The 144,179-nt window shown below is 40.9% G+C and overlaps 2 protein-coding genes across 2 annotated transcripts; both read left to right on the forward strand.

Annotated features, from left to right (window-relative positions):
* The first annotated feature begins 18,885 nt into the window (after positions 1 to 18,885).
* LOC126192273 (dihydrolipoyllysine-residue succinyltransferase component of 2-oxoglutarate dehydrogenase complex, mitochondrial) lies at positions 18,886 to 96,474 on the forward strand. Its single transcript, XM_049932591.1, has 10 exons — positions 18,886 to 19,041; positions 25,513 to 25,604; positions 32,615 to 32,685; positions 46,479 to 46,553; positions 46,672 to 46,727; positions 68,519 to 68,627; positions 77,719 to 78,109; positions 78,234 to 78,432; positions 83,582 to 83,833; positions 95,555 to 96,474. Exons 1-10 carry the CDS (start codon positions 18,952 to 18,954, stop codon positions 95,687 to 95,689), a joined length of 1,470 nt encoding a protein of 489 aa, XP_049788548.1. The 5' UTR covers positions 18,886 to 18,951; the 3' UTR covers positions 95,690 to 96,474.
* On the forward strand, positions 57,611 to 58,390 carry LOC126192289 (uncharacterized). Its single transcript, XM_049932592.1, has 2 exons — positions 57,611 to 58,192; positions 58,274 to 58,390. Exons 1-2 carry the CDS (start codon positions 57,763 to 57,765, stop codon positions 58,375 to 58,377), a joined length of 534 nt encoding a protein of 177 aa, XP_049788549.1. The 5' UTR covers positions 57,611 to 57,762; the 3' UTR covers positions 58,378 to 58,390.
* Positions 96,475 to 144,179: the final 47,705 nt, after the last annotated feature.

Below are 144,179 nucleotides of genomic sequence, written 5' to 3' on the forward strand. Positions count from 1 at the left end.
CTAGGGGCAAGGCACCAACACTTCCCTCTTTTGGATGGTGGCTTTGGATCTGCTAACACAGTCCTCTCCTGCACTCCCATGCTATCCTTGGAACTTTGGCCATATTGGCCACATTCTAAGCATCTGGTTGTTTCCTAAGGTGCCCAGTTGTAACCTGTTATCATAAATAAAAGTCCTCCAGGGTTTTCTCTTAATTTTCCTGGTTATTATTTCTAAACAGCCTACTGTTGCAGATGCTCACACCTCAACCCACTCCCACTGTTCTGGAGACACAGTCACACTGTGATTTTTCACCTGGCCTCCAACAGTTGAGTGGAATGTTTTATCCACATCTTTAAAACCCATCTTCACAAGGAAATGGTGGCTAACACCACACCTAATGCCCTCTGTAGTTTTCTAGCGTGGTGGTGGTGGTGGTGGTGGTTAGTGTTTAACGTCCCGTCGACAACGAGGTCATGAGAGACGGAGTTTTCTAGCAACTTACAGGGCCACCATGGTGGGCCACAGTCCGGCGAAGCAACTGTTTGGCCATCCTACTGTACCTTCTTAGGTATGCAGTGCCCATCACTGCTGTATGTCATTGATGAGGTCTCTCCTTTCTGGTTTGTATTCCAGTATGGCCCCAGCAGTTTGGGATTCACCCAACCTGGATCTGCAGGATGAACTCTGTCCAACATGGGTCCATGATGTATACCATGGCTTCCCCCATGGACTTCTGTGACACCACTGAAATCAACTTTGCTTCCATCATCCTGGTCGGCAGTCACCTACTTCTCCTCCCTCAGAAGACCCTCCGGTCCTATGATGACTCATTCATCTACCATGAAGCCTCTTGCCTTGGCCTTCTGCAGTGATCTCTGTGTATGTCAACCTGCCGCCCTTCCCAGCAGCAGCTCTTTTACAGACCATGCATCTTCTTCCTCAGTGGTTACTGTAGAGAAGGTGGGTGGGAAGGATTTAACCTAGTGTCACCATGGAAGTCAAATAAGTGGCACAACATTACTGTCAGCAACTGTGGTGCCACTACCCAGATGCCCTCTGATGGGGCCACACCAGAATCCAGTATATAAGTGAGCCCATGGGTGGTCAGAGTCAGTTGTGATGAAATTTGCAGAGTGAATGGTGAGTGTACTACCAGTTTGGCTCAGATGCTAACAATATGAAATCTGTTTGTCATAGGCAGAATTTTGGTACAGCATGGACTGGGCTTTGCTTTGCGATATGGACTTCACTAGCTTGGACTGTTTTACAAGGAGCATTCTGTCTATAACTCTTGTTGTAAATTAATCTTCTTGTGTGTAACTCACCTTTACAAAATACATAATTTCTGGAAATGGCATCGAGCTCCATAGAACAGGAAGATACAGAACTTGGAAGAAATCATGCTAAACAATACACAAGCAGAGACTCCAGTTTATGATTCAATACTCTGAATACTTTCTCCTATCACAAAACCTCTAGATTCCCACAAAGGAGTGCGTGATTCATTCTATCCTGCTTCTGTCATTTTGTATGGCATTCTGCATGACTTTCAGGCACTAACCTTGTAAACTCTCATTCTCACCATATTTTGCCTGACAATAGAAGAACAAAGTCCATAACCTAAAGTGAATCTGTCAATGTTTGGTGTTCTGTTAATCTACACTTATCTCATAAGTATATCTTTTCTTGTACTCCAACAAGTTATTTTATGTGTGTGGACAATGTCAAAGCATATGTAGTGTTAATTGCACCCAAAATATATTTCACAGTGTTGCACAATATTTCAGTGCATAGTGCAGCATATCAGATCAACATACAAGCTGTGTTATGTTAGATGACATTTATCACCACATTGATGGTTAAAAATATGGAAAATGAGTGTTTAATGTTTTGCCAACAATCAGATCATAGAGATATACAAGTTGCAATGGACAAGAAAAAAGTGTAATGTTTGCTGCAGACACAACTGTACTAATAAAAGGTCCAAACTCAAACTCACCTGACAGTGCTCAACTTATCAGGCCTACAAATGCAGCAAACAATTTATGTCCCACTCACACAAAGACTCATATTATGTGATTGTAAACAAGGAGAAAATGACCTGCTAGCATCAGAAGTAGACATTAATGATTGCGCATAGTAATAACAATGTGTGTAAAATTTTTTGGGGATCCAGCTGGATAACAAGTTGATATTGAGTCAACACACAGATAAACTATCAAAAGCTCATTTCATCATGTTTTGCCCTTAGAAGCATCTTTCATTCATTCCCTGCATCTTACAGAACTATCTTCTTGGGTGATGCACATAAAGTAAATAAAATACTCGTTAACAGAACTGAGCATTAAGAATATTGTGTAAAGCAGATAACAGCACATCTTCAAGAGGCCTTTTTAAAGATCTTGAAAGTTTCACATACTTCTGTGTTCATTTAATCCTTAATGGCTTTTGTTGCTGACAATAAATATCAGTTTCAACTGAACTTGATCCACACAATCACAATACAAGACACAAAAATAATTTTCATGTGGACTTTACCTCCTTGTCTAGAGTTCAATATTTAGTTGTGTGCTATGGTTTAATGGTAGTGAACAAGCTCCCATCCAACATAAAGCAAGGAAGTGGGAATCCAAAGCAGATCAAAAGACAGTTAAAAACATACATCATCTGCCACTCTTTCTACAAATTATCTATCTAGATTTAAAAATTGAAAAGTTCTGTTAGCTATATGGCAAGCAGCAGTGTTCATTGTTAACTTCATGTATTGTAAATAGAGCTCTCTATTTGCTAATGTGGTAATTATTTTCTTTGAAAAATGCTAATGCAATCAAATACTTACTAAGCAAACATAGATCCTCTCACAGATGAAAATGATAAGTACATGAAAATGCGCATTGGATGAAATAAGGAGGGTGAAATAAAAGCACTGTTGGACTTGTTGGAACTGATGACCAAAGCCTTGTGGTGGCAGTCAGAGAAAAATTCTTGAAGGCAATGCAAGAGCAAGATCTAAAGCCGTATTTAGGGTTCTTGTAGGTTACTGTCAGGCTGCTAAAGAACATCAGAGGCAACATTGGTGGCAAGTTGGCTGTTGGAAGTGTTGCAGATAAACCTGTAGCACATCACCTTCTGGACATGACCCTGATTAAAGGAGCACATCAGGCCTCAGAGAAACTGAACATAAGTTGATTTATGCCAGGAATCTAAAAACCACAGAAAATGCATTTATATTAAGAATGGATTTTCATTCATGCTGATGATGAACTTCTGTTCCAGGTATTTAGTTTAGAAAGGGAGCATGAGGGAATTTCTATTGGCCTCAGCACATGTTCCTTACAAGGATGGTGTTCTTTCATCCCAGGAAGTGAGGAAACTGGAAAACAGCTGCCTGCAGCTGAATGAACTACTGATGGTTGGCTATGATGCCATTTCCCATAACCTGGTGAGGTGAAGCAGCTACACCAACAGCAGAGATGTGTTTCTGATTCAGTACCTATTGGAGAGCAACCTAGAGATCTTGAAAAATGGTAAGGAACCTGCCTTCATGAATAGAAGAAGGGAAGAATAATTGGTATAATCTTTGGGTCCATCTTCATGGATAGTTTTGTCAAACAGTGGCACGTGCAATGGAACCAGCCTTACCTAACCACATGTATATTAATATTGGGGTAGAAATGGATGTTAAACAGATCATAGCCTATAGGACTCCTAAAAGAGCAGACTGAAAGACATGCAGCAGAGACCTAAAGTCATACTTATCTTATGTTAAAACTCTGACTAGAAATCCAGTAGACTTAGAGGAAATGGCAGATGAAATAACATCCACCATCATGACCTCACACTTAGAAAACTGTACAGTCACCAAGAAGTGCACAAACAGGAATGTACCTTGGCAAAATAACAATCATGAATTGCAAAGAAAGCAAGTGAGAAGACTTTAACATTGCAAGAAGTAAAGGAGAATGGGAAACATTTTGTGAGGCCCTTGCTAAATACAGTCTTGTTGTACGGCAAAAGAAACAATCATCCTGGAAGGTATTCTGTGAGGAGGTAGAAGGTACAGACACCACAGATAGACTTCACAAAATCTTCAAAAGAACACCAACAAATGCAGAAGGGACATTAAGGAAGAAGGATGATGAGTATACTAAGTCAGAGTATGAAACACTGAATGTGCTCCTCATTACTCATTTCCCCCAAATGCACCCTGGCAGGTGGTTCAGATCAAGATTCAGCCCCTGTGAGATATTGGTTTATAGGTAACCACAGGGAGAACTGTGAATCTGACAAAGGATGTGTTGATTTCAAGAAATTCTTGTAGCAGTTTCACCTGTTCAAGTCACGAGCTCCAAATGGAATATTTCTAGCTTTGCTGCAATTAGCAGGAGAGGTATTAATCAGATGCCCATCAGACTGCTTAGAGACATGCAGGAGTCATTACTAATGCTTGGAAGACTGTGAAGTTTGTTTTCATTTTGAAGCCATGGCAAATTGATGATGACCAGCTAGTTTGCCCATCTGTCTTCTAAAGAAATTACAAAAATCTAGTTAATGTGCATGGTAGGGAAATGAGGTTAACTGAGGTCCCTCTACATGAAAACCATCAAGCATATCAACCACAAAAACACTACTTCAGCAACTTCTGGGGAATGTAGTAAAAGCACTATGCTTTCAGAAAACTGCTTTCTGCAACTTCCAGGACACTGCAGAAGAGCGTGGCATTAAGGCCATTATATGTAGGTAGATTAAGTCCAAGCTGAGCAGATGAAAGACGTGAAAATAGCGATCAGCACCACTGCAGTGTCTGCAAGGGGATTAAGACCATTATATGTAGGTAGATGATGTCTACACTGAACAGATGAAAGATGTGAAAATAGCAATCAGCACCACTGCAGGGTGTCTGTAAGGGTGGGGGTGGGGAGGTTGATCCTGCTAAGGCAGAGAATTGATGAATCAGCTAAATTAGGAGATATATGCTAAAGGTTACTTTTACCAAGGACATACAGGTAATTTAGTCATAATAATACTTGGCAAATTAATTGTGAGAACTGTGGTGATGCACTACAGCACATGCATACCCCCACCCATCTGCTTCAGAAAACGACAACAACAGATGACATGCACATTGGCCACAAGCAAAGTGGGCCTTAGAGGTGGAATCTCTCTCCAGCATGCACTGATTTGCTGCAGCTTTGGGGTTTCCCTGGAGAGAAACATGCAATGGAAAGGGCTCCCTGACCAGCATTTCCTGCACTGATGTTGAACGACTGACATGCTCACCCAAGCAAGGTAGTGTTTTATAGTGAGTGTATTGTACTGTGTGAACTTGAAGAAGGGACTTGCCATGTGGTGCAGTAATGATATTCTGCACATGGGCAGGTGCACCGCGTGTTGCCTGATGACCATAGAATACCACATGCTTGCTTGCAAGTTGTGTTTTCCTTGTATTTGCTTGGGTATAAATCACTGTGTATAATTTTTGATGTTTATGATTTGTTACTGTCTGCTCACTGAAACCTTCAGTTCAGTAAGGCTACTGCATTCTGTAGGAATTATTTTCTGTGTGTCTATTCTTATTGCTACAAAATTTTAAAGCGATAATGTTCCCCTGGTTAATTTTTATGTAATTGTGTTCTGTTCCAATACAGTAGCCAAAAAATCAAAAGCACATTCCATACGCTGTTTATTTCTTTCCCACTAATGCCCATATGTACTAGTGTACCATAGGCACCTTATGTGTGCAAGGTTAGTGAGGAAAGCATTTCCCACAGTTGTGACCTTTGACTGAATTGCTCCCACTTGAGCGTGTAAGTCGGCCATAGAGATCAAGGTGGACTAAGCAAAGATGACAGTGCCTCATCCAACACTGCTGATCCGAGTGGCAACACTTGGGACTCAACGGCAGAGGCTGCCTTAACATTTGCCCTGCTGACCAACCTGACAGAGCCACTGATCAGTCTCCCCGCCCCCACCTCTGGACCTGGCACCCCCAGCACAGAGGGCCCATCACCACCATCACAAGATCAGTGTATGACCCTGCGACTATGCATGGTATGGCCTATAAGCACAGGGCGCCCACAGTGGATGCCCACAGCACCAACAAAGGGCAGGATGCGGTATACCGGCTGTGCAGGGCACACTGTGCATGATGTGTCATGTGTCACCTGCCCATGTGCCAGCACACTACTGCTTCTCTTGCCACACTCTGCCCCAACCAGTTCTAGGCGCTTCAGTCCGTAACCACACTGCTGCTATGGTCGCAGGTTCGAATCCTGCCTTGGGCATGGATGTGTGTGATGTCCCTAGGTTAGTTAGGTTTAAGTAGTTCTGAGTCTAGGGGACTGATGACCTCAGATGTTAAGTGCTATAGTGCTCAGAGCCATTTGAATCTGCCCCAACACCATGCCATACCCCACCATGCCAGCAAACTGAAGTTTGATCAATGTGCATGCTGTTGACTTGACTACTGCCATGACATTCGTGAGCCCCACTGATGCTACACTGCAGCCTGCCATGGGGACCACAATGCGTGTAATCGCTGCTTCTGCCTTTGCCACCGAAGTCAACACTGCCACCCCCACCAGCACCACACCACTGCCCAGCATAGGGGCCGCAGCCAGCAATGCCGCCACTTCTGCTGTTGTCGGCATCTACCCACCCCATTGTCCCCTTCTCATAAGGGGGAAGCTATGTGGTGATGCACTATGGTGCATGCATGCCACCGCCACCCATCTGCTTCAGTAGATGACTACAGAAAACGACATGAGGACCAGCTGCGAGCAAAGTGGGCTTAAATAGTGGAATCTCATCCCCCATGTGCTGTGCATGGCTTGCTGCAGCTCTGAGTTTTTCCAGAGAGAAACATGCATCAGCAAAAGTTTCCTGACCAGCGCTTGCTGCACTGATGTCGAATGATTGGCTTGCTCACCCAAGCAAGGAAGTGTTTTATAGTGAGTGTATTGTGCTATATGAACTTGAAGAATGGAATTGCCACAAGATGCAGTAATGGTATTCTGGACATGCACAGGTGCAGAGAAGATGATACCAGTGAGTCTGCACCTCATGTCTCATCTGAACAATGATTGCTGGCTTCTGCAAACCTTACTGAGTGCTAGTGGCAGAGTGGTAAAATTTTGTTTATAAGGACCAATTTGATATTTATGTTTTCATGCCGCCCCTGGCAGTTTCGTGGGGTCAGTAGGCTACCTCTGTGTCATGGAATTCTTAGTAACAGTTCTTTGCTCTGTAGGAATTATTTCCCGTGTATTCATTCTCATTGTTATGTAATTGTATTGAGCTAGTGTTTCCCTCATTAATTTTTATGTAATTGTGTTCTGTTCCAATAAAGAAACTGAAAAATAGAAAGCATTCTCTGTGTCCTGTTCATTTTTCCTACAGAGGCCCAACTAGTGCACCACAGCAGCTTATGTGTACAAGATTAGTGTGGAACACATTTCCCACAGTACCATTAGAACATTGGAACAGTGTGCTCCAAACATGTGAAAAACAGGATCTAAGAATTAGTACCAGGAAAACTGTTGTAGTGCCATTCACAAAGAAACAGATCCAGGACATGTACTGGGCCCTTAAGCGTTCTGACGAAACACTACAAGTAGATAGGGTAGTGAAGTACCTAGGGTTACCCATGGATGTGAAACTAACATGGACCCCTCACATAAAGCAAAAGGTGGATTTAAGTGCATTAGGAGGACCTGTTGAAAAACCTAGGGCCTTAGTTCCAAGGGCATGCACTTGATGTAGATCTATGTAATAAGACCTATATCAATATATGGGGCTATGGTATGCTGGAATAAAGTACAACAGAAGATGGTTGCTAAGGAGCCCTGGAAGGTGCAGAGATGGTCTGCTTATCCATAGCAGGGGGAATTAGTAGCACACCCACTGCTGGGATGGAGACCATGCTGGTCATGCCCCCATTACATCTTTGGGTTACAGTGGAGGCACCGGCAGGGCACAGAATCCATTACTAATATAATGAATGTTGTAAAAACAGTAATGGCCAGGAAAAAGCTGGCTGACCAAACAGTAACTTCCAGCTACTGCAATAAACCTTTCAAAGTGACAGTAGGAAGTTGGGTGCAGCGTAAGAAAGAACCACAATATTATTCAGGGGATATAGTGTGGTTTACTATGGAACTATTGTGAGGCTAGGAAAAGCAACAGCGGAAACCTGCTATAGATTGCTAGTCACTTAGGTATTAGTGGTAACAAACAAACTGATAAGCTAGCCAGGGCAGGGATAATGAATCCATTTCTTGAATCAGAACCTGTCCTATCACTACGGCAACAGTGAAATCTAAACTACAAGAGATATTTCATAAACTATGCACAGGTTGGTATTACTGTGGATTGTTTGATGCAACAACAATGAAAATTATGCCAGATGTTGTTGGGAGCTCAAGGAAGAAGCATGTGTTTTTGTTTTTTCACTGTGTACTCTAACATAAAATTGGTGAGTTTTAGAAAAGGTCGTGCAGCGGTCTCGGGTACTGTGACTGTTGAAGGCCACAAGTTGTACTTCAAGATCGAAATCTTATGTAGCGAAAACTTGACAGAAATCCCCAATGCATTAAGTGAATTCTGTGGTGAGTTTATAGTGGACTGTAGAACAGTTTCACATTGTATTAATCATTTTCATACTGGTTGTATGAGCATAGACAATAATTGAACACCTGGAAGGCCAAAAATGTCAACGGATGAATGAAGTGTGAAACTTGTGGCAGAGGCTCTCCAAGATCACAGTACAACTTGTGAGGAACTCTCTGAAGCCAGGGAATTCTCCCACGATCATTGTTCCATATTCTGACAGATGATTTGAAGAAGAGAAAAATTTCTGTAAGTGGGTCTCATACTGTTTGACTGCTGAAGAGAAGCAGAAATTATTGGACACTGCAGCCTTGCTCAAACAATGAGTTGACAGTGAAGGTCAAAGATTCTTATGTTGAACTGTCGCTATTGATGAAACATGACTCAGAGACATTGACCGGAGTTGAAATCACAGTCCAGTGAATGGGAAGCTTCATATTCTCCACATCCAAAAAAATTTTGGCATGCTCAATCAAAGCACATGCAAATTATGATTTTTGCTTGTGATCACCAGAGAATCATCATGACAGATAGACTTCCATTTCAAAAAAAGTGTCACAACAGCGTATTATGGTAACTTTATGCGAAACCTGTACAGAAAAATGCATGAAGCCTCACCTCATGTGCTTGAGGCTGGGCCACTCATTCTCCACAACAATGTCCGCCCAGATATTGGCAATGGACTGATGACCTAAGCAGTTAAGTCCCATAGTGCTCAGAGCCACTGGCAATGCTGTAGCCCAAAAGCTGTGCAAATATGGATTGGAAGTGTTGCTGTATCCTCTCTACAACCCACACATGAGTCCACCAGACTTTGAGTTATTCCCAAAGATGAAAAAACATATGTGTGGACACCATTATCCTCCTCTGAAAGAGCTTTCCACCATCGTTACCTGAGTCATTTGACAGAAGTGGTCTCCTGGTTAGAATAATAGAGCTTCAGAGATATTGGAATTCAACCATAGAGAAGCAGGGAGATGATACTGAAAGACTCTCAAGAGATATTGAAAAAATAAAATAAACATGTAAATAAAAAATTAGTATGCATTATTTGTGAAATGTTCCTCATATATAGTGTATCAGGAGGCAGCACATACAACATTAGACTAAAACCAAAAGCAAGAACATGGTAAGCGAATGATGTCAGAACCATGTTTAAACAAAAGTTCTGTAAACCTGGGCTTGAACAAAAGGCAGAGTAAACTAATGGAAAGTTTAATAACTGACCATGGGAACTTCAAGAAACATCTGTGCACAATGATAATAGAGAAAGATGTTCCTATGTACTGACTGTGCAGTACGGGGGATGAAACTGTACCACATGTAATCTTTTAAATCAAAGCTCTGGAGGCTAAAAGACATGAAATATTTGGGTCACTAATTCCTGAAGAAACTGTGATTAACAGGGACCTATTATTCCTTAAGGGTGCTGGTTGTCTTTGGTAGATGATGCGAAGAGATGCTGCACAATAAACTTAGTTTTGGTGTGGGCAACGAGGGGCTACAACCACTGCTGTTTTGTCTCCCTGGTTAAATCAAATCAAGCTACCAAAAGGAGATGAAAAGCAGCTGTTTAATGTAACTTTTGTCAGAATATCACCTTTTTTTTTAATTTACTTGTTGTAATTTTGCTGGTGTAAGTGTGAATAGCATTAAGCAGTACAGTAATAGTCTGCTGTTAATATAGTGTATAGATTAAGTTTCTATGATTTGCTTGTCATTTGTTCGTATATTCTATCTTGCCTCATGCCACATCCCTGGAAGTTCTCCATCATGGGAGCTACGCAATATGAATGAGTGAATGGATGAATGAAGGATGGAGAAGGAAATTAGCCATATCCTCTTCCAAGGAATCATCCCAGGAGTTGTCTCAAATGATTTAAGGAAACGATGGAAAAACATCAAGTCTGAATGACTGGAAGGGGATTTGACTCAAGCTTCTTCCAAATGCGAGTCATTGTGTCACATCAATTGGCACGTACGGCCAAAACAAATTACTGCTTTAATTTATGTTCATGCCAGTTCCAAGATATTGTGCTATTTCTGAAAAAACTATTAATTACCTTCATATGATTACCAGCTCTGACAACGTAGCATGTTATCTTTGTGGTAACTAGCAATCTATCTTTTTCCACATCACTGAAATTCCTGTCTGGAGTTTCCACTGTTTGATTCTGTCGAATGACTTTTCTTCCATCCTACAATACTATCATGTTTTCCTTTGTTACTATTCTCTATAGCATTACTCTTCTCAGTGCTGCCAGAGTTGGTGGTCATGCATCCGTGAGATGAGCTTGCTTGTGTGGATGAATGGTGTATGTTTCTCTTTGAAGGCTGAGGCTAAAAGCATGTTATTTTTGTGTTAAGAAGCATTTTACTTTTCCCTACATTGCTGATATTCTTATCTGGAGTTTCCACTGTTTAATTAGTTATATTGTTCTTTAAATGTTTTTCCAGTCAGTATTTTCTGTTTCGTTTGTAGGGAGTTGTGAAACTTCACATATTTAACATAAAGATCATTTCATTTCAGTTCAGTTAGTAGGGAAGTATGAAACTTCATATCTTTAAGATAAAGATCATTTCATTTCCATGTCCATCTTCTGCTAATCATATGAAAATCTCTTTTGTGTCTAGTATTATGCCTGTGTATTTGAATGTTGTTACTAATAATTTCTGGGTCTTTGTCCACTGGTTTTGTCTTTCATCTCTTTATTTTAATTAAGGATAATCTTACCATAGCTGAAACTTCCTGACTGATTAAAATTGTGCGCTGGACGAGGACTGAAATGTGGAATATTGTCTTTTGTAGGCAATATTCTTAGCTATAACTTTCAGTCATTTACTTCTCGTGCATTTTTCACAAAAGAGTGTCAATACATTAAGAGAAGTAAGAGACATAAAGCTGTAAGTAAAATTATCTGTAGCTACAATACAGAGAGGCAGGATGTGTCAGGAGCCATATCTATGCTGGAGACAAGTTCCCACTTCTAGAATTCTAAAGCTATGATTGCCAGAGAAATTTTACAAATATATGAAGAGGTGAAACAAGACAGCTTGCCTTCTCACAGCAGAATACTGAGTTATAGTATTAACTGTCTGTGTAAATTCATTGTTACTCAAAGAGCTGAAGTCAGAAAACTAGTAGCTTCATGATGACAGGTGCTAAAATGCAAAATCAAACCTGAGTTAAATGTCTGATCTTGTTAAGATGAAATGAGTACTGTAGTGATAGGGCTAGGGTGGTATATAGGTGTATAGTGCTTGTTACATGAGTATATACGTAAAAGGATAAGAATCGCACCATAAAGAAAGATGATCAGTCATGGGAACATCACAGGACCTTACAAATTGCAGCTACGCCACAGATCATCTGAACAAAGTGAGGAGTTAATTGTGAAGGATATATAGACCTAACTCATTACTATTCTCACAACCCTTGGCCTGACAAACAAAATGAGCATACCTGTGCCCAAAGCAGCATATAACATTTGTTTGAGGAGAAGACCAATTAAGGTGAACTTCTCTGTCATTTAATTGCATCTAATTTAGACAGTAAAACAAAAAGAAATTAGTTTTTACAAAGGAAGTAGCTACTTACAGACAAGACTTAGAGATACTGCTCAATAACATGGCTATTTTATCTGCACAAGCCACCCTTCCAGTAGTATTCTCATTGCACAGATATTATCACAATCTGCCAATAACTGTGCAAGTTTTCTAACATAGAAAGTGAAACATACTGTGTCCATGACTGGAATGACTTGAGTATATAAAGAAGTTGGATATACATGTTAGACATACAGGGTGTTTCAAAAATGACCGGTATATTTGAAACGGCAATAAAAACTAAACGAGCTGCGATAGAAATACACCGTTTGTTGCAATATGCTTGGGACAACAGTACATTTTCAGGCGGACAAACTTTCGAAATTACAGTAGTTACAATTTTCAACAACAGATGGTGCTGCAAGTGATGTGAAAGATATAGAAGACAACGCAGTCTGTGGGTGCGTCATTCTGTACGTCGTCTTTCTGCTGTAAGCATGTGCTGTTCACAACGTGCAAGTGTGCTGTGGACAACATGGTTTATTCCTTAGAACAGAGGATTTTTCTGGTATTGGAATTCCACCGCCTAGAACACAGTGTTGTTGTAACAAGACAAAGTTTTCAACGGAGGTTTAATGTAACCAAAGGACCGAAAAGCGATACAATAAGAGATCTGTTTGAAAAATTTCAACGGACTGGGAACGTGACGGATGAACATGCTGGAAAGGTAGGGCGACCGCGTACGGCAACCACAGAGGGCAACGCGCAGCTAGTGCAGCAGGTGATCCAACAGCGGCCTCGGGTTTCCGTTCGCCGTGTTGCAGCTGCGGTCCAAATGACGCCAACGTCCACGTATCGTCTCATGCGCCAGAGTTTACACCTCTATCCATACAAAATTCAAACGCGGCAACCCCTCAGCGCCGCTACCATTGCTGCACGAGAGACATTCGCTAACGATATAGTGCACAGGATTGATGACGGCGATATGCATGTGGGCAGCATTTGGTTTACTGATGAAGCTTATTTTTACCTGGACGGCTTCGTCAATAAACAGAACTGGCGCATATGGGGAACCGAAAAGCCCCATGTTGCAGTCCCATCGTCCCTGCATCCTCAAAAAGTACTGGTCTGGGCCGCCATTTCTTCCAAAGGAATCATTGGCCCATTTTTCAGATCCGAAACGATTACTGCATCACACTATCTGGACATTCTTCGTGAATTTGTGGCGGTACAAACTGCCTTAGACGACACTGCAAACACCTCGTGGTTTATGCAAGATGGTGCCCGGCCACATCGCACGGCTGACGTCTTTAATTTCCTGAATGAATATTTCGATGATCGTGTGATTGCTTTGGGCTATCCGAAACATACAGGAGGCGGTGTGGATTGGCCTCCCTATTCGCCAGACATGAACCCCTGTGACTTCTTTCTGTGGGGACACTTGAAAGACCAGGTGTACCGCCAGAATCCAGAAACAATTGAACAGCTGAAGCAGTACATCTCATCTGCATGTGAATCCATTCCGCCAGACACGTTGTCAAAGGTTTCGGGTAATTTCATTCAGAGACTACGCCATATTATTGCTACGCATGGTGGATATGTGGAAAATATCGTACTATAGAGTTTCCCAGACCGCAGCGCCATCTGTTGTTGACAATTGTAACTACTGTAATTTCGAAAGTTTGTCCGCCTGAAAATGTACTGTTGTCCCAAGCATATTGCAACAAACGGTGTATTTCTATCGCTGCTCGTTTAGTTTGTATTGCCGTTTCAAATATACCGGTCATTTTTGAAACACCCTGTAGAACGCATGATACTTACCTGAAATAGATGCATTTTATAGATAAGTTATGATCATCATCCTCATCATCATCATCATCATCAAACCGGTGATCAAGGACCCTGTAGATCATGTGCCGACCTCACAATGCTCCTCCATAGATGGCGATCTTGTGCGCTTGGGATCCAGTTGTCATGACTCCTAGCTGGCAAAGGTCTTTCTGTAGCTCATCCTCCTATCTTTTCCTGGGTCTTCCAATTGGACGGGTATCATCAGGTCTTCCCATACGTACGACTATTGCCCAAGAGGTGTCTGGTATCTTAGCAATGTGGCCTGCCAAGGTTATTCTCCACACTTTCAGTTTTTGAACGATGTTTGGTTGCCTCATCAGCTCATACAATTCTTGGCTTTTTCTACATCTCAACAAGCTCCCTTCCTAGACAGGTCCAAAGAACCTTCTTATAATTTTTCTTTCAAAGACCAACAAGTCTTCTTCATCCTTCTTTGTTGTGGTTAGGGTGTCTGTCCCATACAACAATACTGGCACTATCACAGCATTGTATGCTTTAAGTTTGGTCTTAATTGACAGATTCTTGGATGACATTATCTGCTTTAGACTAAAGTAAGTTTTAGACCTGTTCACAATATGTTGGTTTATTTCCCATTTTAAATTATTTTGCCTGTTGAACCATGTACCGAGGTAGTTACAATTTTCCACTTTAGCAAATTTCCATATCCCTACCTGTAATGGGATGTCATTAGGGGCTTCTCTTGATACCTCCATTACTTCAGTCTTTCCCGCATTAATCCGTAACCCAATTTTACTTGGATTTTGGGCTAGATCCTCTTCAGTTTCTGCCATCTTTTCCTCTGATTCTGCTAGAACTGTGATGTCGTCTGCATAACCCAATAAATCTGTCGTACCATTTAGCATCACCCCTTTGTTTTCTCTTTTCATTTCTCAGATTGCTTTCTCTAGGACCAGATTAAATAACAGTGGTGAAATAACATTACCTTGTTTCACACCCATTCTGGTATGGAATTCCTCGGACAGCTCCCCTTGGTATTTGACTTTGGCTATTGTCTCCACTGTGTACATCTTGACCAAATTTATTAACTTCATTGGTATACCAAGCTCTCTCGGGATGTTGTATATACTTAATCTGTGGATACTGTCATAAGCATTTGAGGAGTCCACGAATGTCACCAGAAACCAATGGTTGAATTCACAGCACTTTTCCCATATTTGCCACATCGTGAAAATTTGATCAATGGTCAATAGTTCTTCCTGGAAGCCTGCCTGGTATTCTCCTACAATATCTTTTGCAAATGGCTTAAGTTTTTCAGGTATTATTGAAGATAGAACTTTATAAGGTACATTTAAGAGAGAAATGCCTCTGTAGTTGTTACAATTCCTATTAATTCCAGAATGAGTTTGGAAGGTAGGAGATGGGGTACAGGCAGAATTGAAGCTGTGAGGATGGGTCGTGAGTCGTGCTTGGGTAACTCAGTAGGTAGCGCACTTACCCGCGAAAGGCAGATGCCCCGAGTTCGATTCTCAGTCCGATGTACAGTTTTAATCTGCCAGGACATTTCAATTCTGATTACTGTTCCTTTTTTGCAGTGGGGTAATGACAGCCGATTTCCACTCTTCTGGGATTTCCTCTTTTCCCCATATTCTCTTCTTACACTCTTGAGTGCTACCTGTTGTACCACACACTGTCTGTCCCTTGCTCTCTTCCTGGCCTTCACAGCTTGTTCACATGTCTCATTGACCCATTTCTTCTTCATTGTTAGCTTTTTCTCTCCTAGAATTTCTTGAGCTGCTTCAGTTACAGAGGTCCTTAGTTCTTCCCATTGCCTTTTAACATTTATTTCATCAGTGTGGTCTGATGCCAATACTTCAGACTTGTTATGAATGTTATACTGCTGGCATATCTCTGGATCCTTAAGCTTCTCAATATCAAACTGTCTCTTGGCCACGTTGTTCTTTTTCATTTTGTAGCACAGCTGTAACTATAATTTGGCTATGACTAGGAAGTGGTCTGTGACCACATCTGCTTGTCCCACTTTGACATTGATAGTAGCAACAGCATTTTCAGTGTTCTGTTGTAGTTTGTGAGAATTATTTGAGTACACCTGATACTTCAGTTTACCCCACAGGTAAATATCACAGAGAGATCATGTGATCAAAGAGTGCAGGAGATTGTACTGCCCCTGCTGACTTTTCTCTCCTCAAAGAACTTCTCACACTCTCATGGCAAGGTTGCCAAGATGGTACGTGCTGTTGCTCCATCTTGCCGAAAATATCCATGCAGTCATTCATCTCCCATGAGTTTATCTGCATATGGATTAAATAGTTTCTGGGCATTCCACTCAGCATTAACAGTTCGGTAAAAGAATCATATTACAATGTGTACAACAGGCATTGTGCTCCAAAAACTTGTCTTGAGATTACGCTATGCTTCTTCAGAGTACTGATGGGGATTTCCTGATGCATAATGGTGCATGTTCTGAGTTCACATACCCTGATATGCTGAACTAGGCCTGAAGTAACAAAAACCTGAGGGTTCAAAAGTCCTGATTTTACTTCACTCGCAAATCATTGGCAGATTGCAACACACTGAAATCACAGTTTCCAAAATTTTCTGTGATGGGTAGTTCTCCTTCATTAACAAAGGTCAATTTTGCATGTTTTAGAAATCTTTTTGAGGCTGGTTTTATTTTTCCCACTCTGTATGTGGTATGTCAGAGACAGAGAGAATGAAATATAAATGAAACTAAAAAAAAGGTAATTCTCACACACTTCAATCAAGACTGCATTTATTTAAATGTACTTAAAGAGGGAGACGAGCAATCGTATAGACAGGACAGAGAACTGATAATAAGGTCAATACCAGACAAATTGGAGACAGACAAGGGTCTAACAATTTTCTGGGGGAGATGCTGCAAAAATTAGGGCTTTGAAACAGTGGTATTAAAGCTAAATATGTAATTAGGACATAGGTACTGATGGCCTTTCTGTGAAATCATTTCACAACTGCTGCTATATTGCATACACTTTACCATTCTGCTGATTTTACTTCACATTTCTTCTGAGTACTGAATAATGTTTGACTATGGGGGCTCATCTGTATTTTTTTAATCATACCAGGTTATGGCTGATGAAATTTTTACTGACTTTTTACGCTATTTGTATAGCAAACTGTGAAGATTTAACCAAGTTCAGCATTTAAACATATAACACACCAATTCTTGTTTACGAATTGAATATTTCATTAGTAGGCCCTACTGATGCATATTATATATTATAGCTTTGTTTATTTATTGTGTAAATGGGTTTCACTGGATTAACAGATACTGTCCAGCTCTTTTACTATTATTGCTTTGTTTGGGCTTCTTGTGAAAATATTTTTCTTTTTAAACATGCTTAACTACCCGTAACCCATTGACATTTTGACAGCCCGGTACAAAGAAAATAATCTTTCATACGGTAGGCTTCTTTTCATTTCCATGTTCTCGTTTGAAGAGAAGACTATTCTGGTTTTAAAGCTTTTCTTTCCTTTGATTTTTTCTGATATTTAAGACGAAATACGAAAGGACCTCAGATATGAGTACAATGTGCTAGTCCATATACAGCACGTAACTGGATTAACAGATACTGTCCAGCTCTTTTACTATTATTGCTTTGTTTGGGCTTCTTGTGAAAATATTTTTCTTTTTAAACATGCTTAACTACCCGTAACCCATTGACATTTTGACAGCCCTGTACAAAGAAAATAATATTTCATACGGTAGGCTTCTTTTCATTTCCATGTTCTCGTTTGAAGAGAAGACTATTCTGGGTTTTAAAGCTTTTCTTTCCTTTGATTTTTTCTGATATTTAAGACGAAATATGAAAGGACCTCAGATATGAGTACAATGTGCTAGTCCATATACAGCACGTAGCTCATGTACGGGCAGGAGCCGGATGTATCGCGGTGGGTGCCCTACCTCTGAAGAATGCGTCATCGCTAAATTACGTCATTGTAGAACCTTGAACTACTACATTGCAGTGTTCACGATCGCGGTGGGAGTTTAAACCGCGAAATCGAATCGCAGGAAGCACTATTCCTTACGAATTACAAACATGACAAACTTCTCGTGTAGCTATTCAGCATACATGTCTTTCCGTACTTTGAACGCCAGTGAGGAATAGCGATTTAATCCACATTCTAATATTTGCAGTGATTTCGCAGCCACACTGCGATAAACATGTTATATAAGTTGTACGATAGTTGCTACGCTTTTAACTTTAGCGAATAAGGGACGCTTATTAAAATTACCCGTACCACACTAGTACTATTCTGAAATGCTATTGATTTTGTCCAATTCTCTGTTTGGTTCTTATACTGGTTTGGCGAAAGTGTAATAGGCAATACTGTATTCTTGTAATGGGCAATACTGTATCCCATATACCTTAGTACAGATTAACATTCCAATTGTCACTGTTTTCGTTTACTAAAGTTCGTGTAGCACGCGAAACACAATTTTCACCCAAATACAGCTCCACCCATGATACAATTTGAAGATTAATTTCAGATTTCCTACAACCAACATTCTTAATATTTCATTCGGTAGCAGTTGACACTGGGCACACCCTTACCATCAACGTCAACAAATATGCCTCACTGCCATGTTAATACATTATTGGATCATCATGTCAATTCGCATTGCAGATTGTCAAAAATAATTCGTTTATTAACTAATTCTTCAGGTTTCTATAAGGTGCATATTCTTGTATCTTGTTCATTCTGAACTGTACTGTTCATTCTGGGAGAGGTCGTGAAATCAATTAATACCGATTCTGTTGAAGGAAGTGGCATGTGATTTGAACAGTTTCTCCCCCCTTGTTCTCCACCCCGATATAAATTGCAAAATACTCTCGTACATTTGTACCAGCGAATATTGCTTTTGAGGTGTGGCATTACCGCTAGACAAAGATAAAACAGCAACTGCACTCAGTGGCCGACTACCGAGGGAGAAGTGTGTTGGTGATGGCAGGGATGTTATTTTTCACATCGCGGAATTTACCGCGAAGCGTTAGCAGATTGACACAAAAAGTTTTAGAGAATGAATGGTCTCAGGTGATTATTTCAATTTATTTATAGATTGTTGGTGCCGTAACCTGTGTAAGTTTTCTGGTGCTACTTAAAATTAGATTCACATTGCAGACCATTACGGTTACAACTCTCCCATTTTTCTCTTTTATTTTCGTTAAGTAATCACATGTGAGTAGGAAACCTCCGGTCTCAGAATTTTTGAAAATCCGTGAGAAAGATAACATAATAAATGGCTTTAGAGTATGCATCTCGCTTATGGATGAAAGTTCGCATGTTCTCATCCAGCTCAATTGAAGGACGCCGACGAATGCCCTACTTGCAAAAGCTACATAAATAAATGAATGTCACGATTCAACAGCAATTTAATTCATAATCAACAAAATATGAATACATTTATATTTTTAATTTTTTTGAAAGTGATACCCTTAAAAGCGGAATTTGTAAGTCGAGATACCCACCTGGTACATTAATTGCAATTTGTAAACAGTAAAGCATGGATGCATGGCAAAATAATTTTATTAGAATATCGAGAGCAAAATTATTTGAAATTGATCATATATGTTAGCTGTTCAATGGACATTTTAACAAGCAGTGTTCTGTTACACAGGCTGAATATTTTTGTTGTAGCTACCATATCAATGAGAATTGAATAGATTGTACTCTTTCTTCTTATTTGGGAGAAATCATTTTGTACTGAGGTAGTAGGATTAACTTTTTTGTTAATTTCAATAGTTTTGGTAACCATCAAAACGTTTCATAAGCTACACGAATAATCAAAGATTCAAACGGAAAACAGTTTTTAAGTCAAATACTTCATTCATAGCTCTTATAAAACATGCATTTAGTACATTTGACAGTTGGGAGGGGGCTCAAGATCAATTGGGTTTAAACATTTGTTATTAATACGGTACTAATTATTTTTGTGGTCTTATGCATCTCAGATCTATGTTAACAGTACTGTCTCCATGATACTCTGACGATCATATATCATACAGCTCCCGTTTTTAGTTGTGCTAATCTATGTATTTGCATATTTGTGCCACAGTACTGAGTTTGAGGGTAATGTAGATAAGCCCTCGGTACATTCTCATTAATGTCCGTTTGTACTGTTCTCTGATTAGAAGTGTGATGGAGCCTATGAGAACAACTTAAAATTTTTTACTCATTTGTGCCCTTAAAAAGTGGACTACACATCATTCATCTAATTTTATATGTGGGATTATTCACTAACACATGAATGATAAGAGAGACCTATGCAGACTTAAATATGAATGAGTGTATACATTTGAGTAGATGCCTACCCTGTTTGTTATTACCACTTTTGTATTTGCAGTACTTTTCCATAAACCGAAAAATTTTCACTTCTATTTTTCATCTTCTGTTTTCTGTCCTGCTTAATGTCTTTTGTATGAAAATTGTTATTTGATCTGCAAACATAATTTTTTGATTACAGTTACATGGTGGATGTCTGTCCCTCCTCCCTACTTTGTGATGTACATACATAATATGTATCAAATCACACATCCATTATCTGATATAAGGTTTCTGTATTCACCTTGCAGTTTTAGATTTTATGGTGAAAAGTGTGTTAAATATGGAGAGCAAGTGTTAAGTATGGTGTGAACACAAACCTTAGGCTGTGTTACAGATCAGTCTGCTACCCCAGCTTTTATTTGGCATTTGCAGTCACTGACTTTGCAACTCGCAACCAAATTATTGCCTTCGAACCCTACCCAGACCTTGGACTATCCTACAGCTTAATGTGTCTCCACAATGAAGATTTTTTTTTTTTTTTTGGGGGGGGGGGGTGTCCAATATCGCACTCTAGCCAACTTCTTGGTCCTTGGTCCTGTAACAGCAGTTGTGAATAACTTGAGAGTACTGACCCTGTCATTTATCCATCCCTCCGTTAAAGCAAATTTTATGTGTTGAAAATCAGTGGATACCATAACTATATGCACCATCAACTCTGAATTTTTATACAGACAAAGCCTCTTTTCAACAATGTTTTTGCCGGCCGAAGTGGCCATGCGGTTAAAGGCGCTGCAGTCTGGAACCGCAAGACCGCTACGGTCGCAGGTTCGAATCCTGCCTCGGGCATGGATGTTTGTGATGTTTAGGTTTAACTAGTTCTAAGTTATAGGGGACTAATAACCTCAGCAGTTGAGTCCCATAGTGCTCAGAGCCATTTGAACAATGTTTTTGTTTTTATTTTTGTTCCAAATGATTTGATCTTTGTTGAACTTGTTTTTGTGATAATTCTTCGGACCCATATTACGGAGGTGGCAGTACAAGCCATCCAGATTTCGTGGGACTGTTTTTTGAAAGGTATGGCTGATTTTCTTCCTCTGTCCAAACTAAGTTGTTGAATCCTAATCTTCATTCCTTCTTTGTTAAACCATACTGGATCTTGTGTTGTACTTTACTTCTGTCTGTGGACCTTTATTATTTTAAAAAGATGGATGTTAGAGTATCTAGTCTGTAATTTACTGGATTCTTTTATAGATTTCTCTGTAATAACTATTTCTTTTTCGAGGACTGCTGAATAATTCATTTCGTCCGTTGCTAAATGTATTAATGCTGTTCTATTACAGTGTCATTGTCCTAGTTCGAACATAATGTCAAAACTGTTTGTCATTAATATTTGCTGTAGAGAAGATATGTTTTTCCACTGTAGGAACAACTTCAGCAGAGCTGACGCACCCAAGTCAAAAGCCCATTTGAATCTGTGCTAGACATTTTTTCACATTTCCTTCATCAGGAGAATGGAAAGATAGAAATTTGCAGAAGCCAGATGTAAAAGAAATTTTTAGCCATTCTCATGATCAGAACAGACTGAAGTTACAGGAAAATATCTGAAAATAAAGGAACAGTTTGCTGAAAAACCAAAAATGACATTTACATTCAGCTGTTATTTCAAAATCCTTTACTATACTGTTTCTGACTGCTGAATTTTAAGTGACTTTTTCAGTACTGTTTCCTTCCAAAATATGTGCTCCCTCTTCGTAACTTTTCTTATCCTCCTCTACAGCAATTCTTTTCCTTTGAAAATACCAGCAACTAGAGTTTAAATAATATTTAGAATGAGTGTATCAATCATCCCTTCCATTGTTTTTCCTGTTTTGGTTTCATTTTATAAATCTACTGCATCTGTGTGAGTTTATATTCATATTCATTTGTACCTAACAAGCAATCATATGGTGTCTGATTGGGGGGGGGGGGCATATAATAAAGAAATGGGTTAGGTCTTAATCTTGGTTTGATTGATTAATGGTTATTTATTCTTTTCATTCTGTTTGGTGACTGAACCTCGGGATTTTGATTACTTAACTCTTTTGGAATGAGGTTGAGCATGTCTAATTACCTTCATACTCTTATATCTAAAAACAAAGATGATGTGACTTACCGAATGAAAGTGCTGCGAGTGTATACCTGTCCTTTTTTCCCCCTAAGGGAAGTCTTTCCGCTCCCGGGATTGGAATGACTCCTTACCCTCTCCCTTAAAACCCACATCCTTTCGTCTTTCCCTCTCCTTCCCTCTTTCCTGATGAAGCAACCGTTTGTTGTGAAAGCTTGAATTTTGTGTGTATGTTTGTGTTTATTTGTGTGTGTATCAGCCTGCCAGCACTTTCGTTCGGTAAGTCACATCATCTTTGTTTTTAGATATATTTTTCCCATGTGGAATGTTTCCCTCTATTATATTCATACCTTCATACTCTTTAATTTTTGTTACTGACATAATCAAAGATAGTCACATACTAAAATTTGTCAATGACACTACATTTGTTGCCAAAGGAAACAAGTCTATCCAGGCAGTCCTCAGATTACATATGCTTTTTGAAACAATGAAGGAACATTGATCACAAATAAGACAAAAAATAAGTGCTGAAAAACTCAGCATATAGTATGCAGCCTCAGTACAAAACATTCTTGAAGCATTTAGAAATAGTAAAGTGCTGGGTGTTGTAACAGATCAAAAACTATTATGGAACAGACACACTGGGTATATACACAAGAAATTGTCATTTGTAATATACCTCCTCAGGATATTGAAAAGGGTAATTACTGACCAATATACAGTAACAATATATCAAACTCTGTTCCACAGCTGTATTGCCATGGACTACCATACACCTATAGAGTCATTTTCAGTCTACAACAAACTTGATGTTACTACAAAAGAAGGCAGTAAAGCCGCACGGGATTAGCCAAGCGGTCTAAGGCGCTGCAGTCATGGACTATGTGGCTGGTCCCGGCGGAGGTTTGAGTCCTCCCTCGGGCATGGGTGTGTGTGTTTATCCTTAGGATAATTTAGGTTAAGTAGTGTGTCAGCTTAGGGACTGATGCCCCTAGTAGTTAAGTCCCATAAGATTTCACACATTTTGAAGGCAGTAAAAAGTGTCACATAGAGTAGTAAAAGGGAGCAGTGCAAGCCGTTATTCCTAAATTGGTAATAATAACTGTAGATTGCCTTTATTATCATTGTGTGTCATCCATGTGAAGGAAAACCATAGACTATTCAGCAAAACAAAAAAATATAAACTAACCAAGCTATGAAAATGAGATACCTTTCCGACTTGCTCTGAGAATGTTCAGTTCACGGCTCTTGGAAGTGCAGATCTTATTGCTGGAGAAGTATAAGGACAAATTTATTAGAGACCTAAAACTATGCGCACTAAACTCGATACATGAATTTTTAGACACTAATGTCAGTGAATGGCTCTACTGAACTTTCTCCAGACCTTGTAAACTGACTGATAAAATATGTGTTGATTACAAATGTATTCTACAGTAAAAAGTTAAATTTGTTTAAGTTAGTTGTTATGTCATATATTATTTTACAGTGCTTTAATAAAACTATAAATTTGATGCATAGCTGCTGAACGCTGCACATGTAGTAATAAATGTTAATAGTGCTTTTTGAAGGCAATGACTCAACAAACAAAAAATAAACAAACAATAGAATAAAATTTGTCTGGGGTAATTTTAATAAACTAAACGGAGTTTTCAACACTCAGTTTCCGTTGTGGCTAAAATGGAAATTTCCAGTCAGTGTCTATTACCAATTATGACTTTGGCAACGAGTCTTCGCTTTTCATTCACAAACCATTTGAAAGCTTAGTATTCATCACTGAGCAATATAGAGGTGCATTTTGAGAAATGCTAAGAAAGACAAGAAACACATGTATGTATCACGGCAAAGGCTAGAGTGAAAGAGTTAATTATGACTAAGGAAAATTAAATGAAGGTAGTGAAGCATGTACCCAGGCAAATTGATAGTAGATGTACACAAAAAGTTAGTTACTATTTACCGAGTAATATGTAAAGAGGCAGAAAACTATCTAATGTGGTGTGGATACATAAAGGAAAAAGAGAAAAAGTGTGCAAGAGCAGAAAGAATTGTGTATTGAAGACTGGTATGTTTGTAAAAGACCAGAGGAAGCCTGTATGTTTGTAGTAGTGAATTTCAATTGGCTTATTATGACCTATGTAGGGGGTGACTGTAGTACGTTCCTCGTCCTTCCGGCAAGACTCGTCATAATTTTAAGAGTAATTCTCTTTGCAGTTCTGTATCACTACTTCTTTTTCATCTTACTTTGGAATTTGTTGAGTTGGTTTTTTTGTGTGATTTTTGTTTGAGTAAATGAACTCTTCATGAACTGTGTAGTTCTTCTTTGTATCTTTTCTCTTCCTAGTTTACCCCTTAAACTTTTACTGTCTCTTAGCTGCAACAGAAATATTTTTTTCCCAATGGAAACCTGAAGTACACATATGTTTAATCTTTTTGTCATGTACAAGTGATGCCAAATTTTTATTTTTTAAAATGATTAACAAATGATCAATTTATGTTTTGCAACAGTGAATATTTCAGAATTAGTTATTTTGGTCCATAAAAAGAAGCCAAGTGTAAAAAGTATGATCTTGAAAACAGCTACATATTTTTGTATAAATCTTTCATCTAAAATCATTTTTAAAAAATCGCCTAAGAGCATTACAGCATAAAGAAAAATTTTCGTTTTTTACAGAAAAAAAAAATCAGATCTGAAAGGGTTAATAGTCATGTGGTAAGGATCTTTGACAGGAGGACAGTACTTAGGAAAGTATTGAAGAATTATTTACATAACCATTGCCTTAAAAAAGTTACTCTGTGACTATTGTCTCAGATTGGTATCTTCTTTTGTGACAGTTGGATTTAACTTGGGTTGTCGTTAAACCCTTCAACTTAAAATTTTGTATTACTTCTTAGTACGAACATCTCGGGGATTGTCAGATTATCATTTCACAATGTTGACTTGCATTTTATTTCTCTGATTATCATGGATCCCCCTCCCTCTGTTCCTATCCCACCTGTGTCCCCCTATTTTTTTCTATTTTTTGTGTGATTCAGCTTTGCCCTGTTACTCATCGTTCTCGTTAAATTTTAGTGTAATTTAACATCCATTATGTATGAAGTAGCACGTTTGAGACTTGATCCTATTGTTCTTTTTTTTTCAGGTCACATTCAAAACAAGATCATATCACGGATGCAGATCATGCTCAAGCCACACCTTAGTAAGACGACTTACATCTGCACAAGCAGTAAAACGGTAGTTTTATTTTCTTTCTCTTTATTAATGTATTATAAGCTAATGACATTTCCCCAAAGAAAAACAAGAAAACTTATTGGATGAGGTTTCAGTACTGATTGTAATTCAAAACAAAAATTGTGTTCTGCGAATCTCTTCAGTGAGCACCTTGTAATATATGAAATCAATTAAGAAGACAAATACTGGACCATAATCTGCTACACACAGCATTTGTAAGTGCAGGTTATCATAATTTGCATTACTTGGCACTTTAGAACCCTGAGAATGTTCTGCTTTAGGTATTTAGTAGGATGGTAATTTACTTGTACAGGTTATTTTTACGGTGATACAGGATTTGTCACCTTTAGTATGAGGAAAAAATGTCTCATCTAAAGATATACAGATGTGTTTAATTAGTATGCGATAGTTGTTGGTCATGTGTTCTTCAAGGAACCATCGGGGATTTTTCCTGGAATTATTTAGGAAGACCTTAATCAGGATGATCCAGCAGAGCATCCATTCTTCCAAGTCTGAGCCTTGTGTCTTAACAACCTCATTCAGTTTATGCCTAGTGTGCAACATTTTCACATACTTAGAACATATTAGCATGATAACAAGGAAAGTAACAGTACACTGTTCATTGTGTATACACTAATTATTTGCAGCTATTTACAGATGTATTTTATGCTATACTATGTTCTTTCTGTACTCGCATCAGTTATAATATTATGCCATAGATCTGTACAGCCGAAAATGCTTCTGATAGGGATATGTCACTTTTAATATTTGTTACTGGTTTTGCAAGCTGTTGCTTATATGGATCCTTTAATTCATGCATTCTATATGCTTTGGTCTTAAATTATTTATTTTTTACTTGGTTGTAGTGCTGAAAGTGTCTGTCTTTAAGTAAAATGGTGTTTGTAATATTTCACATCTCCTCCCAGATGTGACATAATTCAGCGCATTTAATTTTGTAGTTGTAAAACAGAGTTTTTCATAGAACCACAGGAGATCGCATGTGCGTTATTTCAAGTGTGACAATTCTAACTATTCCCCCCCCCCCCCCTCCAATCTCTCGTAATATCTATAATTTTTATTGTTTTAATTTTTCAGTTGTCATAGGTGCAATCATAGTGTATTGTTTTGTGGTATAGTTATACCTATTTCTGTAAGAGTTTTCTTTGGTTCGTGGAGAAATAAAAAATAAAATTGTGACATGTAACATAAGTAAAAAGGCAACAAGTTACGTAAGGTAGCACAATTGCCAGTGTACCATTAGCATTAAAAACTGCACTGACATGATTTTTTTTTTTTGGATTGTGCTTGAAACTGATTCTGAGGGTGAAGGCATTTCAATTACATAAGACAATATGGGATGGTTTCCATATAATATTGATGGAATTGATGTATGGGGTTCCAAGATTGCACCTCTGAAATTGTTTGAATTTCGTGTATGTACAAGCATTTTTCTCATTGGCAGAAATAGCAATGCATTAGAGCCACCTGTTGCTCATAACTGAATGTTATATGCCTCAGCTGGTATATGTCGACTTCGTAAATTCTTACAAAAATGATATTTATGAACTTTTACTGATGCTAGTAATTTGTAAATTGTAAGTTGTCAAAATAAGAAAAAAAAAAACAGCACCAACCACCGTTCTTACAATGTATTAATTTTGGCCACTCAAAAGATCTGTTATATGTTGTTTTGTAAAGAAATACCATTTTGTAAAATGCTGTTAAGTCATTTCCATATTTACTGATAAAATTGTTTTACACGACGTAATGATGAAAATAGTAGTTGTAAGCAAAACAAAAAACAGTGTGTACCATTTATGCACTGCTGCCTAGTGGTTTAGTGCACTTGGTTTCCAAAATTTTCTCTTAGTAGCAGTTTGCACTAGTCTTGTGGTTGAGAATGTTGTCTTTGTACATGTATCTAATGGAAAAAAATTACATGATTGACATAACACTTCTAAGTTATAAAGCCATATTCTTGTCGTTGTACTATGTCTCTTACCAGTGGTATATTTTCATATCTTCTGATACCAGTTTTGTGTTTTATTTTAAAGCCTTTGAAAATGATAGAATGTCAAAATGTGTAAGGTATTTTCGGAAATAATAAAGTGTGGTCAAGACATAAGAAAAGTTATTAAAGTGCATCCAAATGGCCACTTCGTCTCAACATTTTCATGCAAATTGCAGTTCCATTCATACAATACACTATTGATCAAATTAGTGTAAACACTCAATAAGAAAAATATTCAGCTGTTGGTATTTTGAACTTACTAAAACATGATGCCATTTAGCATCTCAAACATGTTCTTTGAAAAATGACTAAAAGAATCAGTTTATTAATATCTTGACAGAGGCATTCTTAACTGAAGAAAATGCCTTCTGTGTCCAAAAAGATGTTTGCTGTAGTCTTGCTATACAGAGTATACCCATCCACTAAAGTAATGCTATCGATCTTCTGCTTCTGCTTGAAGGCAGCTCAGCAGGTGTATAGACTGTTGTCTTTCATTCTACTTTTCCCATTTCTTGCTCTGTGAAAAGGTTAGAAAAATGTTCCCTAGAGCACATCAAATAAGAAAAGAATTGAAAATCATAGTGCCCGAAACAGGGTGCTCCTCACTTGTGTTGGAAAAGGTGTTCTCTGTTGAATGCAACTTTCCAAATCATCATTCAGCCAGTGTGTATCTGATGACTTTGGGTTTGGACTTCTGAGGGGGTACAGGATATAATATATAGAGGGAAAGAGGGGGGGGGGAGGAGGAGAGAGGGTGGTGGAGACGTGAGGGGGGAGTGAAATGAGTGAGTACATGATTTTGATAGGGAAGGAGTGGTGTGGACAATGACCAAAGACAAAACCGGAAATGTAAGGTGAGGTATTGATAAACGATTTAACGGAGGGTTAGGTCAGGGGGATTGTTAGAATGCAGGATATGTTGCAGAGATAATCCCCATCTGCATAGTTCAGAGAAACTTGTGTTGGAAAGGAGTATCCAGATGACATGCATACTGAAGCAGCTGTTAGGCAGTTGTGTTCTGGTGTGTAGCATGGTCAGCAACTGGATGGTAAAATTTGTGGTTTGCCACAGTTTGGTGGTGGCCTGTGACTACTCTGTAGCGGCAATCAGTGGGTGAGTGTGTAGGACAGGTTGTTCACAAAGGAATGGCCCACGGGGTGCAGGATTGCTACCACCTAACTGTAGAAAATTGCAGACTTGACAGTTGCCAAATATGCTGCACACACCACCACCTATGACTTCACTAAGCATGTAATATGGATACTCCCATATTGTGTGTTTCTCTTATAGGTGGGAATTCTCTCTCCAGCACAAGCTGCAGTTCCCTTGGCCTAATCCTCTACTAACTTGTTTACCACTGCCTCACTTGACCTTTTCCCATTTGTCTTCTGTCATTGTTCCCTGTACAGATTGTGTGCTGCCTTTTGCCTTCTCACGCTCAACTCCTCTCACAATCTCCCCTCTCGCCCTCCCCCTCACTGCCCACTCCCCTTCCCCCCTCTCTCCCTCTCTACCTCCTCTCACCCCTCCCTTCCTTTCTTTCCTGCTACATGCCCCTCTTCCTTCTCACCCTCTCTCTTCCACCTCTCCCCCTCTCCCTTCCCTCCCCCCCCTCAATGTTCCGAGTGGCATTCCACAAGATGGCGGTTCAAATCCAAGCCTGATATCCTGATTTAGATTTCCCGTGATTTCCCTAAACTGATGGGCCTGGTGATGACCTTGTTGTTGGTTCCCTCCTCCAAATCAACCATCCAAACTCTCCCCATCTCTCGCCCCTCCCCCCCTGCCCCATCTCTCGCCCCTCCCCCCCTGCCCCATCTCTCGCCCCTCCCCCCCTGCCCCATCTCTCGCCCCTCCCCCCCTGCCCCATCTCTTGCCCCTCCCCCCCTGCCCCATCTCTCGCCCCTCCCCCCCTGCCCCATCTCTCGCCCCTCCCCCCCTGCCCCATCTCTCGCCCCCCCACCCTGCCCCATCTCTCGCCCCCCCCACCCTGCCCCATCTCTCGCCCCCCCCACCCTGCCCCATCTCTCGCCCCCCCCCCCACCCTGCCCCATCTCTCGCCCCCCCCCACCCTGCCCATCTCTCGCCCCCCCCACCCTGCCCATCTCTCTCCCTCCCCCCTGCCCCGTCTCTCGCCCCCCCTGCCCCGTCTCTCGCCCCCCCCTGCCCCGTCTCTCGCCCCCCCTGCCCCGTCTCTCGCCCCCCCCCCACCTGCCCCGTCTCTCGCCCCCCCCACCTGCCCCGTCTCTCGCCCCCCCCCCACCTGCCCCGTCTCTCGCCCCCCCCCCACCTGCCCCGTCTCTCGCCCCCCCCACCTGCCCCGTCTCTCGCCCCCCCCACCTGCCCCGTCTCTCGCCCCCCCCCACCTGCCCCGTCTCTCGCCCCCCCCCACCTGCCCCGTCTCTCGCCCCCCCCCCCACCTGCCCCGTCTCTCGCCCCCCCCACCTGCCCCATTTTTCGCCCCCCCCACCTGCCCCATTTCTCGCCCCCCCCCACCTGCCCCATTTCTCGCCCCCCCCCACCTGCCCCATTTCTCGCCCCCCCCCACCTGCCCCATTTCTCGCCCCCCCACCTGCCCCATTTCTCGCCCCCCCCGCCCCATTTCTCGCCCCCCGCCCCATTTCTCGCCCCCCCCGCCCCATTTCTCGCACCCCCGCCCCATTTCTCGCCCCCCCCGCCCCATTTCTCGCCCCCCCCCGCCCCATTTCTCGCCCCCCCCCGCCCCATTTCTCGCCCCCCCCGCCCCATTTCTCGCCCCCCGCCCCATTTCTCGCCCCCCCGCCCCATTTCTCGCCCCCCCGCCCCATTTCTCGCCCCCCCCGCCCCATTTCTCGCCCCCCCCGCCCCATTTCTCGCCCCCCCCGCCCCATTTCTCGCCCCCCCCGCCCCATTTCTCGCCCCATTTCTCGCCCCCCCCCGCCCCTGCCCCGTCTCTCCCTCCCCCCTGCCCCGTCTCTCCCTCCCCCCTGCCCCGTCTCTCCCTCCCCCCTGCCCCGTCTCTCCCTCCCCCCTGCCCCGTCTCTCCCTCCCCCCTGCCCCATCTCTCGCCCCCCCCCCCACCCCGTCTCTCGCCCCCCCACCACCTGCCCCGTCTCTCGCCCCCCCTCCACCTGCCCCGTCTCTCGCCCCCCCCACCTGCCCCGTCTCTCGCCCCCCTCCGCCCCGTCTCTCGCCCCCCCCCCCCGCCCCGTCTCTCGCCCCCCCCCGCCCCGTCTCTCGCCCCCCCCACCTGCCCCGTCTCGCGCCCCCCACCTGCCCCGTCTCTCGCCCCTCCCCCCACCTGCCCCGTCTCTCGCCCCTCCCCCCACCTGCCCCGTCTCTCGCCCCTCCCCCCACCTGCCCCGTCTCTCGCCCCCCCCCCACCTGCCCCGTCTCTCGCGCCATCCCACCTGCCCCGTCTCTCGCCCCCCCCACCTGCCCCGTCTCTCGCCCCCCCCACCTGCCCCGTCTCTCGCCCCCCCCCTCCCCTTGCCCCGCCTCTCTCTCCCCCCTCTCGCCCCCCACACCCCCTGCCCCACCTCTCGCCCCCCACACCCCCTGCCCCATCTCTCGCCCCCCCCTGTCCTGCCCCATCTCCGCCTCTCCCCCCCCTCCCCCCTCTCCTGTCCCACTCTTGGTTACACCCTTAAACTGAAGGTAGTCTTGTTTAAAAATTGTGTATTCTTATTGTGAGTCACAATTATGTATATGATTAATTATTCGTCTTGCAGCCTTGATTTAGTAAATTGTCTGAGTTGTGATTAACATCTTCTTTGAGAATAGCAAACTAATTTATGATAAGATTGTAGGAGTGATCAGTAAGTGATATTTGGTTGTTTGTCATTTAGAAACTGAATAGAATTGGAAATATTAGGCCTACAGACACAGTCAAGAGACCTATTGGTATCATTTCTCAATGGAGAGAGAATTGTGTTTGTGTGAAAATGTGTGTGTATTTTGTCTAAGTCTGATGAAGGACAGTTCAGAATCAGTGTAAAATTGAGGATTGAATAACAATATGAAAAATAGGTAACTACTCACCAGATAGAGGAGGCATTTTTATTTAAATTCTACTTTCATAAAGAAGTTTGTTACTGGTTTCCTTAAAATTCTGCTTACTGCAAATTATGAAACTACTTATGTGGCGGTGCGGAATTCCCCATGGACATACAGAACTTGTAAAGATTGTTGTAAATAAAGTATTAATTTTTCTCTGAAGAACTTTGCACCATTATGTTGAACTTTAATATTGTTCAGCAGTACTCTGCTAAATGTTCACAGCAGAATCCAAGTTAACACTAAATATCTGTGGCAATGTAAATCAAGTACTTTGTTGTAAGAAGCATTAAAGAACAGAATTTTGATACCAAGTGTATTTCCTTGTAGTTGTAGCCTGCTTGTACGTAACTATATTGCTTGCTGCTTCTTTTAGTCGTTACCTCTCCTTGCCTATTATACCTCTGCCACATTGCCTAAAATACTGGGCTCTATTTTTTAGATGGTGAAGGATTTAAATTACCATCTAATATCCAGATCTAAGTTTCTAGTAGTTTTCTGAAATTGCTTAAGGGAATAGACCTTTGAGAAAGGTATTTCACCTTTCTTTCTGTAGCTTTTCCAATCCAAGTTTGTACACCATATCTAATGACCTTGCTGTCAACAGGAAGTTAATGATGAATCTTCCTTCCTTTCTCTTATGCATAGCAAGATCTATTCCTCTTTCTTAAGATGTGGGTAGTCATCATCTTTCCCCTTCTTTGGTTGGAAACATGCAATAGAGCTCTTTGTGGCGAGTAGTCTTTTTCAGTTCTCACCCCTGTAAGTTGGCTGTGTTCTGATTTTTCAGTTTATAGTTTCTTATATGTTTATGTTGGAAACTTTCTATTAGAGTACAGAAAGAAAGTGAAAGAGGTTGACTTTCATTTCCCATTCTTAATCTGTATCTTGTACTTGTTAAAACCTTAGTTTTTCTCATAAAAACACTCGAATCAATTTGAATAATTTCCTTTTTGTATTTTATAGGTTTATGAAGATGGAGAACTTACGGTCGTGCAACGTGTTTGTGAGAGACTTTAAATCGTCTTCATTTCTGTGTAAGTTGGAGATGATTTGTAGTAGCATTAGAAAATTTCTGTTCTGCATTTAACTTTGTAAAAAGTAGAGACTGGCATGTAAAGTTACAAAGATAGGATTTTCCAGACAGAATGAAACTGTCTGGCAGTTCAGGATTAGACCTTGGGCCTTTTAATGAGGCATCCTTAGTTGCTTCGTAAAACTGCTTCATGTTTCAAATACGAACACTGACAGATTTAAACTTTTTTTCTGAAATGTGCTGAGCTAACTTATGATCTCTGCTACCATGAACTGTGTTAGTCACACTAAAGAGTACATGTATCAGTTAAACATGCTCTTGAAATAGATATGCTAGCTTAGTCAGGTACTTGGTACTCGCTTGTCTTTAGAGGTCCCTGTGTGTTGTTACTTAAAATTTTATCAAATACTGACCTAACCAACCCTGTTGTTTTTGCTGATTCCGCTGCAGTAGCCATCATTGTTGTTGCTGTTTGGGACATGGCTCCGTGACAGTGGAGTCATTACTCCACATTCTCAAATACTTAGTGTTCTTAACAAGTAAACCTCACAGTAAAAACAGTGGGAACTCCAAGTTGGAATCTCAACAGTATAAGGAAAAAGATAGATTGCTACTCACTGTGAAGATGACAACTCACCATAAAGATGATGTGTTGAGTTGCAGACAGGTACAATGAAAAGGCTTATGATTTAGCTCTTGGCCTTTTCCTTCTTCAGAAAAGTACACACTCATTCATTCACACATGCAAGCACACCTCTCACCTTTATGACTGCCATCTCTGACAGCTCGGACTGGAGTGTCATCTTTACGATTGAGGATTGAATAACAATATGAAAAATAGGTAACTACTTACCAGATAGAGGACGCATTTTTATTTAAATTCTACTTTCATAAAGAAGTTTGTTACTGATTTCCTTAAAATTCTGCTTACTGCAAATTATGAAACTACTTATGTGGCGGTGCGGAATTCCCCATGGACATACAGAACTTGTAAAGATTGTTGTAAATAAAGTATTAATTTTTCTCTGAAGAACTTTGCACCATTATGTTGAACTTTAATACTGTTCAGCAGTACTCTGCTAAATGTTCACAGCAGAATCCAAGTTAACACTAAATATCTGTGGCAATGTAAATCGAGTACTTTGTTTTAAGAAGCATTAACGAACAGAATTTTGATACCAAGTGTATTTCCTTGTAGTTGTAGCCTGCTTGTACGTAAATATATTGCTTGCTGCTTCTTTTAGTCGTTACCTCTCCTTGCCTATTACACCTCTGCCACATTGCCTAAAATACTGGGCTCTATTTTTTAGGTGGTGAAGGATTTAAATTACCATCTAATATCCAGATCTAAGTTTCTTGTAGTTTTCTGAAAATGCTTAAGGGAATAGACCTTTGAGAAAGGTACTTCACCTTTCTTTCTGTAGATTTTCCAATCCAAGCTTGTACACCATATCTAATGACCTTGCTGTCAACAGGAAGTTAATAATGAATCTTCCTTTCTTTCTCTTATGCATAGCAAGATCTATTCCTCTTTCTTAAGATGTGGGTAGTCATCATCTTTCCCCTTCTTTGGTTGGAAACATGCAATAGAGCTCTTTGTGGCGAGTAGTCTTTTTCAGTTCTCACCCCTGTAAGTTGGCTGTGTTCTGATTTTTCATCTTTACGATGAGTAGCAATCTATCTTTTTCCTTGTCTTTTTGATAAGACATACCACAAAGTCAACTTGATATTAAAATTATAAAAATGTAAAGAGCACATAAAACTGAACAGCTAGGAAATAGAAGACAACTAAATCTCAACTGCTGTAGCACAGCTTGAGTTGCAAACTATTATTTTGTAGCAGCTTTGGGAGGAGCTTTAACAGAGGCAAAAATTTTACATATGCGTGACTGTTAGGCAATCCCTGCCAGAAATAGAGGGAAGTCCCCATCTAATCTTTGGGCCACATTATGATTATCGAGGCTCTGCACATTGGCAATTCCTCTTACTCTGGAGAAGGAAACTTTGTATCAACGGGCGATGTCCAATGTGGAGGAAAGTTAGCAGGCCCTCAGTGACTGGAAGGAGTGACATCATGACTGGATTGTCAATCTCATACAACAACTTGTTTTGCCCTCACTTCCAGCACCTTCTCCCATTGACACATGAATTGTTATTCAACGGTGATGGTGATGTATGCATGGATACTTAATAATTTGCTACTGTAGGTATCGAAAAGACCTCCTTGACTGTTTTATGTCTTGAATTTTCGCACGCTTTATTACCCACTAGGATATCGGCCCCCTCCTTAGATTGTGCAATTGAAAGAGATTGGTCTGAATCGACGGGACTTGTTTTGCTGCCATTTGTGCACATTGGATGACTTGCAGTATACTGAAGAAATCTGAGCATGCGAGGAATTTCTTAGCTCAAATACATATTGCCTGCTACAAAATTTTCGCGATGGCATGTATACATCCACATTATTAACATAAAATTCATTCAGGGTGTAGATCTTGAGGATTTCATTGGGGCAAAGCACAGAGCAGCCAAGATTATCTCTCATCTTAGACCCATAAATGTATGTGGGTATACTATAATGATATTGGCATAAGATATTATCAAGTTATAATTTAAATGTGTAATGTAGAGTACTGTATTCTATATTACATATAGAATCACAATGCGGTTTTTTAGCATTAGTGGTGGTAGATGACTCAGTCTTGTATAAGGAATGATACTTGTTCCACAAAATCATGTCTCGTGTTTTCCATTTTTGTTGTTGCTTGTGGGTGCTTATAGAAATTAGAGTTACTTTGTTACAGTGTAGTGGTATTTCAAAACAATGCTTTTTTGCATGAATAAAAGTGTAAAAAAGTAAATAATGAAGTAGTTATCACTAACACACGAAATGTGATGTAAATTTATGTGTATGCCACTCTCACTCTGCTGAAGTTCAAAATGTTTTAGATCTGTAAAGTTAGGTTAAGAAATTATTGGCTATGTAAGTAATCAGGGCAGATAATAACTGATCTCAGAAAATTGTTGTAGATGACTTATAATTAATGTTTTTATTTTGAAGGTATTTTGTAGACCCGTAGCAGCAGTTTAATAAATGGAAATTTAAAGTATTTGCAATGAAACGTAAATACAAGTAGTTTGACAGTCACCAGTAATGACTGAATATCTCTTACAAAAATGTTCTGTAGGTTTGAATATCAGTAACTAGACATCACCTTAAGTTTTTAACTGCAAAGTAAGTCCTTAAACTGCTCTGTTAACTACACACTTGTTGATGAATGAGACTGTCATGCGGTGGCTCAGTGGTTGTGTCCTGGAAAGCAGTCCAGAGGATTATAGATTCGATCCCGCAATCGTGTTCGAAACTTTCTGGCAATGTTTGTTAACATCCAAAATGCTAAGTTGTTTATTTGAGGACTCAGAGTAAAACAAAATTGTGCGGCAGTTGTTATAGCTGCAGCATTTGACTTGCACAGTGTAGTTGTCAGTGCATCGGACAAGGAATTTTAAGCATGTGACACTATTTGTTAGGAGAAGAGTCTATGAAGAAATTCCAGTACCAATAGAAAATTAAGGGAACAGGAGCTACAATGTAATCAGGGTGGTATTTTACAACAACTACAACATTGGAATTTATTTACGAAGCATCACTTTGAAAGAATGATTTTCTTTTTCATTTCTTTTAGTTACATTTCTTTAATTTCACTATCTACTTTCATTGTTATCATTCTTAATTCATGTTCCCCAAGGCATCAATGTACGTTTATGTTCACACTTTAAGAACATTTTCTTTTCTTTTGTTTTTGGAGTGCTGTTCTGACACTGAAGTTTCTATAACAGAATCATGATTTGCCTGTTGCACTCCTGCCTGTAATTAGAGGTTCTTTTATAGTTCAAAATACAAGATATATTACTATCAGTTAACTTGCACCATCATTCTTAGCAACTCAGTGTACACTCTGCCCTTCATCTTCATTTCCTTTGTCATCTATGAGCCAAACAATATTTTCATTTGAAGGTAGAGTCATCTACACATTTACTGATAATGTGTGTGAACTGCAACCTTCAGTGTTATTTAAATCTGTATTAGAATAAGAAATGAACAAGAATGTAATGAAAAATGTTATAAACTACCTTTTACATAGAAAATTCATTTCAAAAAAACTTACCTAAGCTCTTTAAAATTATACAAATCACCAGGAATAAATTATTACTTCAGGCCTGCAATTAACTTCTGCCAATTTTCCATAACAGTAGTCCTGACAAAATTTACTCTTCCAGCTTTGAGTTTTTCAACCTTAAAAGGTTTTGACACTGTTTTTACTCCATTTTTACACAGCACATATAATTACAAGGAGACAAAATGTAATCAGAATGAAATTTTCACTCTGTAGCGGAGTGTGCACTGATTTGAAACTTCACAGAAGTTTGGAAGGTAGGAGACGAGGTACTGGTGGAAGTAAAATTGTGAGGATGAGTCGTGAGTCGTGCTTGGGTAGCTTAGTTGGTAGAGCACTTGCCCGCAAAAGACAAAGATCCCGAGTTCGAGTCTTGGTACGGCACACAGTTTTAATCTGCCAGGAAGTTTCAAATTGGCGTACACTCTGCTGCAGAGTGAAAATTTCATTCTGGAGACATCCCCCCGGCTGTGGCTAAACCATGTCCCCACAATATCCTTTCTTCCAATAGTACTAGTCCTGCAAGTTTCGCAGAACTTTCTTCCAAGCCTTTCTTTTCCTCTGTTTTGATGATGGTCGATTAATATTGGTAATCGAAGTGTGATGATAATTATTTCAATAGCTGATTTTAGCTGTGCTGCCACTGCATTTTTTGCTAATTTTTATCCATACTGAACCTCTTTTGATGGATCCAAGTTAAGTGTTGTACAATAGAGTAGAGTCCAGAACACAGTTCAGTTTCTGAGCTAAGGTCAAAAATGACTTCCAGCCTGCAATGCTATACAGTTGACTCTAAGAAGACATTTAACAAGGGGGCTGTGAGAGTAGCTAAATTGCATTCATAACAAAATCCCCGGACTTATTCATAACTAAGTCCCTGAATTTACTACCCTCCAGGAAAGCTGTCACAGTCAAATTATACATACAACCAGGAACTGAATGAAACCTGATGTAGAAAGTGCTGAAATATTTAAGGAAGTGTTTAATGTATATTTGAAGGTCATGTTGGGATGTTGGGTCCCATAGAAGGGGGAGTGTCCTTTGGAGTTGACAAAATATTGGGGGGGGGGGGTGGTATTGTTGTCGTCATCGTGTTCTGTCCAAGGACTGGTGTGAGTTAAACACAAATATTCAAAATACAACTATATTATCCTACTTGACTACTGGTATAAGTTCTGTACAGATCAAGTTTACTGTGAATTTATGATTGATAAACCAGGAGGATATTTAGTCTCTGTCTGTTCACACACACACACACACACACACACACACACACACACACACACACATACACACACAGATGCGCTCGGGAAAGCTGATATGTTCCTTAGAAGGAATCACAAAGAACTAGTTAGCTTGTGACGATAATTCCTAAGTCCAGTTATCACTTGCTCTTACTGGTTCAGGGTCGAAGTCCAGTTGGTCATATAATGAGAGGGATCACAGAGCACAGTTAACCTTCCAGCTCCACAAAGGAATACCAATCTCGGAGAACTAATCCCACATGAACACTAATCCCCCTGAAGGTGGCAGGGGTAAAATACAGGGAGCGAAAGGCTATTTACAATTTGTACAGAAACCAGATGGCAGTTATAAGAGTCGAGGGACACGAAAGGGAAGCAGTGGTTGGGAAGGGAGTGAGACAGGGTTGTAGCCTCTCCCTGATGTTATTCAATCTGTATATTGAGCAAGCAGTAAAGGAAACAAAAGAAAAATTCGGAGTAGGTATTAAAATCCATGGAGAAGAAATAAAAACTTTGAGGTTCGCCGATGACATTGTAATTCTGTCAGAGACAGCAAAGGACTTGGAAGAGCAGTTGAATGGAATGGATAGCGTCTTGAAAGGAGGATATAAGATGAACATCAACAAAAGCAAAACGAGGATAATGGAATGTAGTCAAATTAAATCGGGTGATGCTGAGGGGATTAGATTAGGAAATGAGACACTTAAAGTAGTAAAGGAGTTTTGCTATTTAGGGAGCAAAATAACTGATGATGGTCGAAGTAGAGAGGATATAAAATGTAGACTGGCAATGGCAAGGAAATCGTTTCTGAAGAAGAGAAATTTGTTAACATCAAGTATAGATTTAAGTGTCAGGAAGTCATTTCTGAAAGTATTTGTATGGAGTGTAGCCATGTATGGAAGTGAAACATGGACGATAACCAGTTTGGACAAGAAGAGAACAGAAGCTTTCGAAATGTGGTGCTACAGAAGAATGCTGAAGATAAGGTGGGTAGATCACATAACTAATGAGGAGGTATTGAATAGGATTGGGGAGAAGAGAAGTTTGTGGCACAACTTGACAAGAAGAAGGGATCGGTTGGTAGGACATGTTTTGAGGCATCAAGGGATCACAAATTTAGCATTGGAGGGCAGCGTGGAGGGTAAAAATCGTAGAGGGAGACCAAGAGATCAATACACTAAGCAGATTCAGAAGGATGTAGGTTGCAGTAGGTACTGGGAGATGAAGAAGCTTGCACAGGATAGAGTAGCATGGAGAGCTGCATCAAACCAGTCTCAGGACTGAAGACCACAACAACAACATGAACACAAGTTGGAACAGACTAAGTCCCTTCGCTGATGTTCGTCTGCTTGTAGTGGCTGCGGTGCCACATCCTTGAGGTTGGGCTGTTGCTGGAACTACATTGTGTAGATCTTGGAGGTTGCTCCGCATCGGAACTGCTTGCAGTGGCTCATTGATCTGAACTGATGGAGAGTAGCCAGGCACCCCCCTAAATATACTCCTGGCAGAGTAATATCTGTGTGCTCCTGATTGTGGTGCTGTTGTCTGAGATGTGCGCACCACTGATCTTGAGGCTGATGGCTCTCATGGTGAAGCTAGTGCTGCATTTTCTGTGGTGCTGGCGTAAGTTCTACTTCAAAATAGACTGACATGTTTTGAATACAGTCTAGCAGCACAGGCAACTGCTCATTCATGTCAGTGATGCGGGTAGCTGTGGTCGTAAGTGAAGGATGCATAAAATATGATCTAATACTTAAATTTACATTAGATGTTAAGAAATTCCTCTTTTCAGAAATACTTTCCTTGCTATTGTCAATCTGCATTTTATATCTTCCCTACTTTGGTCATTACCAGATATTTTTCTGCCCAAATAACAAAATTGATCTACTACTTCTAGTCTCTCATTTCTTAATCTACTTCCCTCAGCAACACCTGATTTATTTAGACTACATTCTGTTACCCATGTTTTATTGTTGTTCATATTCATATTATAATCTGTTTTCAAGACAGTATCCATTCTCTTCAACAGCCCTGCCAATTACTTAGTGACCTCTGAGCAATTACAATATCATTAGCAAGCCTAAAAGTTTTTATTTCTTCTTTCTGAACTTTAGTGCTGTATCCAAATTTATCCTTTAGTTTCTTCACAGCTCGCTCAATATACAGATTGAATAACATCAGAAGTAAATTACAACCCTATCTCACGCCCGTCCTGCATTTCTCCAGAACCAAAACTGGTTTTCCCCAGTTTTTCTACCACTTTTTCCATTCTTCTGTAAACAATTTGAGTCACAGTTTTGCAAACATGACTTATTAAAATGATGGTTCAATAGTATTCACATCTATCAGAACCTTTGGAATTGGAATCCTTACATTTTTTCTGAAATCTGAAGGTATTTCATCTGTGTCATATATCTTGCACATGAAGTGAAATAATTTTGCCATGGCTGGCTCTCTCGAGGATCCCAATAATTCTGAGGGTATGTTGTGTGCTCCAGGGGCGTTGCTTCCATTTAGGTCTTTCAGTACTCTGTCAAAGTCTTCATGCTGTATGGTATCTTCCGTTCATATTCACTTAATTCTTCTTCTGTTTGTATAATATTGTCTTCAAGTTTGATCCCATTATATGGACTATTCCTCCCATCTTTCATATTTCCCTTCTTTGTTTAGTACTGGTTTACCATCAGAGCTCTAGATATTCATACAGTTGCTTTTCTTTTCTCATAGGTCTCTTTAATTTTCCTATAGGTAGCACCTAGCTTTTCCTTAGGTATGCGTGCTTCTACAGCCTAACATTTTTCCTCTATTCATTTCTGCACAGCCATTTTGCACTTTCTATCTTTCTCAATTTTTAAACATCAGGCCTTGTCTTTTTACCTGTGTGATTATCTGCTGCCCTCACTATTTAATATGTTAAAAAAAAAACATTCTTTTTCTATTGTATTCCTTTCTTCTGTTTTAGTCCAGTGTTACCTAATACTCCTTGTGCAACTCTTTACAACCTCTGGCTCCTTCAGTTTATTCAGCTTGCATCTACTTAACTTCCTACTGTTTTACAGTTCCTTCATTGGCAGTCTTCAATTAATAGCCAATAACCGATAGTCAGTTGACATCAGGCCCTGGAAATGTCAGTTTAAAATCTGGTTTCGAAATTGTTTTACAATTGTATAATCAATCCAAAACATTCCAGTGTCACCGGGTCTTCTTCACATGTACAACTTTGTTTCATGATTGGGTATCAGCAAAAATTAAATTATGCTCTGTGCTGCATTTTACCGGGTGGCTTCCTCTTCATTCCCCCCCCCCCCCCCCAATGTTCTGCTATTTTTCTGTTTCTTCCTTTTCCTGCTTTGAATTCCAGTAATCCATCATAATTAAATGTTCATCCCCTTTAACAGCCTGAATAATTTCATTTATCTCATGATAGATTCCTGTCTTCATCACCTGCAGAGCTAATTAACATCATATGTCAACACCTGTTTGCAGCTAGGGTGTCCATTTAATTATCATTTCGTTCTAGCAAATCTGCATGGTCAGCAACGGTAACTGTTCTGTCAGGAACAGATACTACCGTCATATATAGTTAAAATATGGTTTCCCGGCCATTGACCTTCTTGTGCGAACGCACACGCTATGCCTGAACTTGTATGGGACTTGGTAGATTAATCTGCCATGAGTAATGAGTATGATGGCCAAACATCTATTAGGCGCACTACGAATGTAGTGGTGTGGACATATTGGGAATGTGGGTCTCACGGGGAGCGTGCAAGGGGTAAGTCCCTGAAGGTGCACTATCCTCTGTGCCCTCGGTGGTTCAGATGGATAGAGCGTCTGCCATGTAAGCAGGAGATCCCGGGTTCGAGTCGCAGTCGGGGCACACATTTTCAAATGTCCCCAATAAAGTATATCAACACCTGTTTGCAGCTAGGGTGTCCATTTATCATTTCATTCTAGCAAAGCTACATGGTCATCAACAGTAACTGTTCTTTCGGGAACAGATACTACCGTCATATATAATTAACATATTAAGTTGCCCTACTGTGACGGGTGTTGTATTTGTATCTGTCGTGGCTATCCCACGATCCCAGTTGGAATAAAAGAAGGCATTTTCAGACACATGCTTTAATGCAAAACCTGTATTTAGAATATTTCCTTTTATTTGCGTTTACAAATAGCCATATAAACTCTGTTGTGTACAATATGTAACTTCACATTGCATCATATCATCCTTTTTGGTTCTGTAACTGATGCCTGAACACACGTGTAAAAGTAGCCTGCAAAATTTTAATTTCTGCTTTACAAAGATTTTTGAGGATGGGCCAGTCCTTTACCGTAGAAACAGTAGCTGACGTGTATGGCTTACAATATGTGCTAAACTTCCATGTATTTATACGAGTGTGTGTATTATTATCTTCTCAATAAGTCCTTGTTCCTCAAAGAACTTCTTTTTCACAGCATTTTCTCTGCACAAACATGTACATGTAAACATATGTTACAGTTTTGTTAATAAGAACATGCTTGTTAGCAATAAACTTAAATGTGTGCTCTGTGTTATAGTGGGAGAGTAAAGGAAAGTTCTTCATGTACATATCAAATAAACCTTCATTGTCTAAATTCTGTCCTCCATTAACACAGAAGGCCAAATATATGTTTTGAAGCAATAGCATGACACCTACAATAAATTCATCTCCTCGGGCACCAGTGCACTGTTGTCGTCGTCATCATCATCCATCAATCATCATCATCATCATCATCATCATCATCTGAAATAAGGCATAGATTTGGTATCTTGGTTTCGCTATGCATGTCTGAAGTATCCACCTCCGGCTGTATATGAGAACAATGAACAATGTGGCAATTAGCATGTACAACATTAAGTGTAGAAAGCAGTCTCTCATAACCAATTTTCTTTTCATTGGGAACAAATGTAATCAAACCCCTATTCATAAATGTTAGGCCAGATGTATTTTTAACATTCACTGTAACAGACCTACCTACAACGATTCACTTCAGTGTAGACGTGTCTCAGACACTTATGTTAAATCCAAACTCCAAACAAAATGGCATATACATGTCTTGTTGATGGAACACTACTTTCTCAAAGAAAGTACTCCTACCAATATTGTTTCTTCATAACCTGACAGGATTGAAAGGCCACATAGTACCAATCAACTACCTACCCCAACCAATTGCTGTACAATAGATCACACGGAAAAAGATTGTTCACCTTTTGATATGTAGATTTAAATGTCTTAAAGTATCCGCTCAAATTATAATTTTGTGTGTGTGTGTGTGGGGGGGGGGGGTGTTTATGTAGGTGCGAGCACATAACACCTCCACGTATCTTCTGGACTCATTTCAGCAACTTGATACACGCTGGAAAGAATCACTGTGGGGTAAGAACCAACCACCTGTTAAAAGGTTGGGGGTAGAGGTGGAGAAACAGTGTAGCCATCCAATATTTGAGAATGAGAGCACTTAAAGATTTGCGAAGTTTACACTACTTTCAAACCTTTATGAAACTTTTTCTTGCTGACAATCCCCACAGAATGGCAAAGGGAAAAAGTTTATCATGTACTACATTTGTGCTGTTAATGCACTCAGCCAAGTGAAGCATAATGTTTTATTTTATGATGCATTTACTACTAACTCTGTTTGTCACACATTTTGCAGACAATATTCACATATACCACTGAATGTACCAGAAAAATTACGTCGTTGTACGACAATTAGTTCAGGAGATTTGATGTTATAAACACTGAATGTTGAAAAATTACTGCATCATGCAATACTTTTAAATTTATCACTAATTATAATCACAACACTTTTTGCAGACGGTATTCACATATGCTGCTGAATCTACCTACAAAAATATTTCATTGTACAACACATAGTTTAGGAGATATGACATCAAATACTGAGATGCGAGAAAAACTGCCACATTATGCATGACGTTTTAATTTATTACTTCTTTACTCTCAATTCAATTCACAACACATTTCACTGACAATACACACATATAACACTGGATATACATGTTCAATTACATAAGTGTACAGCACATAGTTCAGAAGATACAGTGTCATAAACATTGAACTGCATAAAAATGAAAATGCAGTGCAAAATTTGCTAGACGTAGAGGTGAAATATGTGTACAAATACATGTGAAGTATATTAAATATGTGTGAAATATATTTGACATGTGAGTATGCATGCAAAGCCACAAGTAAAAAGCTCATCTTGAAACTTTTGGAATGATTTCTGTCAAATTTTGTACACATACTAATTACAATCTGGAAAGAAGTACCATAGGGGTAGGAACTCCCAGCCTCCTATTGGGGTGAGTGTGATAACATGGAGAGAGAAGAGAGGATGAGGAGATGGACAATCAATAAGGGAGGAGGAGGAGATAGGCAAAGAGTGGAGGAGATGGACAAGAGGGGGGAGGGGGAAATGGATAGAGAGAGAGAAGAGGAGGCGATGGACAGAGAAAGGAAAGACTAAGTAATCAACAGAGATGGGGGGAGGAAGGGAGAGGCACAGACATGGGAAGGAGGAGATGCTGGACAGACAGACAGACGAGGAGGAGGAAATGGACAGAGAAGGGGAAGAGGAGGAGATGGATAGAGAGAGGGGAGAGGAAGAGATGGACAAAAAAAGGGAAATGGGAGGGGAAAAGAAGAGAGAAAAGGGGAGAAGGAGATGGACGGAGAGAGGGAGGAGGAACACACAGACAGAGGGGAGAGGAGCACATGAACAGAGAGGAGAGGAGAGCAGCACATCACATGGACAGTGGGGAGAGGAGCACATGGACAGAGTGGGGGAGAAGGAGCAGATTGACAGAGAGAGGGGGGGAGGGGGCCATGGACAGAGAGAGTGGGGAGGAGGTGATAGAGAGAGGAGGAGTAGGTGATGGACACAGAGAGAGGGGGTAGGTGAGAGAGTGGGGGAGGTGGAGATGGATGAGGGAGGGGGAGGAGGAGATGGACAGAGAGAGGAGGAAGGAGAGAAGATAGACTAAGCACATATCTGGACAATTCCATGTACTCAGTTAGTGTATAAATTGGTCCTGTTTGAATTCGCCACTGAAATGTAATGTGTGGCTAGGGCCTCCCGTCAGGTAGACCGATTGCGTGGTGCAAGTCTTTTTAGTTGACGCCACTTTGGTGACTTGTGTGTCGATGGGGATGAGATGATGATGTTGATGATGGATGATGACGATGATGAAGACAACACAATACCCAGCCCATGAGCGGAGAAAATCTGTGACCTAGCTGGGAAAAGAACGTGGGCTCCCTTACATGGCATTCCGTCGTGCTGACCACTCAGCTATTGAGGCGAACAATTTGACACTAAAAATGGATTGATATAATCCATTGTCTTCAAGCAACTGTTCCACTAATGCTGGCGCACATTTTACAACTATGGTGAAATGACATAATGAGCCGAAGGTGATTCGGGCAAGGAGGCTCTGTACTGCAACCTCCAAGATTACCTGCTCTGAACTCCATGTATTTCTGTATTTGGGCCACCTTAAATGTATAGTGTGTGCCACGATGGTTAACACATTTGAAGAATTGGAGCAGAGACTTTTCATTGCTTGTCAAGTATTTGTGTTCATTCAGAACACCAGCAATTCTACCAAAGTATCGCTTATAACTTTTCTTAATGTTGTATGGTACTGTTACCTTTTCACAACTGGGATGAAGTTTACACATAATCAAGTCTGTGGTGGCTGGTAGAAACCAAATCACAATTATCTTTCAAACGATTCATTTGCAGACCAATTTTTACTGACACTCTTTTGCTTCTGTTATCATGTACTTTCAGCTATATGTGTTTATGCCATTAGTTGTGATACACCCTCTGTTCATTGTTTTGGATTACCCACTGCAGAAAGATATCATTTTGTTACTTCTTCATGTGCTTAAAATCTTTCTTCTCCTTCTCATTGGAGAGCTGTGTGAGGTTTGCTCACAATGGCTTCTTGACATGTGTTATGTCAAATGAAAGTATTTTGAACTGCCTTTATTTTATATACTGTGGTAGTGTAGAGTTCCTGTTTGTCTTAATTCTGTGGGCGTGCACTGAAGTCATTGTGATCTACAAACACCTTTTTGCTTAAAGTGAATGCCGACTGATTTGGCTCAAATTTTATATTCTGTACTTTAAATCAAGAAGGATGTCAATTTTCCAGTACAATTTGAACTGATTTTGAAACCCCACTGTGTAATTTTTGTGTGTTATGACAAGTGTTTCATCGGAAGACTTAAAGGGTTAAAATATACAACTGTTGTTTGATTTTTCAGAAAGAAATTTAGTTTTTCTGTGCTGTGCTAAATCTTTCAGCATCTGTATTTTTATTTTTGTAGGTGAGGAAGTGAAGATCGTCAATGTACCACCATTTGCAGAATCTGTTTCGGAAGGAGATGTGAGGTGGGAGAAAGGTAATTTGTTTGCTGTTCTTGTATGTGAATTTATCTTTTAACAAGAAATACCATGCATGTAAATTTCAGTAAAATTGTCAGAATATAAAATCTTCTAAATTTATATTGTTAATTCTAGCTGTTGGAGATGCTGTTTCAGAAGATGAAGTAGTTTTGGAAATAGAAACTGATAAGGTATGTGATATGTTTTTGTGGTTGGACACAAATGGCTACCTTTACATTCATAAGGTTAATTTCTACCTTGTTTAAAGCTATGCAAACATAGAAACAACATCCAAGAGTGTACTGCAGAAGTAACTTTCAGATAACAACTCAATTCTTATTGCCATGGCTGAAAAATTTTTGCTTGTTCCTGAGTCTTAGAGGTGGGAAACTATGTTAGTCTGTTAGCAGTGTGCTGGCTAATGAAAAGTTTGATGATCTCAGTTTGCTTACTCTGTTTTGTAAGTGCTGGCTGTAACAGCAGCAGTAGCAGCAGTAGCAGTAGTAGTTTGTGACGTTCGCCTGCTTTATTTCTTTGTTGATAGTCCTCGGTGCCGACATACGGCATTGTTAACGGGCTTAAAAATGAGGGATGGAAGTTCAACATTGACTTCTGTAAATGATGTAGCTGACAGTTGCACAGTTGTGTTTCACAGTTCTTTACTTTCTTTCACTGTTCACAACCCCTCAATATTACAATGTTAATATGGCCATTTCATTATTAGTTAACTTTTGATAAGGCTCATTAATAGTTTGCAGGCAAATGTTAAAAAACCTAACCTCACAGTTCTTGCAGAATAATACGGTACATGTGGCACTATTGAACAGACTCTGTCATTGTTTTATCATAAGGCGTATTGATCTTACACTAATTCAACTGCATTATTGTTGCTCTAACTGATACAGATTTCCCCTCTGAAAATCAACCATGGACTGACTGTCTCGGGACCAAAAATCGAGACTTTATATATTTCACAATAATAGATTCTGAAACTATACACTGTTCAATGTTTAATTTACAGAAATTACAATTCAAACAATACTTATTCAATTAACTGAATATATAGAAAAATTCCTCCTGTGAAACAGTTACTTCTACCACAAAGGTTAGGCCAAATTATTTGTTTAAATAATAAAATTAACAGATATATTTACGCAAACCATACTTTTGACAAACCTCATAATTACTTTGGTATTAAATAAGGGCTGGCTTTGCTAACATGTTTTTGAATAGAGCCAAATAAATACTTGACGAATGCTAGTTGTTATTCTTCCAAATGTTTATAATTAGTACAGAATCCATATTTGTTTATAAGTCAACAATAGAATAGAAGTCACAAAACAATTACTGATTTCACCTTATAAAAAAAATATTAACTAGGAATAGTCGAAATAAATTAGGAAATTGATTAAATACACAAAACCGGGCACAAAATTAGATCTGGTGCTATATTCTTTAAGACTGAAGGCCAAACTTTCTCTTTTATGAACATGCAGATTATACTCATGTATGTTAATGGTAATTAGGTGAAAATGAAAATAAAATGAATTTAAGGAGGCAGATGGCAAAATGAGAGGAAGTAAAGAGATCCCAGCTTGCTTCGTCAGAAGTTGACGCAAAACTCTATTTATGACTATCCTCTATTTCATTTAGGAGTAGTGGACAGTCTGCAGTCCTAAACACTGCGCCATTGGTGTAATATCCCTGGTTTGAGCATTAGACTTTTGATGAATATCATTGACATTTGAAGCTTCAGTTCCATTGACTGATTTTTGTTGTTCATGAAATGTGGTTGAGGTTTCTTCTAGTTAACTCAGACTATCGTACGTGGAAGGTGCCAAGACTTCGACTCATATGCAATAGCAAATCCTGTGCTCTGCCAGGCATCAAAACCTGGAATTCAGTGCATTAACAACAGACGAATGAGATTAACCATGCACACAGTGGGTCCACTGCCAACACATTACATTACATTTTAAAGAAACTCGAGAAATGGAAATCCTATTTCCTTAAACGGGTTTTTTTCCTATATAAGAGTTTTTTAGCCATATCACAAATGCACATTACTTGGCACTAGCAAATAATAAAATATATATTAGTGCCGCACACTTGTCCTTAACTCAGTAGGCATTCATTTTAAAGTCACATGTAAAGTCACCATTGGGGCTTTCAATTTAAGGACAGCATCCAGAATGAAGAAGTAATTGTTTATCCTTCAATATTATCCTTTATATCCCAATAACAGAGATCAAGAGGTAATTTGGTTTTTCCAGCCAGCATAATCTACTGACAAGAGTTTCATCTCGGTAGTATTCAAACCTCAAAATGAAAAAAAAGAAAAGTGTTGGAACAAATTCTGGAAATTTCCAGAATAAAAGAATCGACTTTGGAAGGAGCAAGAAAGGAAAGGGAGAGGGAGAGAGAGAGAGAGAGATGAATGTTTCAAAACATTTTATTTTATTTTACTTCTCCTTCTTCTCTGCGGATGGATCACTTAGGACCACTCGTAATCAACATTTGTTGGCATTCCTTTTCACCCAGTATTCCTTCATACTCAATTAATGGACTAGTTTTCATTGCACAGACCATGTATGTCGGTTAGTTTTTCTCTCTTCTTCCTCAAAACCCTGTGTGTTTCTGATTTTTCTGATTTCATTTCTGTCATGTAGATTTGGAGACCCTAATTCTCTCAGGTCTTCTTCTGTCTGTTTGTACCAGTTCGGTCTTGTAGTTTTGTTCTTTAAAAATGTACAGATTTTTTACGGTAACCTGTTTGAGTCCATTCTTTCTAAATGCCCCATGAATTGGATTCTTCTCATGCGCATTGTGTCTGTTATTTTGGAGATATTTTTATATATTTCTGCATTGGGTTTTGGATAATGCACACCATCTTTAGTTCTTGGTCCTAGGATTTTCCTCGTTATTTTACGTTCTTTCACTTCTAATTCCCCTTTGTGTTCTGTGTTGAAGACTTAGTGTCTCAGATGTGTAGAGAGCTTCGGGTTTAATTACTGTTGTGAAGTGTTGTATTTTGCATTTCCATGAGAGACTCTTTTTGTTGTAAACGTTTTTTGTTAACTGAAATGACCTTGCAATTCTAACAGAAACCTTCCTGATAGACAGCTGGCAACATAAAGATTTCTATAATTATCACCTAATGGCAAAGAAGGGAGAAAGAGGACGACCCATGGGAGGAATATCTATCCTACTGAAACCCTGGATGACGCCCACCAAAAAAATCATAAAACAAGAAAATAGTATGCTAATAGAAGCGGCAAACATAAATATAAATAAAACATAAATATAATTGCAGCCTATTTTAAACCGCTCACAAATGCTGTAGAAATAATTGACGAAATAGTCACACTCATCAAACAATGCAACAGCAAACCCGTCATTATTGCAGGCGATCTCAACTGCAGAATAGACACAGAAAACTATAAAACAAAACTAGTCGTTGAAACCCTAGAAGAAGATGGTTTCACCCTACTTAACGATAGACAGATACCTACATACATATGCCACAATGGGAAGAGCACCATTGATATCGCATTAACAAGAGGAGACATAGAAGGAAGTATTCAACCAATATGGCATGACTCCATTACTCCTATACGAAAGCACATTCCAATGAAGATAAAAATAAATATCGTCACGTCACCGCCAGCAAGAAAGACCCACCAAATCACACAAAGAAAAATTGATATAGAAAAATTAACAAACCAGCAAGAACAATTAACGCAAATAGAAACTTTCATAGAGGAAGGAGACCTTGAAAAAGCAACAGACCAAATAGAGGACATCCTAAAAAATTCAGTGATACAAACAATCCCCAAAACAAGGACGGCCAAAAGATGGTTCGATGCTGAATGCTACAGCAAAAGGAACACTGTTCTAAGAACCCTCCACAGACTAAGAAACCAGCATGACGAGGAAGCACACAAACTGTACGCAGAAGACAGAAGAATCTACAAAAAATTAATAGAAGAGAAGAAAAAAGAATACATAGAAAGAGAGGCAAAAAGAGAAGCGGATGAAGCAGAGAAAGACCCATACATAGCAGTAAGACCAAGAAAAATGGCTCATACACCAAATATAGACCTGAAGGAATGGGAAGACCACTTCAGTAAGATACTGAACAAACGAGGACTCAAAACACCCCCAAAGAAAGAGAAACAACATCAAACTAAGGAAAAAGACAATACATGGGAACCCCTAAATGAAGATGACGTGAAAGAAGTAATAAAAGCACTGAAGAACAAGAAAGCAGCAGGACCTGATAATATATATAATGAACATATAAAAGATGCAAAAGAGGCCCTCCAACACATATGGACCAAACTGTTTAACAAATGCCTGGAACTTGGAAGAATTCCGACACAATGGAGACACTCGACATTAAAAGTTCTCTACAAAGGTAGAGGAGACCCAATGGACCCAAACAAGTACAGAGGTATAGCACTGGAAAATACTCAATTCAAGACGTTTTCAAAGATAATAACACAAAAAATCCAAGCCTCTGTGGACAGTCATCTCCCAGAACGACAAATGGGTTTCAGATCTGGAAGATCAACACTTACGGCAGTCGGGCTTCTTCTAAACAACATCCATGATGCGCTACAAAAGAAACAAATGTTCTACACAGTGTTCATAGACTTTACCAAAGCCTTTGACCTATTGGAAAGAGAGCTCATAGTCCGTAAACTGGAAAACACAATGGGAGAAGATAGCGTATGGGCAAGAATAGTCAAGTCAATCCTCGAATACAACTTAGTTACAATATCAGACAACCTCTCTTTTTCGAACCCCATTCTGCAATCAAATGGAGTCTTACAGGGTGACCCAATGAGCCCTTTGCTGTACATTCTTGCCACTGAAGAAGTACTCCGAATTGGAGAAAATGAAGAAGATGTGTATGTATATGCATACGCTGACGACATAGCCGTAGGATCAACAGATATACAGAAGCTGCAGAGAATCATTGAGAAAATAGACAGATGGTGCAGTGAACACAAACTACACATAAACATAACAAAGACAGAAATGGTAATTTTCAGAAAAGGAGGCAAAACACCCAAGAATGCGGAAATCAGTATCAGAGGACAAAAAATAAAAATCTCATCAGACTTTAAATACCTAGGAGTGACATTGCAACCAACAGCCAAATGCTTCACAAAACATACAACAGAACGCGCAGCCCAAGCAATAATAGCAATACAGGACATCAAAAACATCCGCCTACTCAGTCTAGAAACAGCCATGAAATTATTCAACACAAAAATCTTACCAATCCTGGCCTATGGGATGGAGGTTATATGGGACCACCTGACAGAAAAAAATCTGGAAACACTAGAAAAGGTAAAATCGACCTATCTAAAAAGAGCACTAGGTCTCTCAAAGACAACAAGATCTAGACTAGTGTACCTGCTAGCGAGAGAGACATTCCTAATTGAAGACATCAGACTTCAATATATGATGCCACACACCAGGACTTCCAGAAAGCAACTGAAGATCATGGAGGACAAACGAGAAAAAATATGGCCGGAGTTTTATGGCACCGAAGCAATGACGAACCGCTCATGGACAGCACCAAACTTCGAACAGCGACATGTCGTAACTAGACTTTCTATTCACGGCTTTCATCATCTAATCTGCAAAAACAAAACTTATCACGACCCAACCGCAACATGTGTATGTGAACTGTGTAACGAAGCCTGTGAACGATATCACATAGAACTGTGCAGTAAAAGAGTGAAATCGATAAATGAATATGCAAAAATGTAAAATGTAAATGTAAAATGTTAAGCAAAGTAACTGTATATGGCTATTTGGCTGCAATTTTATTAAATAAAAAATTTCTGGACTCTTGATCTGACAGATTTATTTTCATTACAATTTTCTTCAATCCATTCACCGAAATATTTAAATTCTTTTTCTCGAGAGATGTAGTTATTACCAATTTTGAGATCAGAAGGTGCATCTTTGATGTCAGTCGTAATTTTTTTTTTTTTTTTTTTTCAAATGAAATTTCTAATCCTATTTTTGCTGCCTAGTCTTTTAATAATTCTAGCTGTTTCTGTGCATCAGTAATGTCTTGTGCGTTCAGTGCCATGTCGTCAGCAAATGCTAAACAGTCTAATTCTAGGCCCTTACATTTTGGTCCCAGTCTGTGTGCTGGTGCACCTGCTTTTCTCCATTCTTGAACAACTTTTTCAGGAGCACAATTGAAGAGCACTGGGGACAGTCCATCCCCTTGTCATACTCCTGTGTCTATTTCAAATACTGTGCTCAAATCTCCCATAAATTTTACTTTGGATTTGGTCTCCATGATTGTTTCTTTTATGATGTTTATTGTCTTTTGATTTAGTCGAAATTCTGCTAACGCTTCAAAAAGGGATTCTTGGTCTATACGCTTTTTTTAAAGTCAACAAACGTGATGGCATAACTTTTGTTTGAAGTACTATGCAAATATTTCATCGAGTTTTTCAAGTTAAGGATTTGTTCTACGCACGAACATAAGTATTTTGCAATTTAAGGGATCATATTTAACAAAACACTCGGCAGATCTTTCTCTCACTGCAAGCACAGTTCATCCCCCGCTACCTTATTACCTAATGCATTCATTATTCATTATGGAAGAGGAGGAAGACTTTTAGGGGTTCTTTGGTTGTGAACTGCATTGCAAGAGGTACGTCCATAAGGAAGAATGGATTTGTGTGTGTCAGTGTGGTGTTGTTCCTCCAGGCTATTGCCAGCATGAGCCCATAATGAACCCAGAACAACTACATTTTCTCCATTCTCTTTATTTCAGTGCTGCACAGAAAGCTTAGTTACTAGCTCTTCTACATTCATTTTGATGCTGAGCACAGGCTCAAGAAGTTTCTCTGTTGTCTCTGTTGGTGTCCTGTACTGATAGACTGCAGCACTGCCAGTAGATCTGCTATGGTGTCCCAGTGCGAGAGAGTCCTTTGGTGTGCAGGGCATCTGCCAGTAATAAGAATGATCTTTTTTTCTGTGGCACCCTCTCAGTGTTTAAGCTCCCAAGAAATTTTGTATAAATTTTAGCATTCAACCAGTGGTTGCTAATAAAATCGTAGGTGCACACTATGGTTTCTAAATCACCTGGGAGTTTAAAATTTTCCCCATTATCAATGACAGCAACTTTCCTTAGCTGTCACTATTAACACACAAGGCTGTCATTCTTTCTTTCTTTTTTTTCCCTCCATTATATTTTCCACTGGTTTTAGAGGGGGTAAATTGTAAAAGACCACCATTCCACCAACATTGAAAGTGTTGCTGGACTCGTATCCGATATCAGATATGGCAAAATATTCTAAATTGGTGGTAAGACAGGTTACGAGATACTTCTTTTTTACCAAATAGTTCTGCCAGGCATTTGATGTACTGAATCCTTCAGTCCCAAGCTTCAGGGGAAGGCAGCGATGTATGATGTTTTAATGTAGAAACTGAAACTGCCGTGGCCTGTCATGAATTATGATGGTGTATTGTTGTGAAGAAAATAGACAACCCTTGATCTACTTTTCAGAAAGGATTAAAGAAGCAGCACAGCTGCAACCTCAAAACACACTGCAGCTCCCATTTTTCTGACTCCCATTGTCATGAGCATTGTATGGAATGCCAGAATTGAAAAAACTGAGGGGAACACTGAGTTTAGTGTACACACCCTCAGTTCATGTAATTGTAGAGACTTCTAATGGATAACTCTGCAGTTAAACTAATAATGTACCGTATTTACTCGAATCTAAGGTGCACTTTTTTTCCGTTTTTTTTTTTGTAATCCAAAAAACTGCCTGCGGCTTAGAATCGAGTGCAAAGCAAGCGGAAGTTCTGGAAAATATCGGTGGGTGCCGCCACAACTTACTTCTGCCGTCGAATACATGTAGCGCTACATGGGCATGCTTTGTAGGCACAAAGATAAATACTGGCGCCAAAACCTCTGCGTCAGGAAACAAATTAAAAAAAAAAAGGTGGAAGACGAGCTTTTTTCTTCGCCCCGAGTTTCGACCACTGCATTTTCATACATTAACCAACGAAGTAAATACAAATTCCGTATTGTTCATCTTCAAATGTAGCAGCATTTCAATGTACTATGAAAATCTGACTGGAAAGACTGTTTGGGATGTTTGTCAATATGGCCAACTCTACGTTTTGAATTTTTTTCCTATCTGTGAGAAGAGATGGTTGCTAATAGGAACTTTTATAAATTGTGAATCACATGTAGTATTCTCGTCACCATAAGAATAATACGAATATAAACATTTTGCCATGTATTGTTTCATGTTTGCTGCTATCTCATTTAAATCCTGTCTGCCTAATAAACTGCAAAACTAGAGTGAGACAACAGCAAACGCGGAAGAATATACACATCATATCATGTCATGTTTATATTCGTATTACTCTTATGCTTAATAGTGATACAGTCAGAAATGAAGCACGGCAATTGACTAGATTTTTAAATCTAATATGACTCTAATTTCTGTGTAGAATGTAATGTACTAAAGAGGCACCTGCAAAGATTTTCAAACGGAGAAACATTTTCGCTAAACTCTCGTTCAGAACATCTTCTATCATACGCAGTCTATTATTTGGTTCTTGTTGATCAGTATCAAAGAAAGCAGCAGTGTAAGTAACAACAAATAGCAGTTTCTTGCCATTGTTTCGCTAATGAGACGATTCCTCTTTTTTTTTTTTAAAATTGTAAGCGGCGGTAGCGCACAAAAGCAAGCCACGCCGCGAGCCGCGACAGGCCATAATTACACACTATCAGAATGCGACAAACAATGCATGACACAGTACAGTAATGCATTTTCAGCTTAGAGTGATGTAAACACCTATAACAAAGAAAACTGCACTTATCAGATCAAAGAAAAATAAGCAATCAATCCAAACAAGACAAGGCACGTGGAAAAGGAAGGGTACCCGCATAAATATGGACGGAGTGCCTGACGCATAGCAATGGCTACCTGGTAAAGCTTAACCGCTAAGCTTACGACTCGAACCAAACTACTGTAGCTGTATCGTCATTCATTCGACCTAAATTGTGTCTCATGTTACAATGGACCAACTATGTTTCGATTTTGAGATGCGGCCTATAACTTTTCTCTCCCCTTGAATTTCCAGTCTCAAATTTCAGGTGCGGCTTAGATTCGGGAAAATTTTTTTTTCTTGATTTTGAGTCTCATTTTTCAGGTGCGGCTTAGATTCGAGTGCGGCTTAGATTCGAGTAAATACGGTATAGGCCGCTTTAAGTGATGAAGCTTGAATGTTCATCCTTTTTAATGCAGGTGGTTTGTGAGTTCCTGCATTCAGGACCGCTTACTTGTTTTTCAGTAGACACTGCACAAAAAAGGCAGTAGCAAATCATATTTCTTCTCCATATTGATGATTTGAAAATTCCAACTGTCTTTGACATCATTTGAAGGGCTGGCGGGATAAAATCGACAAGTCTATCAATTCTTTAAATGAATGTTTTTATGCCCTACTATACATTGAACCAATGGCTTTTGAATGGTGGTGTTGGTTGCGGGATAAATGGCACCGGTCCTTCTAAAATTAAAAAAACAAGAATACTCTATACGGGGATAAAGGAGATCAGCCCATTCCGTTTGATCAATAAAAGGGTTCAGTCCAAAGATTCATGGGAATTGCGTGAAGACTGGGATCAGTCTCAGCACTTGTTGCGCTGTGAACCATGACTCATAGGCACATGTAGACTTGTTTCTAGATTAGCCCACAATATTGTCCTCAGTCTCGCAACAAGACGTGAGTGAATAAGAAGCTCCGATAGTTAGTGTACAATAGTGTGTGTTCATTGCAGTTTGTGCTGCTAAACTCAGGCAAGTGGAGTTTAATGCACAAAGTTTGTGGCTCTTAGTTTGCTTTTAGTGCATCACAGTTCAGTGCTAAAACAGTTGACAAGTCTGCAGGATTCACAAACAGTGGATTCACAAACAGTGGAGAATGATGCTGATGAGTTTCTAAGAAGTTCAGGGATGAAAAAAAGAAAAGTGAGTGGTAGAATGTCAGATGTAAGGAAAAAAATCAATCTAATGACTCATGTCCTTGGCCAAAATTGTGAATGTCGACTTTGATGTTTTGAAGTGGTACCAAATTCAGTAAAACATTTGATACTTCGACAGTTTAATCTCATGGAAAGTAAAGACAAGCAAGACACTTACATTAGCGGCTTGATATCTGTTCTTCCTGTACAGCGTCGACGTAATCGGAAACCAGCAGCAGAGGCTAGAACTAATTCGGCCACTTTTAAATACAGAGTCCGTGGTGAAAATGATGAGGGCCAGGCAGTAGAGTATGACGTTTGCAAAAAGGCTTTTTGTTCTTTTCATGGAATAGGGGAAAAAACGAGTAGAACGTTTTTGCACTGGTCTGGCAGCTACTGGATTTTGTGCAAAAAGCAAACAAGGAAAACATGATGTTAGGCCTCACAAGATTAAGGATGATGATGTAAATTTAATCAGAAACCACATTAAATCATTTCCTTCCAGGAACAATCATTATGGTTTGAAAAATTCCAAACAAACTTACCTGCATCAAGATTTGAATGTAAAAAGAATGTTTGAATTGTTTAAGGAACAAAATCAAGGAGTGAAGGTGCTCTACCACTACTACAGAAAAATCTTTTTAACAGAATTCAATATCAGCTTCGGTTATCCACGAATAGACACTTGTTCTACTTGTGATGAATTTAATTCGAAAGTTAAAGGTTTGGAGACTGAAAGAAAGAACTGCACAGATATGGACAAAAGAAAAGAAATAGAAAACTAATTACATCGATTAACGACATCAAACACACTTCACAAAAGAAAGGCTCAAACTTTTTACAATAGAAAAAGTGCAGCAGGTCGTGATAGTCGGACTTCTGTAGCAAAAGAAGCCATTTGCTTTGATTATGGCAGAAATTTACTAATCCCAAATGTGTTGACTAATGATGTCTATTATAAACAACAGCTGTCTTTGCATGTTTTCAATATCACAGTTTTATCATCAGGTCAAAGTTATTTCTACTTATACACCGGGGCTGTGGGAAAACGAGGAAGCAATGACGTGTGCCCTCTTCTACGCGACTTCTTTTATAATCACATTCCACTAGAAGTCAAGGAAATACACTTCTTTTGTGACACATGTGGCGGCCAAAATAAGAATTTCACCATATTACATTTTACACATTATTTGGTCCACCATGAGATGCACTTTACCAAAATCACTCTCACTTATTCAGTACGTGGCCACAGCTACTTAGACTGTGATAGACAAATGGCTTCATTAAACCCAAAAGCTTGGCTTGAGACACCTGAAGCTGGGAAGGAACACTTTGAAGCAGCTTGGCGAAAACCTTCACCCTTTGTAGTTCAACTTATAACAGAAAATGAACAAAACAGTGATCAGATTGTGGGGCAAAACATGTTTCGGAAATGGACAGAACACCTAACTCCACTCTATGCAAAGAGGAATTTTCCAATTCGGCCAATACGAGAGGTAAGGACTGACAACACCACTGAAGACATTCTTTACCAGACCACGTACAACAGAGTGTGGGAAAGAGTAGTCATTGTGAAAAGGAACAATCGGCCACCACAAAATGAAGAATTCATTCTACGAGGCCTCTCCTATGACGGTAAGTTATTTTCATTGGACCCTTTTATAAATTTCATTAAAGAAAAAATTAGATTCCTAATCAGTTGCCCTTTTATTTTAGGGCCCATTCCGATAAGTGCAGCAAAATATAAAGACCTACAGAGTTTGGACAAATTCTGTGAACCTAAAGCTAGGATCTTCTTTGAAAACCTTCAACACAATTAAGCAGGAAGACAACACTCTCTGATCATAGTTTGTATAACTACTTAACTTGTAACAGTTGAAAGTTGATTTAACTGTAATACTATGTGAAAAAAATAAATGTCGTTTGAAGTATTATTATTTTATAAATAGTTTCTCTTATTGAAACAAATGGGATAAGTCCTATGGACTAATCACCTTTTTCCCACAAAAGCTTGTACTTCAGACTATTTTTGGAGGAAAAAATACCTAATAGCCTTTTTTTTTACCGTACTTTTTACTACAAATTGTAAATCTATATACTTAAAACTACTAAATAACTAAGAAAAATTAAAAATAAACAAATTTGGTTTCAAATCATTGTTTTTGCTCTCCTGAAAATTTTTTGAAAATGGACATATCCCATTTATCACACCTGCCCTTCATTTGTAATGGTCAGTTTCTGCTAAGTATTAAGCTTTCTCCTCTTAAAGCAGTCTTCCTTAAAACCAGGTTTCAGTGACATGTTCTTATGACAGTTTCACTGGAACCAATGGAAATATTCGTTAAAAGTGGAATTCATTAAAAGCTGTTCTTTATTGTGCTTTCTACTGCATGAGGTTGGATGATACCCAGATATCCCTGTATAACCATTTTTGTACAAGACAGCTGAGTGACTTCAGCTGTTCAGTATGAAATGTAAAATTAAAAACACTTTTAGCCATTGTATATTTTGATTTAATTTATTTATGTGATCAGTTTTGGCATTTCACTATGCCTCCTTCAGGCTCCTTGACCAATGTGTAGGAGGAATCCAACGTCATGTGCAGTCAGAATAGGGACCGGCCTTAAGCATCTGGTATCTGTAGATTTCTGGTTTCAACAGTGCAATTGTATCACTCAAAAAATAAAAGTCTTTGTGGACACCTAGTGTATGGGGATGGAACCCATCCTGATCCAGAGAAAATAAGAGCAGTCACAGATTTTCATTCCATGACACACTCATAATGTGATATTTTTTCTTGGAATGTGGGTATATTAGTGGTGCCCTTGCTCAAATCTACCGCATTGAGAGACCAAATTTACCTGGAATGAAGTAAAGAATGATCTTTCCATGTCCTTAAGGAGGCATTGACATCTTTGGTCCTAGCAGTGGGTGATGAGACAGGACTTCACACTGACACTAAGAGGTTGTGGTATAGATGCAGTTCTTGAGCAAATTCAGGTGCTGAAAAAGAGATAGCGTATGCTTCTAGAGGACTCTCAAAGTCTGTGACGAACGACTCTTCAACCAAGAAAGAGTGCCAGGCAGTTACTTGGGCCATCAATGTGTTCTGGCCATATTTATTTGGAAAACTATTCAGCATTGTGGGGGGGATCATTAATCTCTATGCTGGCTGAATAGCCTGAAGGACCCATTTGATCGACTGGCAAGATGGGCTATGAGGCTTCATTAGTATGACATGGCAGTAGTATACTAGAGCTGATGCAAACAAAGGGACGTCAACTAGCTTTCCAGGAATTATTTGGCAAGACACAGGGGCATGGATGAAATGTCGGTTGTCATTACACTAAATGACATTGCTGCTGAACAGAGGGAAGATCTAGCACTGTCAAAAACCATAGAAGCTATGGAGGAGGAGGGGGAACTGACCAAAGGAGAATTTATGTTAATAAATTAACATTGTACAAGAGGAATTATGTTCTAATGGGGCAGAAATGGTTGCTTATCAGCCCACCTTAACTGTGGCCAGCTTTCCTGGAAGTATTTTTGTGATGCTTCAACATCTGGTTGTCTGGAATTTGCGAAGATTCTATACAGAATCCGATACATGTACGTTGGATAGGTAGTCCCACTCAAGTCACTACGTGAGCCACTGTAGGGAAGGATGTGCCACAATTGCCTCTGGCACATCTGGTACCAATTGGTACCAATTCTGCCTGCAGCAAACCATTCCACTGAATTGGAACCAATCTCTTGGAGAGATTCCCAAAGTTGGCAACTGAGAGTCAATGAATAATAGTCTGTTCTGGCTACCTCATGTACTGCTACTACTACTACTACTACTACTACTACTACTCCTTGGCTCTGCAGCCCTTGAAGGGTGTTGGCCTGCATCACAATATCCTGCCATTCTATCCAGTCCATGGCTTTTCATCTCCATCTTCTGACACCCAGCTTTTTCATGTCTTCTTCCATCCCGTCCACCCATCTCTTTCTGGGGCATCCCTTCCATTGTCTGCCTCCTGCCTTGTCATCAAAAATCTTCTTACATGTTCTGTCTTCCTACATTCTGACCATGTGTCCTGCCCATTGCAGTCTTCTTATTTTAATGGAAGTGATAATGTCAGGTTCTTCAAAAAGTTGTTCTCATTCAGCATTAGTAGGGATGCGCCAACCTTCTTGATCGTATATTGGGTCGTATATTTTACACAAAACCTTTCTCTCCCAAATTTTAAGGATCTTTTCCTCATTTGCAGTCATGGTTCATGTCTCGGCACCATACATAACAACTGGTCGTATAATTGTTTTGTAAATGAGGACTTTGGATTTTTGTGATAGAAATGAGCTCCTAACCATCGGTAATGTGGCAAAGTAGCATCTGTTTCCTGCTACTATTCTAGCTTTCACCTTGCTGCTGATGTCATTTGTCTCCGTGATAGTCAATCTGAGGTACCTGAAGTCTCACACTCTTTCAAACTCCTTGTCAGCTATTCTGAGATTTGGTAGGTTTTGCTGGTTGGTCATTGCCATATATTTGGTCTTTTCAACATTGACTATCGGACCATGATCCCTTTCACCTCTCTCCAGTTGTTGATAGGCATCAGCCAGCACAGCAGTGTTTCGTGTGAGTAACGCCACATCATGTGTGTAGGCTAGGTACTGCAGTGAACAATCAAAAATGGTTCTCCCTCTATTTATCTCTATCTGACTTTTTCTAGGTAGAGGTTGAATAGCAGTGAGGAGATATCATCACTCTGTCTCAGTACCTTCTTCACTTCCACTTCTCTGAGATTTTGCCCTATATTTTTACTTTACAATTGATTTCACTGAGGGTCGTCATAGTAAGTTTAATGAGCTTCTTAGGTATTCGTGCCTCTTCCATCACATTCCAGAATGTCACTTTTGATATGCTATCATAGGTTTGTTTAAGATGGATATAAAGCTGATATATGTTTATTTGATGTTCGTAACATTTTTCAAGCACTATGCGTAATGTGAATTTGATCAGTTGTTGACTTATCTTCTAAAGCCACTCTGATAGTCTCCAATTCTCTCTTCTACAGAGGGAGTAAGCCTCCTAGTTAGGAGGCACTATTTTGTCACCAAAACTGTGCAGTCTGCTGAAGCTCTGGAAATTGCAAGGTTATTTGAAGAAGACACCATTCAGGAGCACAGGGCACCCAATATGACAATATCTGATCATAGAAAAGTTTTCATTTGAGACTAGAGACAGTGGTAGTTTCACATTGCAACATCACCCACAGGATGACCACCAGAGACCTCACAGAACACTTTAATGAGACATTGCTGGATATGCTCTCAACATATGCCGATATCGAACAGAGAGGTTGGAATAGAGTACTGTCCTTTGTGACATTCACGTACAACACAGCAAAGCAAGACACATCATGCTTCGTGCTGTTTTTTCTGCTCTATGGTTGCAAGGCCAAGATGACAATGTATGCACTGTTCCCGTTTCATCTAGACAATACTCAGGATGCCTACTTGAAACCCATCATTACCAGTACCAAAGAGGCAAGACAGCTGGACCTTGGGCACCCAGGAGAATGACTCAAGAGATGGAAGTTTTACGTCTTTGGAGAAGTGGTGCTATTGGAAAAGTTACTAAAGCACTACTTTTTCAACGTCACATACAATGTTGAGGATTTTGACCCTTCATCAAGAAGACAAAATAGCAGAGAGGCCGTCCGTGTTCTCTGTATGAAGTTCTACAAGTCATGAGGCAGATATCAGGTATGGGGTCAACTAGTTAAGGAAACTGAAGACCTGCTCTATGATTGCAAAGCTTCGATGAGAGGAGCTAACTTTATGCTCATCATAGAGAAGAGGATGTGACAACATAACCAGAATGCAAAGATCTCCAAGTACTACCATACAGAGGACAATTGACAAGATCTAGATCCAAGATAATGAATTGGCTCAAGTGAGAACTTATGAAACAGTGGGTTGCAGTTTTTCAGGAGAGGGAGAAATGCCATAAGCAATGATGCAGGCATTGTGGTAGAGCAGTTAGTGTCACTGGCTGGTATGCTGCAGATTGACAATTCATACCCGGCCACCAGCAATTGTTTGCTGTTTAGTATCTACTATTTTTGGAAAGTTCTTGAAATTTCTTGTGTTTGTAATTTTGGTATATTCCAGAATATTTGATATTTGTATAAAGAGCAACTCTCTCCATCCAGGAGTTCAGGTCTGTTCTGACTATGTGTTGTTGTAATTGTTGCTGTTCATAATAAACATGCTTTCCGTGTCAGGGTTTGTACTTTGACGAGGACCCCTCTTTCAGATTTGAACTTTGAAGTGTTGTAACATTGTGAGTGCATTGCCCTTTGAAGAAATATTTTGACTATCAGTATTTACGTTGTATGTAGTTAGCATAAGTGAATTCTGGGACCAGAAACCTGAAACTTACTGCAGCCATTAAAATTCATCACATGACATTGATCAAAACCCACAGTTGGATTTGTAGCATGATTGAATGGGAGCATTGAATTATTTTTATCATCCTCAAGTGCAGAAAATATAACATGCTTGACTTCAGTTGCACTTCTCAGGCATTTTTAGAAATTTAGGTTCAAAGTTTTGCAAGCATGTTGAATAGAATATGAGAGCACCAACCATCAAGCTGCAGTGTTGGTGCAAATGGTTAAGGCAGCAGACAAGGAGTCTATTTGTATTGTGTTCAAGTCTTGTCATTTTTCTTTTTTTTTTCCCCTCTAATCTGCCACCAATCACTTGTCCCAGTACAATGAATCTTGTTTCTCCAGAAAGCAACAGTAATATAATGATAATCATAGTGGTGCAGTCAAGCTAGGTGTAATAAGAATTCATGGTGAAATGAACATTTATTTATCAATAAATTCATGTTTATCACAGTGAAGTCATTTCAGGTTCAAACAAGGTGCACTGTATTTGAATTGCTTTTGGAGCATCAATAAAGAGAATCTATGCTTCCTATTCATGGAATGGCCTGGGGTCTCCAGCTTTCCTGTCTGCTGTGTTGCAGATCGCTTTCTCTTTGATACTAAAAGTAACCAAATTAGAGCCTGTCACTCACACCACAGATTCTCTTTCATCTTGGAGCCTGAGAAACCTACCCATCTGTTTTAACCTCCTCCAACTTGTCCCTCTTTCCTCCCTGTTGAAGCAACTAATAGTTCCAAAAGCTAGGCTAGTCTCGTGTACTTTTGTGTGTGTTTATTGGCAGTACTAAATATTTCACCTCCATGTAACTTCTGATTAGCAGTTGTATCTCATAATTTAATAGTGTCATCTAGTGAATTTTTATTTCAGGACAATAAAACAGATACTTTCTAAATTCTAAAACTTAAACTATGTATTGAATTTTGGTAAGTAGCATATGGTTGAATTCAATAAAAGTGTAATTTGTATAGCTACAACAAGGGCAGGTATGTCATTGGTGTTGACTTTCTTACATTTAATTAGTTTAAAGACCAAATTAAGATATCTTAAAACATTAGCTTCTAAGCTATAACAAGTAAAACTGTACCAAAAAGCCTGGCTGTTTTTACCATATTTCAAACTACTTCAAAAGTTCCTAATATAATATTAACAATCATCTTCAGGAAAATCTACATCTTCTAGTTTAAAGTGCTGTGTGATACTGTGCTCTTTCATTAACATGCACAAAGAGATTTACTGATATCCTTGTTTTTGAAAAGAACACACCCTAAATTTCCCAAAAACCAACTTGACCCTTTTATGTACATAATTTAATAACAAAGCAAACAGTTCATCTTACATAAAATAACATTATTTTGGAGATTTCAGGACACAGTTTTCTATTATGTATGGTGTATTTTAAACATAACAATTTACAGTGTTGCTTTTTAGCCTGTTTTTGTGCACCACACCTTTCCACTTCGTTTCTTGCATCTCTGAGAGCACACTATAACTAGTTGTTGTTTCCAACTCTTCCCTATTTCTATCTCAATCTGCTTTAAGTAATAGTTTCCTGTTGATAGTCGGGAGAGTCCTGATATATTGGGTTGTAGTTCAAGATCTCCACTTGTATGCAGGATTGATATATACTGCATTACTGTTAGGTGCTTTCCTTTTGTAAAATGAACATCACTTTCTTTAAATCACAAGGGAGCGCATGAGTAATTTTGTCATCGAGCAAACCATCCTAACCATTTGGATGCAATTGAGCTGGCACAGCAAAAACTTGCTGCCACTAAGAACCATGCCTGCACCATTGAAAGAGCAATACTTGAACTACACTCTCTGCTGAGAAAGTCAGGAATGTTGTTGTTGTTGTTGTCTTCAGTCCCGAGACTGGTTTGATGCAGCTCTCCATGCTACTCTATCCTGTGCAAGCTTCTTGATCTCCCAGTACTTACTGCAACCTACATCCTTCTGAATCTGCTTAGTGTATTCATCTCTTGGTCTCCCTCTATGATTTTTACCCTCCACGCTGCCCTCCAGTGCTAAATTTGTGTTCCCTTGATGCCTCGGAATATGTCCTAGCAACCGATCCCTTCTTCTAGTCAAGTTGTACCACAAACTCCTCTTCTCCCCAATTCTATTTAATACCTCCTCATTAGTTATGTGATCTACCCATCTAATCTTCAGCATTCTTCTGTAGCACCATATTTCGAAAGCTTCTAGTCTCTTCTTGTCCAAACTATTTATCGTCCATGTTTCACTTCCATACATGGCTACACTCCATACAAATACTTTCAGAAATGACTTCCTGACACTTAAATCTATACTCGATGTTAACAAATTTCTCTTCTTCAGAAACGCTTTCCTTGCCATTGCCAGTCTACATTTTATATCCTCTCTACTTCGACCATCATCAGTTATTTTGCTCCCCAAATAGCAAAACTCCTTTACTACTTTAAGTGTCTCATTTCCTAATCTAATACCCTCAACATCACCCGACTTAATTCGACTACATTCCATTATCCTTGTTTTGCTTTTGTTGATGTTCATCTTATATCCTCCCTTCAAGACACCATCCATTCCGTTCAACTGCTCTTCCAAGTCCTTTGCTGTCTCTGACAGAATTACAATGTCATCGGCGAACCTCAAAGTTTTTATTTCTTCTCCATGGATTTTAATACCTACTCCGAATTTTTCTTTTGTTTCCTTTACTGCTTGCTCAATATACAGATTGAATAACATCGGGGAGATTCTACAATCCTGTCTCACTCCCTTACCAACCACTGCTTCCCTTTCATACCCCTCGACTCTTATAACTGCCATCTGCTTTCTGTACAAATTGTAAATAGCCTTTCGCTCCCTGTATTTTACCCCTGCCACCTTTAGAATTTGAAAGAGAGTATTCCAGTCAACATTGTCAAAAGCTTTCTTTAAGTCTACAAATGCTAGAAACGTAGGTTTGCCTTTTCTTAATCTTTCTTCTAAGATAAGTCGTAAGGTCAGTATTGCCTCACGTGTTCCAGTATTTCTACGGAATCCAAACTGATCTTCCCCGAGGTCGGCTTCTACTAGTTTTTCCATTCGTCTGTGAAGAATTCGTGGTAGTATTTTGCAGCTGTGGCTTATTAAACTGATAGTTCGGTAATTCTCACATCTGTCAACACCTGCTTTCTTTGGGATTGGAATTATTATATTCTTCTTGAAGTCTGAGGGTATTTCGCCTGTTTCATATATCTTGCTCACCAGATGCTAGAGTTTTGTCAGGACTGGCTCTCCCAAGGCCGCCAGTAGTTCCAAAGGAATGTTGTCTACTCCGGGGCCTTGTTTCGACTAAGGTCTTTCAGTGCTGTGTCAAACTCTTCACGCAGTATCGTATCTCCCATTTCATCTTCATCTACATCCTCTTCCATTTCCATAATATTGTCCTCAAGTACATCGCCCTTGTATAGACCCTCTATATACTCCTTCCACCTTTCTGCTTTCCCTTCTTTGCTTAGAACTGGGTTTCCATCTGAGCTCTTGATGTTCATACAAGTGGTTCTCTTATCTCCAAAGGTCTCTTTAATTTTCCTGTAGGCAGTATCTATCTTACCCCTAGTAAGATAAGCCTCTACAGCCTTACATTTGTCCTCTAGCCATCCCTGCTTAGCCATTTTGCACTTCCTGTCGATCTCATTTTTGAGACGTTTGTATTCCTTTTTGCCTGCTTCATTTACTGCATTTTTATATTTTCTTCTTTCATCAATTAAATTCAATATTTCTTCTGTTACCCAAGGATTTCTACTAGCCCTAGTCTTTTTACGTACTTGATCCTCTGCTGCCTTCACTACTTCATCCCTCAAAGCTACCCATTCTTCTTCTACTGTATTCCTGTCAATTGTTCCCTTATGCTCTCCCTTAAACTCTGTACAACCTCTGGTTCTTTCAGTTTATCCAGGTCCCATCTCCTTAAATTCCCACCTTTTTGCAGTTTCTTCAGTTTTAATCTACAGGTCATAACCAATAGATTGTGGTCAGAGTCCACATCTGCCCCTGGGAATGTGTTACAATTTAAAACCTGGTTCCTAAATCTCTGTCTTACCATTATATAATCTATCTGATACCTTTTAGTATCTCCAGGGTTCTTCCATGTATACAACCTTATATCATGATTCTCAAACCAAGTGTTAGTTATGATTAATTTATGCTCCGTGCAGAATTCTACCAGACAGCTTCCTCTTTCATTTCTTACCCCAATCCATATTCACCTACTGTGTTTCCTTCTCTCCCTTTTCCTACACTCGAATTCCAGTCACCCATGACTATTAAATTTTCGTCTCCCTTCACTATCTGAATAATTTCTTTTATTTCATCATACATTTCTTCAGTTTCTTCGTCATCTGCAGAGCTAGTTGGCATATAAACTTGTACTACTGTAGTAGGTGTGGGCTTCGTATCTATCTTGGCCACAATAATGTGTTCACCAAGCTGTTTGTAGTAGCTTACCCGCGTTCCTATTTTCCTATTCATTATTAAACCTACTCCTGCATTACCCCTATTTGACTTTGTGTTTATAACCCTGTAGTCACCTGACCAGAAGTCTTGTTCCTCCTGCCACCGAACTTCACTAATTCCCACTATATCTAACTTAAACCTATCCATTTCCCTTTTCAAATTTTCTAACCTACCTGCCCGATTAAGGGATCTGACATTCCACGCTCCGATCCGTAGAACGCCAGTTTTCTTTCTCCTGATAACGACATCCTCTTGAGTAGTCCCCGCCCGGAGATCCGAATGGGGGACTATTTTACCTCCGGAATATTTTACCCAAGAGGACGCCATCATCATTTAATCATACAGTAAAGCTGCATGCCCTCAGGAAAAATTACGGCCGTAGTTTCCCCTTGCTTTCAGCCGTTCGCAGTACCAGCACAGCAAGGCCGTTTTGGTTATTGTTACAAGGCCAGATCAGTCAATCATCCAGACTGTTGCCCTTGCAACTACTGAAAAGGCTGCTGTCCCTCAGCATCACCCGACTTAATTCGACTACATTCCATTATCCTCGTTTATTTTTTCCATTATCCTCGTTTTGCTTTAACTCAGGCATGTGGGAACCAAAAGAACATGGAATGGAATGATGAGAACATTGAGAAAGTGCACCCGTAAAATCACAGGCGTCACATCCTTGAAACATGTGAAGGGAACAGGTTAGATGAATTATCCTTTATGCTATTGTTGGACTATAAATGTATTTCAAAATGGTTAAGGCTTTCATGGCCACTTGTTGACATACTACCTGGTGGCTTCTGTCTAGTGCTCTTTTGCCAACATTTCTTTAATAAAAGTCAGCTGAAGATCCCAAGACAGAATCCAACATGCAATACAATAAAAAGCACTTGTTACTATATAAATTCATCACAAGTTATGTAAAAATGAACATGTTAAACAGTATCTACCATGTCTTGGTTGACATTGTTATGCTGTTGAACAGCAGAGAGTGTAACTGATTAGCTACACATCATCTCTAGTTCTGTATTATGTTCTATATTTCAGACATCAGTGCCTGTTCCTTCACCAGCGGCTGGTGTGATAGAAGAGCGGTTTGTGGAAGATGGAGCAACAGTTAAAGCAGGACAGAAGTTGTTTAAACTCAAAGTAACTGGTATGTAGATGCAACTTACAGAAGTTGACAAAAGATTATAGAAGCTAAATATTATGCTCCTTGTAGTTGTTCACGTTTTTATTGAAAGACAGAAAGTTTACATGGTGATCATAGTGAACAATAGTGGCTGAGCAACTTTGTATGCATCTCTAGTGATAACTATTTATGAAAAAATTGAGAAACTTCACATTAGTGTCGGAAAATTGAGAGAATGAACTAATACTGAAGTGATGGTTTTTCTATTTTATAACTATGAAGGAGTATTTGAAAACCTAACTATGGTGCTTTTAGCCTTATAACTCTTTTTTGGGGAAAGAGTGGTAGGAGTTACTGAAATCTGCACCAACATGACAAGTTCTGTTGGGTCATTTCATGTCAAAACATCCAGAAATTTTGGGAAATGACACCCATCATCACGCAAATCCTTGAAATTTTGGCTAGTGGAAGTTTACCTAGATATATTCACATTTCCAAAATGTAAATGTTGCAGGTCAATTACTTTTTCACTTACGATAAAAAGAAGTTTTATAGATTCAGGAATTCAGGCTTTCATAGATGAGCTCCTTTAAAATTTAAAAATGCTATAGTTCCTACAGCTATTCCAGTGGAAGCTTGAATTTTTTTTTAATTGAAGAGGAAGGTTTATATTTTTATAGTCATGCTTCTTGTAGTGAATATCCATCATCTACATCTCAGAAAAAATTGTAAATAATTTGTTTTGAACAAAATCCATGCATGGACATTACAATTTTTTAAGGTATTCCCCCCTCATAGATACCTTTGAAAAATTTACAAAATTATTATAAATATTCCATTATGTCACACAAAAAGAATCAGTTCGTAGAAACAGTGGGAAGTGTGAATAACAATGTTACTGTAAAAGAAATATTGAAGTTGCTAATTCATGACTACCATGTCACCACTAAATTGCTGAAGTTGGCTACACTGGATTTCTGTCAGAACAAATCATATCTGAGAACATTGTTTTATTGTCACTACATGGATTGCATCATCCAGTTCCTTTGTTTTGAGTCATGTGTTCACTGAGCATACAGTTCCGAGTTCTTGTATTGAGTTGTACCCAGAGTCAATTATTGGTTAAAAATTCAATTGTTGCAGTTTTTAACTATTCATTCCAAAACAGAAATAAGTCCCCTAATGTTACAATGATAATGTGAAATACTATGTAAAGAAACAATGGGATAGAACAATTTTTCATTATTTAAAGGTTACACCAATCATCTTTTGAATTATTTACAACAAACATTGCCTTTATGACTGAAGCAGTATGGAAAATACAAGAAGGCAGTGTTTTCTTGGACACTATCTGCAAGATATATGTGATAATACCCTGACTTGTGCAGATGAACTGACCAGTGAAGAACAAGAACTTTTATTATGGCGAAGCAACATTCATACTGTGATTTAAGTGTTTCATGTGTGTGTTTTAAACACAAAGACAGGAACCTGTGCAGATTCCCTCTACATAAGAAACTTTGCTGTGATCCCTTCAAGTGCCATAAATGATCTGTTTCATCTGGATTGCATGAAATTAGTTTAGAAAAGGCAAAGACCTTCAAAATGAAGGGCTTTAGCGTTATTCCTGGGGAGAAAATGTACCCAGCCTATATCAAACATATTAATGAAAAACAAGCAAGTGGCGACTCATAACCAGACTATATAAATGACAGTAATGTGAAGGTGCAGACTCCTGAAAAATCTGTGCTCGGTACTAGCTAACTAGCTTAGGAGTATCTCCTGCAAAGATGCATTCAGTTGCTTGGCATAGTCGGTATGTAGCAGCCAAGCGAATATTGGAATCTGCAGCTGGGGCTCTGAAAACTAAAGTTTCACATACATATCAAGTTGAGCTGGCTGCTGATGCAAGCACTATCCCTGACAGTGATTTAACAGAACTGGAAGAAAAGGCAAAACATTGTGATGAACTCATGGGCAAAATCAAACAGAAAATTGAATATGCAAATAATTGTGAAAAAATTCAGTTACTTTTGTGCCACCAACTTGGTCTTGATAGAAAGTCAGTTGCAATTTTCAGGTTTCTGAATATTTGGTACAACAAGCAAGAGCTCTTTTAATGGAGAAGGATATTTTATCGATGGCTGGGCAGAAAAGAGGAAAGACATTACCACGTGATACAGTGCAAAAAGTAAAGAGTTTTTATTTGGATGACGAAAACACAAGAATAATGCCTAGGGAAAAGGACAAAGTGAGCACCAGCAAAAGTACCTATGAACAAAAACTTCTTGTTTTAAGTAATTTAACTGAACTGTATTCCCTTTACAAAAAAAAGTATCCTAGAGACAAAGCAGGAGTCTCAAAATTTGCTTCTCTTTGACCAAAACAGTGTATACTTGCAGGGTCATCAGGAACACATACCGTATGTGTGTGCATTTACCACCAAAACGATAAATTGCTTCTAAATTCTATTTCTATTAAAGAAACATACCTAGATGTAATTAAAATAATAACATGTAATATAAATAACCGAGCCTGTATGCTTCGTCTGTGTGAAAAATGCCCCACCAGTTATTAGCTTCAAACCCACTTAGAAAATGAAATAGAAGACGATCCTGATGTGCTGGTTAAGTACAGGCAATGGGTATCAAGTGAGATGATGACTTTTAAGTGTTCGAATCACTCCCCTATTTGAATTCTGTGACACACTAATTAAGAAAATTGTCCACACTCTTTTATTTCTCAGTCACAATCTGATTATCTGAAAATGAAGAAGGAAACACTGATGAAGGATTACTGTTAATTTTAATGGATTTCAGTGAAAATCTCAATTTTGTTGTTCAAGATAAAGTAGAGGGGTACCATTGGAACAATGACAGCTGCACTCTTCACACTGCCATATATACATTACAAAAATGACATAAAGTTGCATGCAAAAAGTATTTGTATTGTTTCTGATGATCTAGAACATAATGTTGCCTTGGTGTACCAGACTCAGAAGACTGTATTGAATTGTTTTAAGTGTGAATTTCCTGTAATCCATCTTGCATATGTTTAATATTTCACTGATGGTTGTGCTGCACAATATAAAAATTGTAAGAATTTCAGAAATTTCTACTAGCATGAACACGACTTCAACATAAAATGCAGCTGGTCATTTTTTGCTATCAGCGATGGCAAATCTCCCTGTGATGGTATTGGTGGCACTGTTAAACGATTTGTCACAAAAACAAGTTTGCAAAGAGTGTATAAAGATCAAATACTTACAGCTTCACAGGTATTCGAATTTTGTCACAAGAACCTGCACGGTATTTCAGTTCTCTTTGTTTAAAAGATAAAATGGCACAAGTCAGACAATATCTTTCTCAGCACTTCACAAGTGCAAAAACAATTCCTGGAACACGATCTATGCATCACATTGTACCAATATAACCAACCAAGATTGGAGCAAAAAGGCTGAGCTGTGATACAGACTTCAGTATCTTGCATGATTTCTCAGATGCACTTCTGCCATTAATGCCAAAATGCACTGTGCAGCCCACCTGCTATGTTGCATGTGCATATGACTCTTCTTGGTATTTGGGAATTCTTGAGAAGGTGAATTGTGAAGAAGAAGAAGAAGAAGAAGAAGTTACAGAAGGTTCGTGCATCCACATGGACCATCCCCATCCTTCTGTTGGCCTGATAATGATGGTTGGAATGCAGATTGCAGCACGAGCATTTTGTGCAGTGTTGACTATATTGGCTTTTGACAAAATGCTTAAATATTATAAACAAAATGCTATGTATTTTTACATTGAGTTAATTTGGTTATGGTAGAGGTAAGAAAGTATCCTTGTGTCATTCAATGTACAAGTTGCCCCATATTTTATAATTTGTTTCATATATTGCAATTTTTGATCAAGTTGGATATTACGCGTACTTATGTTGTTAATGTCTCTTGGTATTTCTCTCCACTCACTCACTCACTCACTCACTCTCTCACACACACACACACACACACACAGAGAGAGAGAGAGAGAGAGAGAGAGAGAGAGAGAGAGGGGGGGGGGGGATACCCAGTGCCATTCATTTCTCAAAACTGATTTTTTGTTGAAACTTCCTGGCAGATTAAAACTGTGTGCCAGACCAAGACTTGAACTCGGGACCTTTGCCGTTCAGGGGCAACTGCTCTACCATCTTTTCAGCAAGGTTCGCAGGAGAGCTTCTGTAAAGTTTGGGAGATAGGAGACGAGGTACTGGCAGAAGTGGAGCTCTGGGGATGGGGCGTGAGTCATGCTTGGGTAGCTGAGATGGTAGAGCACTTGCCTGCGAAAGGCAAAGGTCCCGAGTTTGAGTCTTGGTCCAGCACACAGTTTTAATCTGCCAGGAAGTTTCATATCAGCACACACTCCACTGCGGAGTGAAAATCTCATTATGATTTTTTGTTGATGAAACTTTATTATTTATAGATCACTTTCTAATTTTTTTCAGTGTTTTCCATAGGGGCGGGGCAATTGCCCAAAATATTTTTTTCTAATTTAACAGTAAAATTAAATCAAATTAATTTACAAAAATGTAATTGAACAATTCGAGCATGTTTTCAGACACTACATGTCCGAAAGTATATTCAGGGAATAAACTGTCAGCATACCATTTTTTGTTTAAAAACTACAGCCAGTTTTCAGATTTTTACAGTTCGCTTTGAAGTTACGCGTTGCGTCAAACTTTCAGCAATTGCTACCAACAGATGTATAAACAGCAATAAAAATTGGCAGAAGTTCATGATATTAGACACAAAAACAGTACACAAAATCTCAGTTCACAACTAGATAATATGTGTCATGGCCTGGATGACTTGACATGGAATGATCCTGTTGTTGTATTAGAAAAGTGTATTTTTGTTGATTGTCAGTTTTATATATGCTGATGAGCCAAAGGATTATGACCACATGCTTAATAATGCATTGCTCCCCCATACAGGCCCATATCATTGACATCAATATGAAGCAGGATTTTTGAACAGATATTGTGTTCCAACATTACAATTACCTCGAAGAGGATGGTCTGTCAATGCACATCAACATGGATTTATAAAAAGTCATTCTTGTGAAACACAACTAGCTGTTTACTGACACGGGATGTTGAGTGCTGTTGACAAGGGATTTCAATTTGATTCCATGTTTCTGGATTTCCAGAAGGCTTTTGACACTGTACCACACAAGCGGATATTAGTGAAATTGCGTGCTTATGGTATATCGTCTCACTTATGTTATTGGCTTTGTGATATCCTGTCAAAGAGTTCATAGTAACTGGCAGAAAGTCATCGAGTAAAACAGCAGTGATTCTGGCATTCCCAAGGTAATGTTATAGGTCCTCTGCCATTCCTTATTTATATAAACAATTTAGGTGACAATCTGAGCAGCCATCTATGTTGGTTTGCAGTTTATGCTGTGCTTATCATGTGGTAAAGTCATCAGAAGATCAGAACAAATTGCGAAACAATTTAGAAAAGATATCTGTATGGTGCGAAAAGTGGCAATTGACTCTAAAATGAAAAGTGTGAGGTCATCCATATGAGCACTAAAAGGAATCTGTTAAACTACGGTTTCATGATAAATCAGTCAAATCTGAAGGCTGTAAATTCAGCTAAATAATACAAAGGAATTACAATTACAAACAACTTAAATTGGAAAAAATATAGAAAATTTTGAGGGGAAGGCAAACTAAAGACTGCACTTTATTGACAGAACACTTAGAACATGTAACAGGTCTATTTAAGAGACTGGCTACACTACACTTGTCCATCCTCTTTTGGAGTACTGATGCACCGTCTGGGCTCCTTAACAGATAGAATGAATAAGAGTGCATTGAGAAAGTTCAAAGAATAGCTGCACGTTTTGTATTATCCCAAAGCAGGGGAGAGAGAGTCATGGACTTGATACAGGATTTGGGCTGGACATCATTAAAACAAAGGCGTTTTTTGTTGCAGTGGGCTCTTCTCACAAAATTTCAATCACCATCTTTCTCTGAATGTGAAAATATTTTGTCGACATCAACTTACATAGGGAGAAACCATCATCATAATAAAATAAGGGAAATCAGAGCTCGCATGGAAGAGATATAGGTGTTCGTTTTTTCTGCGTGCTGTTCAAGACTGAAATAATAGAGAATTATTATGGAGGTGGTTATAGGAACCCTCTGCCAGATACTTAAGTGTGATTTGCAAAGTATTCACTTAGGTGTTAGCATGTAGATGTAGCTTACCCTCTATACAGCATTGATCAAGCAACCATTATCACTTGTTCTTGCATTTTATAAAAATTAGTGTTAGGTAGTCAGCACCATGACAACAAGGCTGATGCGAAAATGGCTGTCCATCCGCCCCAAATCAGTTGGCAGATGTTTGTGGGAATGGAAGCCTGATGTTGGTTATTCATAATGATAAGTGTCTTAAATATTAGTGTGAATTATATTGAAAAGTTATATAGAATTTCATTTAAAAAAGTTAGAGTTCTTACCAGTGTTAAATCTTGGTTAAATGTTCACATAGATACAAATATTGTGCCCTTATCAATGTGATGCATTTCTTCTTGTGGATATCTTTAATTAAAGCATTTTTTTTTCGGCTGTTAAGTCTTGTACTGTAAATGACTCTTAATTCAGTTTCTTGTATGCTTGCATGATTCCGCCAACATTTCAAACTTTTGTATTTGTTCTATTTTATCTATTAATCATGGTTCTTGCTATATATTTTGGAGGAATTTTCATATTTATCCAGTGCTTGCAACCTTTCACCGAGGTATACTAAGATTCTAGTATTGTTTTTCTACTGCTAATGTAGTATTCACCTAAATCCTACGTTTGACCTAGTGCATTGCATTGTGTACTGGTGGATCCCTCTTCTGGGGAACCACATATTTCACTACTCTTATAACACAAAGATTCCATATTCCAGTTTCACTAATTCGAAACCATTCCTTAAATATTATTTCTTCTTTATTAGAATGTGATGCTAGAGTTCCCTCACTGCTTGGCAAAAGAAAGTCTTCAAGGCCTGAAATTTCTAATTGTTTTTTATATATGGTTATACTAATGTATTTCAAACAATGGAAACTCCAGGTAGGAATATCAACAATGTAGGAAAAGAAAGACTGCTGCTTATTGTAAAGAAGAGATGTCAAGTTGCAGAGAGGCACAATTAAAAGACACTTGTACAAGAAAAATACATGTATGTGAGTGTCATTTAATTGTGCCTGTCTGCAACTTGACATGTCTTCTTTATGGTAAGTGGCAATCTGTCTTTACCTACATTACAGCCACCATCTATCACAAAACGAAAAAAGTGGTCCAACTAAAACATTCATATTTCTTTACATACTACACGAATATGTAATAAAAATGGGGGTTCCTATTTTAAAAAAACGCAATTGATATCTGTTTGACCTATGGCAGCACCATCTAACGGGCCAACCATAGTGCCATCTCAATGGACCATCCTGTATAAGGTGTTGCATCACTCTGTGTAATTTACGTAGTATTGTAAGGGGCCTGTAACATGATATGTGAAATGGAAAAGAAAAAGATATTGCTTGTCAAAAATTTTGAATTTTGAGCTATTATAATTTTCACACTCTACATTAAATTCTGAATAATTTGAAGGAAAAAAGCGCTCTCTCTAAATTTGAGTGAGTCATGACAAGTTTAATATTGGTGATGGACAATGGGTGTTTTGAGATAATGCTGAAGTTTCACTTTATTGGCATAGTTTAATTTGACATATTTAAGAAACAAATTCTGCATTTGTATTACCCTTAAAATGTCCGTTGTCAAATGATACAGACTTTTTAAAGTTAACATTACTTAGTAAGAGGTTAACCCCTTCAGATCTACAGCACGTTATAGTGTACAAACATTTGATACCAAATAAATTGGCCAGAAAAAATTAGTTTATCCTGCACAGCCTTTTTTTTTTTATTAAAAAAAGCCGTTAAGGGACCGAAAAGAGTCTAAAATTTTGAATTCACTAAACCCCCAAAAATATATTACTGAAATCTCATATTTTGTAATGGCCAAATGATTTGATTTTTTACTTCTAAAACACTTGTGTCTGAAGGGGTTCAAGTTCCATCACAAACAGCATTTTGCCTCCTATTTGGCTCTGGAATATCTGGCTGATATGGTTCATTCCACCGGATCCTTATTGTCACTGACTTGAGGTTCTGGTTCGAATTCTGATTCTACTTCAGGACACAGAATGTCTTTTTATTTATCTTCAAAACCAGTCCTGGTGCTTCTAAAAAGACAATCTTTTCAATGTTTTGTCATCCCTGCTGGAATTACTGCACCAGGAAACCCAGCAGGTTCATTTTTTTTGGGAAAGATGCGGTGCACAAATCCATTTCCATCAGTGTCCATTTTGCAATGTACAGTATCTTTGAAGCTAACAAGCTCAAAGTGGATATGTTTAGTTATGTGAGATACTTCGTTAGCATTGCTATTCTTCAAGACAGCCATATTTATTCACAGCAACTGCAACTTTTTTTCATTTCTAGCAGCAACAACAGAGGTAACATGTGTTGTAGTTGTAGATTTTTGCTGCTACAGTAATGCCAGCTGTTAGCTGGCATTTTAAGGCTGCCAACTGCAAATTGGTAACATCTGTAGGCATTTATAACTGTCTTGTAAAAATTAATCACTTGTGTTGACTGGCATTTTTCTTTTATCCAAAGCTATGCTGATCTCCTTAAAATGCCTATAAAATTCAGGAAATACTATTTTGTGAAGGATAGCACACGCAGATGCGAGATTTAGTACGGGAACCTCTTGTCAGGCTAGTCCTTTTTGAGAAGACTGAAATCAATTGCTTTTAAGGATATAATTGATTCCTGTTGGGTTAAAAGATCTTTTAAATTGATATGAGCTTGTACAAAAGAAGTAAATTACAGCAATATGCAAAAAATGAAAATAGTTATTTTAGACATTATCGAACATTTTTCTTGTACTGAAAATTTTATTTCTCCAACGGGAAGTCCCTTTTCAACTTCTGTCTCACATATTATGATATCACATACTTACATCTTAAGATTCTCCTTTTGTTTTTTGTTGACTGTAAGTAACTGAAGATGTCTCACAGGTGCTGCTCCTGCAAAGCCGAAGGCAGAGGCGGCAGCCAAGGCTCCATCAGCAGCTCCACAGCCAGCTGCAGCTGCTGCGGCTCCTCCTCCCCCACCACCGCCTCCCTCTGCTGCTCCCAGTGCTCCAGCACCTAGTGCTCCTCCCAAACCTCCACCACCAAAACCACAGGCACCAATGAGTTCCATTCCTGTGGCAGCCATCAGACATGCACAGGCCATTGAGGCAGCCACTGTCAAAGTTCCTCCTTCTGATCCTACGTCAGAGATCTCGGGAACACGAACAGAACAACGAGTCAAGATGAACAGAATGCGGCAACGCATAGCACAACGTCTGAAGGAGGCACAGAATGTTAATGCTATGCTAACAACATTTAATGAAATTGATATGGGGTTGGTAAACAAAAAGTTGTTGATTACGTTTTTCTGTAAAATACACTTTTTTACAAAATTAACCTAATGTGTACAATCATGGGGAATACATTTATTAATTATTTAAAGCACATTTTTTTTACAGAAATATAATGGAGTTCCGGAAACAACATATGGAGACTTTCCAGAAGAAGTATGGCATTAAGTTTGGTTTCATGTCTGCTTTTGTAAAAGCGTCGGCATATGCTTTGCAAGATCAGCCAGTGGTAAATGCTGTGATTGATGGCAATGAGATTGTGTATAGGGATTATGTTGACATCTCTGTTGCTGTTGCTACACCAAAAGTAAGTTTTTTCTATTTTTTTTTTTTTCACCTTCAGCTGTTAACTTCTTGCTTTATTCTTAGTAAAGCTGCACGATTTCGGTTTTAAGCCATTTTCAGCTACACTTGATGTAAATTATGGTAGGGAATCATCAAATCTGTGATGGCAAATATAGCCATATGGTCCTCTTGCTCTATCTTGAATGTAAATATATGTACTTAGCCTAGAACTGTCAACATCGATATAGGAAAAACTGTAAAGTTGTGTCGCTACTTATGAAAACACATTCCAGGTTAAATTCACATTCACTTCTAAGTAACATGTATTCCCACTTGCTGCACATGCTATGACTAAACAACAGCTTATTGAACTGTAATTAGACAGAATTACCTGCAGTTTTTGCTAATGGAGTTTATCCTTACCACTGGCAGATGTTTCTCATCACATATACTGAAGGATGTTGTACTAAAAGTTAGTGTTCCACCACATTGCATTGTGCCAGTATTAATGATATTTAATTAAAGTGGTAAGGAAGGGGGAGGGGTATGTGAATTTGCCAAGGTTGTTCGTAAGTGTAACCTGTCAGTTCACTGAATTTAATATTAATGGGCTTCCCTAGGTAGTAGTCAGCAATGATGCAAAGATGAGTGTTGAATTTTTCAGGCCATTCCATCCTAGGAATTTTCAAGTTAGTGTTCCATTATTGTCACTTAAAATGTCAACTTTGCATTGACAGTAAGGATGTGTTTTCTTCAATTTTTGAGTGTTCTCCACAAAGTCAGTGATGGAGTACATGTTTTGTCAATACTGGAAAGTTCACATCAAATACATAGATTCTTGTTGTTAGAAAAATAACATTTTATGTAATGGGGTGATTACTTGCTGTACCCAGGAAGTTTGCACAGTGTACGTATGTTTAATAGGTTTTTTGTGTGTGTTTGCAAGTTCAATTTAGACTAAAGAAAACAAATGAGAGGTGTGAGTATTATCTAATGATTGGTTTAATAAGTCTTTGTTGCAAAATACTGGCATGAATTATTTACAGAAAAAAGAAAAACTGGGAATAGCCGACCTAGGAAAAAATCAGATGAGGTTCAGGAGAACTATTGGAATGTGTGAAGCAATATTGACCACTTACCGTAGAATATTACCATAGAAGATATGTCGATGAAAGGCAAACCTATCTTTATAGCATTTGTAGATTTAGTAAAGCATTTGACAATGTTGACTGGTCTAGAATCCTTGAAATACTGAAGATGATGGTGATTTCAATCCAAAGACTGATTTCATACAGCTCTCTCCACTAATCAATCATCTGTGAGTCCTCTTCATCACTGTGTTGTAACTGCAACCTATGTACATTTGAATCTGCTCGCTGTAGTCATACCTTGCTTTCCCACAACCATTTTTACTTCTCATGCTTCCTTCCATTAAGAAATTTACAATTGCTTGATGCCCCAGGATGTGTCCTGTCAGCCAATCTCTTCATGTAGTCAACTTGTCCCATACATTTCTTTTCTCCTCTATTCAATTCAGTACATCTTCATTAGTTTTTTGATACGCCGATCTAATATTAAACAGCCTTCTATAGCAACTCATTTCAAAAGCTTCTTTCTCTTGTCTGAACATTTCACTTCTTTACCATGCCACAGACTTCTTATCACTTAAATTTAAATTTGAAGTCAGCAATTTTCTCTTTTTAGGAACACTTTCTCGCTGTTGCCAGTCTGCATTTTATATTCTCTCTCTACTTTGGCCATTGTGTGTTATTTTGCCTCCCAAATAGTAAAACTCATCTGTTACTTTTAGAGTCTCATTCCCTCAGCATTACCTAATTTTTAGAGTCTCATTCCCTCAGCATCACCTAATTTGTGTACATTCCATTACCTAGTTTTACTTCTGTTAATGTTCATCTCATAACTTATTTTCAAGACTTTATCCATTCTGTTCAACTTCTCTTGCAAGCCTTTTGCCATCTCTGGGTTGAATTTGCAGACCTGAAAGCTTATTATGGAACTTCCTGGCAGATTAAAACTGTGTGCTGGATCAAGACTCGAACCTGGGACCTTTTCCTTTTGGGGCAAGTGCTGTAGCAACTGAGCCACCCAAACATGACTCACAAACTGTCCTCCCAGCTTTACTTCCACTGTACCTCATCTCCTTCCTTCCAAGCTTCACAGTTCTTCTGTGGAACTTGGGACTAGTACTGCTGGAAAAAAGGATGTTGCGGAGAGACAGCCTGGCAGATGTAAAGCTTTCAGGACAGATCATGCGTCGCACCTGTGTGGCTCAGTTAGTAGACCATTTGCTGACAAAAGGCAAAGATGCTGACTTTAAGTCCCAGTTTTAATCTGCCAGGAAGTTTCATATCAGTGCACCCTCTACTACAGAGTGAAAATTCATTCTTAATGCTTGTGTTTTCCTACCTGAATTTCAATTACCTTTCCAAATTTTCCTTGGTTTCCTTTGCTTCATGTTTAATTTAAGTCCTGCGGTTTCTTCCTGAACAGCTGCAAACCATCCTTGCAACACTCCACACGATTCCATTTTTGGTCAAGCGTGAGGAATCGTGGAGCCCATCTTGCGGATAGTTTTCTCATGTCCGAATGTTTATGCAAAATATTATGTACTCATTCATTCGAGATGCCCATAGCACTAGCAATCTCACACACCTTAACTCTTCTGTCATCCATTACCATATCATGGATTTTATCAATGATTTCTGCGGTCATAACCTCCACAGGGCGTCCAGAAAGTTCAGCATCACTCATGCCCATATGGCCACTCCGAAAATTTTGAAACCTCTTATAAACTGTTCTAATTGAAGATGCAGAATCACCACAGTGTTTAACAAGCTTCTCATTAGTCTCCTGAGCCTTTTTGCCTTTCATAAAGTAATGTTTGATCACCACACGAAATTCTTCTTCGTCCATTTTTTGACAATCACTGGACTTCTTTGATTCATGCAAATTCCAAACACAAAGAAATAGACCAATATGGCTGAAACTTGATGTGCATTCTGTCCAAAGATGCTACTAACTAAACATGACCTCGATACGCACCGGTGGTGTCGTCTCTCGGACTTTGCACGGGCTTTTCAAAGACCCCTCGTAGTAGCTTCATCTTGCGTGTGCATGTCAGTTTCCATTTAATGAAGCACTGTTGCCAGCCTTCTCTGCAGAAATTACACCATATTGATAACTTCCTGCCTAGAGTTAAACATTCTCAGTTTGCTAAGCTGTAGAGCATTATTTGATTTAAATTGCAAGAATGCTATAGTAATATGTGGACATGTGTATATGAGTGTGCATTTTCTTTTCCATCAGTGCTGTAAAATGTAACTATTTGTTATCTGTATAAAATTAAAACAGATGGCCATCAGATATTTTTGACAACAATATTGTGATATTCAGCTCCTGATGTTGACTATCCATTGCAGTGTTATTCACATAGTGTGGCATAAACCTTAAATAAGTAATTATGTTGTTATACTATTAATAGAGCTGACTAAATAATCAAACTTTGATCTTGAAACTTCACAGAAAAGATATAATCAATCTTGGAAAAGAATTCGAATTTTGCCTAGCTCTGACTTTCCAGCATAAGTAATCAACTTGACCTTATTTAACTATTATCTTTGCTCTTTTAAATAACAAATTTTAGACTGGGCATGTTAAAACACACACACACACACACACACACACACACACACACACACACACACACACGCTTCTATATGCTCGGCACTGATTGACTATCATTTTATAACTGTTGCTCCACAACAGTGTATTTTTGTTCCAGGATGACTAAAAACAAATGGTTTAGTAGAGACTCATGAGTTTAATATAAAGTTTGTGCTCTCTCTCTCTCTTTTGCTAACGAGTCAGCCAGTTACCTTTAAGAGAACAGTACATGAAACAACTGAAGTTATGAAACAGTTTGCCAATGTGAATTGTGATAATGGGTATAGCCCTCTGTTTTATGTGCTGCCGGCAGGAGATAGCTACATGCAACAACATTTGTGAGGCTGCCCCTTTAAGCATGGCAGTATACACAGCAGTCAAAGGCACAAAATACAACGATTTGCCTTGGTTGCCAGCAGATATTGTGGAGCAACTGGCTTGCCCCTCATTCACTGATAGTAGCCAGCAGGAATTAAAATAAAAGCTACTATCAAGTAAGGTTGTCAGTCCCACCTTTTTTCTCCTGCCATCCAATCAAAATAGAGTCCAACGAATTTCCTGACAAACAAACTATGAACAGGATGCAATTATAGTATGTCAAACCTGAATGTAGCACTGGCCCAGAGTAAATAAGTCTCCCTGATGAAGGCCATTTGCAACAGTGGTCGAAATGTTTTTTTAACCATGATGACCATGCAGTTCCATACCTGGATTCATTTCACTGGAGATGACAACAACTGCCGAAACTTCCAACTTCAGAAATGACTTTCTTGAAAGGACTATGAAAGGTACTGTTTATTGCAACATGGAAATGTGAATTTTCATTCTACCAAAAAAATGTAGGAACAAATTCTAAATCCTCCTTCCGAGCAAAGTAATTTCTGTCTCTTGGGTAGCCTGAAAAATCCATTCGAAATATTTGATTTGGGGATAGTCGTACCCTTATATCAATGCATAATTGTGATTAAGATGCCCTGGTCTGTAGATTTACTTTCCTACCAAGTAGATTCTACAGGCTCTAGTTAATGAAGGCAGTCAGAAGGACTAAGAGTTCTGTGAAAAATGATCTCTTGATTTCCTTTCAGCAGGTGATGGAATCTTGATTATTCTGCATTTATTCTAATGAAGTATATAATTTTTTACGTATTACTTTGCTGTGTCATGTGCATAAAACACTCCTGCCTGCTGGCAATACTACAAAGATTTTCTGTTAGTAACTGTGTACATTAGGGGTAACAATTTGTGTATGCCATATTATACTTCTGTATGACCTTTTTTCTATTATGGGATCAAATGTTCAGTTTCAGGCTCAGTATATTGCTTTGTTACTTGTATCCTGAATAAACTTTCCTTTTTTTCAGTTTTGGTAAAAGAAAACAAACAAATGTGTAATGAGTGATAATGTCTGTCTCATGGATTTAGTTTACTGTGTATGATGTGTTTTCATCAAATTGTCTCTCAGGAATTAACATTTACTTTTTTCTCAGGGGCTGGTAGTACCAGTTCTGCGAAATGTTGAATCAATGAGCTATGCTGACATTGAGCTGGGGATAGCTGCACTTGGCGAGAAAGCTCGAAAAGGAGCGCTTGCAGTGGAGGATATGGATGGGGGGACCTTCACTATTAGTAATGGAGGTATCTTCGGTTCTCTGATGGGCACACCTATTATAAATCCACCCCAGTCTGCTATTTTGGGTATGCATGCTATTGTGGAACGACCTGTTGCCATCAAAGGACAGGTAAGTGTTGTTACGGGTGTTTGGTTCTGAAACATTTCCACTCTTGTAAATGAAATTCGTGTCTAAGCTTTGTGAGTATATTCCTCTTATAATACAAGTAACTCTACTGTTAATTGTTGCAATAACTGAAGATTCATGAAGCTGAATACATTCGTTAAGTAAATTAATATGTACACTGTCAAACACGAACATCATTAACTCTTGAAAGGATTACTGTTAATTTTACACAGCAGTCGCATATGTATTTTAGATTCATCATCAGTTGACATACAAGTCAAGATAAAAACTTTGTTTGGACTATTGTCTGTGACCTGTTTTTATATTGCGCACATTCAGAACATTGCTCTAATTTATAGGTAGGACTTGAAACCTTCAGTGATCACTGTATTTTCATCTCATGCCAATGGAGCTGACATTTCATGTGGAAATCCATTAAAGATACAAACTGTTACCTGCATCTATACCCCAGGTCACTAATGCACCCTAGTGCAGCTGCACTTAATCCATAGATAAACGGTTCAAATTGTGGTGGTGGATGAAGTTTTTATCACCAGTGTTTGTCTAGTAAGAGTAGATGAACTGGTGTTGTGAAATTGGTGATCAGTAGCCTTTCCACTAATTTCCTGGACTTATTGGACTATACCCGCGCCGGCGAAACATTTCACTTGACAGTTCGCTTTTTGTTTAGTTAGGTTGGCTATACTGTAATAGCGATGTTGCAACAGCAGCCTCTATACACACAGCAGACGATACAGTTTTCCGTCCCGTCTCGTAAATGTAAGCGATTGAACAATTGCAGTGTGTATAAAAACTCGTTTTTAGTTGTACTACAATGACAGGAAGTAAACAACCGTATAATAATGCATGTAAAAGTATAACAATGCACACCCTTTCGATAACGGAACAAAGAAATACAAAAAACAAGCATCTGACAACTGGTACTTTAAAATCAATAATGTACACAGTTTACAAAATAAATAATAACCGAGATTGCAATAAATAACCAGTATTAGTAATTTTTCACTCACCAATTTACAGCGATAATGGCGCAATTCCATCCAGCTCGCCATCGTCACTGTTGTCCGATTCATCGCCAAAACCGTCTTCATCGTCATCATCAGCAAGACAAATCATTAATTGTTCATGGCCACTGATAATGCCTTCTATTGTCTGTGCTGCTCGTATAAGCTTCTCGACATGCTCTACTTTTTTTCTCCATGAGGTTGCATCCACAGTCACAAGAGCTTCACGCAACGGCCAAATTATGGAATGAATGTCTCTGCCCACAATTTTGTGCAAGAAAATGCTACGAGCGGTAACAATGTGTGCCCTCTCTAACAGTACTTTGCTTCCGTCTAGCATTTTGTAACGGAAACCCATATTTTTAGCACAATTTTTAGTGATGTTTTACCATCCCTGAAGAGTTCACTTTCTTTTAAAGAGACTAATAACTTAGCTACAGTCGGATACTCTTTTCTGCTGTAGTAAGCATAAACATGCCTACGAATTGCATCAGTCTGGAAAGAATCTAAATCTGTGATAGGACTAGGCTGCTTTTTCTTCTTTCCCGGGGTTGTTAAAAATGTATTATTTGATCCAGACAGCTCGGAATCATTACGGCTCACTTCAGTATCTTCCAAGTTTTGTAGTAATACTCCCTTACTTACTACGGTTCTTGCACTAATTCCAAGAGTTTTCGACGTACGTTCCACCACTTTATCGGCAGGAATTGATGGCTGTCCATGAATGCTTACGTAGTTTTTCTCCTGCTCGTAAAAACTCACGAGTTCTGCGTAGCAACTCCAGTGCCTGGCTGTTTAGCGGCACCCCTCACTAGGTGAACGAAGTCTTTTCGGTGACGTTTTCCAAGTATGTAAACTAACAACGTAACAAAAGTCACAACGATATAGCACACAGTACAACGAAAACACGCGGTAAACAACATGCAATTCACGTTGTATACACATTCACTAAACAAAGCCGGCAACGTGGGAACTTTGACGTCACAGCACGTGAGTAACAGCAGTGCTCACTGTGCTGTGATTGGCTGGAGCTCCACGCTGAACGCCTAGCGCCTATCATTCTTCACTTGTTACTCTGTTACGCTGCCAACTTCATACGCAAACGTCAAGTGCAATGTTTCAGCGGCCCGCGTATAGTCCAGTTTCCAGTTTGTGTGCGGAGTCTGGTTAGTCTCCACTATCTATTGTCTTATCTCCTCATGGGATGCCAACCATAGAGGGTTCTGTCTGTTCCCACATTACAAGCATCCATCTCTGTTGCCCAGCTGCCACTGGAATGTCCGTTATGTAACCATCCATGGGCAACGAGGCCATTTGAGTCCATGTGAGTGAGTGTCTTGAGTATTGTAGGTCGAGGGCATTAACATCCAATGCCAGGGGTGGATGGCCATGGCTACTAAAGATGTCAACTGACTGGGTACAGGGAGAATTTTACCTCAAATTACATTTTTAAAACTAAATTTTATGAGATTTTAAATCACCACCTGCATTATCCCAGGACTGCTGTGCAGAATTGTTTTCTATGCTGAGGGCACTCAAGCAGATGACATGACATTGTGGCAAGAAGTTCCTCATCTGCTCAGATTTCCAAAGTGCAAAGGAAATAATTTTCTGTTGGGTTCCAGGAGACACAGAGTTACAGGGAGATGAACTCGCTAATGTTACTACCAAAGAGCCTTGCTCTCTTCCATCTCCTGCTCGGTGTTCAACCCCACTGCAAGCTCTTACCATATGTGAACTGAAAGACCTTGTATTGGTGAGAGGCTAATTAAGTGAAAGTGCACGGTAATTAGCTGTGTTCAGTGAAACATTTAGCGCAACCAAAGCTTACCTCCTGCCACAACGAGCTGAAGAAGTAGCAGCCCTTACACGGCTTAGAGTGGGATATTGCCCATTGACACACAGCAGACGATATAACAAATTTTAATTGAGTGTGTCATAAGAAGGTTTTGTATTTTGTTAGGACTCCTTCACAAAATTTTGCGTGTGAGATTTTAACTGTTGCAGACTGGCGTGGTCAGCCATTATTCCCAAGTATTCACCCGCCCACAGTAAATATGTTCATCAGTTCTTGAATTATCACTTATTTCAGACTAATTTTGGTACACAGTAAAAATTTTCAACAAATATAGTCAGACAGGTTTAATCATACAGTCAATACTAAACATCTGGTTATGGTGTGAATCTCGCATGAATGTCTCCCCAGGGGGTCCACAACTCTTTTGTGGATACGTGCGTGGTGAGCACGGGACCCCGAGCTAGCGCAGTTCTCCTTCCTTTCCGGGCTGCCCTACCCCCCTTCCCCATCCCTCCTCGTCCCCAATCCTCCCCCCCCCCCCCCACCTCCCCTTCACACTCCCTCTTCTTGGGAGTAATGTATCAAACCTTCGTCCGGAGACGGACATTTGAACACTCCAGGATCCTGTTTCCTTTGTTTTTTTTTTCCGTTCTCACACTTTCTTCCTCTGTTGGTCTGTCCCTACGTTCACTCTTCTCCTTGCTTTCATGCCCTTACTTCTATCTCTGCCTAATTCTCCTTGCCCTATTCTCCTTGTCTTCTTTTCTGTGTTTTATTCTCCGCTTCGGCGTTTGAGATTCTTTCTTCTATCCCTCTCTCTCTTTCCTCTCTTCTTTCCTCCCTGTGCGTGTCTGAAGGCCGACCCATGCGTTCGCACGCGTAGCCGGTGACGGGGTAACGCGTAATTCCCCGCCCTGGGTAGACAAGTAAGGCACGCACGTACCCCCTGGTAAAGGCTGGGCCCAGGTAGGCGTGATTGCCTGATCTGTTACCTTCCGAACGTGCCGATTGGTCCCTCCGTCCGTTTCTCGGGAGGTGTGACCTGAGGTGTGGACAATCACCTAAGGTGGTAGTGCCCTTTGAGGGGGCCCCTACAAAGAAGGAGCGCGCCATCGGAGACGCTGGCAATCACGGGGGATTCATCCGCAATGGATTTCTCTTCTTCTTATTCTTCTTCCCTGTCTTCTGCCCAAAAAACAAAGCTAGATGAAACTCCTGTTCCGAAAATTCTACCACCAGTACCGAAGTTTCTTGTTGTCACAAGATCTGACGGTCATGATTTTTCACCAGTCAACCCTTTTGTCATTCAGAAGGGTGTGGATGCGATTGCAGTACCAGTGAAATCTTGTACTCGGTCGCGCAACGGTACCTTGCTGTTGGAGACAGAGTGTGTCTTCCAGGCCCAAAAATTACTTCGAGCCACTCTCTTACACACATTCCCTGTACGGGTGGAGACCCACCGCACCTTGAATTCGTTGCGTGGCGTGGTGTATACCAGGTCACTCGACAGGCTAACTGATGAGGAGATTCTGTCTTTCCTCTCTGATCAGGGAGTGACGGCCGTTCATCGGGTCATGAAAAGGCTCGACAAGGACCTCATACCGACCCGAACCATATTCCTGACATTCAATAATGTGCAATTGCCTTCACGAATTAAAGCGGGTTATGAGATCATTTCTGTTCGGCTGTATATACCCAGCCCTACAAGGTGTTACCAATGTCAGCAGCTTAACCATACACGGCAGTCTTGTTCAATTGGGGTTAAATTCGTTACCTGTGGCAGGGACGCCCATGAGGGTGAATGTCCACCTCCGTCCCCTCTTTGCGTCAACTGCATGGGTGACCATGCTGCCTCCTCTCGTGACTGCCCCGTCTACAAAGATGAGAAAAGTATACAGGAAATTCGAGTGAAAGAGAAGGTGTCGACCTCGGCTACTCGCAAGTTATTCAATAGCAGAAAGCCCACTGTCCTTGCGGCAGGGAAATACAATACCGCTCTCGCCTCTCCTCGGTCTACCGGGGAGGTAACTACACAGACATGCACTCTAACATTTAGCGATTCACTCGTCTGATCAGCCAGTGCTAAGATCGCCCGATCAACGTCTCCTCTTCCTCCCACCAACCCTAAGGCTCAAACATCATCATCTGCTGCTGCTAAGATGAGAACCTCTAAATCAGATGCTTGGACCTTCAAAAAAGAACCGTCATGCGAAGATTTCTTGCGTACCCGAACTTCACAGCCATCAACTGTTCTTTCGACAAAACGTAATTCTTCAAAGAAGGCTCATAGTAAAAAGAGTTCTCAATCTCCGCAGAGGCGCGTTTCTTCTCCTGTGCCACCCAGCGGTTACCATCCCCGGCCGTCTTCAGTTTCGCCTGGCTGCACCGCTGGTAGCCGATCATCTGGCCTTTCACCGGCAGAGGAAGCTAGCAGCAGTGCTCCCTCGAAGCCAGGCCCTCAGCAACCATCGAGGTTACTCTTTCTTGTTTCTTTTTTTTTTTTTTACTCCTACTTCTTCTTCTTCTTCTTCTTCTTTTATATCTTTTTCTTCTTTTCGTTTTCATAATGGCATTTCTTCAATGGAATATTCGCGGCATTTGGCCCAACCGAGAGGAACTAAAATTGCTGCTTCGAATGCACTGCCCGCTTATCATAGGTCTCCAAGAAACGAAGTTATGCCCATGCAATCGTATTGACCTGGCACACTATACCTCTGTGCGTTTTGACTACCCCCTGTGGCAGGTATTCCAGCTCGTGGAGGGGTCATGTTGCTGGTTCGGGATGATGTCTATTACGATCCAGATCTGCAGGCAGTTGCCATCCGAATTACTCTCCCCACTTTCACATTTTCCATTTGTACTGTTTACACTCCATCATCGTCTGCCTGTACTAGGGCAGACATGGTACAACTGATTGCTCAGCTTCCTACGCCATTTTTGTTGATTGGAGACTTTAATGCCCACCATCCCCTTTGGGGCTCTCCAGCCTCCTGCCAGAGAGGTTCCCTCTTGGCTGACCTTTTCAACCACCTCAATCTAGTCTGCTTAAATACCGGTGCACCTACCTTCCTTTTGGATGCAACACATACCTATTCCCACTTGGACCTCTCAATATCCGCTATCCAACTTGCACATCGGTTCGAGTGGTATGCTCTGTCTGACACATACTTGAGTGACCATTTCCCCTGCATAATCCATCTCCTGCATCACACCCCTTCTCTCCACGTTCCACTCGCTGGAACATCTCCAAAGCTGACTGGGGGCTTTTCACCTCCCTGGTGACCTTCCATCATCAAGACTTCTCCAGCTGCGATAGTCAGGGCACCTATCTCACAGACGTTATTCTCACTGCTGCTGAATATTCCATCCCTCGTACTTCATCTTCTCCCCGTCGAGTCCCAGTCCCCTGGTGGACTACGGCATGCAGCGATGCTATTCATGCTCGGTGACGTGCTTTACGCACCTTCCAACGCCGCCCTACGATGGCGAACTGTATCAGTTACAAACGACTCTGTGCACAATGTCGTCATGTTATCAAAGAACAAAAAGGCTTGCTGGGTGGCTTTCACCAGCTTATTCAACAGTTTTACTCCTCCTTCGGTTGTCTGGGGTGGCCTGCGCTGGCTATCTGGCACCAAGGTCCACTCCCCGATGTCTGACCTGACTGTAGCGCATGAAGTCCTTGTGGATCCTGAGGATGTCTCAAATGTCTTCGGCCGCTTTTTCGCTGAGGTCTTGAGCTCTGACCATTACCACCCTGCCTTCCTCCCCTGAAAACAATCAGAGGAGGCATGGCCACCTTCTTTCCAGTCTTTGAATCGTGAAAGTTACAATGCCATCTTCACCATGCGGGAACTCAAAAGTGCACTCGCCCGGTCCCGATCCTCTGCTCCGGGGCCATATGTTATCCATATTCAGATGCTGAAGAACCTTTCTCCTGCAGGTAAAGGCTTTCTTCTTCGCGCCTATAATCGCATCTGGACTGAAGGTCATGTTCCCACACACTGGCGTGAAGCAATTGTTGTTCCCATACCCAAACCAGGAAAGAACAAACACCTTCCTTCCAGTTATCGCCCCATCTCCCTTACCAGCTACGTCTGCAAGGTGATGGAGCGCATGGTAAATTCTCGATTGGTTTGGCTCCTTGAATCTCGACGCCTACTTACCAATGTGAAATGTGGCTTTCGTAGGTGCCGCTCTGCAGTTGACCACCTAGTTACCTTGTCAACCTTCATTATGAACAACATTTTGCGTAAGCACCAGACGGTGGCTGTGTTCTTAGATTTGGAGAAGGCTTACGACACCTGTTGGAGGGTGGGCATTCTCCGCACCGTGCACACTTGGGGCCTTCACGGTTGCCTCCTCCTTTTTATTAATGCATTTTTATTGTACCGAATGTTCAGGGTACGTGTGGGTTCTGTTTTGTCAGATGCCTTTCACCAGGAGAATGTGGTGCCCCAGAGCTCCGTTTTGATCGTGGCCCTTTTTGCCATAGCTATCAATCCAATAACGAATTGCCTTCCAGCTCCCTTTTCGTGGACAACTTTATGATAAAATGGTCTGTATGAACTTCTGGCGTTACAAACAGTTTCTTCCACCATCCTTACATCTCGGTCCCGTTGCTCTCCCATTTGTGGAGACAACAAAATTTTTAGGTCTTACATTTGAAAGGAAACTTTGCTGGTCTCCACATGTGTCTTACTTGGCTGCTCGTTGTACCTGTTCCCTAAATGTCCTCCGTGTTCTCAGCGGTATGTCATGGGGAGCAGATCAAATGGTCCTGTTTCGCTTATATCGGTCCTTTGCCCAATCAAAGCTGGATTATGGGAGCTTTGTCTACTCTTCTGCCCGGCCGTCCATCTTATGCCGTCTAAACTCTATCCACCATCGGGGGTTCTGTCTGGCGACTGGAGCATCCTATACCAGCCCTGTTGAGAGTCTGTATGCCGAAACTGCCGAATTACCGCTAAACTACCGGCACGATATGTTGCTTTGTCGGTACGCCTGCTGGCTGATGTCAATGCCTGACCACCCGTCATATTTCTTTTTCTTTGACAACTCTCTCAACCACCAATACAGGCTGTATGTCTCTGCCCTGTTACCTTCTGGAGTTCGCTTTCGTCGCCTGCTTCAGCAACTTGATTTTACCCTCCCTACGACTTTTCGAGTGGGTGAGAGCCCGACGCCACCTTGGCTCCAGGCTCAGGTTCGCGTTCACCTTGAACTCAGCTCGCTCCCAAAGGAGAGGACCGCGAATTCGATGTACCGCTCGGGGTTTGTCGAACTTCGTTCGAGGTTCGCTCATAACGTCCTTATTTACACAGATGGCTCCAAGACTACTGCTGGCGTCGGATGTGCCTTTGTCGTTGGAGATGATACCTTTCAATACCAGCTCCTTGACCAGTGCTCAAGCTTTACAGCTGAGCTTTTTGCTCTCTATCAGGCTGTTCAGTATATCTGCCGCCATCGTCATTCTCCCTATGCCATCTGCTCTGATTCCTTGAGCGCCATTCACAGTCTCCATGACCCATATTCAGACCAACCTCTCGTGCAACGAATTCAATGGTCCCTTCAGTCGCTAGCTGATACCGGCGCTTGTGTCCTTTTTGTGTGGGTTCCTGGCCACGTTGGTGTGCCTGGGAACGAAGCTGCTGATGCTGCAGCCAAGGCTGCTGTCCTCCTGCCTCGGACAGCTCCCTTTTGTGTCCCATCAACTGATGTTAGTGGGGTTCTTTGTTGGCACGTTTCATCATTGTGGCATGAGGCTTGGTCATCTCTCCATGAAAATAAGCTTAGGGCCCTCAAACCGATCCTGATGGCTTGGACGACCTCCTTGTGCCCTTCCCGGCGAGAGGAGGTCATTTTGGCTAGGTTGTGGATTGGGCATTGCCGCTTTAGCCACTGCTATCTGTCGTCCGGTGACCCCGCCCCGCAGTACCCCTGTGGTCATCCATTGACGGTGTACCATGTTTTATTGTCCTGTCCCTGTTTTATTCTCTCTCGTGTTGTCCTGTGTCTGCCATCTACCTTACAGGAACTTTTAGCTGATGACGCTCAAGCAGCTGCTCGTGTCCTTCGTTTTATTACACTGCCAGACTTGTCGAAAGAGATCTAACTCTTTTATTTTGTTTCTCTGCGTCTTTGTAAGTACTTTCTGATATTGCCCCCTTGCGTTTTTCTATGCTGTTAGTGCACTAACGTTTGTGACTGGGTGCTAATGACCTTAGTAGTTGAGCGCCCTAAACACAAAAATCACACAAATGTTTTGGGCAGTTTACCAGTGCCCTCCATAACATGTAATGACCGAGGACTCCTTGTTCAGTATAGCATTGTTGTTGTTGTCCACTTTTAACTTTCTGTACTGGTATTTTATCATTAAACTTACCTAGTTAGTTTGCTGTGCTTTGTATGTATTTTTGTGGCTGGCCTTTTATAAATCTCAAAATGACATAGAAATAGGTAGCACTGGTGTTGCGAAGCTTCTGAAAGAGTTGGAAACAAACAAATCTTGATGTCTGGATGGAATCCCAATTTGGTTTTACAGAGAGAACTCTTCAGCACTGGCCATTTAGGTTGTATTTCTAGTGAATCTCTTGCCCAGTGCAAATTCCCAAGTGACTGGAAAAGGCACAGATGATTCCTGCATAAAAGAAGGATAAAAGAATGGACCCATAAATTGTAGACCTATATCCTGTGCTGCAAATTCGTGAGCATGTTCTAAATTTGGATATACTAAATTTCCTTGAGGGAGGAAAACTTCTGTCCACAGGACAGCAGGGTTTTAGAAAGCATCACTTGTGCGAAGCTCAGCTTGCCCTTTTCTAGCAGGTTGCCCTGCCAACAATGGATGAAGGGCAACAGGCAGATTCCATATTCCTGGATTCCCATATAATATATGACACATTCTCACACTGCAGACTTTTAATCGAGGTACGAGCATACGATATAGGCTCTGAGATATGTGAGTGGCTCGAAGACTTAACACTTCTTAAGTATACTTAAGAAGTGTTAAGTCTCCGAGACTTAACACTTCTTAAGTATACTTAAGAAGTGTTAAGTCTTCGAGCCACTCACATATCTCAGAGCCTATTTCGTATGCTCGTACCTTGGTTAAATAAATATAAACACAATCTGATGTGTAGGGGTGAACAGCAATCTGTGACTATTTGCTGATGACACTTAGTTTATGGTAAAGTTTGTCAATGAGTGACTGTAGGAAGATACAGGATGACTTAGGTAGAAATTCTGTTTCCTGTGATGAATGACAACTGTCTCTAAATGTGGAAAAACACTTGGACTAGAATAAGAAAAGCTATTCTGCAATGTGTGGATATAGTATCAGTGGCGTGCTGCTTGACACAGTCACATTGGTTAAATATCTGTGCATAACACTCAGAATGAGGTCAGTTGTAGGGAAGACAGATAATTGACTTCAGTTTATTAGGTGAATTCTAGGACAGTGTACCCCATCTATAAAGGAAACAGTGTGTAGAACACTTGTCTGACCCATTCTTGAGTACTGCTTGAGTGTTTAGACTCCATACCAGGTTGTATTAAAGGAGACATTGAAGCAATTCCGAGGTGTGCTGCTAGATTTATTATCAGTATGCTCAATCAACACACAAGTATTACAGAAATACTCTGTGAAATGGGAATTCCTGGAGGGAAGAAGACACTATTGAGAAAATGTAGAGAACCGACATTTGCAACTGATTCCAAAACGACTTTACTGTTGCCAGTGTACATCTTGGTTAGGGACCACAGAGACAGGATTCAGAATGCATACTGAGGCATATAAACAGTTATTTTTCTCTCTCCCCATTTGACTAATAGTGGTACAAGTTACCTTTTGCCATGCACCATATGATGCGCCAAGTGCTAGCAGGTTGGGTGAGCAGATGGCTCCCACACACATTCAAACTGGGCATGATGAACTGCAGTAGATCCCTCTGACAGGTAACCTACCACATATGCTTACCTGGTGCGGTGAGCTGTGGATGCTCATGGGTACACGTACCCCAGGGGAGTAGATTTGTAACAGCCCTGGCCTAGACCTTATACATTTTGCAAGTCTGGTTAAATATAAAGCAGCTGGCAACAAGAGAATCTTGAGGCTCAAAAACTTGTGATATTGTTATTTGTGTTAAACAGACAAGACAGCAAAAGAAAAAAAAAAGTTTAGTAAAGATGTTGATGGAAGGAAAAAAGCTGCTTCTCAGCATGTGTCGTTTGTGTTATAAATTAACTAGGTGGACGTCAGAAGGAATAATGGTTCCTTGCCATTAAGTGATAATGAGAATGAGCAAAAGTATGAGATGCAAGTGCAGATAAAAATGAAAATAAAAGAGAGAGAAGAAAATAAGATGAACATGGGGGACAAGGAAAAGTTAGGTCATTAAATGCCTAGCTTTAGTTATTGACAGACAAATAAGAGACTGTAAATATGAGAAGGAAGAGATGATATAAAATTGCCACACATTACGTCATGGGAATAGCAAGCACTATTTTCAACATGTTACTAGGTTCAGAACCTCACTAAACTGTTCCAAAATGACTGGAAGGAAAGTACCTGGATTCATATTCCACTAGCCACAAAATGAAACGTTCCTTTTTTTGTCACACATGCTCCATTTGTCCCTTTCCTTATCGGTTACATCCAGTGACGTGTATGCACTGAAAGTAGCCATTAAAACTTAGTGCATTGACAATTCATTTATTTATTTCACTGCTAAATGTTTTACTTCCAACTAATCTGTGTCATAGTCTTTGTTACAGCTAGCTGTAATGTAGTTTTGCATTTTAAATACTAAAGTTATTGATGTGGAGTGCAAATATTTAACTTCTTTCTGTTCCTGTACCTGAAATCTTGTACCAACTAAACAATTTGTTCTTGCATTCTAGGTTGTTATTCGACCCATGATGTATGTTGCTTTGACATATGACCATCGTCTCATAGATGGTCGTGAAGCTGTTTTGTTTCTACGGAAGATAAAGGCAGCTGTTGAAGATCCAAGAATTATGTTACTTAATGTGTAAATTAGTGGCACTTTCTGTTTTGTCCATAAATATTTGAACAAAAAGTAACAGGCAGCTAAGCCTAGAGTGACTCTTGGTCTGCTCAGCTACCAGTACCCCTACAACTAGTGTTTTAGAATGGTGTAGCAGACTTTTCAAATTTGTTAGCAAAACTTATATCTGAATTTGTTTTGCTAACATACAATTCCTGTGTCCATATTTTATTATTTATATAATTGTTGTGCTGATGTGGTGCTTAATTATTCAACTCTGCGACACTCAAGCAAAAGTGGAGATGAACCATTGTATTTATTACTTTCTATTACTGCACTTTATTTTCAAATGCCAATCACGCTTTTGTAATAATGAATCTGTATTTATTGTACATTAAAGCAAGTGTGTGTGTGTGTGTGTGTGTGTGTGTGTGTGTGTGTGTGTTGGTTGAGAGATGTTGGGAGAGCAATTAGAGCAGACAAACATGTATAAAAGAGGTCAACAAAATTAAAATCTACTTACAAATTTTTTGACATTTTTTTGTTTCATCACATGTATCTGAGGAAGATCAATAATTTTTTAACTCTCAACATGCACTTTTCTACCCATGTCACATGTTCAGACTATATAGCGTACACTCAGTAAACAAAAGATGAAAGATAATATTTTCCTTTTCTGGGTTGATATACTATGATTGGCATTACTGAAGGAATGTAACATGCAAGTGCAAATTTTCTGGAAGCAACCTGTTACAAACATCAGATTGTGCTCTATTTGTATATAAAAATTTAATTAAAATTGGTTTTGAGAAAGCTCTGGCATTTGTTTTTCAGTAATTATTGTGCAGTTGGTAAAATAACAGCAGACCTTTACGAATGCAGAAGGAGACCTTTACAAATGTAGAAGGCATATCACACTGTTGAGTTTGTCGACTAGATGGGAATATTAAACTTGTCTCCACCACCTGAACGAGGAGTCCTGATCATTATGTGGGGGTAGAAGATGCTAGTAAACCTCCCAAAAAAATTCATGCAAGTTGCACACTGTAACCAGATGTTTAGCATTGAGTGTAGAACTAAATCTAACTACATTTGTGGAAAATTGTTACTGTGTACTAACATTAGTCTGAAATAATTTCAATAAATAATTCAAGAACAGATGAAGGTATTTACAACTGTTGTAATTGGCATTTGGTGCACATACCATGAAGCCAGCACCATATTATGTAGTTAGTATAGCTCATGATTAAAGCAATTTGTATAAGTACATACAGTGCGGGCAATTATTTCAGGTTATTGAAGAAAAAAGGGCAAATACAATAATTTGTTCTAAAGGCATGTTCTGATGTCATTTTCTGCTTGTATGATAGATTCCGTAAGGTAAACATTACACAGTACTTAGATATTTCCTTTATCACTTGACAAATACACCTATTTTATTTAACTTCTTCACAAGATAAATTCGGAGTATTGGTTTAAATTGACAAATATAAAATCTGTACTGTGTATGTACTTATACAAATTTGCTTTAATAATTAGATGTGCTAAGTACATATTATGGTGTTGGCTGCATGATTTGTACACCAAATGAAATTAACAGTTGTAAATATAGTCATCATCGCCACAAAAAAAAAAAAAAAAAAAAAAAAAAAAAAAAAAAAATCAAATCTAAAAAAAGGTAGAAGAGAAAAGATGTACTCATAAACTATCATAAGTACACACAATACAAAGAAATTAAGACCAAATGTACTGAAAAACATACTATAGACAGTAACAGGTTCCAAATAATGTGTTCATATGGTATCTTAATGCAACTGCTGTGTTTGCCCCTACAATATTTTTAAAAATGAGGTGTTCATCCATCCACTGTAGTGGTGGTGGTGGTATTTTTATCTCCCCTCTCCCCACTTACCTCCATTATCAAACTGATCATCTCTTGGTGCTGCAGGGTGTGTGTTATAACCCAATCCCTTATTTTAGTCAATGTTTTACTATACAATTCTTTTCTTCCTGGTTCGATTCAGTACTTCCTTGCTAGATATGTGATCTACTCATCTAATTTTCAGCATTTCGAAACCTTTTATTCTCTTCTTTTGTGAACTGTTCATCATCCACAATTCATTTCCAAAAAAACAATTCTGCAGACAAATACCATAAGAAAAGACTTCCTAAAATGTAAATTTATATTCAGTTTCAAGAAATTTCTCTTTTACAGAAATTCTTTTCTTGCTGTTGCCAATCTGCATTCCGTATACCATCTACTTTGGCCATCATAAATTATGTTGCCCAGATAACAAAACCCATCTATTACTTTAGTGCCTTATTTCCTGATCTACTTCCCTCAGCATTGCTTGTTTTTGTTTTAATTCACTTACGTTGCATTGCCATTCTTTTCTTTTGTAGATGTTTGTCTTATAACCTCTTTGCAAGACACTATCCTGTCCATTCAACTGTTCTCCAAAATCATTTGCTGTCTCTGACAGAGTCACTGGCAAAACTCAGTGCTTTTATTTCTTCTCCCCGAACGGTAATTCCCTTTCAAAAGTTCTCTTTTGTTTCCTTTACTGCTTGCTCAGTGTACAGACTGAATAACAGTTACTGCTGCTCTTTCATTTTCTTATGACTTGTAACTGCAATCCGGTTTTTGTACAAGTTATATACCACATTTCACTCCTTGTATTTTATTCCAGCTATGTTCATAATTTCAAACAGTTGTTTTTTTTCCTGTAGGCATTGTCAAAAGCTTTCTCTAAATCTACACTAAGGTGACAAAAGTCATGGATCCCTCTCAGTATCATGTCAGACCTCCTTTTGCCTGGCATAGTGCAGCAGCTCGACATGGTACAGAATCGACAAATTGTTGGAAGTACTCTGCAGAAATACAAGCCGTGCCACCCTTACAGCCATCCATAATTGTGAAAGTGTTGCCAGTGCAGGATTTTGTGCACAAACTGACTTCTCAATTATGTCCCATAAATGTTTGATGGAATTCATGTCTGGCAATCTGGATGGCCAAATCATTCCCTTGAATTGTGCAGAATGTTCTTTAAATCAATCGCGACCAGTTGTGGCTTACTGACATGACAGATTGTCATCCATAAAAATTCCATTGTTGTTTAGCTGCAAATGATCGCCAAGTAGCCAACACAGTCATTCCCAGTCAATGATTGATTCAGTTGGACCAGAGGACCCAGTCCATTCAAGTTAAAGGCAGCCCACACCATTAAGGAGCCACCACCAGCTTGCACAGTGCTTTTTGGTAACCTGGGTCAATGGCTTAATGGGGCCTGTGTCACACTTTAACCCTACCATCAACTCTTGCCGACTGAAATAGGGACGCCTCTGACAATGCTGCGGTTTTCCGGTTTCTAGGCTCAAAATAAAATGGTCATGAGCCCGGGAGAAGCTCTGCAGTGATGTCTTACTGTTAGCAAAGGCAATTGCGTCAGTTGCCTGCTAGCATAGCCCATTAATGCTAAATTTCGTTGCACTGTCCCAATGGATACATTCATCATACATCGGATATTGATTTCTGCAGTTATTTTATGCAGTATTGCTTCTCTGTTAGCACTGACATCTCTACACAAATGTCGGTGCTGATTTCTGTGGTGAGTGGTAATGCCTGAAATTTGGTATTCTCGGCACACTCTTGACACAGGATCTTGGAATACTGAATTGCTTAATGATTTCGAAATAGAATGGCCCACGCTTGTAGCTTGAACAACTATTACATGTTCAAGGGCTATTAATCCCCATAGTGCATCCATAAACATTCCTGAAACCTTTTCACATGAATCACCTAAGTAAAATTGACTGCACTGCCCTTTTATACCTTATGTATGTGATACCACGTCAGCTATATATGTGCAGATCACTATCCCATTACTTTTGTCACTTCAGTGTACAAGTGCTCTAAACAAAGGTTTGCCTATCTTCTAAGATAAGTCATAGGTCAGTAGTCACTTGTGTATTCCTATAGTACTCTAAACCACGAACTGAACTTCCCTGAGGTCAGCTTGCACCAGTTGTTTCATTCTTCTATAAATAATTTGTATAAATATTTTTCAAAAGTGACTTGTTCACAGTTCTCAGCACCTCCCTTCTGTGGAATTGGGAATATTACATTCTGTTTTAAATCTGAGGCTATTATGACAGAGTTGTAATATTTTGCATACCACAGGAAATAGTTTTGTTGTGGCTAATTCTGCAAAGGATAATTCTCATAGAAATATGTCTATTAAGGAGGCTTTCTTCGGATTTGGTCTTTCAGTGCTGTGCAAATTATTCTTGTGATGTCACAAGGCAACTATTTCTGTTGTTTGTGAAAGGGAAGTTCCCTACTGTGACACATTTTTGCATCTGTGTTTGTTAACTTCATAAGTTGTTCCCTCTGCGAAGTTGCACATGGAGGGCTACATTGGTTAAATTGCAAGAGTAAATCCTAAAAACCTGCACTCAGTAGACACTGATAGTTGGAACAGAGGTCTGATTACCTCTTGTCTTCTATATATCTATCCAATGTCTCGCTGGAATTCTTCTTTGTAGGTTGAACTTCAACAGTGAAAATGAGAGTGGTCATAAAGGTCACTATTATATCTATGTTACTAAATGATTATTACAGAGGGAAACATTCCACGTGGAAAAAATATATCTAAAAAGAAAGATGATGAGACTTACCAAACAAAAGCGCTGGCAGGTCGATAGACACACAAACAAACACAAATATACACACAAAATTCAAGCTTTCGCAACAAACTGTTGCCTCATCAGGAAAGAGGGAAGGAGAGGGAAAGACGAAAGGATGTGGGTTTTAAGGGGGAGGGTAAGGAGTCATTCCAATCCCGGGAGCGGAAAGACTTACCTTAGGGGGAAAAAAGGACAGGTATACACTCGCACACACACACATATCCATCCACACATACAGACACAAGCAGACATATTTAAAGACAAAGAGTTCGGGCAGAGATGTCAGTCGAGGTGGAAGAGTAGAGGCAAAGAAGTTGTTGAGAGACAGGTGAGGTATGAGTGGCGGCAACTGGAAATTAGCGGAGATTGAGGCCTGGCGGATAACGAGAAGAGAGGATATACTGAAGGGCAAGTTCCCATCTCCGGAGTTCGGATAGGTTGGTGTTGGTGGGAAGTATCCAGATAACCTGGACGGTGTAACACTGTGCCAAGATGTGCTGGCTGTGCACCAAGGCATGTTTAGCCACAGGGTGATCCTCGTTACCAACAAACACTGTCTGCCTGTGTCCATTCATGCGAATGGACAGTTTGTTGCTGGTCATTCCCACATAGAATGCATCACAGTGTAGGCAGGTCAGTTGGTAAATCACGTGGGTGCTTTCACACGTGGCTCTGCCTTTGATCGTGTACACCTTCCGGGTTACAGGACTGGAGTAGGTGGTGGTGGGAGGGTGCATGGGACAGGTTTTGCACCGGGGGCGGTTACAAGGATAGGAGCCAGAGGGTAGGGAAGGTGGTTTGGGGATTTCATAGGGATGAACTAACAGGTTACGAAGGTTAGTTCATCCCTATGAAATCCCCAAACCACCTTCCCTACCCTCTGGCTCCTATCCTTGTAACCGCCCCCGGTGCAAAACCTGTCCCATGCACCCTCCCACCACCACCTACTCCAGTCCTGTAACCCGGAAGGTGTACACGATCAAAGGCAGAGCCACGTGTGAAAGCACCCACGTGATTTACCAACTGACCTGCCTACACTGTGATGCATTCTATGTGGGAATGACCAGCAACAAACTGTCCATTCGCATGAATGGACACAGGCAGACAGTGTTTGTTGGTAACGAGGATCACCCTGTGGCTAAACATGCCTTGGTGCACAGCCAGCACATCTTGGCACAGTGTTACACCGTCCAGGTTATCTGGATACTTCCCACCAACACCAACCTATCCGAACTCCGGAGATGGGAACTTGCCCTTCAGTATATCCTCTCTTCTCGTTATCCGCCAGGCCTCAATCTCCGCTAATTTCCAGTTGCCGCCACTCATACCTCACCTGTCTCTCAACAACTTCTTTGCCTCTACTCTTCCACCTCGACTGACATCTCTGCCCGAACTCTTTGTCTTTAAATATGTCTGCTTGTGTCTGTATGTGTGGATGGATATGTGTGTGTGTGCGAGTGTATACCTGTCCTTTTTTCCCCCTAAGGTAAGTCTTTCCGCTCCCGGGATTGGAATGACTCCTTACCCTCCCCCTTAAAACCCACATCCTTTCGTCTTTCCCTCTCCTTCCCTCTTTCCTGATGAGGCAACAGTTTGTTGCGAAAGCTTGAATTTTGTGTGTATATTTGTGTTTGTTTGTGTGTCTATCGACCTGCCAGCGCTTTTGTTTGGTAAGTCTCATCATCTTTCTTTTTAGATATATTTACTAAATGATTACCTACTCCAGCTGCAAGTTGCCCATCTAATGGCTTTAAGAGGCACAAAGTATAATCTTAAGTTGAAGGTTTAACACAGTAAGTCGAGTAATGAAGGTAGAAACAGTGTGCGTTTTCAGGCAGCATAAATCATGGCATGCAAATTAAACAGACTTTATTCATCCATTGTTGATATTGAGAGACCTTTGTGGCTAACAATTAACTTTACATATACTTTCAAACCTTTTCGAAAGCTTTTCTTGTTGATACATCTGACAAAATAATGAAAGGAAAAAAATTCTTGTTTACTACATTTTCACTGTTCATGCAGTAGAACTTAGACATCAGGGATGACATTTAAATTTATTAAGTCTTTACCACTAACTCATTTTGTAGACAGTATCCACATACACCACTGAATTACGTGCAAAGTTATGTTATTGTATGACATTTAGTTCAGGAGATAGTGTGTCATGAACATTGAGATGCGTGAAAACCTCTACTTTCTTAAAATGGAGCACAAATTATACGGAGTATAATCATCCTTTGTTTGGTAATGAGGGCATTTTTTCATTAGTCTATGAATGAATGATCCAAAACTAATAAACCAACTCAATGAAGGTATGTCTCCAACTATAAATGTTTCACATGCTTAAAATCAAATATTTAACACACTTGTAAAGTAATGAGATGTTTGAAGCTGTTTTATACATGGGAATCTGATTCTTTAAAGACTTGGTGATGGAATACTGGTTGTCACTAAAAGAATAATCATGGAATTTGGATTTAAGACAATGGCTGCTACCTTATTTATTTAGTCATTTGTGTTAAACAAGGAAAACATTTATATGTGGCAATATGATAAAGGTCAAGCCACAGGAGAGCCAGTAAAAATCATTATGTCTGCACTACAATCATGGCATCTAATCACGGTGTTGAGCACCATATCTGTTATACTTGAATTAGTGCCTTTACTTGTTTGGTATCGCATGAAACATTTTCTGATCGACTTTCAAACAATTTCATCACAAAATTATATCTTCTTCATTCAATAACAGATTAAATGTTGACACCATCAAGCTAAACTGCTCATTGAGTATTTCCAACCATATCCCACTTGTTTGCTCAAGGCAGATTGTCAAAGATCAGCTATTCCTGCTCACATTTGTCACATTAATTCTGCTCATGTGTTCGGAATGTTCTTTTTAATAAAAATGTTGCAAATATGAAAGGCCAGTATGATTAGGGATTCCAATGTGAACAACTTAGCTTTTTAATAAGTTATTTATTAAATAATGCCTATTCTTGCCTGTTTTGTTCAGAAGTTTCTGTGGTCTGCTTTATCTCAAGAACATAGCCTCCTGCCAATTGAAACTGTCCCACACTTGAGATCCACTTCATGCCTAGCCCTTCTGACACACGTAGCTACAGCAGTGAATGTTACTTTGTACTGAAATAAAATGACCTAAAGTGTGGCATAAATGCCATGTCATCTCCCATCTCAACTTCATTTACTTCCTCTTCCCTTTCCATAATACTGTCCTCAAGTTCTTTTCTATAACCCTTCTATATATTTCCTCCACCTCTCAGCCCTTTCTTTACTTTACTGGCCGGCCATCTGAGCTCTTGATATTCAAGCAGGTGCTTTTCTTTTCTTCAATTTTCCTGCAGGGTCATCTGTCTTTCCATAGTTGACACTGAAGAATTAGATTCGGAAATGAGAGCAGTGTACTAGATGAGTTTTGATATTATGGCAGAGAGATAAATAAGATCTACAAAATAAAGAGGTTATAAAATTCAAACTGGCAATAGTAAGAAAAATTGCTTCTGAAACAGAGAAATTTTTAAAATTCAACTTAAATTTAAGTGTCAGGGAGTCTTTCCTGAAATTGTCTGGAGGTTAACCTTACATGAAAGTGTAAAGTGAGTTACAAGCAGTATAGGCAAGAAGAGGCTAGAAACTTTCTAAATGTGATGCTACAGAAGAATGCTGAAGATTACTTGGATGGATTGAATAACTAATGAAGAGGTACTGAATCAAATCTGGGAGAAAAGAGTGGGTCAGTTAATAGGTCACATCCTGAGGCATCAAGGAATAGTCGATGTGTATGCTAAAAGTTCTAGAGGAAAACCAATGCTTGGCTGCGGTAAAAAGATTCAAGTGGATATAGACTGCAATAATTAAGCACAGTACAAACTAGCATGGAGAGCTGCATCAAATCAGTTCTCGTACTAAAGACCACAGCTCCACCACCACCACCACCACCAAGCCCAATGACAACAACATATGGTATGTAATATTGGATTGAAGATCTCCTTTTGAGGAATTACAAATATATGTAAGCTGCAAAAGATGGCTGTGTTAAGAATTTTGAGGGAACGTCCCTCATAACATCTTAATGAAGAGTAAGGCAACCGATGAGGGTAGACCTCAGTGTCAAATCCAGATGTTCACTCTGTGCAACTGTTAGTATCCATCAGGTAATATTGATGATACCTCAGTTTGTAATACTTTGATTGTCTTATATGAAAGATGAAGACCCTGGGGTTTCAGGAATTCAGAAGGAAAAGTTTGACAGGACGTGGAAATGAGATGGTGTGGATATTTTCTGTAGATTGTCACTGTTGTGAGAATGCTCACAAGAACCTTCTCATTAGCTAGGCAAGCCAACCTGTGAGTGTTATAGATTGTTTAGTATAGTGGGTTAGCAAGTTCTACCAACTCGAACACCATGACATGTAGTCAATATAACACATCATGTCATGTGAATTTTCTCGACACGGTGGAAAATCCTATTATTCGGAGGACCTAAATAAAGGAAATGTTCTAAGAACGCTTGGCAGAGTAGATAAATTTTGTCGCAAAAAATGTTGCTGGTTCGACTTAAAGTGGTACGGATATTTCTGGCACTGCAGCTGTTGTAAAAGAAGTAAATAAAGACGAAACAAAAGTTAAAAATGAAGAAAAGCAAATTGTTCCTGATTTCGAGTTTCACGAAAAACTAAGTGTCGAGTTAGACATCACAAAAAAAAAAAAATAACCTCGTTAGTGATGATCCCGCAGAATGGTGTGTCATGAATCAACAATCGACATTCTCTTACAACGTGGCATTAATCAAAATTGTAACGTTGATTTATCTAATTCAAGAAGATCAATAGGTGATAAAATCAGATATTTGAACAGAAATGTATCTTACGGTAAACCTTTAAATGGTGAATCAACTTTGCGTGATTTTCTAGTATACTCCTGTAGCACCGGTGCGGTTTTCTGTGCACCATGTAAATTGTTAGGAGGTAAGGCCACGATTGCTAGTATGGTATTGCAGATTGGAAAAATATTTCTAATATTTTATCTCATCGTGAGAATGGTGTGTCATGAATCAACAATCGACATTCTCTTACAACGTGGCATTAATCAAAATTGTAACGTTGATTTATCTAATTCAAGAAGATCAATAGGTGATAAAATCAGATATTTGAACAGAAATGTATCTTACGGTAAACCTTTAAATGGTGAATCAACTTTGCGTGATTTTCTAGTATACTCCTGTAGCACCGGTGCGGTTTTCTGTGCACCATGTAAATTGTTAGGAGGTAAGGCCACGATTGCTAGTATGGTATTGCAGATTGGAAAAATATTTCTAATATTTTATCTCATCGTGAGAATTCACTTGAACGCAAAAATTCTGAGTTATCACTCTTAACAAGAAAAAAGTCACTTGGAACAACAGATAACCATTTCGAGTCATACGTTGAGGCAGAAAAAATGTACTGGCGCGGTGTGTTGAAAAGGGTGTTTGCAGTAGTGAAGAAGCTAAGAAGTCGTGGACTTTCCATGCATGGACACGTTGAAAGATTCCATTCATTACATAGTGGTCAATATATGATGTCTCATGAACTTATAGTCGAGTATGACCCTTTTCTCGCAGAGCACATTGAACGATACGCAAATCCAGACCAGGGACATACAAGTTATCTTTCCTCAACAATCTGTGATGAAATAATAGAGCTTCTTTCTGAAAGAATAAAAAAAATTATTATAACTGAAATAAAACAAGCCAAATATTTCTTTGTAATAGTAGATTCTACCAGGGTGCGATTTGTGCTTTTACCAGTGGGGGGGGATGTCTTTGGGGGTTATTAGAATTATGTATGTTACTAGCTTGGACCGTGGCGTTACGCATGGTTAAACAGCTATTTATAAATAGATGTTAATGCCGAAACTCACTATTCACGCGTATGCACTATCAGAAAAGCTATTCCTCGTTATATTTTTAAAAGTACATTATAGGTAAAGCTTATTTACAAAATCATCTACATACAGGTATACGAGGGGAATTCAAAAAGTAGAGGCACATTTGTGAAATGCTGTACTTTTTCTGATGATAGAAAACTGAAACATATTAATAGTGAGACTTATTAAAAACTTTCAATGTTCGGCTCCACAAATTTAAATTATATGTAAAGTTTTACTCAACTGTGTGGGAAATAAACATCCCGGGTTGCTACGCATAAACGAAAACCTGAGGAAGGGATGGTCTGATGCAGAGGGGGGAAATCCCCCCCCTGCAAATCGCATACTGGATTCTACTGCAGACATTCCATATATTCATCAATTATCTTCATATTAAGATATGTGAACGAGAATGGTGAACCTGTTGAACGTTTTCTTCTGTTTTTACGAAACCCGGGACACAAGTCCGAAAACTTAGCTGAGGCCGTACTAAAAGTCCTGCCCACAAATTCCATTGGTATTACTGACTGTAGAGGCCAGTCATATGACAACGCGAGCAATATGTCAGGAACCTACACTGGTTTGCAGGCACGCATTAAACGAAATCCGAAAGCGCATTATGTGCCTTGTGCAGCAAATTCTTTGAATTTAGTCGGCACTAGTGCTGCAAGCTGTTGTCGGGAAGCATGTTCATTTTTCAGTGTAGTGCAAAACCTTTATAATTTTTTCTCTGCTTCTACACAGCGCTAGCTTTCATGAAACCAGGGAGCAAAACGGTAAAAAGTTTATCAAAAACACGTTGTCAGCAAGAGAAGAAGCGTGTCTAAGTGTATATGCCATTAATACGTTTGAAAAAGCACTTGTGCGAAATGAGGCTTCAGATTTATTGGATCAACTCAGTAAACTAGAAACAGTATTCATGATGAAACTTCCTGGCAGATTAAAACTGTGTGCCCGACCGAGACTCGAACTCGGGACCTTTGCCTTTCGCGGGCAAGTGTTCTACCATCTGAGCTACCGAAGCACGACTCACGCCCGGTACTCACAGCTTTACTTCTGCCAGTATCTCGTCTCCTACATTCCAAACTTTACTTCCGCCAGGAAGTTTCATATCAGCGCACACTCCGCTGCAGAGTGAAAATCTCATTCTGGAAACATCCCCCAGGCTGTGGCTAAGCCATGTCTCCGCAATATCCTTTCTTTCAGGAGTGCTAGTTCTGCATGGTTCGCAGGAGAACTTCTGTAAAGTTTGGAAGGTAGGAGACGAGATACTGGCAGAAGTAAAGCTGTGAGTACCGGGCGTGAGTCCTGATTCGGTAGCTCAGATGGTAGAGCACTTGCCCGCGAAAGGCAAAGGTCCCGAGTTCGAGTCTCGGTCGGGCACACAGTTTTAATCTGCCAGGAAGTTTCATATCAGCGCACACTCCGCTGCAGAGTGAAAATCTCATTCTGGAGTACCGAGCGAGGTGGCGCAGTGGTTAGCACACTGGACTCGCATTCGGGAGGACGACGGTTCAATCCCGTCTCCGGCCATCCTGATTTAGGTTTTCCGTGATTTCCCTAAATCGTTTCAGGCAAATGCCGGGATGATTCCTTTGAAAGGGCACGGCCGATTTCCTTCCCAATCCTTCCCTAACCCGAGCTTGCGCTCCGTCTCTAATGACCTCGTTGTCGACGGGACGTTAAACACTAACCACCACCATCATTCTGGAGTATTCATGATGACAGTTGGAAGGACGTACTCCGGAGATTTAATAGTGTAAATCTGAAATTGCAAAGCGTAAATGTTGATACTAAAATAGTGCATGAATTATATGAATCACTTGTAGGATTTATTGCATCTATTCGTGGCATGTTCGACTGTTATGAAAATAAATCCATGGAGATTGTGACTGATATAGACTATGAACGCACCTATAAAAAATCACGTAAAAGCAAATTTCATGATGACGAAGAAGTGGACTCTGAAGAAGTTTTTCTGACTGGAAGGGAAAAATTTAGAGTTGAAACATTTATCCTAGTACTCAACTAATTGTACGCCGAATTAGTGAGGAGGAAGGAAAGCTATAGAACACTGTTGGACTCCTTCACAGTTTTCAGTAACCTTAAGAACAGTTCACTTGACGATATTACTGAACGTGCACCAAAACTCCAAGTGTCATGTGTGACAGATTTAGACCTTTCCTTCCCTAGTGAATGTGTACATTTCGCGGAAATTTTGAAATCTTCTGAGATTAGTGATATACCAGTCAAAATGAGTAAAATTTAACGAAAAGAGAGGTTACAGTCCGTGTTTCAGAATGTTGACATTGCTCTTAGAATATTTCTATGTACGGCACTTACAAATTGTTCAGTAGAACGCTCGTTTTCGGATCTTAAAAGACTGAAATCGTACCTACGTTCTACGTTATCTGAAGAGAGATTGAACGCCTTGTCCATTCTTCACATCGAAGCCGACCTCCTAACTGACAACCGGCTGAACTATGAAGATATGATCAACGAGTTTTCTGCCGTCAAAGCCAGACGCAAACTTTGCTGACTGGTGAGTTTATTTATTTATTCATATTAGTTTCAAATATTGAAGATTATAATGTGATTATTGTTATAACTTAGAGCACATTCTTTGGATTTACAAACGACGTATTACCTGTTTATTTTACAATTGCCGATGGCAGAACGCGGAACTAAACCTCGTTCACGTGCAGACGTGACCGAAGGCGTCCGACAATACTAAACAATACCCGAATGACCCATGCCGCTCGTTGCTGTACAGCCAAGTCATGCTGATACTGTAGAATATTACAGCTGAAGCGTATTCTTGGCGTCTGTTGAAATGTATAGTTATCGCGGAAATATGCGTTATCGGACGGTACGCTCAGATGAAAAAGTGTCAATAAACAACGGTAGTTCAGTTCTGTCGACAAATACGTAAAAGCTTGGCTAATACTGTTAGAAAGAGCTATGGCGATAGCAGTAGCTGCAGTACAAAACTGCTCAGCCCTTACATTGATTAAAGGTATTGTGTACACTTATTATGCAGCATCTAGCTACACAGACCCTAAAGCTTTACACTTTAACTATTAGATTATAAAACGAATTTGGTTTTTCCACACTAGTCTGTAAAATTATGTAATAGCAAATCCAGTTCTGTGTTTGTTCGTCTGTGTTTAGTTATTAGTTCGTGCACCGAAATCTCTATTACATTTTCATTTCTTACGTTTTCCTATAGATTCGCGTGTTAATACCGAATGTGTTTTTTTTATCTGCTACACATTCAAGTATTAGATCGTAAAACGACAGTTTAATTTTAATTTTGAACGCATCTCTGTAAAAGTTCGTATTAATTTCTAATGTATGACACGTTCGCTTCAATTTTTAGATCGCAACACAACTTTTTTATTTTCATTTTCAACGGTTTCATGTAAAAGAACGTATTAAAAGTGAATGTATAACAAAAATCCGTTGTCTGCTGAATTTTTAGGCCGTAAAAGAAAAGTTATTTTCCTTGTGTTCGTTTCTGTTGGCTTTCGACAGAAGAATGTGCTAACACAATGCATTTTAAGTTTGTTTTATCCGCTGCCGTACACCAAGTACAGTTCAGGGACCATATTACATTTTAATTGAGCGCGACTAGACAGCTGACGCGTCCTTCAAAACAATGAATAACAGAGTATGGAAACAGCTCGCAGCGCTCCCACTCAAAACGGCAGGTGTGAAGTGTTCTGTTAATAGTTATTATTTAAAACATGTTTTTTTGGGGGGAGGGGGCGCATATAATATGGTGTGACTAGGGACTCAAAATCTTTAAATCCGCTACTGGTCCCACCTCAAACCTTTTTAAGGGCTTGTGCTCAATCTGTCATTGACTCGACAAGTTTTGCACATGCACCAGGTTCAATTTCTCAGATAACTCTACTGATATAACAAAATTTACTTAGTTTTTTTAGGGATAATTGCCCACAAATTCTCAATAGGGCCTAGGCCTGGAGAATTTGGAGGCCACCATAAGTACTGAATACCCAAATATGTACAACACTCCTGGAGAACCCTGGCATGATGACTGCTCACATTGTCATTCTGGAAAATGAATGGCCAGAAGTTCTCTCCATTGACATTATTCATTGCAGTACTTAATATTTCATTTTTAAGGATATCACAGTATTTTAACTCTGTAATTGAAGCTATGCAAACCTTGATTCTTCCCCCTCCTTTAGAACACATTGCTGCTGACAGAATTACACTTTCACTGAACTACTTTGTTTCCACAACACAATCTTTCGTCAGTCCTCTCTTGATTCCATTTATAGTTTCGAACCACTGTCATTGATGTACACATTAAATTCCTTTTCACCCGAAAAAATCACTCCGTTTCAGTCCATGGATGTCCAGTGTTGATAAAGACTGAGAAACCTTTTTCTTCCATCTACATACTGTTTTGTTAGGTGGGCTAGTAGGTTAGCTTTCTTTGCAGGTTTTTTCTTCATAAGGTTGAGATCAGGAAGGCTTCTTTTGATGGGGAGTTGAGACTGCAGACTCACGCTCACTCTTAAAAACAATTTTCTTTCAATACAGTTCTCTGTCTTATTTTGCTATAATTTTCATTGCCCTGCGCAATCTGGGACTGCAGATTTTCTTCTAACTATATTTGTACTTCTTACTTGACTTTACAGTTTTAGCTTGTCTCTCCGGTACATCTACCACAGTTTTATGGTCAATTGATAATTTCCTAGCATCTTCTCTATTCGAGAGTCTGTCAGCTTTGAGTCTCAAAATCATTCCTTACTTCATTGGAGAAACGTTTTTTTCTCTTTCTCATAACGTGTAAAACCAAATATTTATTCAATTAACTATGATAACACAAATATTTTGTTTATTTATGGTATTATAGCATAATAGATAAATATAAAAACTATCTGGATACTTACTTAATTATTTTTTCCCACAATTCTTCACAAAATGCATACAATTTCCTTAGTGAACAGATAACACAAAATGGAGGGAAGACAAGCTAGGTATCAGGGGGAGTGTAATAAAATTTCCAGGAATATAAGTGACATCTAGTACCAATTGTCGTAACTAACTGATTTATATTTAATTTCAGTCTTTGTTACATCAAACAAAAAACTGCCTTTTTTTATAGACCGCTACGGTCGCAGGTTCGAATCCTGCCTCGGGCATGGATGTGTGTGATGTCCTTAGGTTAGTTAGGTTTAACTAGTTCTAAGTTCTAGGGTCTAAGGACCTAAGAAGTTGAGTCCCATAGTGCTCAGAGCCATTTGAACCATTTTGATTTGTACTGTGTGTGTGTCAGACCTTATGGTCTAGCGGCAAACTGTCAGCCTGGGAATGGAGAGGTCAGACCACTGATATTTCTCAATGACGAGGAGTTGCCGGAAACAATATGTGGTTTGGATTCCACGTTCTACTGTTGGTCACATTTCCTCGATTGGATAACTGGGGTAGGTTAGGAACACGCAAGTCGTCGAATTGGCATCCAGTAGAAAGACTTGTGCCAGAAATTATTATTGTTATTTATATACATAATAAAGTCTGTACGGAATGCTCAGAGTGCGAGTCCTACTCAACACTTGTCCGATTTTTTCCTTAGTGGGAGGCCTTTTCCATTTCTGTTTCCTCTTACTCAGCTGCGGTGGCCAGTTCTACCTGTTGAGTCATGAGCGTGTCAGATGTGCTGTTCATATGGTTAGTGTGGGAATGTGCGCCTTTACCTGGCTGAAACATAACTCATAGGCCGCAACACCATTCAAGTCGGCAGGAGATCACGCAAGCAAATGAGAAACTTCTTGTATTAAGCGTAGTTTGTAAATTCTAGAATTCCTTTCCATACCACTTTGATCTCCAATCATTAGCTCCACCCTCCTCCCCAACGACCCCCTTGGATCACATCTGTTGTAAGATGATTTCAAACACTAATACACACAAGATTTTAGCGGTCTTTAAGTCCGCAGTGTCTCATTTCTGGTGTTGTGTGCTTTTTGCCTTAAACATAATGTCTGCTAGTTAACGTTGACAGCGATTAGATGTAAATGAGTACTGGTGATGTCATTTGATTTGTATGTATTCAGTCCCCATCAGTCGCCACGCCGAGACTCTTCCTGGACTGCTATGAAAAAGGATGGCGCTGAATTAACAGTAATATGGGGTTGTCCAAAAAGATGTTACTTCTTATATGGGACTGTTTTTATTTTATTATTTATTACTATTTTATTATTATTTTATTTTATTCATTTTAATATAAAATCATACACTTTGTACACAAGTCTAAATGAAGCTAGTGCACATCTTTGAAGTGTACTCCTAGGTTCTCAAGCATGTGCACAATCTTTTCACTATACAGGACATAGCTTGTTCACAGATTTCCGTAGGTATACAGCGGACAGCTTGGATTATGCGTTCCTAGAGGTCATTAATGTCAGTCGGCCTTGTAGCATACACACATTCTTTCACTATTTCCCATAGCTAGAAATCACATGGAGTCAAATTGGGTGACCTTGGTGGTCTCGTCAAAGGTCCACCTCTTCCAGTCCAGAGCCTACCACATGTTTCATCTAGGTAAGGTTGGTTGGTTGGTTGTTTTGGGGAAGGAGACCAGACAGCGAGGTCATCGGTGTCATCGGATTAGGGAAGGATGGGGAAGGAAGTCGGCCGTGCCCGTTCAAATGAACCATCCCGGCATTTGCCTGGAGCGATTTAGGGAAATCACGGAAAACCTAAATCAGGATGGCCGGACGCGGGTTGAACCGTCGTCCTCCCGAATGCGAGTCCAGTGTCTAACCACTACGCCACCTCGCTCGGTGGTAAGGTTGAATCTTGAAAGAATAGTGTAGTGTGTACCATCTTGCTGGAAGCAACCTGACGTTGCCATACTTAGGGGAAAATTATCAACAATAAAATTCTGCAGTATATATCTAGGTAAGAATCTTCCGTTACAGTTTGATCATTAAAAAAAATATGGACTGAGTACTTAAAACATACCGGACCACACCATACAGTTTGGAGGGGATCCAGAATGCTCTCTTAGTTCATGGGGATTGTCTGTACTCCTAATGAGGTAACTGTTCTTATTCTTGTTGTCGCTGACATGAAATGTGACTTCATCCGACATACAGAACACAACTTAAGGGTCTATCTGCGTCATTTCTAATAATACTAAAGCAGTTCGTACATGAGCAATTTTGTCAGCGTCATATAGGATCTGTATCATTTGAATGTGGTACGGTATCATTCCCAGGTCGAGGTGGAGAATTCTTAAGTCACTCGTCCGTGCGCTTCCAGTTTCCAATGCCAATCTCATACTTGACAATCATGGGCTCCTAATCGTTGTGACTTGAATATTTAAGATGCTCCCGTCTGCTCTCACACTTTTTGGATGTCCACTGTTACGCTTACAATCATTGGCCACAGACGCGGCGCACACGCATTTCTCATGCAGTCGATGGATAGCTAAACGGCTTGGACGATCCCTATGAAACCGCTGCTGATTTTTTTCCCCTTACAGTTGTGGGTGTTGCAGTCTCTTCCATCCAAGCTGTTACCGTCCTTCTCTCTTTCAAAGTAAGGCGGGTGACCATCTCTAATCTGCAACAAAAGAAAATTTAAAATTATGGAGTGCCATGTGAATGGTAACATCTTTCTGGATAACCCAGTGTATGAAGACCTTGGTCGTAATCAGTGGTATGCGACAGTCGACGAGAAACAATTGTTGCATGGAGAAGATGTTACGTGATGGTTTTATTCGTATTGGTTGATAGTGGCACGATAAACCGAGAAGAGACAGCTCTATCTCTAGTAGCAGATGTTCACTAATGGCAACATTGTCAGGATGTGTCCGTGCAAACAGTGGTAAGTGCCAAAAGCATGGCTGCCAGTAGTAGTAATGCGTGTGGTGTTCGGGCCAGGAAAATGCTTTTCAGGGACGATTTATGGTAAAAGGATATTGGGGATAACGACGAGTCAGACAAAGATCTGGATACATTCCTGGACGAAAATGCCCTTCAAAAGTAGTCGATAATCAGGAGTAGGTGAGCAATTATTTGAGCAAGTAAACAATGTTGTGTCCCTTACCATTTTTTTCGCGACAGAGTGAAGGTAGAAATTTAAGGGCTGTCCTTAACATCGTTGATGTGCTGTAGTATGGGGACCATAAAATTAATTTTGTATTCTGCTGAATCGTAGATTAATTTTTGAGGTTGTTATACTTTATTATCGCAAAAACTGGTAATGAAAATCTCAGTGTTGTAAACTGCAACAGTTCGAATTTCACAATTATGGATTTTTGAGAGGTTTCACAGCAATGTTTCGTGAACTCTCCCAGCAAGTAAACACTGGTAAGTCAGTGCTAACACATGTTAAGTGCACTCAGTTTGCAAGTACTCTTTGGCGTATAGTTAAGAATAAAATTCTGAACAGAATATAAATTTTAAGAACTATGTCGTGTTACTCTAGAAATATTTGAAAACAATAACTTATTCTTCTTCTTCTTGCGTTACTGCCTCTGTAGGACCACGGATAGCCCATTTCTTCCTAGTGTCATCGTCTCAGCAGCATATAATACTGCATTCCTCACCGTTGCCTTGTAGTGGCTTATCTTTGCCTCTGTGGATATATTCTTTTTAGGTTCGCCGATGACATTGTAATTCTGTCAGAGACAGCAAAGGACTTGGAAGAGCAGTTGAACGGAATGGACAGTGTCTTGAAAGGAGGGTATAAGATGAACATCAACAAAACCAAACGAGGATAATGGAATGTAGTCGAATTAAGTCGGGTGATGCTGAGGGGATTAGATTAGGAAATGAGACACTTAAAGTAGTAAAGGAGTTTTGCCTTTTGGGGAGCAAAATAACTGATGGTGGTCGAAGTAGAGAGGATATAAAATGTAGACTGGCAATGGCAAGGAAAGCGTTTCTGAAGAAGAGGAATTTGTTAACATCAAGTATAGATTTAAGTGTCAGGAAGTCGTTTCTGAAAGTATTTGTATGGAGCATAGCCATGTATGGAAGTGAAACATGGACGATAACTGGTTTGGACAAGAAGAGAATAGAAGCTTTCGAAATGTGGTGCTACAGAAGAATGCTGAAGATTAGATGGGTAGATCACATAACTAATGAGGAGGTATTGAACAGGATTGGGGAGAAGAGAAGCTTGTGGCACAACTTGACTAGAAGAAGGGATCGGTTGGTAGGACATGTTCTGAGGCATCAAGGGATCACCAATTTAGTATTGGAGGGCAGCGTGGAGGGTAAAAATCGTAGAGGGAGACCAAGAGATGAATACACTAAACAGATTCAGAAGGATGTAGGTTGCAGAAGGTACTAGGAGATGAAGAAGCTTACACAGGATAGAGTAGCATGGAGAGCTGCATCAAACCAGTCTCAGGACTGAAGACCACAACAACAACAACACCTCTCTCGTCATGCAGAAGGCTGACCTCATCTTCTTTATCCTCTCTGATATTCCCACTTTGCTCCTGTTCCTTCCTCTTATAAATTCTCCAAGGTATTTAAATTTGTCCACCATTTGTACAGTGCCTTCCGGTGTTTCCCAGTCTGCAGTGGTATTTAATGTCTTTGTCTTGTGATAGGTGATCCTCAGTCACACCTTTCTGGCTACCTTACTTAAGTTGTCGAGTTTTGTCTTTGCATCTTCTTCCGTCTCACTTACTATTGCTATGTTATCTGCAAAGGCTAGGCAGTCCACTTGAGCCCTGTTGTCCTTTTTGTCCCCCACATGGGTCTTTGGTATTCCCATTTCCTCGTTTATTGCTCTACACTGCCTGCCTGATCACTTCGTCAAACAATAACTTATCTGAATAAAAAGTCACGTTGGATGTACTTGAGATACCTCATGTATGAGATTTTATCGAAACTTTACTGTTCAATGTCTCAAAACAAACAACTTGTCCCACAGCATTGTTTACAACCGAAGTCTCGCCGGTCGCGGTGGCCGAGCGGTTCTAGGCGCCTGAGTCCGGGACCGCGCTGCTGCTACGGTGACAGGTTCGAATCCTGCCTGGGGCATGGATGTTTGTGATGTCCTTAGGTTAGTTAGGTTTATTTAGTTCTAAGTTCTAGGGGACTGATGACCTCAGATGTTAAGTCCCATAGTGCTCAGAGCCATTTGAACCATTTGAACCAACCGAAGTCTCCATATTATATTCGAACGTCAACCTGGCAGTCATGATCGTTCCCCGTGGACGACTGCGAAGCTCTGACGCCATGGAAGTGACGAAATCGATGTGGTTATTCAATTTCTTTGTCATGTTTGTGCTCCTCCGTACAGGTATCGCTATTGCTGTTTGCTGGTCAGATCTATAACCAATATGGTGAGGGAAACGTGTCGCTGAGGGCTCACGGGTTTGTCTCAGCTTGGGGGGGTGGGCGGAGGGAAGGAGGGGGGAGGGTGAAATAAGAAGCTGCCTCCTCGGACGCGGCGCGTCTGTTGCGGCGAGCGCGCACAAGCGCGGCCTTTGTAACCGTCCGGCGGCTAATGCGGCCGACATTAATTGCATGTATAATTCATGGCCGTAATTAAGCACGCGGACTGGACCTGACCAGACCACAGCCGACTGGAGTTGCATCGATTTTTCGGCGTCCCTCTGCGGCGCATATCGTGTCGCGGGACTCTTGCTTCCAAGAAGTCTGCGGCAGCAGTAGTTGGGGCGCCCGTCTTTCGCCGGCGCCCAAGAGCTCACGGCGGCTAACGGCGGATTCAGCTCTCGTTATGGCGCAGTGGCGTGCGGCATTGTATGGCTCTGGGCCTGCTGTTCGTTGCTATAGAAATGAGGGTAATTTCCAAGAATGATTGCCTATCGAAGTGGCGTGGTCCAAACGATACATATCGAATGTGCGATCGTAAATCGATCATGCGACTCTGGTGGCGGGCGTTATGAGCATGTTTATGGTGGTCGCTACAGCAACGACAAAAGAAGAGCGTTACAAAAACACTTTTAATTGCAAAGGAGACGGTTTACCTTACTCGTCGTCGGTGTTGGAATCATGTGAAAGTCCATTACGGTGGTCTGGATGGATAATTTGGAAGATACGAACCATCTATTCTTCCTGATTCTCGTTCGTTTTCCGCACTGTCCACAATGAAATTGTAAACGGTATTTCAGCATCGAAACTGTTCTTACGAAGTTTTACTCATTTCGCACCGCCACAGTTTAGACAGTACCTACTTTCCTCGTCCAGTAGTACTCCATATCTGCGACAAAAAGTCGAACAATTTTCTACACTGGCTAAACATGGAATTAGATTTTTCCATGTGTGAGAAACCGCCGAAGAAACGTCAAGAATACCAGACATCCCACTCACCAACCACATAAATCGTCTGGGATTCCCTAGCAACTCACAAATAATTCGCGGAGGTATGTAATTAACAACAACTAAGGGAACGACGGGAAACAGATAAAAATGACGTTCACAAATAACTGATCACAACGCCCGCCACCAGAGTCGCCTGATCGACTTACGATCACACGTTCGATATGTATCGTTTGGACACCGCAACTTCGATAGGCAATCATTCTTGGAGGCGTAGTATTGGAACTTATAGAACTGATTACGTAGGTAACTTAGCACATTACTTACAGTTTTGAAAGCTTAAAAAGGGCTCAATTATGCAGGACAAAACCAACCAAAGAAGAAACTAAAAAATGTCCTAGATACGAACAAGTAACTACACTTCTGTCTGTGATAACTGCAACATCAGGACGGACACATATGATTACAATGAAATTTATTCCACAGATTACGAACATGACATTACACAAATGATTAGAATTGCAGAATGTTCATGTACTCTGACCATGTGAATTCTGTTTGGTGTGAATCCCCCTCGTGCTACAATCGCAGCCTCTAGACATCGTGACATGGAATCAACGAGGGCTTGGGTATGTTGCTGGGCAAAACGCTGGCGCGCGGTTTGTAGGCGCGTTCACAAACCATCGAAAGTGGTTGCAGGAGGACCAGAACTAAGCTGCTGATTGACCGCATTTCATACATGTTCGATGGGTGACACGTCAGACAAAGTGCCGGCCAAAGAAGCTGTTGGAACTATTGTTCTTCGAAGAAGTTGTGTACGTTCTTCATCACATGTGGCCAGGCATTGTCCTGCTGAAACGTGGTATGTGAGGCCGCCTGCAGCAGGGGCAGTGCCTCGTGCTCTGAAAGCTTGCTGATGTAGTGGTTTCTGTCCAGATTGCCCTCAATACGCAGGAGGCGAGATCGCCTGTTGAAGCCAATGGCAACCAAGGCATTACCTTGTGGATAACATCGGAAGTTCACTGAGGCTTTTTGCGGATGATGCTATGGTATATCGAGAGGCTGTAACAATGGAAAATTGTACTGAAATGCAGGAGGATCTGCAACGAATTGACGCATGGTGCAGGGAATGGCAATTGAATCTCAATGTAGACAAGTGTAATGTACTGCGAAAACATAGAAAGAAAGATCCTTTATCATTTAGCTACAATATAGCCGGTCAGCAACTGGAAGCAGTTAATTCCATAAATTATCTGGGAGTAGGCATTAGGAGTGATTTAAAATGGAATGATCATATAAAGTTGATCGTCGGTAAAGCAGATGCCAGACTGAGATTCATTGGAAGAATCCTAAGGAAATGCAATCCGAAAACAAAGGCTAAAAATGGTTCAAATGGCTCTGAGCACTATGGGACTTAACATCTATGGTCATCAGTCCCCTAGAACTTAGAACTACTTAAACCTAACTAACCTAAGGACATCACACAACACCCAGTCATCACGAGGCAGAGAAAATCCCTGACCCCGCCGGGAATCGAACCCGGGAACCCGGGCGCGGGAAGCGAAAACGCTACCGCACGACCACGAGCTGCGGACCCAGTGTGGGATCCGTAGCAGATAGGGTTGATAGAAGAGATAGAGAAGATCCAACGGAGAGCAGCGCGCTTCGTTACGGTGATGATAGATAAACTCCAGTGGAAGACTCTGCAGGAGAGACGCTCAGTAGCTCGGTACGGGCTTTTGTTAAAGTTTCGAGAACATACCTTCACCGAGGAGTCAAGCAGTATATTGCTCCCTCCTACGTATATCTCGCGAAGAGACCATGAGGATAAAATCAGAGAGATTAGAGCCCACACAGAGGCATACCGACAATCTTTCGTTCCACGAACAATACGAGACTGGAATAGAAGGGAGAAACGATAGAGGTACTCAAAGTAGCCTCCGCAACACACACCGTCAGGTGGCTTGCGGAGTATGGATGCAGATGTAGATCAATCTTGCCATTTTTCCGCTACGCCGCTCAACAATGCAGTCTGTCCGACTGCGTTCTCCACGATAGTGCCTAACACGTACTCGGTCGTGAAGGTAGGACAAGCTGAAGTTGGACTCGTTCGGAAACACTACATTTTGGCACTCATCACGCCAGTAACGGCTTCTACGTGCCCATTGCGCAGTGAAACATCAGTAGTTTCGGGTCAGAGGAAACCAGTTGATTGACTGAGGGGAGTAAAGGACCTGTGGAAACCGACCAAATAGCATTCGTATCACCGGTTCAGTACTCAACAGAGGGCAATGAACTGTCGACGCAGACATGTCCGCACCCGTTGCAGTGCTCCACGTCGAACGAAAACTGTGGACGAAGCTATTTTGTTGGTTCCGACCACGTGGACAACATGGCGCTCATCCCGCACTGTGGTTGCATTATGTGGTCCAGTTAAACGCTCGTCAACGTATACTGTTCTCTTCTGTCCACTGGTTCTGCACGAGCATCACTTTTGTAGTAGCGCGCCCTCTACGAGTTGCAATGTCTTGGAAGAACAAAACTGATTCCAAGGGACCAATTACTCTGCTCCGTTCGAACTCACTCAGCTGCTGATATTGCGCCCTTTGTCGGCTCTGTGTCGACCGTGGAGGTATGGTAAGGGAAGTTGTCTTGACTTCACGAACTTCAAGCTCACGTCCGCCATGTTTAATGCCCCAAAAAGATTTAGAGTATGGTGGAAGCGTTTTGATCAATGATGCCAGCTTTCATCGTTTATGATTGTACTAATCCTAACAGTCTAACGTCTAAAGGGATCAGATTTCATCTGGAACTGGACACATTCAGGGGATATTTTCGTTTAAATACACGAATTTTGGTTGGTTGTTTACTTTTATTGTAGTGGTTTTATTTCTGTAACTTGACTTAAGATTTCCTATCAGTCCAACTCGAAAAGCTCTCTGGATGAAAGCTATTAGAAGGAAAGACTGGAAACCGACCAAACATAGCAAAATAAGTTCTCAGTATTTTCGAGAAGAGGACTAGACTGAACATAAGTGTCGTCTTTCGATATTAAGGAAAAATGCTGGATTACGAAAGCGACCTTTTTACATCTTATACTTCTCTTCTTGATTACTCGAAAAGTATAATAAAATAACACTAACGAGGCCAAATGCATCATATTACTGGATGAAAACGCATTTTGGACCTAAAAACATCTGAAAAATGCATTCCTGAGCGGGCCGCTGTGGCCGAGCAGTTCTAGGCAGTCCGGAACAGCGCTGCTGCCACGGTAGCAGGTTCGAATCCTGCCTCGGGCATGGATGTGTGTGATGTCCTTAGGTTAGTTAGGTTTAAGTAGTTCTACGTCTAGGCGACTAATGACCTCAGATGATAAGTCCCATAGTGCTTAGAGCCATTTGAACCATTTTTTGCGTTTCTGACACTGCGTCATTCACGAAAGTGCAGCAGTATTTACTTAAAACAAGTGTTGCGTGCGCATGACAGAAATTAAGAACAAGAAGCAATCATAAACGGTAGTGCTAATATTCTGGGGCATTTCACGTGGAGGCACGCGGCTTCAAAGCAAGGTACAGCGTGTCTGTAGTTCCATCTGCCCTTGTTATACCTTTATGGTTCCGACTGAGCGTGACATAACACCGACCTGCCTGGTCACACAAAAGAGGACGCTGCTATGCCTTCGTGCACGCCACCTCTCCACAGTCTTAAGAACTTATCCACTGTTCTGCACGTCCTTCGATTTTGGAATGATTCAGACCATTCCTTCTAGGAGTTGCAATATACAAGAATAGTAATGTACTTACGTCACTCACCGATATTACCATGTTTTATATCCTAATGTCCCAGTCAGCCCCAATTTACATCGGCACTCTGCACGTTTGTAAAAGTCATCGTATTTCGCGATGAGTGAACTCTGTGATGACATCATTATAGAACCAGTCTTTAGCTGAAATAAGGGTCTCTATTACGAACAGAAGTGCCAAGGCTGAAACATAGTTTTGTCTCCAGGCAGCTGTTACAGTTTGCTGCAGCTCGAACTAAATTGCTGCTGTTTAATGAACGCACTAAGCAATACGGACGCTTGCCCTTGAATAATTAAAATGAATAAAGTAAAAAAGATTAGCCTGACAAAATTTAAGGTAAGTAAACAATACAATTTTCGTCCAGTTGTCGCTAAAAAGTTCAAATGTGTGTGAATTTCTAAGGGACCAAACTGCTTCGGTCATCGGTCCCTAGGCTTACACACTACTTAAACTAACTTATGCTAAGAGGAACACGTACACCCATGCCCGAGGGAGGACTCGAGCCTCCGGCGGGAGACTGATCGCTATCATACTACTCTCTCTACCTAGCACAATATGGCTATCTTTAGAACACTTCTATGTAACAACTAAACTTGTCCAAGAAATTTGCTTCAGAATTTTTCAGAAGCGACTTTCCTGACGGCGAAGGCAATACTGAGTCAAGCGTGGGTGGACGGGACACTGATTACGTGCTGCTTTCTGTAAGCCGCTTTCACACACACACACACACACACACACACACACACACACACACACACGCACACAAACAACTGAAGTGCGCCACAGCTCGTGACAGGAAAAAAAACGGGCTCAAGAAACAGTTATAAAAGAAATGGTATTGGAAGAGAAAATACTGTCGGCTATGACAAGCAAACGAACAGCTGGCTTGAAAATACCATCTACAGATGCAGTACTCTTCCAAGATTTTACAATATTATTGTATAAAATCTCTTCCAGAACCCTCTTTTGACCACTTCTTGTGTACTTTTACTAGCCCAGGACCCTTTTAATGTTGGGTTAATCGAAAATATGTCGAGGATTCATAGGACAGTTGCACGATTCATCACGGATTTGTACAGTTAGCACAAGAGCGTCACTGAGATGCTCGAGTCTCCTACGGTTCGAGTTGCCAAACAACGACCGATCCGCAGAAGTCGCAATCGAAATGCACTCTACAGGACTCAACTTATTTTAAGATATTATTTCGGTGTTCTGATGATATACTTAAGAGTGTGTTAGCCGTTTCTCGCGTGTGCATCTCCTAATGTGAACTGTTAACTCATCACAGGTACGATATGGATGGTGGCCAGTCACTGAAAGCGGGGAACCGCCGGGTACTCGCAGTCATTTGTCAGTAGCACCACCGGCGAAGAGCGTTAATTTCGCTCAGCTGAAATCAGACTGTGGGACCACTGAAAACGAAGATGTCGACTGCTTCACTAAAGTAGCTGGTGTGACAGGAGATAGGGCCTCCTGGACTTACACAGACGCGTGATAGACTACCAACGGGAACTGGAGGAAACCACAAGACTCAGAGGCAAGAATTACACGACAATATCGATCCCCTTTTCCACGAAATGCCATACAATTTCAAAGCCTAGGCAGCTCGTCTCCCTAATAACCAGATTCATATTTAAGACCTGATGTTTTTTTAAAGATCTTCACAGACTGCACTTCGTAGAGAAACCATTTGCTCTGGTGGAGAAGGAGAGGACGCAGATCACCTTTCCTTTGGGTGCCCCAGACAGCGTGGAAGTTCTACAATCATTTCACAAGATCATGTGCAGCTTGATCAGTGGTTCCCAGCCTGCATGACATCACAGACTTTGCTACGTGATGTACAGATTCACTGTCGCTGGAGGTATCCGCATCTAAGGCCAACACATCACTGACAGTGGACTGCACACAAAAAAAAAAAAAAAAAAATAAAATAAAATATATATATATATATATATATATATATATATATATATATATATATATGTGTGTGTGTGTGTGGGTGTGGGTGTGGGTGTGTGTGTGCATGCTTAAAAACAAACATATATTCTAACAAACAATAATGTTGTGTCAATACCTGTATATTTTATGTAATATGAGCTAGCTATATGGTGCAAGCTAAAGGCCAATAAATTCGGATTCAGTTCATTTTACTTGCATATGGCAGACTGCGTAAGAAAGGCGTTTTGCGTCACCAGAACTTTACTCACGAAATTCAGAAAGCCCTCTTCGCAATATGAGCCAAGAAGCGTACTATTCCATTTGACATACATCTCGTGTAATGAGATGAATTAGAGACATTCGGGCTTTTACGGTGGAATACCGAAAGTCAGTTCTTCAGTCGTACCGATCACGAATAGAATAGGAAAAAGGAGCAGGAGAGGGACAAGACTGCAAAGTACACGTAAATGTGGACTGAAAGTAATTGACATTGTGGGACTGACTTGGAGTGTATCTAGAGTTTGTCTAAAAATTTCAAGCGTCCTGTTCGAGATAGTGATAAGATAATGACTGTGTTTAGTGTTGCTAAAAAAGCAGAGTCATGAAATGACCAGTAACGTGTGGTGACTCAGTGCTTCCTGTGAAATGTTCCTTCCGTCCGTCGTCAGAGCTGTATTGAGCGGATGGACGAGTACGGGTATGCAGACAACATCATGAATCCATGGACCATGTATGTCAGAAGGAGACTGTTCAAGCTGATGGAGGATCTGTAATGGTGTGGGGCATGTGCTGTTGGAGTGATATGGGATCCCTGATACGTCTACACACGACTCTGACAGGTGACACGTACGTAAGCATCCTGTCTGATCACCTGCATTCATTGATGGTAATTGTGCATTTCGACGGAATTAGGTAATTCCAGCAGGCCATTGCGACACCCCACACGTCCAGAGTCACTACAGAGTGGCTCCGGGAACACTCTTCTGAGTTTAAACACTTCCGCTGGCCACCAAACTCCCCAGGCATGAACATTATTGAGTATGTCTGGGATGCCTTGCAAAGTGCCGTTCAGAAGAGATCTCCACCCCCTCTTACTCTTACTGATTTAGGGACAGCCCTGCAGGATTCATGTTGTCAATTCCCTCCAGCACTACTTCAGACATTAGTGGCGACCATGCTACGTTGTGTTGCGGCACTTCTGCGTGCTCGCGGTGCTCTACACAATATTAGGCAGGTGTACCAGTTTCTTAGGCGTTCAGTGTAGTTTCTTAATAATTAACAAAAAATCTGTTGAACAAGCTTTCAGGTGTATTGCATAGTCAGGATTAGTTAGGGTGCATCGAGGGAAGATGCCAAACGTCTGCAGGGGCCATTACGGCCAAAGTGCCTGGTGGTTCAATTGAGAGCAGGAAGAGACATGTTGTCGTCTCGAGAGCCAACAGCAAAAAGATCGTGCTAGTCTGGGCCTAGCACTCTGTTCCCACCTACCGAGGTCGCACGTGAGAAATCCCCTACGCTACCATTGGTCGAGGATTGGAGGCGATTTTCGCCATGTGTCCATTTCCGTTCGCCAGTAATCCCTAAAAGTGATAACGATGCTAACCCAGCAATACGGACTGGTGCTGTGACTGAACCGTAACGGTTTCCCAGGTACCAGCACTCTTAACCGAAGAAACTAATTCAAAAAATTTTAATAAACTATCTCGATTCCCTCCAAAGGGGTGGCCACTTACACGTTCCTATGACCCCCAGAACTAAATAATATGGAAATCATGGAGGGAAAATTGCTCCAGATATACGTATCCTGGTGTAATTATGCTTGCGGTCGAGTTATTTTAAATATAATGCAGAATGTTATGAACAGTTGGATGTGGTTGCTATGGGCTCACCTTTGTCACCTGTAGCAGGTGACAATGGTATGGAGCATTCCGAATAAAATCAGTAAGTGATGTAGAACTAGAAACATCTTGCTGCCTCCGCTATGTCGATACATGTTTTTATCTGGATGCACAATGCGTAGGAGCTACATATATTACACGTTTTTTGGACCAACATTCATCTAGAAACCGTCTTCACCATGAAGATGGAGAGTGATGTCGGTCTTCTATTTTTAGATGTGTTGATCTAGAGAAGACCTGTCTGATAATACCCTAGAACACAGAATTTATTCTAAACCTAATTATCTAGGCGCCACTTAGCCCCATCACCGAGGCCAGAATCAAGCTGCTCTGAACATTGTCTTTGCGTGCATTGTGATCGGTGCTAGATTTTCTTAACGAAACATTGATGGACAATGGTTGTGATCACCTTTTCATAAATAGTGCTTTCAAACAAAGCGGTAATGATAATGCAGACAAGAAAAACGAGGAACCTATAGCACTTTCCGTAAGGTAGCGTTTTTGATTGGAGTAACTGACCTCATAGGCAGAATCCTTCGGAATAAAGGTATGGGGTCTACATTTTCCAGTCAGCAAACATAAAAGACTTCTTCCGACCTATAACGGACCTGCCTGGCAGCCTCCATACGGCAGGAGCGCATGAAGTGATGTGTGGTTGTGATAAAGAACGTGTCAGGGGAACTGTAAGGAATAAAATAACTTGTTAAAAGAGCGCAAACACCGAACACGTTTACGACAAAAGCTAAAATCAGTGGTAGCAGAATACCAAGGCGAATGTGGTCAGTTTATGAATTTCAAGAACATACATGTACTAGCCATAGAGAGTAATATTTATAGAAGAAAAGTCAGTGAAGCAGTTTAAATATTGAAGAATGAGTACTAGTTAGTGGGAATGGAATGACGGCTTGGGACGAAATATGCACACCGGCCGTTTGTCGGAGGGAAGGTGAGGATAGGTTTGTGATAACGACGGTGGTGGCGAGATGCTTGATGCTTCATCGCAGAACGCACGCTTTTCAGCTCTCCCACTCACATTTTTCAGCACTTTTCGAGCTTCTAAGCCAAAACACACATATTTAGACCGCCCAATCACCATCCAGTATTTTACTGCTATTAAAATAGCCAATCAGTATGTATCTCAGAGCTTGTCCTCTGTACCCTACTTGGCGCTCAACATCTGTTGTTCGATCGTTGTACACGCCTGGTGCAGGGCACAATTGACCCTCAAATTAAGTGCCATAATGTTATTGACGCGTCTAAATTGTCTGTATTGTCAGAAAGTCGTTTTAGTTCGGCTGTAACCGAACCACCTTCTCCCAGAATCTCATGATCAGGCCAATTGGGTACTGACTCCCCCCCTCCCCCCCCACTTCCTCCAAGTATTGGAATCGACACAATGACTAACACAATGCTCGTATCGGATGTGAACCGCCTCCCCCCCCCCCCCCCCCCAATTCCCCCACCCCTGTACAAGACTTCTTGTAGCTGAGAACTTTCGGGAATTTTAATCTTGCCTTTTATTTTCTGCATAGTAATATTGTTGAGACATTCTACATTAGTTTGAGTGTACGTCATCACTCTTCACCATATTCTAGAAGAATCTGCGTACAGGAAGTTTACCACTTTAGCAAACCAGTGGTCGTAAAGTATTGTTATTCCATCAGTTTTAAACTCTTCAGTTGGCTTTTCTGTTGCCAGACACACAACGTTGAGACCGACACATTTGTATACAATTTAGCCATCCTCTTTTAGCAGATCCAAACGGAAATGGAGGTTTTTTTAAACAAATTTTCTGTATATCTTCGTATGTAGTAAATGTCCTTGGGTTCATTCGGTTCTGCAAGTACCCCAACATACGACCACTTTCCGTTGGTATTTACAATAGGTGCTGAAATCTCTTACTCCCCAGTCATATCCATATGCTGTGTCTAAAGCGATTTGTAAGCCTTGCTTGCACATCTGCAATGGCTTTTTTTTTTCAATAGCAGATTATATTCTTCTTTCGTGGCAACTGTTTCTTTCCACTTTGATCTCCTCCATTTCTAGTTTTCATTTTTGTGCTCACTACACGCTAACTGAAATTAAAGGAGCAATTTCTGTAACAGGGAAGGATTTAACTCTGTTGGATGCATTATTTCTTTTAATTAAAACCTACAGAAGAACATTATTCATGAGAACCACTCCTAATTTGGCAATATCTGTATTTGACATTATCATGGAGAGCAATCTCCTGCATGAAGAAAAATGTGTTTCTCCAACTTCATCGTAACACTTATAAATAATACTTATAATGCCTTTGTGGGAAATCTGTGTTAACAATTTCCATGCAGTTTACAGGTAAATAACTATAGGGACAGAGCATAGTTTATAATCTTTTCTCAGTCCTGTTCATGTTGGAGGTTTATTTGTACAGCTGTCAACTTTCGTGTATTGTTATTGCCCCAATAGACAATTTGCAGGACACTGTTAAAAACGAAACAGCAACCATTCTCTAAGCTATCCAATGTGTAACGGCGTGAAGCAATGGCCACAGCACAGAGACGAAACTAGGGTGCAGCCATGAAGAATAACATGCCTGGGGTACTACAAATCTTCCGGAAATTTCTGTGGTTCGACCCACTAGTGTGTGACATCACCGGAACTTGGTCAGTGGCCCCTGTTCAAGACATTTGCACGTGACACAGAAACGTGGCTCCTTCTGTATATTCAGCCCCGGACAGCAGCATTTAAACCCATCGGGCCAGCCCGTTATGCTCAAACAGCCGGCCACTAGTATGAGGTCCATCCTTTGCGGTCAGTGCCATACTGATGACATTGCCGCCACCGCAGTTGCTGTGGCTCAAACCCCTGTCTGTTGCCTAACTAATCTGGTGATGGGCAGTCTAGCACTATACTGCCTTCTCTGGACTACCACTTGGGATCCAGCCATCTCCACATCTGCTGTGGTTCTACAGATAATGCCTTTCTTGGTAGTCTTTTTCCATACATATATACACATCCGTTAGATAATCGTCATCTACGCAGAGCTGCTACAATATCCTAAGCAGCTCATCCTGGAGAATTTTCCATGTAAATAACGATAAATACGCCACACATTTCTTTCTTTTGCATTACAGATCGCCCCTTCTGTAATTGTTCTTGGCAGTCCACTAGTACACAGCTGCCCTCCCATCTCCCACTCCTCTGACAACAACCTGATACTTGCGCAAGCTGCACCTCTGTCAAATGAAGAATAAGACTTGTGCAAGTTTGAACAAATAAAAAAAATCTTGACTTGTCTGAGACTTTACTAACTAAGCACACATGCACATCTTAGCACAGTGCATGTGGCGAGGAATGTTGGAAGGGACATGATGTTGTCATGTGTTTGCCTCTAATCATGTATACAACCAGCCAAAGGCCAAAGGTCAGTTATTATCCTGGATGCCTGTTACATTCCTACTCGGTTTCAATAGAAGCGACAACTACACCTTCCGTCTTTGTAGCTGTCCGCTATCATAGAAGTAAATACTCAGCCACAGACGCTGCAGCATGGACTGTGCGGCTAGTCCCGGCGGAGGTTCGAGTCCTCCCTTGGGCATGGATGTGTGTGTTTGTCCTTAGGATAATTTAGGTTAAGTAGTGTGTAAGCTTAGGGACTGATGACATTAGCAGTTAAGTCCCATAAGATTTCACACACATTTGAACATCTTTTCAGCCACAGAAAGCGAGGAACACACACAGCTACCGGGAAACAACCGAAGCAGCCTTTTATAAGAGAAAGAGACACTGTCTTTCGACAGTTTTTAATCAATCAGGTTGAAACACTTCCTTATTAATACCAACCGTTATAGACTAGTGGGTTATGCCTAACTAGAATAGTTTGACCGTGTGCAAACTGATAAAGGTTGATCGGTTAATATTTGCACGGGAGTTGCTTCGCATCATATCCAACAAAGTTAATTAGGATGTCGGGTAGCAATAATCGGTACATACTTGTTGTTAATGTTCTTTATCTATTGCGTAAACAGCACGAAAGAGGCAGTTACTCCCTTCGTCTGACAAAGTAATGACTGTTAACTCGTCACAGGTCGCGTATTAATGTCGTCACACGCCAATATTCTTCATGTGGCACTGAATGCACAATCCTCACTGCTGTCCAAATCTTATGTGCCCGGCGCGGTTGTCGCGTAATCACGGTGCACAAGTGAACATTTAAACACAACAACAGATCACTCAGTTAATGCCATTTACGTATTTGCTGGAGGTCAGGCCCACGGCGTTGGGTGACACACACAGCCGTTTAACAATTGTAAACGCGGCCAGACGTCCTGCTGAAATCCGCCCTGCTCGCTTAGCAGGCACCTTACTGATTCGGAGTCTCAACACTGACTGCTTTCTGGCGCGCTCGGCGCTCGACTACCGGCAAAACTTACTGCGACCAGCGTGAGGTAAAGAAATATTGTGCATAATGGGCGGTTCTCCCTTTACAACGTGCGCTAGTGGAATTCTGAAGAAGATTCTTGCACTGAGAAAGTGGTCCTCCCATGGTGACTTCCGCTTTCTCTCCATTACAAAGTCATAATAAAATGAGACATCGTTTTTACAAACAGTTGACTCTTGAAGGCCAATTTGCAATAGACGTCTATGGAATGGGACCGTACGGCACGTGACGTTACCATCAAATAGTAGTGTGTTCACACCAGAAGGACGTCACTTTGCTTAGACAAATACCAAATGGTGAAAATGAGGTTAAGAATACCGTCTGTGATGCAAAAAGTCGGAATGTAGTGTCAGAATTAAGCAACTGGCGACGACAAAGTTTATTGTAGTGGTGTCAGGATGGCTTGAGAGGTTATTGACCTTGGAGCAGGTCCTGATGACATTGCAGGATGGTCGACAGGGCGGCAGGTATGTAGAACCAGGTGGTCGGTCAATGTGGAGTCATAGAATGAGTGAGAGAATAACAACAAGTTAACAGAATTCATACATCAGTCGAAGACGTCGTCGTGACGTAGTCAGTGTCGCAGGCTCAGAGCAGCGGTGCTTGCTTAGCTCAGCGCAAGGCGGCAGGTGGCGGCCAGTGGCGAAGAGTCGCCAGAACGGACAATCGGCAGTGTCGTAGGAGCCAAGGCAGCGTATGAGAGGGCCCACAGAGCTGCGCCAGACACGCCGCAGCAACCAACTCCAATGTTAGCTAGTCACGCCGGTTTCTGCAAATGTGCGGTGAGGTGGGCGCGGTGCAGGAGTCACCCGAGCACAAACTGCGAGCCAGGGACCCCAAGATAAGGGCCCTGTCGGTTGAAGTCAGCCAGCAACTGACCTCCAGCTGGAAGACACCAGTTCAGCTCCCGGCAGAATCAGGACTAGGTGCAGCCCATAGCCCAGCAGCTAGGCGCAGCCAGTAGTCCAGCAGATAGAGGAGACACCCACTAGTGGTAGTTGGGGCTGGATGACCCACTGCAGGACGACGACTGGCGTGGAGTGCATCTCAGTGCTGGCAGTGGACTATGGCAGATCCTGCTTGGCTGGGACAGGTGGTATTTTTCGCCCCTTGACCCGGCCCTTTTGTGACAGGGCATCACTTTTGACCATGAACATCATGGAAGCAGTGGAGTACCAGGGCCCGGTGGGGTGTAATCCTGGTCGCCACTGCGACCGACTATGCTGTGTCGACAGTGGTCCAGTCCTGGTACCAGGCAGTGTGGTAACCAGCTCGCTTCAGTGCCCGGACAGGGATTTCGTCATATCAGCTCAGCCCCTTTCCATTTAGTACAGGCTAGCCTGGCTGTAAGCAGGGATGTCGAGAGGTAGGGCCGTAACATTATTAACGACGAAAGCAAAACCTCATAACTGAAGTTCTTGTGCAGTGAACAGTTGTGAAGTGGAAAATTGTCTTGGAAAGATTTGAAAAATCTATATTTATTTGCTAACGAAACATATACACTCCTGGAAATGGAAAAAAGAACACATTGACACCGGTGTGTCAGACCCACCATACTTGCTCCGGACACTGCGAGAGGGCTGTACAAGCAATGATCACACGCACGGCACAGCGGACACACCAGGAACCGCGGTGTTGGCCGTCGAATGGCGCTAGCTGCGCAGCATTTGTGCACCGCCGCCGTCAGTGTCAGCCAGTTTGCCGTGGCATACGGAGCTCCATCGCAGTCTTTAACACTGGTAGCATGCCGCGACAGCGTGGACGTGAACCGTATGTGCAGTTGACGGACTTTGAGCGAGGGCGTATAGTGGGCATGCGGGAGGCCGGGTGGACGTACCGCCGAATTGCTCAACACGTGGGGCGTGAGGTCTCCACAGTACATCGATGTTGTCGCCAGTGGTCGGCGGAAGGTGCACGTGCCCGTCGACCTGGGACCGGACCGCAGCGACGCACGGATGCACGCCAAGACCGTAGGATCCTACGCAGTGCCGTAGGGGACCGCACCGCCACTTCCCAGCAAATTAGGGACACTGTTGCTCCTGGGGTATCGGCGAGGACCATTCGCAACCGTCTCCATGAAGCTGGGCTACGGTCCCACACACCGTTAGGCCGTCTTCCGCTCACGCCCCAACATCGTGCAGCCCGCCTCCAGTGGTGTCGCGACAGGCGTGAATGGAGGGACGAATGGAGACGTGTCGTCTTCAGCGATGAGAGTCGCTTCTGCCTTGGTGCCGATGATGGTCGTATGCGTGTTTGGCGCCGTGCAGGTGAGCGCCACAATCAGGACTGCATACGACCGAGGCACACAGGGCCAACACCCGGCATCATGGTGTGGGGAGCGATCTCCTACACTGGCCGTACACCACTGGTGATCGTCGAGGGGACACTGAATAGTGCACGGTACATCCAAACCGTCATCGAACCCATCGTTCTACCATTCCTAGACCGGCAAGGGAACTTGCTGTTCCAACAGGACAATGCACGTCCGCATGTATCCCGTGCCACCCAACGTGCTCTAGAAGGTGTAAGTCAACTACCCTGGCCAGCAAGATCTCCGGATCTGTCCCCCATTGAGCATGTTTGGGACTGGATGAAGCGTCGTCTCACGCGGTCTGCACATCCAGCACGAACGCCGGTCCAACTGAGGCGCCAGGTGGAAATGGCATGGCAAGCCGTTCCACAGGACTACATCCAGCATCTCTACGATCGTCTCCATGGGAGAATAGCAGCCTGCATTGCTGCGAAAGGTGGATATACACTGTACTAGTGCCGACATTGTGCATGCTCTGTTGCCTGTGTCTATGTGCCTGTGGTTCTGTCAGTGTGATCATGTGATGTATCTGACCCCAGGAATGTGTCAATAAAGTTTCTCCTTCCTGGGACAATGAATTCACGGTGTTCTTATTTCAATTTCCAGGAGTGTACATACAACATATCAAAAATGTTTGTAATGCAATACATAGAGCCTCTATTCGTTACCAAATGTGTTTTTTTTTTCATTCTAAATACCAAATAGAAATGCAGAACTTAATTCTCTTCTTCAATAGAGCTGACTAGTCCAAATGGTTCAAATGGCTCTGAGCATTATGGGACTTAACTTCTGAGGTCATCAGTCCCCTAGAACTTAGAACTACTTAAACCTAACTAACCTAAGGACATCACACACATCCATGCCCGGGGCAGGATTCGAACCTGCGACCGTAGCGGTCGCGCGGTTCCAGATTGTAGCGCCTAGAATCGCTCGGCCACTCTGGCCGGCAGCTGACTAGTGAAAAAGGCTATTTAATAAAAATTATTTCACAGATAGTCTTCTTATTTATGCACAGTGTAGGTTGTTTAATAAAAATAATATCATAGCCAATGTTCTTATTTATGCATAGTGTAACTTTTTCTTTGTCTAGCTATCGTAAAGCCAGAATACTCATGGAAATAATGTCTAAGGCATCGTGGCACATTTCCATAACTTTCTTTCCGTGAAACCTTGACGTTGGCTTCCTGTTCCGTGCCACCCCGTCCCGTACCGTTGTCAGCCTGCGCGGATGCTGTCATTTGAAATGCTTTGTGGAATATTTTTGATGTTCCGTTCCGTCGAATGTGAGTCGACGTTAAATTCGATAGAATTTTCTCATTTTGAGAACTCAGAAGGAGCGAGCTGTTTTACTTAGTAAAGACTTTCTAAAGCCAAGATCGCATGAAGACCTCTTCATTTACAGCAACCGGTTTCGACACATTGTGCAGTCATCTTCAGGTCCTCAAAAATTTTTCTTATAAAAGTGTTCATTTTAAGATGGAACCTCACGCCAACTTGTCGTGTTTACGGATAAAATGTAGCACATTATACTCGGTTTTGTCATAAAGAAAACGTTACGTTAGCTGGAAATGTCCAGCTAATGCAAGCAGATGTACTACTGCACATTTTATTGTGTACTGTTATTTTTTATGACGTAACAATATACATATACGTATATGAGCATGATAATGAGCACAACGTGCTTTTTAATTTAAATGTTTTGTTTATGACATACCTTTGTATAATGTGCTGCATTTTATCTGCAAAAATGACAGCTTGGCGTGAGATTCCAACTCAAAACGTGAAGATGACGGAGAAGTTTGTCAAAACCGGTTGTTGTAAATAAAGAAATATTTATGCGTTGTTGGTTTTTAGAAAGTTTTTACCCACGCTAATCTCCCTTTCTTTGGTCCGTTGTTCCGCGTCAGCGCGGGGCTGGTCGTGTTATTACGGATTTGGCGGTGTTAGTAGCGAGGGTGGTCGGATGCCCTTCCTGCCGCCACCCCGAACCCCTCCGGGACGTAAGTAGTGTACCCCAGCTGTCTGCGTCTGGTGTAAGCCATGAAATAATGCGAACGTGTTCAAATGTCTGTGAGTCGTGTCGGAACATGGGGACCAGCCCGGTATTCACCTAGCGGTATGTGGAAACCGCCTAAAAGCCACAGCCAGGCTGGCTGGCATACCGGCCCTCGTCGTTAATCCGCCGGCAGGTTCGATGCGGGCCGGCGCGCCTACCCGAGTCCAGGAAGCAGTGCATTAGCGCTCTCGGCTACCCTGGCGGTTTTTACCAACGTTAATCCGCAATATAAAAACTAGAATTGTAAACAAAACTAGAGCGGCGTAAGATTCGAAAATGACCGGCCACGGAACGTAAGAAAACGTTCGGAGAGAGAGCCTGGGCGCCGCCCTCCGGCCTACGCTGGCGCACGCCCCAGAATACAGTACAGTGTGGGCAGTCGCACAAATGCGGCGCGCACGGGCGTCCTCGCGCGGCGCGGCTCGTGTGCCCGCGGAATGCCGGGCCGGCGCGCCGCGGCCCTGGAGAGCCCTCGCAGGCGATATTAATGGGGGCGGCGCTGCGGGCGCGCCTGACAGACAGCTCACTCGGGGCTGATTTATCGCGCGAGTGGCGCCCAGTTTGCCGTCCATTAGCCGCCGCAGAACGGCGCCGGCATCACGGACCGCAGGCCGCGCACCGCGCTGCTCCTACATCGGGCGCGCTCTGCACGTCCGCCGAGCGGGATGCCGCCGGGTTGAAGATACCGGCTCCTGCTCTGGAGGAGCAAGTTTGAGATCCCCGTCAGGCTAACCAGATTTTACGTTTGTCGTATGACATGACAGCCTGGGAGTACCATCAACAGAGATGTTCAGCCACCTGGTGGAAGTTTTTCAACCGGTTGCCATTCCAGACTACTGCAGTAAAAGGAGATGTATAGATCAACCACTAGTCCACCAAGCGCGACTGATGTTTCAAAATAATAATAATAATAGGCGAAATACCCTCAGACTTCAAGAAGAATATAATAATTCCAATCCCAAAGAAAGCAGGCGTTAACAGACGTGAAAATTACCGAACTATCAGTTTAATAAGTCACGGCTGCAAAATGCTAACGCGAATTCTTTACAGACGAATGGAAAAACTGGTAGAAGCCGACCTCGGGGAACATCAGTTTCGATTCCTTGGAAATATGGGAACACGTGAGGCAATACTGACCCTATGACTTATCTTAGAAGCTAGATTAAGAAAAGGCAAACCTACGTTTCTAGCATTTGTAGACTTGGAGAAAGTTTTTGACAATGTTGACTGGAATACTCTCTTTCAAATTCTGAAGGTGGCAGGGGTAAACTACAGGGAGCGAAAGGCTATTTACAATTTGTACAGAAATCAGATGGCAGTTATAAGAGTCGAGGGGTATGAAAGGGAAGCAGTGGTTGGGAAGGGAGTGAGACAGGGTTGTAGCCTCTCCCCGATATTATTCAATCTGTATATTGAGCAAGCAGTAAAGGAAACAAAAGAAAAATTCGGAGTAGATATTAAAATCCATGGAGAAGAAATAAAAACTTTGAGGTTCGCCAATGACATTGTAATTCTGTCAGAGACAGCAAAGGACTTGGAAGAGCAGTTGAACTGAATGGACAGTGTCTTGAAGGGAGGATATAAGATGAACATCAACAAAAGAAAAACGAGGATAATGGAATGTAGTCGAATGAAGTCGGGTGATGCTGAGAGAATTAGATTAGGAAATGAGACACTTAAAGTAGTAAAGGAGTTTTGCTATTTGGGCAGCAAAATAACTGATGATGGTCGAAGTAGAGAGGATATAAAATGTTGACTGGCAATGGCAAGGAAAGCGTTTCTGAAGAAGAAAAATTTGTGAACATCGAGTATAGATTTAAATGTCAGGAAGTCGTTTCTGAAAGTATTTGTATGGAGTGTAGCCATGTATGGAAGTGAAATATGGACGATAAATAGTTTGGAAAAAAAGAGAATAGAAGCTTTTGAAATGTGGTGCTACAGAAGAATGCTGAAGATTAGATGGGTAGATCACATAACTAATGAGGAGGTATTGAATAGGATTGGGGAGAAGAGGAGTTTGTGGCACAACTTGACTAGAAGACGGGATCGGTTGATAGGACATGTTCTGAGGCATCAAGGGATCACCAATTTAGTATTGGAGGGCAGCGTGGAGGGTAAAAATCGTAGAGGGAGACTAAGAGATGAATACACTAAACAGATTCAGAAGGATGTAGGTTGCAGTAGGTACTGGGAGATGAAGAAGCTTGCAGAGGATAGAGTAGCATGGAGAGCTGCATCAAACCAGTCTCAGGACTGAAGTCCACAACAACAACAACAACAACAACAATACGAGGGTCACTCCAAAAGAAATGCACACTATTTTTTTAAAAATCCATCTTTTACTCTACATGTTTGAAAGTTTTACAGTGTGTAGATACATCCTTTAGGAACAATATTTTCATTTCTCCACATATTTTCCATCCCTATCAACTGCCTTAAGCAATCTTGGGACCAGTGCCTGTATACCTGCACGGTAAAATTCTGGACCAACCTATTGGAGCCACTATTTGGCAGCGTGGACAAGGGAGTCATTATATCAAAAACTTGTTCCACGAAGAGAGTCTTTCAGTTTCCCAAAGAAACGATAGTCACATGGAGCCAGGTCAGGACTGTAAGGCAGGTGTTTCAGTGTTGTCCATCCGAGTTTTGTTATCGCTTCCACGGTTTTTTGACTGACATGTGGCCGTGCAGTGTTGTGCAACAGCAAAACATCCTGCTTTTGCCGATGTGGTCGAACACGACTCAGTCGAGCCTAAAATTTCTTCAGTGTCGCCACATATGCATCAGAATTTATGGTGGTTTCACTTGGCATGATGTCCACAAGCAAGAGTCCTTCGGAATCGAAAAACACCGTAGTCATAACTTTTCCAGCAGAAGGTGTGGTTTTGAATTTTTTTTCTTGGGTGAATTTGCATGATGCCAATCCATTGATTGCCTCTTCGTCTCTGGTGAAAAATGATGGAGACATGTTTCATCACCTATTACAATTCTTCCAAGAAATTCATCTCCATCATTCTCGTACTGTTCCAAAAATTCGCTGCATACCGTTTTTCTTGTTTCTTTGTGTGCCACTGTCAACATTCTGGGAACCCACCTGGCACAAACCTTTTTTAACGCCAACACTTTCAGTATTCTCTAAACACTTCCTTCCCCTACCCCAACGTAGCGTGACAATTCGTTCACTGTGACGCGTCTGTCAGCAGTCACCAATTCGTTAACTCTCTGCACATTGTCTGGAGTGTGTGCAGTACGAGGCCTGCCGCTGCAAGGACAATCCTCAATATTGCCGTGCCCGCTTTCGTCACGTAACCTGCTTGCCCACCGACTAACTGTACTGCGATCGACAACAGCATCTCCATACACCTTTTTCAACCTCTTGTGGATGTTTCCCACTGTCTCGTTTTCACAGCACTGTAATTTTATGGCAGCACGTTGCTTCTGATGAACGTCTAGTGTAGCAGCCATCTTGAAGTCATGCTGTGACGGCGCCACTCACGGGAACAGGTTGAACTAAGTTTGAAAACAAGCGGGAAAGACGTATCTACATACTGTAAAACTTTCACACATGCAGACTGAAAACTGTATTTTTACAAAAATTGTGTGCATTTCTTTTGGAGTGACACCCCGCACAAGATAGCTACCTTCAGGAATATTCTCTATCGCTCCTCATCCTGGTATGCTCATGCTCTGTCCATAATTAACTTTACAACGAAAAGATGTTAAACTCAAACATGTCAGTGTGGTATCGTAAAATCGTAAGTATCACCTGAAAACTACAGTAACGGAAAAAAAAATCACAACACCGAGGAAGATATCTGCGACATGAACTAAAGTTGGTAAGCTTGCTCCTACATCAGAAAGATTGTCTATTCACTATAAGGATGCAAATCAGATTTGCTTTAAATACACGCTGTAAGGCTCGTTAGCGTTAGTTACCTTTCAGATTGATCGTGGTGAGCTGATGTTATTTAAGAATGCCTTTAGGGCGACAAAGACGCCATTATCAAAACCTCGCTCGGTTTGGACGGGTTCATGTAATAGGTCTACTATAAGCTGGATGTTCCTTCTTCGATATTGCAGAAAAACTTGGCAGGAATGCAGCCACTTCACACGATTACTGGCAGCGGTGGTCACGAGAAAGTACGATCGCAAGAAGACCGGGCTCTGGACGGCCACGTGGCACTACCGAGAAGAAAGACCATCGTGATCGACGTATAGGTCTGGCGCTTCGTATTGCATCTGCAGCAGCAATTTGAACAGCGGTTGGCACCGCCGTGGCCGGCCGAAGTGGCCGAGCGGTTCTAGGCGCTACAGTCTGGAACCGCGCGACCGCTACCGTTTCAGGTTCAAATCCTGCCTCGGGCATGGATGTGTGTGATGTCCTTCGGTTAGTTAGGTTTAAGTAGTTCTAAGTTCTAGGGGACTGATGACCTCAGAAGTTAAGTCCCATAGTGATCAGAGCCATTTAACCATTTTTTTTTAAATTTTTTGGCACCACCGTGACACAACGGACTGTTACGAATCGGTTACTTCAGTGACAGCTCTGAGCCAGACGACCTGTAGCGTACTTTTTACTGACCCCAAACCACCAACATTTGCGATTTCTGTAGTGTCAAGCGTGAACTCATTGGAGTGCAGGTTGGAGGTCTGTTGTGTTTTCTGAGGGAAGTTGGTTCTGCCGCGGTGCCAGTGATAGTGTGTTGGTTAGAAGGAGGCCAGCTTAGAGCCTGAAACCAACCGATCTGCATGCTAGACACAATGGGCCTACACCTCGAGCTGTGGTCCGGCATCCGATTCTGTATGACAAAAGGAGCACTCTCGTAGTTATCTCATGCACCCTCGCTGCAAATTTCTACGTATGTCTGGTGATCTGACCTGTTGTGCTCCACTGTGGCCGAGCGGTTCTAGTCGCTTCAGTCCGGAAACGCGCTGTTGCTGCAGTCACAGGTTAGAATCCTGCCTTGTGCATGGATGTGTGTTATGTCTTTAGGTTAGTTAGGTTTAAGTAGTTATAAGTCTAGGGGACTGATGACCTCAGATGTTAAGTCCCATAGTGCTTAGAGCCATTCGAACACTTTTGAACCTGTTGTGCTGCCATTAATGAACAGTATTCCAGTGGGTGTTTACCAACAGGATAACGCCCGCCTATACATATCGCTGTTGTAGCCCAAGATGCTCTATAAAGTGTCGACATATTACCTTGGCCTGCTCGATCACCATATCTGTCTCCAATCGAGAACATATGGGACATCATCGGACGACATCTCCAGCGTCATCCACGAATAGCATTAACCCTCCCTGTATTGACCGCCTTGTGCAACAGGCGTGGAACTCCTTTCCACAAACTGACATCCGGCACCTTTACAACAGAATTTATGCACGTTTGTTTGCCTCCATCCAGTATTCTGGCGATTACACCGGTTATTAATGTACCATTTCACATTTTCGATGGCGTATCTCGCTCTGACATTAACCTGTCATCTTGCAATGTTAACTACTTAAACACGTTACTTAGAAAATATTACAGAAATTTCATTACTCTCCATTTTAATTATTTTTTGGCATTGCGATATTTTTCACTGAGTGTCTTATGTTATATTGGTCATATTTTGTCAGAGTTATTGGTTCCTCAGCGCATGATGTTGAAAATTTCAGCTGACTGAGCCCATTTTTTTTTTTTACAGGGAGTGCCAGAAATGACCGAGGTGTGAGATGGAGAAACCTGGGGCTGGCACTGTGATAAAGCACCTACATTGGAAAGGTAGAAGTTCCCAGGATTGGTTGGTTGGTTGTTTGGGGGAAGAGACCAAACAGCGAGGTTATCGGTATCATAGGATTAGGGAGGGATGGCGAAGGAAGTCGGCCGTGCCCTTTCAAAGGAACCATCCCCGCATTTGCCTGGAGTGATTTAGGGAAATCACGGAAATCTAAATCAGGATGGCCGGACGTGGGATTGAACCGTCGTCCTCCCGAATGCGAGTCGAGTGTGCGAAGCACTGCGCCACCTCGCTCGGTGAAGTTCCCAGGGACTTCATGAGGAGGAGATGTCGGCTGTTTATGGAAATGATAGCCAATTTGATAGGACTATTTTGAGATGGGAAAGGAATTTCCAAACTGATCACATATTTCTGACAGACATTTTTTTTTTTTTGGTCATCAGTCTACTGACTGGTTTGATGCGGCCCGCCACGAATTCCTTTCCTGCGCTAACCTCTTCATCTCTGAGTAGCACTTGCAACCTACGTCCTCAATTATTTGCTTGACGTATTCCAATCTCTGTCCTCCTCTACAGTTTTTGCCCTTTACAGCTCCCTCTAGTACCATGGAAGTCATTCCCTCATGTCTTAGCAGATGTCCTATCATCCTGTCCCTTCTCCTTATCAGTGTTTTCCACATATTCCTTTCCTCTCCGATTCTGCGTAGAACCTCTTCATTCCTTACCTTATCAGTCCACCTAATTTTCAACATTCGTCTATAGCACCACATCTCAAATGCTTCGATTCTCTTCTGTTCCGGTTTTCCCACAGTCCATGTTTCACTACCATACAATGCTGTACTCCAGACGTACATCCTCAGAAATTTCTTCCTCAAATTAAGGCCGGTATTTGATAGTAGTAGACTTCTCTTGGCCAGAAATACCTTTTTTGCCATACCGAGTCTGCTTTTGATGTCCTCCTTGCTCCGTCCGTCATTGGTTATTTTACTGCCTAGGTAGCAGAATTCCTTAACTTCATTGATTTCGTGACCATCAATCCTGATGTTAAGTTTCTCGCTGTTCTCATTTCTACTACTTCTCATTACCTTCGTCTTTCTCCGATTTACTCTCAAACCATGCTGTGTACTCATTAGACTGTTCATTCCGTTCAGCAGATCATTTAATTCTTCTTCACTTTCACTCAGGATAGCAATGTCATCAGCGAATCGTATCATTGATATCCTTTCACCTTGTCTTTTAATTCCACTCCTGAACCTTTCTTTTATTTCCATCACTGCTTCCTCGATGTACAGATTGAAGAGTAGGGGCGAAAGGCTACAGCCTTGTCTTACACCCTTCTTAATACGAGCACTTCGTTCTTGATCGTCCACTCTTATTATTCCTTCTTGGTTGTTGTACATATTGTATATGACCCGTCTCTCCCTATAGCTTACCCCTACTTTTTTCAGAATCTCGAACAGCTTGCACCATTTTATATTGTCGAACGGTTTTTCCAGGTCGACAAATCCTATGAAAGTGTCTTGATTTTTCTTTAGGCTTGCTTCCATTATTAGCCGTAACGTCAGAATTGCCTCTCTCGTCCCTTTACTTTTCCTAAAGCCAAACCGATCGCCACCTAGCGCATTCTCAATTTTCTTTTCCATTCTTCTGTATATTATTCGTGTAAGCAGCTTCTATGCATGAGCTGTTAAGCTCTGACAGACTAGCCAACTACAAAAGCCAGCTGGGAGGGTCATGTTTCCAGTTTGTTAGTGACTGTCGTGGAGTCATCCTCACAGATTACTTCGTCAAGGGTCAACGATCGCTGGCAGATACCATAGCAATCTTCGGACGAGTTACGCGAAACTCCGATTAGGAAATGCTCTCCAGAGGCTTTCGTCTTCTGGCTGACACTGCACCGGTTCGTTCGTCTCAAGTTACGGATTAGCTCTGATAACTTGCAGCAGCGGCCGTATTCTCCCGATCTCGCACCAAGTGACTTTTCATGTTCACAGAAATGAAGAGTCTGTTGCGTGGCAGCCGATTTGACAACGCAGGTGACGTCATTAATGAAGTGCAGAATGCTTTAAGGCAAAAATCTGCAGATTTCTGTAATCAAGGCTTTTGAAAAGTCAAGAAACGCTTGGAAATGCTGGATAGTGAGTACGTAGAGAAGAATTAACAGCAACAAATGAACATAAACTCTCTGTCACATTTTTAAGGGTGATAATTAGAACTTTTCGATACTGCCTCGTACCTTCTGTCTCGATCTTCACTTTCACCTCGAGGAAATAAAGTTACGTAATTAAATTTTTGCTTGTTTGCAGATACATATCTGCAATCATGGTACGCACTGAAATCCCCGCTCCTCAGAGCCGTAGCCTGTCCCTGAAGGAGGCAAACAATACAGCACAGCCCGTTCCTAAAGTGGAGAAAGGTACTGAGATTCGTTTTCTATACTTCATAACGAACGACGCTGCAACAATCCATGTTGTGTATGGCAACGATGCACTACCATATGACACACTCATTACGTGGCGCAGATGCTTTCAATGTCGTCAAGCAAGTCTGAATGATGAAGAACGGAGTCGTATACAAACTCATTACGAAGAACTGGGAATCACTAGGAAAATGGAGGCCTTGGTGCTCGTAGACCGGCTCATCACAGTCGAGGCGATAACGTGAAAAGCGAAAAATCAGTCAAAGATCAGTTTTCAACATATTGCACGACATTTTGAATATGAAAGAGGTCACCACTCCGTGGCCTCCGTGACTGCTCACACGCATTAAAGACCTGCCGAACCGAAGCAGCGACGGAAAAGTTACAACTGTGTCAGGCCAATAAAGAAGACTTCTTTATGCTCCTAATTAGTAAGGAGGAGTGCCGGGTGTATCACTGTGACTCCGAGACAAAGGAGCAAAGCAAGCAGCGCGTGGATTCATTCCTCCAAAAAAGGCGAAGACCCAACCACCATCGGACAAGGTGGTGTTGAGTGCTTTTTGGGACTACCAAGACGTGATGACAACATATTATCCTCGCAAGCGGCCAACCGTCAAAGGAACGTACTATCGAGAGCTCCTGATAAGGTTACGGGAGACTATCAAAATGAAACGTCGTGGAAAGCCGTTTAAGGGAATGTTTTTGCTACACGACAACTAACCAGTTCATTCTGAACAGGATACAATTACACATGTTGCATCTTTGGGTTATCAGATTTTATCTGGACGATTCGGATTCTCCTGGCCATGGCACGCATTGACTTCGACCTCTTTCCTCAGATGAAGAAACCGTTGTGTGACAGGCATTTCCAGAATGAAGACGAGGTCATTTTTAAGGTGCATGTTTCCTCAACAGCCAAAATGCAGACTTCTCGTACAACAAAGGTTTCTACCAAGTTGTCGATTGATGCGCAAAACGCGTTGCCTTGAAGGGTGAATATGTAGAGAACATTCACACCATCACCCATTTTCACAGCTCGATTTTTTCGAGGTAATAAATAAAACTTAATGTTTACTCCTGGTAAATGCCTGACTTTTGGAGCTTAATTGGCTGAAGACTAAGATTAAAACGTCACTGAATAATATGCAGATAAGGAGATCCTGCACAAAAGCTGAGAAGCGGATACAAGTTAAAGGTAGTGAGAAGAAATCGGAGTGAGCCAAAATGTGTACTGGACAGCGACAATTAAAAATAGTGAAACTCGGTCGTGGTACATTTCTTAACGGAATACGGCCCATATAGCAAATATTTATGGGGGGCCCTCAATAAGTAACGCAACACATATTTTTTCTTGGTAGCTGAGCCAGGTGTCCAAACCGCAGTCCGCGCCTTGTGCTAGAAGGCTCGGTCTCTTATACGAAGATCGGCATCCTGGGACACAGCGTGCATCGATTGCAGAGCGGACGCGAGCCTGACTTGCTGGGGGAAGCTCCTGCTGACGTGGAAGAAGAATGAAGAGGAAATGGGCAAACCAGGACGGCAATCCAAAGTGACTGCTCCACCACCACGACCACCACCTTCAAACCAAAGCGGGAAGCACAATCATAAACTGGGAGAAGAAACCTACAGAAGATACTCACCGGCAGTTCCTACGATACTGCTCAGCGTGGACGACAGTTGACAGCGCTGCAGACAGGATCGTCAGAATGTTACCAAGGAAACAGCGAGGGATTCACCGTAGGAGATATATGACGAACATAAAAAATAATTAAAGTAAATGAAGTTTACAATGGTAATATTAGAAGAGTGATCCACCACGCACACGGCAAGCTTAGCGACAAGCACAAGCTGTAAATCGACTAATATAATGCATAATTGTTTTTGTAATTACCGCAGCTGGTAATACATCTGTTATTTGTTTATTAGATAAACATGCAGCATATTTAGTACTTCATAAGGACTTGTGAGGATGGCCGTGACTCTGGCACATTCAGTGAAAAGACAGACGGCAAGTGGCAGCACCAACGTGCCGGGGGAGGGGACGACGCGGAAAACAGT

The sequence above is a fragment of the Schistocerca nitens genome, chromosome 1 (genome assembly GCF_023898315.1).
Source record: "Schistocerca nitens isolate TAMUIC-IGC-003100 chromosome 1, iqSchNite1.1, whole genome shotgun sequence".
Classification (NCBI taxonomy): Eukaryota; Metazoa; Arthropoda; class Insecta; order Orthoptera; family Acrididae; genus Schistocerca; species Schistocerca nitens.

Excerpts from the sequence above, each read along its gene's own strand:
- LOC126192273 (XM_049932591.1), top strand. The coding sequence starts at position 18,952 with ATGGCAGGGATGTTATTTTTCACATCGCGGAATTTACCGCGAAGCGTT. Across the intron at positions 68,628-77,718 it reads GTTTAAACTCAAAGTAACTG|GTGCTGCTCCTGCAAAGCCG; the intron begins GTATGTAGATGC and ends GATGTCTCACAG. Across the intron at positions 78,110-78,233 it reads TTTAATGAAATTGATATGGG|AAATATAATGGAGTTCCGGA; the intron begins GTTGGTAAACAA and ends TTTTTTTTACAG.
- LOC126192289 (XM_049932592.1), top strand. The coding sequence starts at position 57,763 with ATGCACTTTACCAAAATCACTCTCACTTATTCAGTACGTGGCCACAGC. Across the intron at positions 58,193-58,273 it reads ACGAGGCCTCTCCTATGACG|GGCCCATTCCGATAAGTGCA; the intron begins GTAAGTTATTTT and ends CTTTTATTTTAG.